The 142,140-nt window shown below is 36.0% G+C and overlaps 11 protein-coding genes, 2 long non-coding RNA genes and 1 other non-coding gene across 22 annotated transcripts; 11 read left to right on the top strand and 3 right to left on the bottom strand.

Moving 5' to 3' along the window:
• The first annotated feature begins 24,289 nt into the window (after positions 1-24,289).
• On the top strand, positions 24,290-25,264 carry LOC130747614 (glycine-rich protein 2-like). Its single transcript, XM_057600591.1, has one exon. The coding sequence runs from the start codon at positions 24,360-24,362 to the stop codon at positions 24,981-24,983; it is 624 nt and encodes a 207-aa protein (XP_057456574.1). The 5' UTR covers positions 24,290-24,359; the 3' UTR covers positions 24,984-25,264.
• A 2,552-nt stretch (positions 25,265-27,816) lies between these two features.
• Positions 27,817-29,340, top strand: LOC130747615 (uncharacterized). Its single transcript, XM_057600592.1, has 2 exons — positions 27,817-28,858; positions 28,965-29,340. Exons 1-2 carry the CDS (start codon positions 28,703-28,705, stop codon positions 29,217-29,219), a joined length of 411 nt encoding a protein of 136 aa, XP_057456575.1. The 5' UTR covers positions 27,817-28,702; the 3' UTR covers positions 29,220-29,340.
• Positions 29,341-38,251: 8,911 nt separating this feature from the next.
• On the bottom strand, positions 38,252-42,887 carry LOC130747612 (auxin transporter-like protein 5). The gene is made up of 8 exons (XM_057600590.1): positions 42,467-42,887; positions 42,146-42,331; positions 41,725-41,837; positions 41,206-41,389; positions 40,934-41,031; positions 39,843-40,050; positions 39,441-39,698; positions 38,252-38,682 (listed from the first exon to the last, which is right to left on the bottom strand). Exons 1-8 carry the CDS (start codon positions 42,620-42,622, stop codon positions 38,437-38,439), a joined length of 1,449 nt encoding a protein of 482 aa, XP_057456573.1. The 5' UTR covers positions 42,623-42,887; the 3' UTR covers positions 38,252-38,436.
• An 8,912-nt stretch (positions 42,888-51,799) lies between these two features.
• On the top strand, positions 51,800-53,744 carry LOC130747611 (L10-interacting MYB domain-containing protein-like). The gene is made up of 4 exons (XM_057600589.1): positions 51,800-51,912; positions 52,093-52,430; positions 52,660-52,732; positions 52,980-53,744. Exons 2-4 carry the CDS (start codon positions 52,098-52,100, stop codon positions 53,453-53,455), a joined length of 882 nt encoding a protein of 293 aa, XP_057456572.1. The 5' UTR covers positions 51,800-51,912; positions 52,093-52,097; the 3' UTR covers positions 53,456-53,744.
• Positions 53,745-54,540: 796 nt separating this feature from the next.
• Positions 54,541-61,787, top strand: LOC130747610 (thaumatin-like protein 1b). 7 transcript variants are annotated; one of them, XR_009022440.1, is made up of 6 exons: positions 54,541-54,825; positions 54,906-55,599; positions 60,636-60,739; positions 60,838-60,870; positions 60,955-60,985; positions 61,271-61,787. XR_009022440.1 is itself a non-coding variant. In XM_057600588.1 (5 exons), the coding sequence occupies exons 1-4, from the start codon at positions 54,765-54,767 to the stop codon at positions 60,843-60,845; spliced, it is 867 nt and encodes a 288-aa protein (XP_057456571.1). In that variant the 5' UTR covers positions 54,541-54,764; the 3' UTR covers positions 60,846-60,870; positions 60,955-61,186. The 7 variants fall into 7 exon arrangements, 3 of the variants coding, with proteins under 3 accessions (XP_057456571.1, XP_057456569.1, XP_057456570.1); XR_009022439.1 differs by having other exon boundaries at positions 60,636-60,870; XM_057600588.1 differs by lacking the exon at positions 61,271-61,787 and having other exon boundaries at positions 60,955-61,186.
• Positions 61,788-66,736: 4,949 nt separating this feature from the next.
• On the top strand, positions 66,737-70,609 carry LOC130747609 (uncharacterized). 3 transcript variants are annotated; one of them, XR_009022436.1, is made up of 6 exons: positions 66,737-67,070; positions 67,155-67,189; positions 67,329-68,533; positions 68,625-68,773; positions 69,814-70,067; positions 70,203-70,609. It is a non-coding gene; the product is annotated as an uncharacterized LOC130747609 (long non-coding RNA). The 3 variants fall into 3 exon arrangements; XR_009022435.1 differs by having other exon boundaries at positions 66,740-67,070; positions 67,329-67,513; positions 68,388-68,533; positions 68,625-70,067; XR_009022434.1 differs by having other exon boundaries at positions 68,625-70,067.
• A 4,022-nt stretch (positions 70,610-74,631) lies between these two features.
• LOC130747608 (thaumatin-like protein 1) lies at positions 74,632-77,234 on the top strand. The gene is made up of 3 exons (XM_057600585.1): positions 74,632-74,981; positions 75,063-75,732; positions 76,653-77,234. The coding sequence occupies exons 1-3, from the start codon at positions 74,921-74,923 to the stop codon at positions 76,975-76,977; spliced, it is 1,056 nt and encodes a 351-aa protein (XP_057456568.1). The 5' UTR covers positions 74,632-74,920; the 3' UTR covers positions 76,978-77,234.
• Positions 77,235-79,268: 2,034 nt separating this feature from the next.
• Positions 79,269-79,341, top strand: TRNAE-CUC (transfer RNA glutamic acid (anticodon CUC)). The gene has a single exon. It is a non-coding gene; the product is annotated as a tRNA-Glu (tRNA).
• Positions 79,342-81,315: 1,974 nt separating this feature from the next.
• Positions 81,316-86,390, top strand: LOC130745051 (metacaspase-6-like). Its single transcript, XM_057597196.1, has 3 exons — positions 81,316-81,658; positions 81,927-82,489; positions 86,385-86,390. Exons 1-3 carry the CDS (start codon positions 81,316-81,318, stop codon positions 86,388-86,390), a joined length of 912 nt encoding a protein of 303 aa, XP_057453179.1.
• A 13,376-nt stretch (positions 86,391-99,766) lies between these two features.
• LOC130745050 (metacaspase-4-like) lies at positions 99,767-101,045 on the top strand. Its single transcript, XM_057597195.1, has 2 exons — positions 99,767-100,097; positions 100,528-101,045. Exons 1-2 carry the CDS (start codon positions 99,767-99,769, stop codon positions 101,043-101,045), a joined length of 849 nt encoding a protein of 282 aa, XP_057453178.1.
• A 6,813-nt stretch (positions 101,046-107,858) lies between these two features.
• Positions 107,859-111,453, bottom strand: LOC130747607 (protein NUCLEAR FUSION DEFECTIVE 4-like). The gene is made up of 3 exons (XM_057600584.1): positions 111,056-111,453; positions 109,904-110,739; positions 107,859-108,698 (listed from the first exon to the last, which is right to left on the bottom strand). The coding sequence occupies exons 1-3, from the start codon at positions 111,383-111,385 to the stop codon at positions 108,221-108,223; spliced, it is 1,644 nt and encodes a 547-aa protein (XP_057456567.1). The 5' UTR covers positions 111,386-111,453; the 3' UTR covers positions 107,859-108,220.
• Positions 111,454-117,095: 5,642 nt separating this feature from the next.
• On the bottom strand, positions 117,096-119,390 carry LOC130743054 (uncharacterized). The gene is made up of 4 exons (XR_009021335.1): positions 118,569-119,390; positions 118,127-118,336; positions 117,651-117,725; positions 117,096-117,367 (listed from the first exon to the last, which is right to left on the bottom strand). It is a non-coding gene; the product is annotated as an uncharacterized LOC130743054 (long non-coding RNA).
• Positions 119,391-124,833: 5,443 nt separating this feature from the next.
• On the top strand, positions 124,834-128,655 carry LOC130747606 (peptidyl-prolyl cis-trans isomerase CYP21-1). Its single transcript, XM_057600583.1, has 7 exons — positions 124,834-125,126; positions 126,155-126,233; positions 126,443-126,490; positions 126,992-127,015; positions 127,102-127,284; positions 127,431-127,506; positions 128,297-128,655. The coding sequence occupies exons 1-7, from the start codon at positions 125,028-125,030 to the stop codon at positions 128,457-128,459; spliced, it is 672 nt and encodes a 223-aa protein (XP_057456566.1). The 5' UTR covers positions 124,834-125,027; the 3' UTR covers positions 128,460-128,655.
• A 1,765-nt stretch (positions 128,656-130,420) lies between these two features.
• Positions 130,421-135,532, top strand: LOC130747605 (uncharacterized). The gene is made up of 3 exons (XM_057600582.1): positions 130,421-131,781; positions 132,472-132,817; positions 135,107-135,532. Exons 1-3 carry the CDS (start codon positions 130,712-130,714, stop codon positions 135,368-135,370), a joined length of 1,680 nt encoding a protein of 559 aa, XP_057456565.1. The 5' UTR covers positions 130,421-130,711; the 3' UTR covers positions 135,371-135,532.
• The last annotated feature ends 6,608 nt before the right edge of the window (positions 135,533-142,140 follow it).

The raw sequence follows: 142,140 nt of genomic DNA, 5'->3' as shown, positions 1-142,140 counted from the left end.
TCAAATCCTAAATATTCAAACTAGATAGATAAAAAAGGTAGAAGAACTAAATGATAAAGGTCGAGGTTCACATGTGATAACAAAAGGTAATTAAAGATTAGGCTAATTTCAATCGTTAGATACGCTCAAAAAAAAATCGTTAGATATTTCCTGTAGGATTATGATTGGATTATCTTGAAAAAATGTATATAAACTACTGCTACCATAGTGGTAAGTTCTTATATATGCTCTATATATAGTTAGCATTATATGCACTTTATATTCCAAACCCAGTACGCAATATATACATTAATTCTCCAATGTGGAAGTGTCTCTATTTCTCTTTGGTCCTGCTCCTGCTGTTGCCGGCTGTTGGCTGGTTTTGTATTTCTAAAGTACCTCCGTTATGGATTCTCATTGCTTTCGTTTTAGGAATCGTCCTATTTCTCTTAATCATCGCGGTAGAAGGAATTCGAGCACTATGTTTTCGAAACAAGAAGCAAGAAAACATGATAGAACCAGAAATTGTGGCTGCAAGTGTAGAAGCTGAGAGAGAACATCACCAGCAGATACAGGGTGCCCTGCTTCTGGATATTGAACAAAAAGCACACATTGCTAGGGAGGTGTTTACGGTGATTTTTGGTAAACAAACAAAATCCAAAAGCAATTTAAGGACCGGATTCGGAGTCCTTTCTGGGTTCTTTAGTGAAGACGTTTTAAATGTCAAAGTTGGGTTTTTGTGAAGAACGGTATGAACAAAAAGGAAAAAAGAGTAGAGGATCGAAAGAAAAAAGAGGAACAAAAAGTAAAAGGAAATTAAAATGGCAAAGGAAATAAAATTGCATTGAAAATTAAAGGTGAGAATCACAGCACACTCTTAGTCTCTTTGTAGCCATATGTCACATGAGACTTGGAGGCATCCATGGAGAGTTTTGAGTAGTTGTGTGAGTCTGCTTAATTTTACAATCAGATTTGCTACTTATAGAACTTGAAATGAAACTGCCACTAGATCCTACGGTAGAGATTACATCTTAGAAAATAACTCCCTATACTAGAGCCATACACTTGGCATAAGTACAAATATAATAGCTTGCAGCCACATTTTCCACTACTCCACTTCAATAGCCAACTTGTAACTTCCACTTAATATCACTAATATCTTCCACTAACTGTTGCTTGAGGCTTTACGGTTGAGATAAGAAACTCTGAAGCTCTCTTGCATTGCTCCATGCTAAATGGTAACCGCTCCATACATGATTCCATCTTGTTGAGAAACTGCCACTAAGATTTGCCACTACTATCTGCCACGTGCCTTTGAATTGATCTCGTGCACATCCATTAACATGTTTAAAATTAAACTGGTCAAATACTAGCAAAAGTTTCCACTTAATACTTTTGCATTTTCTCCTTGTCGAAGTCCTATGGTCGAGAAATATATATACATGGCATTACTTTGGCATTAGAATGGTGCCATCAACATATAATTTGGAACTCAAAACCAAAGCCATATTTCGACTTGGAAATCAAGTTGGTATATGATTTTGACCAAGGAAATGTTGCAATAATCTCGACTCAGTAAGCTAAAATTCGACCAATATATGCAATGGATAATAATCTGGCATTAAAGTAGAAAATACACTGAAATATACCATGCATCCATGTACACCATATCTTAATATTTAATTTCCAAACCTGTAAATTTTGGTGCTAACAGGAGGCCATAAAAGCCTTACCTCCGAAAAAGAACTTCCAACAAGAGGATACAAATACTACTGAATGTGTTATTTGTTTGGAAGAGTTCGAGAATGGGGAGGAGATTCAACCTTTTGGAGCCTGTGATCACGGTGGAGAAACTACTTGTCCTCTTTGCCGAAAGAATTTGTCAATTGATCATATTTGCTAGAGGCTCCATAGAAAGATTGCTTGTAGAATATTTATTTTCAATTGTGTTTGTTCTGAATTTTTTAGGGAACAAAAGCATAGATTTATTTTAAGCTGTATATAATATAAATAGACTTTCTTGAAAGATGAAACTATGTGTATATGGAAAAGAGGTTAGAGATCTCTTACACTGTTTTAGCAATTCATTATTTGATTCATGTATCCTAAAATGCAACAACAAGTTTTTTGACTGAAAAATCAATGAGACCATTGAAGCAAGGCATCTATAACGATCAATAACCCACAAGATGCATTCAGCTAAGCATCACTGACCGTGCGAAGATGAACCAAGCACTTGTAACTGGTAGAGAGAAACTCTACCAAGTAAAATCAAAGGAAGAAAATCAAAAGAAAACTAAGAAAAGAAGATAAAATAAAACTTTGTCAATTTTCTTGTTAACTTTTCATAATGGAAGCAATACAATTTATAGTAACTATCTTACTTAAGAAATGAAAAGTGACCTTACATGTGGCACCATCCTAAGTAATAGAATACTCTAGAACATGAAATATAATAAAAGGCTGGAATCATAAAACAATAATAATAAAAGAGATATGGTATGAAACTATATTTTAGCCCAATATCTATAAGCTCATGAGCCTTCTACCATTACCATCCCCTTAAAGAGCATCCTTGTCCTCAAGGATGGGTTGGAAAAAAAAAAAAAATGAATCCAAACGAGCTGACCCAATATCCAACACAAGTGTAACCAAGCAATGTGTAGAATCCATGTCAGAAGAGAACCATCAACTTGGCTAAATATAAAAGAAATGGCCAGCAAGCTGAATGGGGAACTTAAGGGAGCATGGTATAGCAATAGAGCAACACAAGTAATATGGTGAACCATGTCCCAGGGGAAAACAATGCCATGGTTCAATTGAGAAGTAACAGATAGTTCAGGTGATGCAGCCCAACGGTAAACGAGGAACCCAAGGAGATAGGTCCAGTGCTCCATAAGTGAGCCACGTGAATAGCAATTGTCTCCCCAATATGTTCTGTATGTTAGTGAGGAAGGTTCTGCGGTCTCCTGTTTGTAGCAATAAAAACACCTAATGAAGGTCAACTGGCGGAACTTGCATAAGTACTGTGTTGAAGCAAGTTTATAGTGCAGGCCATTTGTAAGGAGCTGATGCAAAAAGGAAAGCCCAAGTGCGGTCTGTCGCTCAATCAATGCTTCATGTGAAGAGAAGTTGTGACCCAACTGTGAGTGGCAAGGGAGAAGATCAGGTGGGTCATGTTTGTGGGGGAAATCTCGGATAATCAAAGGTAATTCACAAGTCTTGTAGAAGTGTGCTCGATCAGTAGCAAAAGAGTTGAGATGACATTGCTGAGAGTAGCACTTTGTGTGAAACAAAGAGCAGAAAAAAATACTGACAGTTCTATCTAATGTAGCTAATATCCCTGGATCAAATGGCAGCAGAATTGGACCATACAAATCAATGAAGGATGCCAATTGTTGTATCTTTCTAGTCTCCACTGCTATCACACTTAACTCTTTTAATATTGTGCTATGCTAGAGCACTATGTCCTCTATAGGGTGCATTCCACCAGCAACAAAAACATATAACATAGGGTCAGAATATGCTTGCCTCATATACCAGTGAAGGTATTGGGTAATACAAGGTGCATGCTGAATTTCATAAACCAATTGATCTTGTCTCAGGTAACTTGATAAATCTCCCATATCATGTTTAAAGAAGTCACCATAGGCCAATAACAATTGTATAGCTTCATCCAGATGCAGATGCGTGAATAGTGAGTTAAAATGAAAATCAATTTTAGGATACTTCTCAAACATGGAGACATCAGGATCAAACACTTCCAGAATCAATTCCAATGTTGGGGTGAATTCTGTGAACTTAGGAGCTATCAGCAATGATGCAAACAACCCATGAACAAGAATACCAGTATTGTATAATTCCTCAATTGAGCTTTGTGCACAAGGTAAGAGAGAAACCTTTGTTGAAAGTGTCTCATAGCTAGTAGGAAGTTCTTCTACCAGCATAGGTTCCACAACAAAATCAGCCTTCTGAGTTGTTTCCTGCTCAGCTTTGGCTTCAGAGTTCAATTTAGGGACTATACCATTAGATTCACTCTTGGCTAGTAGAGAAAGCCTTTGAATTGGGGTTGGCAAATAATGAAGCATTGCATATTGGCCACAGGCTTGAAAATAAGGAGCATTCAATATACCAGGATCAAATGTAGAGTTAGACAGTCCATGCTGGACAGAAGAATCAGCATCAGACAGACCAAACTTAAGCTCCATGAACTCAAGTGTGTGTGAACGGGAGCATGCAAAGTCTCCCATGTGCAGGGTCAAGTACAACATAGGATAATCAAGCCAATTAGAGACAGAACCACATGTTATCAAAGTAATCCCCGGATCAAACAATTTCTGAATTAAACCAAGTATTTGAGGCATAGGCAGTGAGAAAATAAACCTTGCAACGAGAATTCCAGGATCAAACTGTAGTATGGATAGCTCAAGTAATCCAGATATTATAGCTTCACAGTGAGGGTCTAATTGCATAAAGTGAGGAAATTGCCACCAAAGAAAACTAGTAAAGGGTAATTCCATAAGCAGGTCTGCTATGTTGTGATCAATGTGTGTCTGTGCATTCCCTCTTTTTGGCATTTTCTCAAACAGGTTGTGTGTATTAGGAATTGAATTAGATATCACCTGGTCAGAAACCTTGTAGGACTGACCCTTAGTCTTATCCATTGGTATATCCTCATACCCAAAATGAACCAACTGCGCAGATGAATCCAGGTGAGAATCCACTAAGGATGCAATTTCAAGGCCCTTATCAATCATCTGATTAGAAGACTCCATAGATTTTTCTTGATGTTTAGTCACTGCCGGAGCCACAGAGTAGGAATTTTTGTCCTGAACGAGAAAGTGTTTAGATTGAACTCGAGAGTCAGGGAACGAACTTATCAACATTGAAATCTGGCTAGAGTCATCATTGTTTTCGTCCTCTGATCTAGCTATAAAGAGTGCTTCCACCTCCTTTTGGAGCAAGAGATCCTTGCCGCGTCGAGATTTAACCACTTGTGGATTCGCAAGTTCAACAACAACTAATGTCATAGTGGTGGAAATAGATTCGACGGTGCTAGAGATAGAAGATGGATCTAGTGTCGATGAACCTTGAGGCTTAGCCACTGGTTGTTCCACAGAATCCATATCAACTGTAGAAACTAGCTCAAACGTAATCCTAAATTCTGCTTGGCATGAAGCCTCGGAGCTGCAACTAGGTTCAGCCTTATCTGACAAAGCAATGGTGTCACCTACGATTTGTTCACTTCTGTCAGGAATCTCAACCAGTTTTGTAAGCTCACTGTACAGACCAATTTCTTGTATAGCATTAGCATACTTAGCTGTAGTGGGCAACATAATAGGACCTAGGTAACCCAACTTTGAATTTCCAAGAACGCACTGAGAGAGGTCATCATCGGGTAGAGTGAAAGTAGCATTGAAAATACCAGGATCAAATAGTTTGTTATCCATTTCACGTAACTCAGTCATCACATGATTTTCGGAATTAGCAACAACATTTTTCTTTTCAGATTCTTTCTCATGCATTTGATCAAGCAGTTGGGGTGCAGTTTGTGAAACAGTGTCCAATATAGGGAAAATAGTATCAGACCTAAGCTGGGACGAGAGGGAAAGAACCTGGGTAAAGGTTGGAGTAGAGATAACCTTAGACTTCTCCATAACCAAATCTGGGGATGTAACGAGTGCAGATTTAATTTGAGGATCATCTTGGGAAATGTCCACAGGTTCGGAGAGAGAATCAGGTGTCTGTAGAGTCCCACTGCACAAAGCAACACGCTGAGGAATAGCTTGGTCAGATGTGGTGGAAAATGCAACCTCTGATGTGGTTTGAAACCCAGAGTTGTGAGATTTTTCAGCTTTGCTTGAAGTTGGAACCGAGTTTGCATATTGGAACAAATTCGTAAATGGCTTTGCAGCAGATTTCTTTGATCGGTTGTTTCCACTGTTGAAGACAACACTGTTTGTTATAAATTGCCACTGGAAATCATCCCTAAATTTCTCCCATGAGTCAATCTGATCATGCACTATCTCAAACCATGTTAAAGCTTGTCCTCTCATGCACTGAGCAAGCAGCTGGAAACGGGTTTCCCATGGGTAGGGATTCTGAAGGAAGTATAATCCGACCTCCAATAGCCAAGAACTTGGGTTTGCTCCATCGAATGAGGGAAGTTCTGAGCTATCCTTGGTCTTGTGCGTCTGAACATGTGACATATGTGGGTTATGGTTTGGGTAATAATATGGGGTTGGTGGGGGTTGTGGCGGTGAGTGATAAGCTGGGTGTTTTGAATGGTAGAAAGACAGATCTGGGTGTGGGTGATGTGTATGAGTAATTTGTTGGTATTGGTTTGTGTATTGGTGGGATGCATGTTGTGCGTATGCCAAAGAGGGTTGATGTGGTGGGTAGTAGGTGGAAGATGGTGATGGGTGTGTGGGTGGTGGGGGTTGAGGCGGAATATGTGGGTAATTTGTAACTGTAGCATTGAACCCAGAATCAGTAGTAGTGTGCCCAGAAAACTTGTTGTTCATGTTAGAAAGCCACGGTGAAATCATGGTTGGATCATGTATCAAATCCGAGTGAAGCAGAGCTTGCTGATACAGATTTGTTGGCAGAGGCATGAGTACAGAATGATGAAAGCACCAAATTGGTAAATCAAAGGAAGAAAATCAAAAGAAAACTAAGAAAAGAAGATAAAATAAAACTTTGTCAATTTTCTTGCTAACTTTTCATAATGGAAGCAATACAATTTATAGTAACTATCTTACTTAAGGAATGAAAAGTAACCTTACATGTGGCACCATCCTAAGTAATAGAATACTCTAGAATATGAAATATAATAAAAGGCTGGAATCATAAAACAATAATAATAAAAGAGATATGGTATGAAACTATATTTTAGCCCAATATCTATAAGCTCATGAGCCTTCTACCAGTAACTCATCGAAAGAATGATCATAACGGAATCTGAAAATTTGCTGTCCAATTTTTTTTTCACTAATTCTAAATTCTCAAATCTAAAGATATAATAATTGTGGATGTTCCCCTCAAAACTCATAAAACAAAATATTAATTTTTAAAAAAAAAAAAAATCCCAACTTTTATCTCAAACGTTTTTTTAAGTTAAAACCTCATTATCCTAACTTACAAAATTTATCAACGAAATTGCTGGCTTTTAAAGTTTTAAAATCGTTTTTGCACTTCACTGTCTAAAAGTTTATCCATATCACATTTCAATACGTACATTTCTCACCCTTATTCACTACTTATTAACTGGGATTTTTGTTACCAACTTTTTCACAAATATTTTCTGCGAATTTTGTAGTAATAAATTTAACAGGATCTATACTAGGAATTAGAACACCATGAGATATAATAAAACTATAAATCACATACCTCTTGAAAATTCTTTTAACTTGCGAAAGCCCGCACACAACTTTATGCGACCGAACGGGATCTTCCCCACTTTATCTCTCATCTCCTGCAAACTAACTATTCGATGGAGCACGAGCCGTTAAAAAACGTCAGGGACAAGTAGGGATCTGCTCTCTATTAATAAAACATGGAAAACCTAATGCTCATGTTATTTGGCCCATTGGGCCCTACACAAAAACTCACACAAACTTGTCAATTCGGGCTCAACCTAATAAACTTATATGCACATGGTGATTCCTAAAATAGCTCAAAATGATCACATTAACAAATGAGCTCATAGGGGAAAATATACCAAACAACATTCAACTCATTTTATTAAAACAAAAGCCCACCAATCAAAATAAGCTCAAATTAGAATAAAATTCTAACAAATGTTGTTTCAACTTTGAATAAAATTTTTACAAATCTATATGTGCAGGTTATTTTTTTCCCATTTTGCATTTTATCATTTTTTTCAGTCTTTTCTTTTCAACATGATCCTTTTAAGTTTCTTAAGCATAGTATTTAAAAATTTGAATTTTAGATTAGTTATTAGTTATGTGAAGACTCAAACTTCTGATCGATTGTAACAATTTTAAATCTCTAATTGATTTTATTAATTTAATCTTCAACCTTTCAATTGTGTTTGGAAAGAATTTGAATGACTAATATGTAGATTTTTTTGGTACATCGGAAAATGACTAATATGTAGTTAAGTTCAAAAAATAATATTTGTTGTATCTTGTTTGGTTAAAATTGTTCTCAAAACATTTTTAATATGTTAATATTTAATAACTTCATATTTAAATTTAATACCTGTTAAAAATAAAAATAAAAAACAATTAAAGAAATTATCACTTGTGTTTTTTTTAATGATCATCCTAAAAATGTTTTCCAAACTGGCGTTCTATGTAAATATGCAATTACTCAATATCATCAAAATCCAAGAAATTTCGTAAAAATGTTTAGGGTATTTCTTGTTTTTCATATATAGGATGATGATCAAAATAAAAAACAATTAAAGAAATTTTGAGCTTAACATATATTGAAATTTGATAGAACCATGAGAATAATATGTTTGTTTGGTTGTTTGGTCGTTCGTTTATAACATTGTGTGAAAAAAAAAGAGGGTGGTTGTTACTGGTGCAAGCGGCTCTCCTGATTATATAGGAGGGGTGACTAATTCTAAAACAACAGTATATATAATCATTAAAAAAAATAAAAAAATGTTAAATTAATTACTCTGAGTTTATAAGTAAATTTGATTTTAGACCTTTTGTGAAAAAATGATGTTTAGTGACGATATTTTACCGCCAATAACTATAAAAATTACGGCCATTAAACCTCATTTTTTCTCATAATGACTAAAATCAAACTCGCTTACAAACAAAGAGACTAATTTGACAATTAACCAAAAAATAATTTATAAAATTATAAAATAACTTTTTCAAAAAAATTTGATGCATATGCAACGTCAGTGTTAATTTTATTTACAAAATCACCCAACTGAATTCCGTCACTTCAGCAAATATATTCTTATTTTAATTAAATTTAAGGTGAAAGTTATTATTCCACCTACGTGACATGTTGTGATTGGTTGTCAGTTTTACACTGACAATGCACATCAATTTTAAACTTTTTTCAAAATAATTTAATATGTGTGCACTGTCAGTGTAAACTTTGTTTACACTTTACACAATCACCCAATTGAATTTCGCTACTTCAGAAAATATATTTTTATTTTAATTGAAATTTAAGGTGAAAGATATTATTACACCTACGTGGCATGCTGTTATTGGTTGTCAGTGTAAAACTGTTTTACACTATCAATGCACATCCATTAAACTCTTTTCAAAAGAATTTAATGAGTGTGCACTGTCAGTGTAGTTTACACAATGACCCAATTGAATTCCGCCTCTTCAGGAAAATATTTTTAATTAAAACTTAAGGTGAAAGTTATTATTGCACATACGTGACATGCTGTAATTAGTTGTCAGTGTAAAATCAAAGATTTTAATGCGTGTCCACTGTCACTATAAATTTTGTTTTCAAATTTAGGCTGATTATATGGGAACTATCTGGAGTTTGAATTGTCTTCTTGAGTGGGTTGCACTCCAGGTTTCTTTTTTCAGTGAAGTAAATAATTTTTTTTCAATTAAACTGAAAATTACATGTAACAAAAAAAAACAGAAAATTACATGACTTCGTTTAAATCTTTTTTTTGTTAAAAAAAATCAAAAATTTGCAAGTGACAATTGATAATTAATTTTGTTCACTTGATTTTGAATTCAGTTTGTTTTACCTCTTAATTATAAAATATCCTATCATCACTTAGAACATGTAACAGAAAAAATCTTATCCTCGATATATTTTTTACAACTGGAGAAATACATTAAAAATTTAATATATTTTAAATTATTTTCTAAAGTAACACAAAACAAGATGTTAATATTAGACAACATACATAATCATTTAAAATTTATAAAATGATTTCTAAAATATATATTTACAAAAGGCATTTAATGACTAATAATTTCAATATTTAATATATTTATTTTATATAAAGATATTACTTTGTGTAATATTATTTTTTTTCTCAAGTTGAGGTCGATAATTAATATTTTAACTAATTCTTATATTTTACTTTTTAGCTATTTTAAGAGTTTAATGGATGTGCACTATCAGTGTAAAAAAGTTTTACGCCATCATTGAATTATTGTATGTCACGTGGGATAAATATTTATATTTGTCATTTATTTTAATTTAATTACAATTATAGTTTATGATGTGACGTAAAACAATTGGACGTATGTGTAAAGAAAGTTTACACGGACAGTGTATCATCCATTTTCTCTTATTTTAAATAATTCTTATATTAATTCTAAAATAATTTTATTAATTGTATAGTTTTTTCAAAAGTAATTGTATATTTATTTTGATTGTTTAATTGTATAGTTATTTTACAACTAATATATAAATAATGATGAAAATGAAAATAAATAATTGGTTATTAATTGTCATTAGTGCAAGACTCAAATTTATTGCTTAATAAATGTATTTAATACAAAAATTAAGTGAGTATTACTATTATTATTATTATTATTATTATTATTATATATATGATTTATATATATATAATTTTTATATATGTAATTAATATATATATATATGATTTTTATTATCCTTGAATGAAAAAGTTAAACTAAAGCTGGCATATGAATGGAGTGATAACTGATAAGTTAAGTTTTTACTAAATTATTTCGAGTACTGATTCATTTACACCTAATCACTTTTTCTTTCATTTCATTACCACAATTTGCTTCTTATTTTTTTATGTATTTTGTATTACATCACATATCATATCACTCACTCATCTCATTTTTCTCCTATTTATATAAAGTGGAGGTGATAAGAAGTGCCAACAAAACATATCCATTTTCCCTAATGCCGATGACTATGAGTCGTTGTTGCCCTTTGGCCATATTGTTGCCCATAATCGCAACTGCTGTGCTTATTTTAGCTTTAATACGCCCATCAGCATTTGGGTGGCTTGAATGTTATATTATTTCAGGTTTTATGTTAGGAATCATCTTTTATGAAATGATGGCGGCTAAGGCAGAAGCAGAAAGAGCAATACATTTTCAACACGAACAAGAGACAATTGAAGGGGCTGAGAGGGAAGAACTGCCGCTGCAAGAGAGGGAAGAGTACAGACTCAGTGCAACTGTGTTGAATTTTAGCCAAAGAGCACGGATTGCAAGGATGGCTATGAGAGCCTTACCCCCAGTTAAGAGCTTCCAACAAGAGGATATAGCAACCGGATCACAATGTGAATGTGTTATCTGCATGGAAGAGTTCAAGAATGGGGAGCTGATTCAACCTTTTGGAGTCTGTGTCCATGTCTTCCATTCCTCTTGTCTCAACTCTTGGTTGCATGGTGGGAAAATTACCTGTCCGGTTTGCCGTGAGTATTTGTCAATTGATATTTGCTAGAGGTCATGTATTGATTTTTTGACTGTGCCTTGTTTCTAGTTTCTTGAGAGAACTAAAACATAGATTTAGTACTGATTTTTATATGTTTTAAATTTTATATGTAGACGACTCCTTGGTTCAGAAAAATTGATAGGAAATCAATTGAGTAAGATAGGCTATATAAGGACAAACTTATAGTTGATTTCTTCATATCATTGATTGTTGTAGTTTAGCGTTATAAAGCTTCTTTATGCTTGAGGCTTAAGAGGGATTGATTAATCCATGTTGTGGTTATAATGTAGGTGGTTTAATTTTATCTTACATTTATATAAGAGGGTGATTTCGCAGTTCAAATTTGTGACTGTAAAATTACATGACTATAACCTTACCAGCATTGGGCTCACCTCTAAGCACCTACAATTAAAATGAATTAACAAAACTAAATGCTGAAATATAAATAACGGAAATATAAATGAAGTTTGAGGTAGAGGAAGTTCAAAAAAAAAGTTAATTGTATTGAATAGTTTATACTTTATATGTGCGTTCTTTACATTATTTGCAAACAAGTATGAATCCCTATGTATATGGTTTAACGTACCCCACATGAATACAATTCTAATGCTTTAGGTAAAACCATGCATTTTTTTTACACCGGAAACAAACAAAATTAAAGATAAAAGCAAAACATGAAGACTAGCGCAAGGTCAGCTTATCCTTCAAAAGGAAAAACTCCAACTCCGGAGGTGGGGTGATATGCTCTCTAACTTCGTATGAGCGATGACGTTCCGTGAAGAGTGAGTTAATCTGTCAGGTTATTACTGTCCTTGTTGATCCGATGCAGGTTGCACCTCCGGTGTTTGTTATGGAGCTCAGGAAAACCGTGCATATTCTAATATGCGCCATTATTCCAAAGGTTAAATCATATTTTTCTTTTCGTGAGGTATCTTATAGATGACAATTATGAGATTATTTTCTCGCGATTTTGAAATTACATTAAGTGGGTAGATCATTCCACTAAATACTTACAGAATTAAACTATCTACCAATTGTACTACACTTTATTAGTGGTAAAACCATATTCTAATGTACACTTGCATCGCACAAATTCATACAATAATAAATAGATATAACACAGGCTCAGGTTATGATCCTCTTATGTCATATAGGAGTATTAAGTAAAACATTATGTCTTTTCCGATTTATAAAAAAAAAAGTAAAACAGTATGTTTATCATTTTGTACGATGAGTGCTAACTCTTTCAATTACTCTCTCCAACACTGTCAATAATTTTTTAGAAATTCATGTAAGTTTCATATTTTTAGTCGACTCACTTAAAAAAAGTTGCTAGCATTTTTTCACTTTCACCTATGCCTATTTAATACATGTATATATAGGTAAACACAAACTTGAAAATTTAATTAACACCAAGAAACATGAAAGAATTTTGAGATGAAACTATATGAAAGGATCCAGATGGTAAGTGTTAAGGACATAAGGATTGTGTGACATGAGGGGTAAAGGGTCCCGAGTTCGAACCCGGATGAGAAATTAATTTACTAATATTTCTAACAACTAACATTTGCCAATAAAAAAATGAAAGAATTCATATCCGTCAAAGTTCAGTCATAATGGAAAATCCTTATAGTAGTTAGGAAGACAAAATACAAGGAAGACAAGTGGCAGGTTGTCATGATTTTTGTGATCAGTTTATTTTATTTTTTCATTTTTCCTACTTGATTTCCGTCAATGACCGATATAATTGGCTGAAAGCAGTATTCTTCAGCTTAATGGGTGGATCCTTGGGGCTAAATAGCATAATAGAGAGCTGAATATTAGGCGAAATAGATAAGGGAAAGAAAGAGTCCTTTGTTCTGTTTTGATTGTTGAAGTAAAAAAATTAAATTAGAGTTGATGAGATATAATAGTACTCTCTGCCCAGAACTTAATTAATCTTCATTCCTCAATCCCTATTATGGGTTGCTGTCCTTACCCTTTCCCATTGTGGGATAAAATCACATGTAGTTTTTTGACAACACTAATATTAACTGTACTTTTGGTTTGGTTCCATCACACTACAAGTGGTCCGTACGGTATTAAATCGTTTGGGCTTGCATTTTTTCTTGTTATTCCTCCAATAATGTTCTTATTGTTAATGTCAATGTTTTGTCTCAAAGAAGAGGGTGAGATCACCAGAGTGTCTGAGTCAGTAGTTGAAATTCCGAGAGAAGAACACAGACAAAGTGCAGTACTGCCGCTGAATGAAAGGGAAGGATACAGTTACGGTGCTCTGCCTCCGCAATTTGGCGAAATAGCACAGATTGTTAGGATGGCTATGAGAGTCTTACCTCCGGTTAAGAGCTTCCAACCAGGGGACATCACTATCAAATCACAATGTGAATGTGCTATCTGTGTAGAAGAGTTCAAGAATGGGGAGCTGATTCAACCTTTTGGAGTGTGTGTTCATGTCTTCCATTGCTACTGCATCAACTCTTGGTTGCACCGTGGAGAAACCACTTGTCCGGTTTGCCGTCACAATTTGTCAATTGATTATATTTGCTAGAAGAAGGGTCTAGAGAAAGATTAACTGATTTGATCTATTTTGCTTGTTCTATGATAAACTATTTCTTTATTTTGTGTTATTAATTATTTACTTGGTGCATGTTCGGAAATCTTTCAATGTAATTTTGAGTTTATGTTCTGTATGTAGTGTATGTAGACTCTGGAAAGATTGACTCATGATCTCAATTCATCATATTCTTGGCAATTTTGGTGCATGAAATAGTTTGAATTCGAATCCCCTGCAGCACGAGAAGCCCTCAATCTCCCAGCATTACAGATCATAGCCATTGGATGCATCCTAGGGTTCATAAATAAAAGACACATTTAGATTATAAAAAATTAAGATTAAATATGTTTTTATATCTGACTTATATTTCAACACTGCACACTAATCTTTCGCAATACTAAACACCAAATCTACATCTGCACACGGGAAAATAGTGATTTTGATGCTATAAATCTTGTGAGTAGTTCTCTCAAAAAAAAATCTTGTGAGTAGAGGGAGAAATTGTATTGCCTAACCACTTGAGTCCACTTAACCATTTGAGTCCACTCACTGTACACCATATGCTCATTGTTTTGATGTCACAAGTCCATATTTGAAATTGTAAACTTCGAATTTCTCATGTTCATATATTGATGTTTTTCATGAGTTTTCATCCAAGTGTGTTAAAACAACGAAAATGCTTGTGCCTAGGAACAGAAAATGACCAACTCAGATCTCGTTTGTAGAATTTAATTGAGAAGTGAACATCCAATTAGATTAGATTCCTCAAATTAACAAAGTCCATATATGCCTGTAAAAAAAAGTCCATATATCATTCATATAGTAGCCTATAGGGCCCATTGCTGAACTTGAGAAAGCCCAGACCATAGTTTGCAAACCTAATCTTGACAACCGTAGTTTTTAGGGCATAGTTGTGCCTAATTTTATAAGTTCAATCATTATATTTTGAGAGAAGATAATGTTTGTGCAGATATTTGGGTAAATGGTCACATTGGTCCCTGCATGTTCGCACCGACTTCAGAATCGTTCCTGGATGAATTTTATTAGGCTCGCGGTCCCCAGATGTGGCAAAAAATAGTCATATTAGTCCCTGACGTTAAAATCCCCTAACGTCCGTTAACCCAATTAATAAAAGTCAACATTATCTTTCTAATTTTCTTTCACTTTGGTCCCTTTCTTCTTTCTTCCACCCTCTTCACCCCCTCCTTCCATCATTTTCACCAAAACCCACCCCCCATCAAGATTGAACAGCGTCGACCTAGCTCAACCTTCGAAATTCGAACTCGCTGCAATGGAAGCTAGATCTGTTGAACATGATTGAGGAAACAACAACATCCACGAACACCGATTCAATTGAGAGAGAAAACAAAAAAACCCCTAAATCGATGAAATAAGAGAAAATCGTGTGAGGAGAAGAACGAGTCAGAGAGCGATTCAGCAACGCGTCCGAGTCGATTCGGATGGGTTGCAACTCGTTTTATCTTGCTCTGGTTTTTTTTCTTGAGTTTCTGGATTGTGTTGTGTTCTGACTTCTGAGAACATTCTTGTTCTTGCTTTAACCAGATGGGTGGGGTTGGGTTAAGGAAACTAACCATGGTTTTCAGTGTTTGGTGAGAAAAGCTTCAGATTGGTGGTGAAGGGGGTTGATTTGGTGTTAAATCTGAGTTGGGTTTGTGTTAAATCTGGGAGAGAAGGTTTGGGCATGGTTGGTTGAAGAAGGAGAAGAAGAGTGTTGATGATGATGATATGAAAAAAAAGAAAAAAAAAAGGGGAATGGGTTGATGAAGAAGGAGAGGAGTTTTTGGTGAAGATAATGGAAGAAGGGGATGAAGATGAATAAAGTGAAGATGAACAAGATGAAGATGAATGAGGTGAAGATTGTGGGTTTACGTTCTGGGTTTCTGTGGGTTTCTGAAGCATGATGGGGGGTGGGTTTTGGTGAAAATGATGGAAGGAGGGGGTGAAGAGGGTGGAAGAAAGAAGAAAGGGACCAAAGTGAAAGAAAATTAGAAAGATAATGTTGACTTTTATTAATTGGGTTAACGGACGTTAGGGGATTTTAACGTCAGGGACTAATATGACTATTTTTTGCCACATCTGGGGACCGCGAGCCTAATAAAATTCATCCAGGGACGATTCTGAAGTCGGTGCGAACATCCAGGGACCAATGTGACCATTTACCCGCAGATATTTTGTTTGATTATGTAGAGAGTTAGGATGAATTTCTCATCATCATTTCGAACTCTTCGCAGGTTATGAACCTCTTGTTATTAGTTGATGCTATAAGTACCTTATTAGCGAAACTTTAATTTAGCTCTGGATCTCCCTGTTTTTTTTTTTGTCTTTCTTTTTCACATAATAGCAAGCATTTCAGCGTTTCAAGATACATATAGGTGTTTCAAAAAAAAAAAAGATACATATAGGAAAATATACTTGTATCACTCTTTCATATAAATTAAATGGAAATCAAGATAAAAATATCTTTTATTTCTAAGTGTATTTTCTTTTTTTCTTTTTTGAAATGTCTAAGTGCATTTTCAATTGAACAACTTTTTATGTTCTTGAAATGTTATTTTTCGTTTAGATTTTAAAATTTAAAATGAAAATAAATTTCATTGACCTTTTTTATTTGTTTCAAATTTTGATACTGATTTATTTTTTTACTTTCTAATTTGATTTATATATAAACTCAAATTTTGATATGAGGATAGATTTTTATCTCTTATTAATTAATATTATCACCGATTAGTATTTCATTGAGTTTAATTATGATTTTTAACTTTAAATCCTATGATTTTTTGTCACTATATTTTTTATTCAATTTTGTTTACCTAATCTCAATTCTAAAGTATTCTAATATGGTTGCGGATTTCCTTGCGCATTTGGGATCGAATAGTCAGTGTGTGTTCACTCAGCTGGAGGACCCTCCTCCCCAGCTTAATCCCATCTTGGCTAGGGATTTGTTAGCTAGCCTTGCAACTTTTTTTTGTTTTGTTTTAATTTTCCGATGTACCAAAAAAAATTATATCCTCTCCATGCAAAAAAGAATATTATATCCTCCACCAAAATCAAGATTTTAAATAAGATATGGATATAATGGTAGCGAGATAGATTAGATAAAAAGGTAGTAGGAAATGAGAAGATAAACTGAGAGATAAAGGTAGAAGTTAATAAAGGAAGGGAAGAGTGCTTCTTTTTTTTCCATTGGATTGTGATTATCCTTGACCTTGAACGAAAAAGTTAAACTAGAGCGGGCATATAAACAGGGTGGTAATTAGATTTAGGCCCCGTTTGGAAAAACAGCTTAATTAAGCACTTATGGTCATAAGCGCTTATGACATAAGCGCTTATTCATAAGCTATTTTTGAAAATTTATTGAAATAAATTAAAAATAAGTTGTATATAAGCATAAGCTGTTTTTCATAAGCTATCCTGAGTAGCTTATGAAAATAAGCTGAAAATAGCTTATGGCAGGTCATAAGCTGTTTGCATAAGCCCTCCCAAACACTGGCATAAGAGCTTATGCTGTCAGATAAGCTCAAATAAGCTCTTCCAAACTGGACCTTAGTTCCTTCTAAAACAGATTCTCTCTGACCCTTTGGCTATGGCTTTTTTAGGGTTAATCTCAGCTATGTGTACTACTATTGTATTGTGTATTACGTACGTGCTGTATACTGGGAGCAGAAGCTGAATTTCTGGCTGCAATTGAAGAAGCTGAGAGGGAAGAACACAGAGGAGGTGCTCTGCCACTGCATGAGAGGGAAGGGCCGATACAGAGTGCCCGGCTTCTGGATGTTGACCTAAAAGCACACATTGCTTTGATGACCATAAAAGCCTTACCTCCGAAAAAGAGCTTCCAACAAGAGGACACAACTACTACTGAATGTGTTATTTGTTTGGAAGAGTTCGAGAAAGGGGAGCTGATTCAACCTTTTGGAGTGTGTGATCATATCTACCATTCCTCCTGCGTCAACTATTGGTTGCAATGCGGAGAAACTACTTACCCGGTTTGTCGTCGCAATTTGCCAATTGATCATATTTGCTAGAGCCTAGAGGGTATGTGAAAAGATTGTCTTTTTAATTGTGCTTGTTCTGATTTTTTTAGGGAACATAAACATAGGGTTAGCGAATTTTTTCTGCTTTAAATTGTATATCTATATGTGGACTCATTGATGAACTTGTATGTACAAATCTATTGATAAAAAAGTATAAGACTTTTTCGATGATTGAACTTTTTTTCTCATAGTTATCATCATCTAAACTATGACAACTCTTGACTAAACCAACATTGATCTTGTCCGTATCTACATGCCTCTTTAATTGTACCAACTCTACTCCTTCTATCCTTGACCACATCTATTCTTCTACCAACTCTCTCCAAACACTCTCACACTAGTATATAATATTCGTGTGTTGCACGGTTACAATTTTTTTAACACTATATAAAAATAAAAATTATTATTATCTAGTTTTAACTGTGAAAGATTATTAATAACTAATTAAAGAAAAAGTTTATTATAATTATTTAAAATATTTCCTCAAGTTGGGATTAATGTGAGAAATTGAAAAAAAAATTACCATTAATAATTAATATAATGAATAATATAAAATGTCATTAATAACCAACTAGTATTTTTTTGTTTACATAATAACCAACTAATATTATTGTTAATGTAAAGGTAAAGTCAATTTTACTTTTACTTACTAGAGTAAAGAAGAAGATGATGCAACTTGTGGAGGCATTGGTGAATCCCAACAGTATTTCTCGTCATTCATTGATGGGATTGCAGATCAGGTGGACAATCAACAGACTTCGAGTCAATATTTTAACACAATTTTGCTATTTTTTACTACTGTTGAATAGTTAACATTACTTAATGCCATTTTATTTTATTTTTTCAAGATGTGAGTGATAATTAATAATTTTACTAATTTTAATAATTAAAATGCATTAAAAATTTTACTATTAAAAATTAATATATTTATACTAAAAAGTTTAATCGTTAGCTAAATGATATTTTTAATCATAAGTTTTACGGTTAATATTTAATTTAAGTAATAATATAACATAACTTCAATAGCTAATTAGTATTCTTATTTTTTTAAAACACATATTAATTATATATATAGCTAATGTATAATATTTGAGTTAATCTGACTTCAAAATGACGGTGCACACAGTTTAGAGTCAACCTAATCATCTTGAATGACTTGACCCAACCTGACAGCTAAAGCTCAATTTGGATTTTTTCAGGCCGGTCTGGTGCCATTGGTTCGGATCTCGGTTCAAACCCTAAGAAATTGAATCGGCCCAAGACCCAAATATTACTTATACTAACGCGAATTATTTTGGGCTTAGCCCTTATGAGATATGAGCAAAGTAAGTCTCATTTTCCAACCCTAAGTCACACTTCATCCTTTCTCCTCTCTCCACTCACTCAAACCCTAAGCCACCTTATCCAGCCGCCGCTCATCTCCCTCGTTGTCGTTGGAGCGTGCCACCCAACCACCATCTCTGGACGAAGATGTGAGGGGTTGTACGTAATTGTGACATTGTAGTCACTTATTTCACATCCTTCTCATTCATTCACACTCGTCTCACTTTGACATCGTGGATTTCACTTTCTCATTTGATGTTGTAGATCACCTTCACGTTGATGATTGTGCAAAAAAAAAAAAGGTGCGGGAGTTGAGAGGTTTTCACCTTCGTCTAATCGTTTGACCTCTGTCATAGGTATGAAAGGTTTTCAAAAAAATTGTGTTTTTTTTCATTTTTCCTCTAGATTTCCCAATTGGTGACATTTTAGAGTCACCATGGATCTGTATTTTTGGCTAGTGAGGGTTACAAAATTTTATGAAAATCTTGAAGCGTATAGATTTATGAAATTATGCAATATTTATTGCAACTGTGATTGACATGTTTGATTGAGGTGATTCTCATTTTGGGTTTTCTCTTAAATGTTTTAGTTTATCCAAGGAGACTCATCATACCGATGAGGAGCAAAAGTATCTTAGTAAGAAGCTTGACTAGAAGAAAAAGAATGTCAAGTTTTGGTTTCAAAATTGAAGAATCCAACTAAAGGTGAATTGAAATATATTAGTATTCAAACACTTATTTTTTGATTTATTTGAATTGATTCCCATGAACCATTATGTAGGAAAATGAGAAGCTTTAGACAAGAACAATGTGATGAAGGAAGTTATACGAGATGCAACATGTAAGAACTATAGTGGATCTACCATGGCAGGTAAACTTTCACTTAAGATGAAGTAGTTATGAGTTGAGAATGATGCCTTCACATTGCCTAGTCCCATGAAGGCTCTTGTCAATGGGACTAGATGTGTTAGATTGAGTTTTGGGAAATCAATCATCTGCACTTCCAGGGACTAGATCATCAATGGCGTTGATGATGGGCAGTGAAGTCCGTTTAGAGATATATGTGCTTATGGATCTTGCATTAGCTTATATGAATGAATTAATTAAGATGGCTCAGCTAGATATCCTTCTAAGGATTAAGGGTTCAAGTGAGGAGAAATGAGTACTGAATGCACAAGAATATTTTTCTCCTTATATCGATCCAAATCCTATTAGTTATGTAACTGAAACTTCAAGAAAATTCGGGGTAGTAATAATCAATAGTTTGCCCCCCCCCCCCCCCCCCCCCTTGGAGACATTGGTGGGCACCGTATGGTATCCAACTTCTTATACTCTCTTGCTTATCATGATTTTTTTCTCTTGGATAACAATGAAAGTTATTTGAAGAACCAATTATTCTATATATAGGGTTAATGGTTTGAAATGTTTTCGTCACTAATTGCTAGAGAAATCATCGTGTTTGTGATATATACTGGCATGAATGAATCTAAAAGTGGATCTTTGTTAATGATATGTTTCTATTCGTGTTCTAGGTTTGGTAAACTTTCTACATTTGGTTGGAGATTATTATTATTAATTAACATTTTTCAATTACCTTCCCTACTTGTCCTAGTTCTAGAAGTGAATATGCTAAAGTTTCCCAAGTTGCATGTAAAAGGTTATGAGTTGTTTTCATGTTGATGTATTAGTTAACATTGAAAATTCATTCATGAGTTATATGAGACTTCATTTTGGATGTGGTGTGCATGTCATGCATATCCAATGGTTTGTCTAAAAGACAAGAGTTTCATACTTTGAACTAATTGTTCTAATTAAACACTTTGTATTTTAGTTCAAGAGTTTAATAGATACGCACTGTCAATGTAAAACAGTTTTACACTGACAATCAATCACAACATGCCATGTAGGCGGAATAATAACTTTCACCTTAAATTTTACTTAAGACAAGAATATATTTGCTGATGTGGTGAAATTCAATTGGATGACTGTGTAAACAAAGTTTACACTGACAGGACACACACATTAAATTCTTAATTTTATTAGTTTGTTTTGCATGCAGATTACATGGGTTAATCGTCCGGAGTATGATGAGAGTTTTGACCACCAACTTTATTACTTTTTAGTTGATACATGCACTACTTTTGGTGCTCATAGATGGGTTGCTACTCTCCAAAGACCATTGCATTTTTTGTAATGCTCATCTCCTCTTACACCATCCTAGCACACCTCAGGTATATATACATAGTTGCAAATTTTCATAAATGTCACATTCATATTGATCATGAACATGTTGATCCCGCGTGCAAGCATAAGTCCTTGTGTTATGGTAAACATGTAGGAACTTTAATAGCACAATACTATTTGTTAATAATCTACATGTGAAAGTTTATTTTTGGTTAATAATTAATAAATTATTTATTTGTATAAGAAACTTGAAATTTGAAAATTCCTCCACTTGTGATTAGTAATAACAATTAAAATAATATTAATCTTAATTTTAATATATGAGAAATTGAAAAGTCTTAAAAGGAGTCATAATAATATTTTTTTTTTAATAGGCAAATGTTATGTTAGTTGTAAGAAATGTTAGTAAATTAATCCATATTCCGGATTCGAACACGGGACCCTTCACCCTTCATCTCACCCCAACCCTTATGTCCCAAGCTCTTACCACTTGAGCTATCATTCAGGGAAATAAAAGAATATTATTAACATATTTATATTGTTATTAATATAAAAGTCAAGTCAATTTTTAATTTTATTTTGTTATTATATTTTAAAAATCCTCAAAGTAGTGTTTGATGAGTTTAATAATTAAAATATAAATAATTTATTTTCAATATGAGAATTTGAATTTGTTTATTATTAGTTTAATATAATAAAAGTTTATTATTAGTATCTAATATATTTATTAATATGAAAGTCAAGTCAATAGTAATTATTATTATTTTGAAATATGATAAATTGAGAAGTTTTACAAATAGTAATCAATATAATGATAAATAGTAATTAATAACTAGTTAATAATGTTATTAATATTTAGGTCAAGTCAATTTTACTATATGTGGAAATATTATTAGCACTATACTACTTTTTGGTACATCTTTTTTAATTTTTTTGGGTACATTAGCACTATACTACTTTCTAATAACTATATGTGCGTAAAATATATATATATATGTGAAAATTTATTTTCAATTATATACATAATAATTATTTTATCTGTAAAAAAAACTTAAAAGTTGAAAATTCCTCAACTTGTGGGCAGTAATAAAATTTAAAATCATAGTAATCTTAATTTTGATAAATGAGAAATTGAAAAGTTTTACAATCAGTTATACATATAAAATATTATTATTAACTAATGAATATTTTTATTAATGTAAAGGTCAAATCAATTTTACTTTATTATTATTATTATTATTTAAGAAATTTCATCAAGTTGTGTCTGATAAATAAAATAAAAATAATATGGATATTTAGTTTTAAATATGAAAATTTAAAAATTTAAAAATTATTAATTAATATAATGAATAATATAAAATGTTATTAAAAACTATCCAATATTGTTGTCAATGTGAAGGTCAAGTCAATTTTACTTTTACTTGTTATTATCATTATTATTTTTTAATATTTTTTCAAATTGTAAATAATAATTAGAATTTAAATATAGAATAATTTTTTTTTTTGAAATATGAGAAATTGAATATTTTATAATTGGTAGTAAATTTAATATAATGAGTAATAAAAGAAGTTATTAATAAATAATTAATATTGTTATTAATGTAGATGACAAGTCAAATTTTTATATATATATTATTATTTTATTTATTATTATTTTTTTCTGAAGTTTCTCATCAAAAAATGAGAAATGGAAAAGTTGTAAAATTGCTAATTAATGTAATATTTATTAATAATTAATTACTCATATTTTTAATAATGTGTACGTCAAGTCAATTATAAATGTACTTATTATTTTTATTTTTTCTCAAGGTGTCATTAATAATGAGAAATGGAAAACTTGTACAATTAGTAATTAGTAATTAATGAGGGTCAGGCAGTTTCAAAAAAAAAGTAACTAGTAATTAATATGAATGTCAAGTCAATTTTACAATTACTTATTATAATCATTATTATTTTTAATTTATTTTTGCAAGCTGTCATGAATAATAAGAAACTCATAAAAAAATTATAATTAAATTTAATATAATAACTAATATTAAAATTTTATAATATCAAACTTACTAATTGTGAGTTTCAAAAAAAAATTACTTATTATTGTGAAGGACAAGTCATTTTTATGAAGTCCTATGTGTTCAAAAAGAAAACAAATAACCAATTCCCAATGCTTCACGATAGAGATCGGTTTGGCAATGCGGTTTGGGCTGGTTACTCATGTGGGCTGTTGTGGGTATAGGCTTAACATAGCATGGAGTAAAAAAAAGTATGAAAACTATATAAATGGATGTGCCACGTGTCCTTAAAATTGAAAATTGTTCAGTACTGATAAACAATATTTTTTTGGCATTTAAAAATTTAAATCGAAGCTATTTAAATTTTGTATTGAATTAATTTTACATTAAAATTAAAAATTTAAAAAAAAGAGGCTAGTCCAGTCCATAGTCCAATCCAAACAGAACGAATAACATTTATGATTTTGGGGAATAGTGTGAAACAGCTGAGCGAAGCGAACCGATTCTAATTCTAATCAATAAAATTAAATTCAAAAAAGGAAATCGCTGACCATTCCACCATGCACTCTCGATCAAACGATCAATAACCACAAGATCCATTCAGCAAACCATCCCTGACCGTTTGATCAACTCGGGAATCTAATTCGTCCCTTTAAATCAAGATCAGAATAACAAATGAAGGGTCAGGAAACTCGGACCCCACAAAATAAAAATTAAATTAAAATAATAATTCAGCACCTGGTGACGTGGCAGTTCCGAACCCTAATCGCGAGTGGTGGATCCTTTAAAAACGCACCACACCTCAGAACAAACGCTGCAACGAGGGTTTTGGTTTCTGTGTTGAGAGAACAAATCGAGAGTGAAAATGAGCGGTTCAAGGGTGAATGGGAAGGTGAAGTGGTTCAATGACCAGAAGGGTTTCGGATTCATCACCCCTGACGATGGCGGTGACGATCTCTTCGTTCACCAATCGGAGATCAAATCCGAGGGTTTCCGATGCCTCGGTGAAGGAGAGGACGTCGAGTTCATCGTTGCTTCCGATCCCGATGGCCGCGCCAAGGCTATTGAGGTGACTGGCCCTAACGGCCAAGCTGTGCAAGGAACTCGCCGCGGAGGCGGTGCTGGTGGCGGTGGACGCGGAGGAGGCGGTTATGGTGGAGGCGGATATGGCGGAGGCGGTTACGGTGGGGGAGGACGCGGAGGTGGCGGATATGGAGGAGGAGGCGGATACGGTGGAAGCGGTGGTTATGGTGGTGGCGGTGGATACGGTGGCGGTGGACGAGGAGGTGGTCGCGGAGGCGGCGGTGGTGGTGCTTGCTACAACTGTGGCGAGGAGGGACATCTGGCTAGGGACTGCGGCAGCGGAGGAGGCGGCGGTGGAGGCAGGTACGGAGGCGGTGGCGGCGGAGGCGGTGGTGGCGGTGGAAGCTGCTACAGCTGCGGTGAATCTGGACATTTCGCAAGGGACTGTCCTTCCAGCACCCGTTGAAGCCTCTTCTGATTTGTGGGTCGTTTTAATTATATTTTGAATCTTATTTTGAAGTTGTTATGTTATTGAACTTTTCGGTGGGTTTTCACGCTGGATCTATTCAGTTGTGAAAACTTTTAGGGTTTTTTATGTTATGGATAAGCGAATAGGAGTGTTGGGGGTGGGGGATTTTCTCTTTTTGGGTCGTTGAATGGTGTTGAAATCCTTTAAACATTGCTCTCTGTAAGCAGGATCTGCGTGAACCTATTTTTGCTATGATGGAACTTGTGATTTCGGTGTCATTTTGATGTTTTGGGTATTTTCTGATTCTGCTATTGTGGCGATTTCGTTTATGGTGTTTGATTACTGTTAAATCGATTTAGAGTTTTATCAAATTGGCCATTGGTTGAGATCCTGCTCTGAATTAGGGTTAACTAATTGCCCATTGTTTGAGATGATCATTTGCTAGATAAACCTTGATCTGTCTTGTTAGCAGTTATTTTGTTATCCTAAAAGATCTCTGTCTGGTATCTTTTCTGTTTTCAATTCTGCATTCAGGCCCTTTTGAAAGCAAATGAATTTTGTTAGGCATCCAGTTCTTTTATCAATGATCAACTATTACCATTACTGCTTCTGGAATGCTCTTCCTGTTGTTTACTTTTGGAACTTTGCACCATTCAATTCCATTTGCCTTGATGATGGCATTGTTTATTCAGCTTGTTTTGAACCACTTTCTGAAATCTGGGAAGCCACTCGTGGTAGCTTTTGGTGGAATGTGTATTCTGTTTTGTGTGAATTTTCCCAAAACATTTGTCATGTTTGGTTCCTTTTGAAAATCTTTGGTTCACAGATGGATTATGAATATTTCAGGGAAAGGATAAATTATATCTGTTTGATGAATCATCTGTTTGTTTTCAAATTGTTCCATTTTTTGAATTCCTATTTCATTCTATGTGCCTTAACATCATTTTTGGTTGACCAACCAGCAAACTTAAGATTTTGAAATGTCAAATGGTTTAGACACATTTCTAACTTCATGGATGACCTTTGATAAATTCGCACACTTTCTCTTACATCTAGTTTCATTGATTCTTAACTGTGTAATCTCTCTTCTTTGGCTTTAATATTTCGTCCAATTACTATCGTTTCTGAATTTTGTTGTTTATGAACTATTTTCTGTTTTTAAGATGTTCTTTGACTCTGATGGTCAATTCAATGGTATAAGTAGGTCTTTGGAGTCCCTATTCCTCTACACTGTCAACTTCTGCTTGTACTCTGTTTTCTTATCCAGAAAATTCCCGTTTCAATGATGCTTGAGTTGTGTGCCGCCTTGAATCTTCATCAGCATATTCCATTTTCAAAAGCACTATTTCATTTAACCATTATTTAATATCGGAGAATACATGAAAATTTGTTTCCTATAGTTAATGTTGAAAACAAGTTGTTACCAAATATTTGTGAATCTGTAAAATGTTTTTCATATAACATTGCTTTGAAACTGGGCATACTGTGTGCTGTGAGCTGATTTGTGTACTTCCATTTTACAATTGAGCTGTTTTTTGTAGTCAACAGATTTAGGAATGCTTCCATCCTCAAATGAGGACACAAACTACCACCCTATTTTGAAACTCTTCCATTTTTTTTCCTTCTTTACACTTGCAACTTTGCAAGGATTCTACTATTCAACATAGTAAGGACGTGGTTTATTTTTTGCTGGTTGCAAAAAAAAGTCTGGATATACACAACTTGGTGAGCACATGTTTGGATTTTTCCTATCTTCGTTATATTAAACTCAAATGAGCAATGGACCCATTTTTGTTTTACGGTTGTCTAGGCACCTTTTCAGGTAATTGGAGTTTGGTAGGAGCATTTAACTTAAATTTATAATTTGAAATCGTTTGTACTATTGTCTATACTTTTGGCATTACCCCTTCTCAACCAACGCCTTTGCACATATGTTTGTTCCTCACGTCTGTACTCCATACCTGAAATCCAATCGAGTGAAGGAGGTTATTGTCTTTGATCTGGTGTTTCCCCACTATCGATCATTTATATAAGTGTGGCAAAAAATTGGGATATGTTTGCTTCTTTGCCACGATACAAAAAATTCATGAGACTAATATTGGAGTACTTAGTCTTTAACCTCTTCCCATTGTTGTCAGCTCCTATTAGGCAAACTTCTTATGAAATACAAATTTCAGACTTAAAAATCGAATTGAAGTTGTTCTTTTCCATATTACATAATCCATGCGTTGGAATAAAAGTTGCCTCAATAGTTCCATCCTCTTGCCATGACCAAGTCACAGGAAGAGGAAGACTCTAGCGCATAGCAGAATGTAGATCATGCATCGGATTTGGCACTTCAACCCTTTTCAACACTCAAGGTATCGACTATCGACCACCTGACCGCCTAGAACAAAGCATAGTTGCTACGAGGTGCAATGCATAACGATGACAAATACTAGTCTCCCTTTATATCCAATGCGGAAATCAAATCCAAAACAATAAAAATAACACACTTGCTTCCACAGGGCTCAAAACGCAAGCCTCAGAGATACAAACCACAGCTGCTGCATAGGAACACAATCAAAGATAATATGCTCCAAAGACATATGCTCAATAGGAGATAAAGGACGAGCATCGTTAACCTTTACGCCACACATCCGAATTGACACAATTTACATGCACACCCGCCACATAAGCTCTTTGTAGCAAGGAAGAGCTCAACAATGCCGAACCTTTTGCCTGTTGGCGAATGAAGGAGTAAGCTATCTTTGGCAAAAACCTTGGTTGGAAATAGCACTCCTCTTTTTATTTTGACTCCCTTAGTCTCAAATTCCGGCTTCCATCCGGTGCTTGTCCTCTCATATATATATATATATATATATATATATATATTTTGTAGTGTTCTCACACACTACTATCAAGGGTCTTATTGGGCTTGCAAGTGTGGTTTGATCATGTGATTTTTCGATCAAATTTTAGACATTAGATTCTTACAAGAGGGATGCTCCTACTTGCACCCTAGATGTTAGTTCTTTTATTCTCCACTTGCTTTTTGTTCAATTCCCTGTATGCTTGATGTGGCCTCACTGTTTATCACATATATGTGTAGCTTTCCTGCATATGGGTGATTTGACGTAACCAATTTTGTGATAAAGCAACAATCTCAAGCTTCTAAAGCTGACATACTGAATTGTGAATTTGGACAATTGGATTATAAAACATTATCCTACATAAATTACTTTTAAGTTAACTCATACTTATCACAATTAAGTTACTAAAACTAATTCTACCCACACCACAACTGGTAAATTTTGAAGAACACTTACATATTATGAAGGCTTAACTGCACTTTTGGTCCCCCACATTTACCATTTGTGCGAAAATCGTCCCCCACAAAAATCATTAGCAAAAGACATCCTCCACGTTTACTGCCGTTTGCAGTTTTCGTTTTCCGTCTATTTTCTGTGAAGAAACTAACGGAAGGAGGCTTATGTGTCAGTTTTTAATGACATGGCAGAGAGAGATGGGAGAGGGATGCCATGGAGACAAACACGTGATTGTCACGTGCTGTGAACCACACCCAACGGTCAGATCGTCTTCCTCAACGAGAAAATGGAGGTTGGAACCCTACAAAAGAGGGGTTTTGTTGTTCAGATGAAATTGACTTGAGTTGAAGCAAAATCTGAACTACACAAGGGTGCTAATCTGAAACGCGAAGTCGAGGTTTGATTCGAATGGGTGGGGTGAGTAAAAATTCATGCTCTTCATCTGGTTCCCAGGTGTCAAAAAGAAGGTTCATATACTGTGATTGTGGAGTTCGATCTCCACTCCTCACGTCATGGACAGATGAGAACTATGGAAGGAAGTTCTTTGGTTGTGGACTCTATGAGGTAGGCATTTTACAATATCTTGTAGCTTTCCTCTGTCAAACTTGATACAGGTCTGTGGGAAGAAATTTATATGCACTCTGTTTTTGTTGAAAACTTGTTTATACAGGTCTATGGGAAGAAATGTTGTGATTTTTTCCAATGGTTTGATGATGATGATAGCATTGGAAAGGATCATGTGATTGCTCGACTAGTTAAGAGGATTGAAGAAATGAAGAATAAGAATGAAGAGTTTATCCATAAGAATGAAGAATTGAAGCACAAGCTTGAAGAAATGAAGAAGAAACAGAGTGTGATGTTGTTTTTCTTGGTTGTTAGTTTGCTTCTTCTCATTTTGTTGGTGACTGCCTATGTAACTAAATAGGATATTAGGAATGGTACAAGTTGTTTGTATGGATTATGTTGCTTCTTCTATGTTGTTTTATTGGAAATTAAATTCAACAGATCAAGCGTCTCCCTGTTTGAACTTTGAACATCTTAATATATCAGAGAAGTAGTTCACCAACATAAGCTGTCTTCAATATTGCTTTCTATATCTTAATGTCTTTTTTTTTCCCCATAAAACCCCCTGCTAGTACTCCATCCCTTCAACCATCCAAGTAAATCAAACACAATGTTACAGTCTTAAAAAACACAATATTCACTTCTCAGTTCAAAGGATATATACCACTAGATTTTACATCATTAACTTCCAATTCAATATGGCACAAACAAAAAGGGTGATGGGTCTAGTTCTGGTGGTAATTGCAATGCTATGTGCAGGAGCTGTAACACAATGAAGTTGCACAAGTGTGTTACTGAACCTGTCACAATAGGAATTGAACATGAATGACAATAGGAATTGAACATGAATCACAATAGGATTAAAGGTCATAACATCAGCCTTACATAACCAAACAACAAAGGTGATAACATCATCCAAAATAACCTCACAGAGGTGATAATAGCAACCTTACAGAGTACTTTAAAAAGAAATCAAAGGAGGGTCATAAGCCCTGACAGAAGAGTCACAAAACATCACCAACCACAGACTCAAAGTCATCATAGAACACAGAAAACAAATTGTCTCATTAAGGGACATAACCCCTGACAAAAAAAGTCACAAAACATCACCAACCACAAATTATCTAATCTATTACAACACATCTACTTGGTGCCACTTGTTTCTCCAATCTTCCTCTTGCCCCTTGCCCTACTGGTTGCAGGCTGAGTTCTTCCTTCAGTAGGTTGTGGTCGAGGCTGGCTTTGACTCAATGGAGGCTGGCCCTGGGTAGTTGGCTGACTCTGAGGCTGTTGAGATGAACTAGGGCCTGATTTAGTGTTACCCCTCTGTTCAGGATGCAGCAACTGAGTGTTATCCTGAAAAACGAATAACACATCATTAGATATCATGAACTTGTTAAAATTTAGGTATATGGAACATTAAGGTGATGCTAAATTTACCTTATTTCCTCCCACGGGAATCTCTCTGTCAGCAGCTGTTTTTCCAATACAAGTTCTCTTATTATGTCCATACTCACCACACCTCCTACACCTCACAGTGGAATTGTGCTTCCTCAGCCTCTTTTTGTCCTTTGGCTCATCATTGTTCTTCCTTCTTGCCTTCTTTGGTCTACCCGGAGCTCTCCTCATGTAAGGTGGGTTCAGTGGAGGAGCTGGAACTTCAACCCATAGCTTAGGTCCATTATTAGGTAGGATGAGGTGGGAGTATGTATCAATAAATGTTTGTTTCCTAGTCAATGTGAAACCATAAGTAAAACAGATTGATAACTAACAATGATGTATATAAATCTGTAAGTAATTCAGATCCAATATCTGTAAGATGAATGGACATAGTCCTCAGGCACACGACGTCCAAACCACATGCTGGCCACTGCATGAGCACAAGGGATACCAGATAAATCCCACCTCCTACAAGCACAAGATCTGGACTCCAAATTAACTGAGTATTTCTCATTATCTCTACTAACTTCAAACAAACTCATGTATTCATCTCCCATCCAATTAGCAAACCACTTATCAGAATTCCTCTTTGAATCTTCTAGCTTTTGTTGTATCATAGGGCATAAAGCTGTCCTCCACCTAAGCATTAGTTGTTTTTGCTTCACAATCCGATTGTTCAGGTAGAACTTCAGCCTCTCCAACAATGTGATGATCGGCTTGTCTCTGTACTCTAATATGGCTCGGTTGAAAGCTTCACACATGTTGTTGACTTGTAAGTCACATTGTGTGTCCCTGGAATATGCAGACCTTGTCCACATTTTTGGTGGCAGATTCATCATATCCTGAAATGCTGCCTCATTAAGCTCTTTCATCACTTCCATTGCAGCATACCATTCTGGCAGTGTGCTAGCTCTAGCTGCCCTCCACAATGCTTGTTTCATCTCAGCTCCAGGGTATTTTTTTCTAAAATTCCCATATAGATGTTTGATGCACAACCTGTGCTCAACATCACCAACCAATTCTGCTAGCGTAGGCACCAATCCCTGCATAACACATGAATATAAATAGGATAAGTATTATATTTAATAGTATAAATGAATAATTGATCAATGGATACAAGATTAATTTAACATCACCTTCTGTTGATCAGAGATGAATGCCCATCTCTTCCTCTCCACCATGTCTAGATCATTCACCAGCAAATCAACAAACCAACTCCAAGAGGCTTTGGTTTCTGCCTCCACAACAGCAAAGGCAATTGGGAACATTTGATTGTTCCCATCTTTGCCTACAGCAGCTAGCAATTGACCCCCATACATACCTTTGAGGAAACAACCGTCTAACCCTATTAAGGGTCTACATGTTGTTGCAAAAGCAGTTTTTGTTGCTGCAAAGCAAACATAAATCCTTTCAAAAACTGGTCCTTTAGCACCTTTTGTGCTCTTAATTATGACAGTACTCCCAGGGTTACTCCTCAATAACTCTGCAGCATACTTCCTAAGATTAGCATACTGGTCCAAAGTTGCCCCCTGAATCATTTCAACAGCCTTCACCTTTGCCCTATATGCTTTCCACTTACCAAGCAAAATACCCCACCTAAGTCTAGCCTCTTCAATCAAAGCATTCACTGTAATGTTAGGTGTATGCCTTATGATGGGCATAAACTTCCTAGCAAGATACTTAGTCTTTGCTTGCCTGTTACTTGCACTCCTACAACATGTGTGATCTGCCTCAAGACTGACCAGTAGCCAATAGGATCTACTATCTGTTTTACTAAGTCTGAGGTAGAATGGACAACCTGCCACACAAATAACTACACACCTTTTCTTATCATCTTTCTTGAATGTGAGGTCTTTCTTTTGTTGTAATGCATAATCCTTCACAGCTTGCTTAAACAAATCCTTACTACTAAAGGTATGCCCCACCTGGAATTTCACTTCTTCACCATCCTGTACTGCCTTGAACCTTGGTAATCTTTTGGACCTACCTTCTTCCTCATCATCAGAAGGACTGTCTAGATCTGAAGAGTCACCATCTTCATCTTCAAAATCTGAGAAAGTGGCAGGTTCTTCAATCCTTGCACCATTGCCCACATCAACTGACCCTTGAACAAAAGGAGGATCTCGATCTGCAGTAGCAATATTAATCAAGGATTCAGCAGGTAAAACTTCAGCCCAATCCCAATTCTCTTCATAATCACTATCATCTACAGAAACATCCTCAGACTCTCCTTCATACTCATCACTGCCAGGAATGTATGATTCATCTTCAGACTCATTCAGAGGTTCATTCACAGGGGCAGAATTTGGGACTTCATGAACTAGGGCAGAAGATGAATTTAGTGCATCATTCACAGGGGCAGAATTTGGTACTTCATGAACTAGGGCAGAAGATGAATTTAGTGCATCATTCACAGGGGCAGAATTTGGTACTTCATGTACTACTTCAGGTGAATTTGGTGCATCATTCACAGGGGCAGAATTTGGTGCATCATTTACAGACCTCTCCACTATTTCCACATCCCCATCAGATTCTCTGGCTTTCTCAGGTTCAGAGTCATGCTCAACATAAACACAAACTCCAGTATGGCCCTTCACATCTTGCAATAAATTTCTGACATCTTCATCACAGTTAAGAGGCTTCAGGGTGTTGTCAATGTCAGGGGGCCTGTACCACAAAGACTTAAAGCTCCCATTCCAAAAGAATTTGACTGTCTTACCCACTTCTAAAGATGAAATTTCATCTGTATCCCACCCTTTCAGAGTCTCAATTGAGCCACCCACATAAGACAAAGTTGGTTCATATGTAATTTTGCCCCCAAAATAAATATTCATGTCTATCCTTAGAGGAACAGTGGGTCTGGACAGAAACAAAAAATTACACAACAAATTATACAAATTACACAATAAATTAAGGCTACCACACCCACCCACCCACACTTTAAACGACATTGACAGAGAGAAAGGAATAAAAAACGGACCTTGACACATGGTTCGAAGGGAGAGCATCTCCAAAGAAAAAGTATGGCATGACAGTGCTTCTCTCTGGGACCACTCCATCTTTAGGCTCCATACGCGTCGAACAACCGTCCATACTTCCGTGGTCCATCGCCATGTTCTGCGTCTGGGCTTGAGTGTTGCCTTCCTCGGGGTCCATATTCTTCTTCGGGTTAGTCTTCTTCGGTGTGAGCTTCTTCCTTCCCATGTCAGAAACTTTCTTCCCCACCGCTTTATCGTCGTCGATGGTCTCTGTCTCCGCCGGTTCTTCTTCACCACCAAACCCTAACAGAGGCGGAGGCTACTATGTTTCAATTTTGCGAATTTGGTCCCTATCCTTTCCATTCAGAGTTTTACTATTCTCTCATCCATGGTCATGTGCCTGGCACATGTGGTTCACAGCACGTGACAATCACGTGTTTGTCTCCATGGCATCCCTCTCCCATCTCTCTCTGCCATGTCATTAAAAACTGACACATAAGCCTCCTTCCGTTAGTTTCTTCACGGAAAATAGACGGAAAACGAAAACTGCAAACGGCAATAAACGTGGAGGATGTCTTTTGCTAATGATTTTTGTGGGGGACGATTTTCGCACAAATGGTAAATGTGGGGGACCAAAAATGCAGTTAAGCCTATTATGAACTGCATCTGAGACAAACTTGTTTCAGTTCTGTTAGTCGTAGCAGAGTGTTATTCAGGATTTGGATTTTATTTCTTCTAGCTCAATTAGAAGAACATTCAATCATCTTGCTTAATGAATATTTCCTTTTTCCTTGTTTATATTTTGGCTTATATCTTTCAAAATGTAAAACGAATCTTTCTGTGATAGTCAGATTAACCCGGAGGAGGTGGGTAGGAAATAATCAATGAAAGGCAGGACAAAGGCTGATCAAGTCAAAAATAGGATTGATTTATGAAATTTGCAAGCGTGAAGATAGTCCAATTTTGAAGCTTTCCGAGTCCCAAGAACAATAGCTCTTTTGTCTTATATGTTCAATGAAAAGTACCTGAAGTTTTCATTTTTCTTTCAATGTGAAAGAAAGTTTTAAGAAAATGTGCTAAATAGCTTGTGTTTGCATTAAAATAACTTGGGATCTAAAAGCATTTTTAGAATAACTTTCATCATAATCAATTCTGGTCCTTTAAATTCTGACGTATTGTGTGTTGATATTAAAATTGTGTTAAAAGTGATAGTTCTTATAAATTTGATGCTTTAGAAAAAATGTGTGTGAGAAGCAGGTTAACCAATTAGGAGAAATTATTTTTATCCACATATTAACCTATTTAAGTCTTTTACCGAGTATCTGAACTTACATTCCCTTTAAAATCAATTATTGAAGGATTTTTGCACATTTAGCTGATCAAAACTAAAGAGAGGAACATGTCTCCAAAGTTGGGAGCATTAGCATGGTATTCTCTTCTTCTCTTTAACAGGAAAAAGTACTGCCAGATAAACCAATTAAAGAGAAAAGATAACCTTTAAGTACTGAAAAGTTTCAAGGCTTTGTTACTGTGATTTGTTCTTTTTTCCTTTTTCTTCTTTGTTTCTGCCATCCTTCCTTCCCGGGTTTTGCATGCCTGTTATGTGAAAATAATAATGTTACTCACACACTTCTCTTTTGAGGTGTGTGAGGTGGAATGATGAGAGAGATAGGAAAAAAAGAAAAAGTAAGGGAGAGAAAGTATGAGATGTGATAGATGGTAAGAGGAGAGAGATAGAAACAAAAAGAGGTGGAAATGAAGTGTTTTAAAAATGAGGTGTATATATATCATTACTCGTGTGAAAAAGCTGAACAATGGTCTCAGAACTCGCATGAAAGGTCTGTTTTTCATCTTTAGATAGATCATGGTTCGCATTGTCACTGTTAATTCCTCTACCCTTTTGAGGGAGATAGATAATTATTAGATTCCCCACCAAACTCTCTGCATTTTTTACATTACATATTATGTTGTGTAGTGTCAATTACTACAGTTTCTGGCAGCCTTATTTCTTGAAAATGTTACTCCTTCTATACGTCTAACATCAGATACTCCAACCCCATGGTTTCCCTTTACTCTTTATTATCATTTTCAAATCAATTTCTTATTCTCACAATCTATTGTAGAACATGGAATCTACTTACATTTTTTTCCTTAGAATTGATTTTGACATATGAAAAACCTTGAGCGCCTATGAATCTATGATATTTAATTTGTGTGGTGATTGTAGGCTGAATGCTCTAAATGCGGTGAAAACAAGAGTTATACTTGTAAAAGACACTTAAGTAAACTTCTTGATCAAGAAGAATCTTAAAAGTTTAAAAAGAATTAAAAATTTACATAAGAAGTTATACTTAACTAAATGAACAACTAAACATGTATTTTATAGGGACAATGACCATAATTTTTGTGATTTGAGGTCTTTAAGAAGCTTTGTTGAAAGTTTTTGGGGATGATGGTTATCTTTATATAACCTTGCATTTTCATTAAATGTGTCGGTAACATCTGCCCGACTAGAGCTAGGTCAGAAAATTCATTTATATTGATTGATATGCTATTGAACCTTGTGACTATTTGAGCCGGTTGGACCATATACAATTATAGAAATATTTTCTAACATACACATTGATTGTTTTTGGTTTTGATTCATCAACTCACTTTGAATCTTTGAGAAAGTCTGGGAAACATGCTGGAAAGGAAAGGATGCCCTGGAACTATAATTCTCCTATATAACTAAGCTGGACGCTGTACTTTTTTTTTATCTCTAATCATTTTCAAGCCCTGCACCCACATTGTTGCAGAAGAAAAAAGAAGATGAGTTTCTTTATTTTGCGGTTTGCTTTACCGAGGACATGAAACAAGGGAATTTCTTTTGCTTTTGACACTTCAATTTTGTGAACTTTTTATTCTGGCCAAATTTGAAAGAAAGAGCTTTAATTATACATTATGGTTGACAGAGCCTCCGTTCATTTCCCTGAGTTTGTTTGGGAAACAATGTGCTATAATTGAAAGAAAGAAACACATTTAATTTGAATCTGCATACGTTTCTTTATAGTATGAAGAACTTGTATATACTAAATACGGCTGTGCCTACCTTGTGTCAGTTTGAAACTGAAACTGACACACGGTGCTTCAGTTTTACTATATGAGTGATAAGACAAAAATATCCTCATTTTCTCAAATTTTTCCATCTTTCTCCTTCCACCATCACCATCCTATCACAACCATCTGAGTTTCTCAATCACCAGGTGACAACACATTCCAGATGAATTCAGTTTCCTTCCAGATGTCAATCAAAGAAGCATTAATAGTCATGACACTTGTCCTAAACATAAGCATCCTAACAACCAGAAAGAATGAAATCAAACTGAGCAAATGAATCGTTCAAATGATACAATAGAAACTACTTAAATATTTGGCAATCGTACTAAGCAGCCACTCGTTGAAGACCAAACAAGCAACCCAGGAGCATACCATCATCGACAATACAGTCCTTCTACCGCCATGATCGTCAATTATCTCTTTGGCCTTCTTATAAGACGCAATTGAATCTCGTTGCAATGCCATCTTCAATCATGTTGAAGGACCAGTGATGACTTCTGCGATTGCGCCAAATGTTGTGTGTTTCCCCACCCATCTCAGTTCCTCAGGTGACTCTCTGTCTTCGTCATCCTTGCTGCGTCGCGGCCACCGTCCCATATCAGTTTCCGGCGGCGCGTGCGACTTCTAGGACGACCCCTTTGTGTGCTGGAGATCTAGATCCTGCGCGTGGTTCTGATGCGAATTGCGAAGGCTCCACGACACCGATGTGGCTCTCTATGGCCATCGTCGTCTGCGGGGCGCATGTGATGAGCACAGATATAAGGAAGGGAACTCAGAGGAGAAAGAACCAGATCTGATGAGAGAAACCCAGATCTGATAAGAGAAAACTCAGATCTGGGTTTAATTCTTCTCTTTTTAAATTTATCTGATGATGATAATTGCAGATTTGATTTGGTATTTTGGACTTACTTGATTGGAATTGAGAAATTCAAAGTGGTGAGGAGTGCGGCTGGGCTGAATGGTGGTCAGGGAGAAAGGATCTGGTGGTGGTTAGGGAGGTACAATGTTTTTGGTGAATCCTTGGTGATGATGCTGGTAGGCCGAGGGAGATTGACGGTGGCAAGCGGCGGCGAAGGGTTCTACAAGGAGAGTGCGGCGGTTTTGCAAGTGGAGAAAGGGAGAGAGTAGAGCAGGGGTATACTTGTCATTGTCTTTTTTTTAAACATTGAATCTGGAACACTCAATATTTTAGTATTATATCCAAGGGTGGAAGTTGAACTGGAGCACCGTGGATCAGTTTTGAACTGACCCACGGTAGATGAAACCACTAAATACTTATAGCATTTGTGTTTGAAACTGTATAGGCAATATAATCCAATGAGCTTTGGCTATGGAAATGTGTTTCTAGCTGAGTAATTGGCAGTAGAAATTGGTTTAAAACATGGTTGGGGGGCTTTGGTTTTAAGGAAATTTTTTGTGCTTCGGATTGTACTAATGTGTTTGAGGTACTCAAGAACCATGAAGATGTGAGCACGTTCTAGTCAAGGGACACACCGTAAGAAGGATTAAAGCCATGATTTTTGGGGATGGGAGTGTCTATGTTATTCACATTTCCAGGGACAAAAATAATGCAATAGATATGTTAGCCCGTCAAGCTTCTAGGAGTGTTCACTTCATCGTATTTGAAAGTTTCCAACTTCTAGTGTTATCCACATTGTGCCAAAGATGCAGTAGGGTAGTTTGATCTTTTTGTTAACCTTCCTTTTGTAAAAAAAAAGGTAATATTGTGACAAGTGGTTCAAATTTGATCTTTTATATCTTGATCATCAGGTTTGATTTCTATATGGTGTGGCATGTCGTTTTCCCAATTGATGTGGGGAGAAGTTTCAAAGTAGAATCACTTCTGAGGTGAAAAAAATGTAAATCCAAACACAACTACGTCAAAGCCTTTAAACTTTAAATTAGAAACAAATTGAAGAACACTACATTATAAAGTTTATGACAGGGCCAATGCCATATTAATAAATGCAGGACATGACTGAACATTCTGATTCATCATTCTCCATGACAAAAACATGCAGCATCATTAACTAATCAATTCAGCTAAGCCTTCTGGTGTTGTCAGTGGTGGTGAAGCGGCGAAGGTGCGGTGGTGTTCAGCTGCTTGAGAGGCGGAAATGACGGTGGAGGGCATTGGTAACATTTTGTGAAGAGGCCAAAAGTGTCAATCTGGTGTATAAAGTTGACCATGCTGGCCCACCCACCAAATCCAAAGCCTACAATGAGGACCCACACCACTATAAACACGTTGATGACAAAGCTTCCCACCCATCTTCCAACGAACTTGGGAGGTTGTTCCACCGCATTCTGCATCACATCACAGCCGTTGAAATTAATTAGAATCACTGTACAATGTTACTGTTCTCTATCTATGTTCTGCAGTTTTTATGCATTTGTCTGTTTTCTGTTTTTGGTTAATCACTTTCAATCTAAGCAATGCAGGTAGAAAAATAGTAAATGAAAGAAGGGAAGAGAAGGTATGAATCAGAAAAAATATCAAAAAATTGATTGGTTTAGGAGAAAGTCCCGGGCCTGGTCTGCTAGACTGTGACAATACGCTAACACTTCACAGTCATAACTTTGCTTTTCCTTATCCCCTGTTCTTTCTATTGGTTTTATGTAAATTAAAAATAACAGTAGCAAATTACTTTAAATAATCAAATATTTTATGGGGGAAAAGTTGGTATTTTAGTTTTCCGTACAATATGAGCAGTATGTTTGGTTTTAAGGTGAATGTTGCAGAACTTAGAAGTTACAAATTTTTACTTATGAATAAACATGTTTTAAATTATAGACAAATTTGAAAACAAACATGTATTATATATGTGAGAATAAATTTGTATACATAACTATTCATGTTTATTATGTGCATGGAAATGATCTAGTCTAATAGACAGTTTGGATCTGTTTTGTTTATTTCAATATTTAGCACCTAGAAATTACTCATATATATTTTTTCCCATAATTGAATTTAGCTTCAAATGTCCAATGTGATTTTGCTTAACTGTTATTTTCTATATTTTCCATCATGTATTTAAATATGGAGCATGAAAAGTAGAGTGTACCTGTCTAGCAGAGGATGATTTAAAGGTGAAGATGTGAGCCAGAGCAGGGATGATGTAAACTGTGAAGCTGACAAGGAGAGATCCAACGGTGGAGTTGATGGGTCCGAAAAAGGGGAAAATGATGGCCAAGAACCATATCGGAATCACCACCGGCAATCTCACTATAGCACGCTTGCACAGACTCTTGCACTCATGCATCCCCACCATTTTCTCCCACACAAAGTACAATGGGGTGCATGCAAACCCAAATGTTATAAACTGCAATTAATTTCCACCAATTCAATTCAATCAGAATTCACATTACTAATAATAGCACATTCATTATACTACTTATTTATATATTGGCGACACAACATAAAATTTATGGATCCGTTAGTGAATGAATTTAAGTTATGTGCTTGCCTGGTGAATGAGCATTAAGATGACAGCCATGTCTCTGAAGGGTGATTGAGGGAGGAGAGCAAAAGCATTGGAGTGATTTAGAAGCATGTCTCCGAATGCCCAGTACACTGCTGCAGCCGATGGAAGAGTCAGTGTCAGCACATACAGGGTCGCCAGTAAATATATGGCTTTGAACTTTTGTGGCTTATACATGGCGTGCATTATCTCCCTGCATTATAGTACCAGTTCCAGTGTCATTAATAATATTTATTTTCATTTTCAGAATTAGTAATTGCCAAAAAAAAACATAAAAGACAAACCCTTCTTGCATTCAAAGACAGGTTGTTTTTGTGTGATTAAAATTGTCGTTGATGTTGTTATATTTAATTGAAAAAGTGCTTATAAAGATTCCACTTTTCTTTGAACAAGAGAAGGAGAATATTTTGGCCCAATGTTTGGTTTTGCTGAGGGAAAAAGTTGGATCTCTCTCATGTCCTTCTCTTCTCATGATAAAAAGCACTAAAGCATAGAACTATTTTAGAGAAAGAACCTTGGCTTTCTAAAACCTATAAAAGAACTCAAGGATTCCACATAAAGGGACACTTTCTTTGCCTCCCACGCCTATCAAGGGTATTTTGCGGTAAAAAAAAGTGGGGTAAACAATGTGAGATTTTTTGTGACAAAAGACAAGTTAAAATTTTGAATACACCATGTAAAACTATGATGAAATTAAAATCATGATAAACAATCACAAAAGTTAAAAAAAATTGCTTTTGTGCACTGTAGTTTTACATAGTGTATTCAAACCTATGTAAGTGTAGCTCATTAGATACATAATCTTTCAAATATGAAGTTTTGGATAAGTTAAAGTAGAGAAAAATGAAAAGGCCTTGAGATTGGTCATTAGATTCATGTTCAGATTATGTCTACTGAGTTCAAGGTAGAGTCACTATCGAAAAGCCCCAGTTGTTACATGGTTATTTCGCTTTCACATTTGGTATTATCTTAATCATGCTCTACTACAAACTAGTGATACGTCCAAAGGCAAAGAGAAACTAAAGAAACATGGTCATGTGTGTGAAAACGTAAAAGACACTCTGAGATTGTCTTACACAGTAACAGCATGTCCTCCGAATGTGTAGAGAATGTTTGTGGCCCCTGTAAAATACAAAACCAATTTGGTCGGACCCGAATGCTTCACTCCTTCCACCTACACAATCATAATAAAATTTCATTAAGCACCGGTAAATGATTGACCATGAAATGTGCTATATTTTGTGATGGTTGAATCCTCGACCTCATGGTTAAAGGACCACGAGATGAACATTATTAAATGTTAGTAATTAAGTATGTATAAGTAAATGTGTGATTATTAATTTATTACCTGTCCATGAAGGATAGATGCAACAGCTAGATACCAAGCAGTGTAGGTGGTCATGATAAGGCCTAAAAAGGACCAGATTCTGTAGTTGTGAAAGGAAGGAATAAAGACAGTGGTGGCACAACAAGCTCCGAAGATGTAAGTCCAAGTCCTCTTGTCCAGATTGTCATTTATGTAATATATGTTGCTGCACAACAACAACATCAAAATTCAAAACAATGTCCACACCCCAATGAAGTTGCAGTAGTAGTAGGTAAATTATTCTCAAAGATGCATGTGAACTCAGGGTTCCTTATAATAATCCATCTGTTAGTAAAATGATTTGCAGACATTCACACAGCGCAGACACTTAACAGACACTCAAAGTTAGAGAATGTGATAAAAAAAAAAATGTAGTATCTATGTGGTATCTTCATTATTTATATGTCTAAGTATCATCCATGATCTAGCTGTAACACATATATAAAGAGTAAAGAGTTAAAAGAAGGGTCAGAGGACTCAGATTGGTCTAGGAGTAGGTACCTTGCACAAGCTATCAGTTGTATAACAGATCCAAACAGAAGAAATGTGCAGTTAAAGCCCAAACCCACGTTTCTCCAGTGCTTGCCAAGGAGCCCATCAAGAACTTCAAACCACTGCAAAGATTTAATCTTTTTTAAAACCCCATTGAAACTTTCAATCACAAGAAGAAATGATACAGCATTACTTCTAGCTAAAAACTACTCGCAAGTTTAAATCAGTTTTTCTTTCGCAAGAATCAATTCTGAAACTACTATGTAAGTAGCTTCTCCACAAGTTAATTCTTACATTAAAATCAATTGTAGAAGAGTTTTCAAACACATATAATATCAGTCTTAACGTTTGAGTAAACAATCTTAGATTCTGTTCAAATCATGAACAGAACATGCATTTAAGTTAAGAATTAATTTAGGGGGAGATGAACCTGGATGACATGGTTCCTGAAATTAGCCTTTTCTCTCTCTTTCCTGGTTCTGTATTCAACATAGAGAACACTAATGAGGTAAGCTGTCCAACTACCCAACAAGCCATAGAAGAGTTGAAAAAGTATCCCAGAGAGCATTCCCAGTTGGGAAAATGAGTATGGCAACGTAAGCAGCACTTGAGCCACCTGAAATGTGTGGAAAGGACATCATGAACAATATCAGAAAAAACCAGTAGAAGCACATGTTGCTGGACATGACATGGAAAGGAACAAAAACAGAACATGGAAAGGAATATATTGATAAAAAAAAACAGTACCAACCTGGTTGGAAGCACAGCTAAACCAAGCATCATAAACAGAACCACCATGCCACAAGAAGTTTGATAGCTTGGATTTTATGTCCTTTGGTTTTCCTTCCATATCCATTTCTACATAGTTCCCAACTATCACTGGTTCCACCTCTTTTTCTGAAGCCATTTTCTTTCTCTTCAAGATATATCACTCACACTTTCTTTTCACTCTCTCAGTCTCACTCAAGTCCTATTGTATTTTGGTCTAATCTAGCTAGCTACCTTAATGGGGTTGCTTCTTCTTATTCTCTGAGGGTTTCTTTCAGAGTTTCAATCTTGCTAGTTCTTGTGTTGAGATGGGAAATGAGGATGGAGAAGAGTTTTGGAGTGGTGGTATATATACACAGGACAAGACACAAAAGGGTGATCTCGAAGACTGAGAGAGAGAGAGAGACTGTCTTGTATGAAAGGTATTGTTGAGAGCAGTTTTGGGAAGCGAGTTAAATGAAAATCACTTTTTGAATAACTATAACTTAATACAAATTCTATGTGTACATTAGTTTTTGGGCAACACTGATAGCATATGTCCGTCACAAACTGCAGAGTACAAAAGCTATGTAGGTTGTGGCGGTCTTACGAATGTTGTTGGTGTTGTCTTAAAACTAATGTACACAAATCAACTTAAAACTAAGAGTTACAAAGCTGTTTGTTTGACGAACCCTTGGTTCTAGAGTCCCTTTTTGTAATTACAAATTTTGTTTTGTTATTTACCTTAATGCTCACGTCTTGGTTTGGTAATGGTTAGTGTCATGAGTCATGAACATAGATATGTTGATTAAATTATGAGTAAATGGCATATTTTACTAGCTAGCTACTTAGAAAGCGTGGTGCATTGAGCGCACGAGGGGGCCTCTCGCTTCTCGAGCTAATGATAATTGTGAAATTCCCTCCACGCAAATTCACCTTCACTGTTTTCTGTATTTTGATCAATTTGCCATGTTATGAACATTATAGTTGTGTTTGATTTGCAGTTTCAGTGTCATGAGACAACTTCAATAAATAAATAAATAAACACGAGTTTCAAGTGAGCCTACGTGAAAGGAGCTCCTTGAATGTGAAATGTGAATGTGGTTTCCAGTTGATGTGAACTTGACACCAATGTTCAATGTTCAACTTAGACTCAAAACGGTTTGACCCTTTGATTTGAATGATTTTGCATTTGCCAAAGTTGAATCTTAGCTTTACTTAATTAGTTGATAGTTTTATGGAAAATGATGAATGGATATATGGATTATTGGATAGTTTTCTGGACATTCAATTCATACACATAGATCGTTACATTTTCCGGAAGTCTGACCGAATGTCACAAGTTCAAAAACGAAGAAAAATATGATTCTAATAATTTAAAAGTTGCCACAAATTACAAGTATGATATCCACTAACACAAATTGGGCATATGATATCTACCTAATCTTGCGTTATATTTAGATATTCACTAATACAAGAGATTAGAGAAGCACGTACTTTAAGATAAAAGTGAATGAAACTCTTCTTTTAAATTGAGATAAAAATTCGTTCACATTATACCTAATTGATATATGGACTCATTGACTTAAACTTTGAATCTTCATTTGCATCTACCCCCATTGGTTATGGTATTGGAACGTGCAAACAGAAGGGCAAAACACGGCACACAGAAGTGAGTTTTTTTTTTTTTTTATCAAGAGGAAGGCACACAGAGTTTGCAACATAGGAAAGGATAAAAATGATGAAATTAAAAAGAAATGAGCAAGCAAGGGAATGGAAGGAGTGTGTGTAGGAAATAATAACATAGTAGACCACATAATTGCAGCCAAACGGGCGTGGTCGCTTTGCAAGTCGAAGAAAGCTACTTTTATCACATGGCCAACTCTCGCGAGGATCTCCCTTCTACCAAATTCCATGCTCAAACTCCAGTCAAATATCAAAACTCCTTATACCACATGTAATTTGTTTACTTGCTTTGGCATGTATGTACATAATAATATAATGGACATAGGGGATTGAGCTAGCTATGCTAGGACAAATACATAGCAAAACATTGGTAGAATTGTTAGATCATGTGCCCTTGCTCACCTGCATCTCTAAATTGTTAATATTTATCATGATTTTCCTTGGTACCCTAATATACTCTAATGTCTGCTTCAAACAAAAAATCATATTCTATAGCTATGTAAATGTTTGTATATATTGAAGAGCGCGAGCTTACTATAACGCTAAGTCTAACACATTCATCTCAATTCATAAGAAGAGTTTTGTTCACTTTTTATCTTGAAGTGAGTGCTAACATGTTAGTTAGCACTTGCGCCAACATATATCCACACGTACCTTTTTCGTTCACCAGTTCGAGTGTGGAAACTGCCTTTTGCAAATATACAAGATAAAATCGCCTACATTAAATTCACAAAGTGAGTTCGGGTCATCCGTATACTTCACATATAATAAAGAGCTTTATAACATAATATTTTCTATGTTTTGTATTGTTATGTTTGTATATTCGTCGGTACTAGTAAATGGTGACCCCTAATGTGGACCACTTTTAAAGTGGTCTAATTTTAGACCACTTTTTTTAACCTGTTATAACAGGTCAACACATTTTTTTATAAAGATATTTAATATATGACAAATTTTTAATGATTTTTTTTCTTAAAAAAAATAATGTGTTGACCTGCTATACCCAATCAAAGTAGGTGGTGTAAAATTACACCACCTAAAAATGATGCATATTAGGTTCTCCCCTAGTAAATAGATGCTAGACTCAACTCGAGGAACAAAGTGAACAAATTACTTTTTATGAGTTGGTCACCTTGAAATTAATTTGTCTCAAATAGACAATATGTATGTAGTATCAATTATCATAGTCCTGCATATTCCCCTCCTTATTTTTTTCTCCACCAATAGATAACTGCTATAACAAAGATTTTCTTATTTGTTTTCTTGTTAAGGTACCTTTATTTCATTTTCTCTAATGCAACAAATATATAGTGCCAAAACATTCCTCAGCTTTGTCATATTTTTATTCAGCAATTTTGAACCATTAAAAAGTTACATATAAAGTTAGAAACACATTGTATTTCATCAGTAGGTAAAATGGTTCAATTCTTTCAAGCTTCACCCCTCATTTTCATTGTCATGAAATTATTTTCTGACAGTGGTCCAAATACTGCAGGTAAAGTTACCATCCTTTGATGTTTGTCTTCTTTGAAATTTAAATGAGTTGGGTAAAGAGTTAAACTGATTATTCTCCTTCACCTCATGATGATGAACCATCATAATGAGTTTGTCTTTTTTATGCGTTGGGATAGAAAATCATTTACCTGTGCTCTTGATCATGCTATGGTGAGGAATTAAAATAAAAAAGGGAACCATGAGTTGAGGGTCCAAAAAGCATTGTTTGGGGCAGCAAAACATAGTCATGAAGAATGTTGGAAGCCCACTTACCACTTCTTGTTTAGTCACACTTTGGAGTTACTGGGACCAGAAACATTCTCTGTGACTTGTGTCTCCTTGACCACCTCCATTTTATTGCCTACCTTAGAGTTTGTTCAAATGTATTCTTTGCTCAATCAGCACCCTTACTCATATAACGCATGTTTTGGATCAGCATTGTGATAATTTTGGATAAAATTGATTTTAGTAAAATTGATTATGAGAAAAGTGAGTTGAAATTGAAGTTAATTATGTTTGGATATGTTTATGCGAAAAGTGATTTCTACAAGGAAATGTTATGAAATTTAGTTATGAAATTTTATAGTTGATTATGTCCGCCGCAGAAGCTGTGGCATAATTGATTTTGAGACTATAATCTGTTCTCAATATGTTGATTGTCAAACATCTATGTAACCATCTAAAAGTGATTGTGTTTGATGAGAATTGATTCCAAGGCTCTCAAACGTGAAACTAAACATTAACAGAGTGATTCAGGGTAATGCCCTTATGTTTCCAACGTTGGATAAACTCAGATTTGTACTGACCACCAATGTCAGGTGAATTGTTGGTTAACGTGGGTGTCTGCATAATTAGCACATTCAGTCTGTTCTGCACGTTTTGAAGCAATTTCAAAGCAAAATGATGTTTAGGGGAAATTCCATTTTTTGATTCAATGATGAGGCTTTTCTAGTCGATTTCCAAGAATAGTGTTATATTTTGTAATGAGAATTTTGCGTAATGTTCACGCTACAGCAGCAACTTGAGCTTTATGCATCAGTATGTGTCATATATATATATGTAAGACGAAATAGGGTTTTCACACTTGTGTCTAGGTAGATCTTGTGAGTTGTGACATTTTAGTTTGAAGTTGATTATCAGTTCCAAACATGCATGCATTTAAGCAATTTATCAGGCTAAAAGAATTAAGACAGGGCATGTTATAGTCACAAAGTTGATTTTTTTTTTTCTAATAGTTGTATTAGTTGCATTCCTTAATTAATGTAGAGGGGACCATGGACGAAAAGTTGGAGTGTTCAATTTGAATGATAATCTTGAAACAGAAACAGGATTTCAAGTTTTAACGGCATGCTTGTGTTTGTCCAGAATCACCAACTAACAATATCTAGTATGCCTCCTAAAGTTGGTGTAGCAAGCATGCCCATACCATTTGATGGTGAAAGTGAAGCTGCTAAAGATTTTTGGAAGTCAAATATATAAAAAGAACAATGATTCTCCAAAGTCCTAGCTCAATTTGGTTAAAGGGTGGTGGAAGAAGTATGTTGATATTAACCACAATTAGATTGCTTATATTAGTGTAGAACATGATCATAACATAATCATTTACTGAATCCACTCTCATTTTAAAGCATGCAACTCAAACTAAGTGCTATGAAATTCCTACGTGGAGATTGACCGAAATTGTGGCATTAATGCCTAATGATGGCTGACCAAGGATTCGAGGATTTGAATATCGTCACAACTAGTAACATGTTTCCCTTTATCATTAAGGAGCGTTTGTTTCACATATCACGCATAAACTCAAGAAATTTTAATGCCGCCTGAAACAAAAGATGAAGATTTGATATGCATTAAAAAGGATAATTAAGACACTATAAGGGAAGCATCGAGGTTAAAAGAAAGACATGTTCATCTTAGCACTAAAAAGGGGCAGAGTTAGAATTGTTTGACAAAGCCTAGTCCTAAGGCTGAATGTTCATGTTAGACGGGAAGCATGCAAAACCAAAATAGTGCTTAAGGTCTAGGAGAGTGTTTGGACTTTAGTCGAGGGTATGGACAAGTCCAAAAACCATAAGATAATTGGATGTTCAACATTTTCACTTATAATCTATTGTTTTATTCTTCATCCTACTCATGTAAGACTTCTTTATTCCATCGGACTTGTTATACCTAAGCTCGTACGCAAAAGGAACATCAGAGGCTCTTGGTGGATTTCTGCTCCTTGATTTTGATCTTAAGGGGTCGGGACTTTTTAACTTTAGTTTATAGTTTTTTTATTCTGAGGCAAAAAAAAATTCCAATTAGTTTTTTTTATATCATATGTTGATGTTGGGCTAAATTGACTTTGATACCATTTATTGCACCAGAAGCATAGAACAAAATATTGCAATTTTTTTTAAAAGGCCAAAATACTAAAAACATGAATCTCTGTATTTATCTCATGCTTAAGCATGAGAAAAGCGCACTGTTTCCTTTACATTTTCTTCTAAAGATGACTATGCTCACAGCAATGATATGATTAAAACTCCCTTATGTGGGTCAATACTTGATCCTTTATGGCATCCATATCTTCTTTCCTGCTATGCTATTTTGGTGGGTGTCCCTCTCCCTCTGTGGATCATCAAAGATTGACGTTAGCACTTTTGGCTTTTGGTAAGCATGGGATAGAAAACCTCCATTGACTTGTGATTGGGTTTCATTAGGTGGGTCCTTAAGTATTGCACCATTAGTGTTTGACCATTTGTTGATACAATGGTGGTCAACCTTATTTGCAAAGATGCATGTCTATGTTTGTTTCCAAATGCAATATAATTGGTATGAGGTATTTTGGCCACAAACACCATCATGGTAGCTCCATCTTTATTGCCTGCTGGGACCAAAAGAATCCTATCTAGAAACATAACTATTGCTTCACTTTTGTGCCTTCTTTTGCACTTTGAAGATGGAATAAGGATTATCTTCATTTAATAGCTACTTTGTCTCTTTGCATTTGATAGATTTTGCAATTTAGTAAGAAATATAGCCTCAGGCCAAATCCCTTGACATTATTTCGTCATTAAATTTGTGTTTTTATGTGCTTGAATAAAAATAGTGTTCATATTTGTATTTTATATTTAAAGACAAATTGTATGACAGACACGAAAACAAAATCTTAGATATTAGAAGGCTAGCTCACGCTTTCATGACAGTTTTGAGTTCACAATAGAAGTGGTCCATTACCAACAAGGGTGGAGGAACTGGCTTGTTATGGCTTAGAAAGGGGAGTTTCTCAGGGTGATATTTATCATACTCGGCTGAACGGATTTAGGTTCTTCGATCAAGGTAAAAATTAGAGACATAAGGGTTAGGGATGAAGGGTGCAAATGAACTAATTAATTCACTAATATTATTAACGATTAACATTGGCCTAAAAAAATTCTCCAGTCAAGTTACACCATCTTACCATTGATTGTAACCAAATCTTACCATTGATTATTATGTGTGTAATAATTTTAAAAAATGAGAGTAAAATCAATGGTGAGATGATAAAATTAAACTTGACATGATTAATTTTTTTTTACAATTGAGAGGATCCTGATATTTTCGTTCAAAGTGAAATTATTTTTAAACTTTTGCTGAAACGCATAAGGAAATGCTGAGATTAGTCGTCACCAATGACGTCATTGCCTTGTGGCCAGTAAGAGCTGATGTGCATGTCATATGTGATTTTTAATTAATATTTTATTTTACATGTCACGAACCAACACAATAGAAGGCAGATCATCACGTTTAACACTAGTGACATTTTAGTTTGAAGTTGATTTTGGTCCTTTGGATGTATCAGTCAAGAGACTCTAGTAAAAACGAAAAATTGATTAGCAAAATCTGTTACCAACACTCATTTTGAACTATTTTTTCAACATTTTCCGGTTTATTGGTTAAAATTCATTTAGATACCACTAAATTAGGAGTTTTTCCCATGTAATGTAGTGAACCTTACATGAAAATCAACCAATAGAAAATAGTGTTGGAAAAAGAGTGTTAAAATAAATGTTGATAACATTGTTCCTTGATAAAAATACCAAATCAAAAGAAGTAATGAAGAAATATAGTTTTTTCAAGCAGTTTATCAGATTAAAAGAATTAAGACAGGGCATGTTATGGTCACAATTTTTTTTCAAGTAATATTAATTGCATTTATTTCAAGTTTTAACGACATATATGCTTATATTTGTGGGACTCAACAAACAACTAACACTATCTAGTATGCCTCCTAAAGTTGGTGTAGCATGCCATGCCATTTGATGGTGAAACAACTGCTAGAGATTTTGAGAAAAAAAAGCAATGATTCTCCAAAGTTATAACTCAATTTGGTCAAAAGGTGTGGAAAGATGTTAACCACTGTTTTTACACGGCCAAGAGCCCCCGAATCGGAGGGTTTATGATTTAGAGTTCCGAGCCGTAAACACAGTACTTGTAAGTAGAAATAAGAACCTGTATATTCAATGAAGTCTTTTGCCTTTTATAGTGGGGCTATTACATTAACCCTAACCTATTACATATATGTCTCATCTATGCTTTATGGGCTTGACTACTAGCCCACTATCTATCTGGTCCATTTTCCATGCTCGCACACATATAAGTTCACTCGCCATCATATGACCCCTTAACCATAAGGACCCGCCAAAGGCTTATTTGGCGAGTCCTGTCCAACCACAATTAGTTTGCTTATATTAGTGTACGTAGAACATGATCATAACATAATCATCTACCAAATCCACACTCTCAATTTCAAGCATGCAGCTCAAGCAAGCACCATGAAATGTGTTCCTATGCATGGAGATCGACTGATATCATCACAGCATAACGCGCTTTCCCCTTTCTGATTATGGAGCAACCACGGTTATAATCAAGAAAATCAGATTAATGCTACCAGAGTTGCTGCTACAATGGTGGTCATTAACCTTATTGGAAAAGAGGCATGTCTATGTTTGCATATGCAATATAATTGGCATGAGGTAAATATTTTGCCCCAAACACCATCATGGTAGCACCAGTTTTATTGCCTGCATGCTGGGACCAAAACAATCATATCATGAAACACAACTTTTGCTTCACTTCAGTGCCTTCTTTTGCACTGTGAAGATTGATTAAGGATTATGCTACATTTGCCAGCTGCTTTGTCCTTGCATTTGACAGATTAAAGTTGAAAGCATAGCCTCAGGCCAAATCAATCGATATTATTTCATAATTAAAGTTGTGATTTCTATGGTTGTATAAAATAGTGTTCCTATTTGTACTATATTAAAAATCAAATTGAATGACAGACATGAAAAGCAAAGATCAGGAAGGCTAGCGCTGTCATAACAGTTTGGAGTTCACAATGGAAGTGGCCTATAACCACCAACCAAGCACAGCATGTAGATAACTATCGTGATGTTATTTTAGTTTGAGAAGAGGTCTCAGGTCGAAGTTACAAACTTAGCCATGACTCATTGCTCAAGTTGAGTCCATAACTACAAATAATTTTGCTTCACGTTGTCTATTGGTTTTTAATTGAGGAGGTGAGAAACATTCTCCAATCAACAAATCACTCTGCATGAGTTGAATATCTAAAATGATGATTTAAGCATTTGAATTTTTGAAAAAAATTTGCTTAAAAATTGAGAATTTGATCAATGTAAGTGGAATAGAAATATTGGAATTACTTAATTCTAACCATCATAATAATTGAAGGACTAAATGTACTAAAAGAAAAATATTGGGAGGCCAAAATCACACATATGTTATAGTAGATAGATTAAAAGTGCAATTAAGTTAATAATTTTTATAAATACTGATAAAGATACTAAAATAAAAAGTAAAACAAGTTGATACCAACATATTTATTCATTTCCATTTACTTTCACCCTCGAATTGAAAGTTTAATTCTGGTAAACTTCACTCTTGAGATTACATTGATTTTCATCGCACCAGTCGGATTAACAGTAGCAATTTACAACACCAAAAAACATCGAACTTTTTTTTTAGTGCTCCTGTCTTGTTTTTTTACTATTCGCAGTACAAAGAATTTTTAAATATGAGTCAGGCCCAATATTGTAAGATGCAACTCGTGGCCCAAATGAGGGATGGGTCAATAAAGAGAAAATTCACTATGAAAAGGGTCAAACCATAAGCAGAGAGATGTTCATATATAAGAAGCTTAAGCTTCAAAGCATTGCACTCATTGTTCCTTTTTTTGTACAAGTTGTTTCATGCTCTTCATTGTGATGAGCTTTCCGACAGTATAAGGTAAGTCAGGCAGATTAGGAGCCACTTGATTTTTCAGTTTTTTTTTTAATGTAGTATGTTTCCACCAATTGGAGATTAACACACGTTTGGTTTTACGAATTGCCTAGAATTCATGACACATTTATTCATAAGCTAAGACTTGTAGCTTCTAACCAGAAGTGATTTTTTACCCTCTTCTAGCAAAAATGTCAGCTGGGCAAGATGGGGGTCTAAGCCGACCAAAGGCAGAATGGACACCCACTCGGGATGCATACATGGTTGAACTTCTCATCGAGCAACACAAGAGTGGAAGAACAGCTTACAATGAGTTCAAAAATGAAGTGATCAAGTCTGTCACATGGGATTTCAACAAAAAGTTTGGCTTGAACTTGGAAGAGAATCAGATAAAGAACCGCTATAACGTTATGAAGAAAGATTATGGTGTTGTCAAAACACTGCTTAGTCACAAGGAATTTGCCTGGGATGAAACCCGGCGCATGGTTGTGGCTGATGATAAAGTATGGGAGAATTACATCATGGTAAGTAACTGTCTACTAAGTGCCTATTAGGAAATTGTTTTACTTCCAAAATCAATTCTAGTGAGAAATAACTTTTGGTTTTTAGAATTGATTCTAGTGAAAGAGAAGTTGATCTGCTATAAGCATATGTCTCATGTATCGAACTTTATAACTACTTTATCTCTTATCTACAAAATTACAAAGGGGCTTATGTTTTGCTCATTGGAAAAATTTGTCTAACTGCATTCAGGTAAGATGTGAAGCAAGACCTTTCAGACGCAAGAGCTTCCCCCTATATAATCAAATGTCCATCATTTTTGAAGGTAAGCCTTAACAGAACTTCATAGTGTTTCTAAAGTTGCATAACTCCATCCATGTTGTATCATAGCCAGTCTTAAGCATGGTTGAAAGAGGAAGACTGTGCTAGGTTTGCAGCAGACAACATAAAACTGGCCTTATCTCAATATGGATCAAGTTATCCACATAACTGACCTCATTTAGTAGGATAAGGTTTTTGTTATTGTTATTTGTTTCGGGTGTTGCATACCAATTTATGGCTTGTTAGTACAGGTGAAAGAGGTATTCCAAAAAGCCAATTCCCCAATGGAGCAATGGTGATAGCAGAGGAAGTAAATAGTTACACCGAAACAGTTAGATCTTCGAAGCCATGTAACATTCCAACACAAGTAATGGATGGTACCCTTGACTCTGATTCAATAATCCGCATCAATAAGAAGCACAAATATATGAATCCAGCAGAGTCAATTCATAAGAAAAGAGCACATCTCAAAATTGGAGAAACAATAGAGAATGCATTGTATGAGGTTTTCACCGCAGCCAAGTCCAATGCCAAGCAAAGAAATGCATCTAAATCAACCTCAATGTATAAGAACTGCTTGGATGAGTTGCAGAAATTGGAGGAGTTGGATGATGACAATGAGTTTGCTAAGGCTGTTAATGCACTCAAGGATGACAAAAATGCTATTGCTTTCATGACAATTAAAGGGCCTAGACGCTTGACCTGGTTAAGATCTCTATGGCACTGAGTAACATATGTACGCTGTTTTAACTTCTCATATTTATGCAACCGGATATCAGAGAAACCTACGAAGTGCATGTTTGTAAGTTTTTCTACAATTGATTCTAAAGTCAGAATCAATTCTGGGGAGAAGCTCATATTAACTTCAGAATTATAGAATTGATTCTATTAGAAGAGGTCCAAACACTATGACATGTTTGCCTATCCATCCTATGTAGACCTCTTTGGTGATTTAAACACACAGAGTCCACCATGCTTCTTCAAACCATATGTTGTTGAGATTATATTTGCCTACACATTTGTATTCTATAGTTCTGTAGTTCTTCTGTTTGTATCATAATGCTATGCCTTTTAGGGTAATGATATATACACACCTCTTTTTTTATACACTTCATTTCCACCTAGGGACATAAGGGTTGGGTGGGGTGAGGGTGAAGGGTCCCGGGTTCGAACCCGGAGGAGGGACTAATTTACTAACATTTCTAACAACTAACATTTGTCTATCAAAAAAAAAAATCTATCACATCTTATACTTTCTCACTCTTACTTTTTCTTTTTTTCCTATCTCTGTTTTCCTCCACCTCATTTCACCTCATGTTGATGTGTGAATAAATAATTATTGATCCCGTTTATGGTATAGGTGGCCTCATATTCCACTTTTCTGCAAAGCAAATTCTGTATCATTTTGTACTTCAACCACACCTAGCAAGTTAAAATGCCTTGGGACCAGGAACAGCTCAACAATATGGGGTCCCATATTAATGGGATTGTGCTGTCATGTACTTTTTTTTTGACACAGTTAATGAACTCAGACCTTTTCAAGACAAATCAAATCATTGATCTAATGGCTAAATACTTCTAGTGTTTTCTAGCAAATTCCTAAATTATTTATCAAGATACACTTTTGCCTAATCCAATGTAAAGGGTGTTGTTAGCTTCTAATCTAATCTTGTTTAGGTAGAAAATACAGTATCAACCCTACAAAGTGGGATCATGCTTCAAGTTCAACTAGGTTCTTTTCTCTAAGCAGTACATGACTACATGTTATAAGCCAAAGGTCAGAAAATTAATATATATTAAAAAAAACTATATTTTGTGGAGGTAAGGGAAATTATTGGAGCAAGTAATTGAAACAGTGAACTGAGTGAAGAAATGAGTCAGCTGCCAAACACAGAAACTAACAAGCAAGCAAAAGAAAGCAAAAAAGAAGAACCAAACACCACTCACAAGAAAGTGAAGTGAATTGGAGTTTTCTGAATCAATCTTTCTTTCTTCAAAGTTTTTGTTCCTTCCTTAATCCACTCTTCCTCCTCCACATGGGTCGTCTTCTTCTCTTTCTCATTCTTCTCAGCCTCTTCACATTATCTTTCCTCTCAGGTAAGCTTCACAAACCACTCAAACTTCTCTGTCAAAACTTTCATGTGGGCTCTTTACAAATTTGGTCCTTCAACTTGCAGAGGTACAATCAGCATCGTTCGAGATCGTCAACAAGTGCCGCCACACGATATGGCCGGGACTACTCTCCGGCGCGAACTCGCCGCCGCTACCCACCACCGGTTTCGCCCTCGAGAGCGGCAAGTCGAGGACCCTTCACTTCCCGAAAGCTTGGTCGGGACGGATATGGGCGCGGACCCTCTGCGGCCACGACCGGGACGGGAAATTCTCCTGCGTCACCGCAGACTGCGGCTCCGACAAAGTGGAGTGCATCGGCGGGGCAAAACCTCCGGCGACTCTGGCGGAGTTCACCCTGAACGGCGCCGACGGGTTGGACTTCTACGACGTGAGCTTGGTGGACGGTTACAACCTCCCGATGCTGATCGTGGCGAGGCGAGGCACCAGGGGTGGTTGCAGCCCCACCGGGTGTCTTGTGGACCTTAACGGTGGCTGCCCGAGGGATCTCAAGGTGGCGCGTGTGAATGGGACTGGTGGCAGCGTCGCGTGTATGAGCGCGTGTGAGGCTTTTGGGGACCCGCGGTATTGCTGTAGTGAGGCGTACTCTACGCCTGACACGTGTGCTCCTTCGGTTTACTCGCTGTTTTTTAAACATGCTTGCCCACGCGCATATAGCTACGCGTATGATGACAAGACCAGCACATACACATGTGCCTCAGCTAACTATTTGATCATTTTCTGCCCCTTACCCTATACAAGGTACAATTACTCTATCATCATCCTGTATGATTTTGTTGGGTTTGACTTGCTTATAAATATTAAGGGCAATTGTGACATTTCATTGTCATGTGTGATTGTTATGGAAAGTTAATTCAGCTAGATGGGCCTTTCTTTGTAGAATGGGGGGTTAAGTTATTAATGTTTAGTAGATAAAAACTATGTTGTGTACTAGAGTTTAGGCCTGTCCACCGGTCGGGTTCGGTCGGATTCGGGCCCAAAAAGCTCCACCGACCGAACCCGCATGAGACAAAACTGGGCCCATAACCGACCGTGGGTTGTGTCGGTTTCGGGTTGGTCAGGTAACGGGCGGGTCGGGCGGGTTCCACCGGGTTTGCAGAGAACATCAGAACAGAAAGATGAAGAGCATGGAACCCTAATTTGAGTAATTCCATTCAATTTCATCAAACAAATTAACCAAGAACAACATACTATGTCAGATCAGATCTGGAGATACCATTACCAACTTACCATGAAGTCAAGAACAAGTTTTTTCCATTGCTTTTCTCATGCGAAAGAGAATGTTCACTTCATCCTTGCGATTTCACATCAGAATCGATGGCAATGAAGATGAGCAAACTCTTTCGAATCAGAGAAGCATGGAGGTTTGAGATGTGTGAAGGAAAAAGCCATGCACTATGGTGGTGGAGTGGAGTGGCTAGGGTTTGACTTTTGAGATGTGTGAGGACTGAGGAGATTCTGAGATGGGTGATGGAGATGTCGAAGTCGCGGCGAAAAGGAGGAGGAGAAGGGTGGTGGCGGGAGGATGAGGAGAAGCGTGGTGGCGGCGCAGTGGATGGCGACGTAGAGGATGAGGAGAAGGAAAAAGGGTGGTGGCGGTGCAGACTACAGAGGATGAGGTCATGAGGATTGAGGAGAAGTTTGAGAGCGGAGCAAAGGATGAGGGGAACTGGACTACTGGAGAAGGGTGGTGGCAGCGAGAAGCTAGGGTTTGGAGAGAAGAAGAAGATGAGAAGGGTGGTGGCGGCGGCGAGAACTAGGGATTAGGGAAGAAGAAGAAGAAGTGAGGAGTGAAAGAGAGAGGAGCCGAGCCAGGTTAATAGGGTTTGGGTTTGGGCTTGGGCCGGCTGAAATTTTTTTTTTATATTGGGTTCGGTCGGACTGGGCTCCAAACCGTAACCGACCGAACCAAACCAACCGGAGCCGGTTTTTTTCCATCCTCAACCCGCCACCCGACCCGCCCGAACCGAGGAGGCCTTTTTTTGTAGCGGGCCGGTCGGGTTCAGTCGGTTCAAAAACTTCTGGACAGGCCTACTAGAGTTTCGAGAAAATAGATTGGGCTTAGGTAGACTTTTGTGCAAATAAACTCACCTATTTAAAGGTTTTAAGGTCTAAGTCTATCGTAGGCTTTTTTTGTTTGTTAAAGTTTGGTATGACTTTATAGTCTATATAAAAGATTGTGTCATAATAAGAGTTTCACGCGCTAACAAATTTATTTGTAAGAGTAAAATAGAGTTATGATATATACACACCTCTTCACTTCTTTTCCACATTCATTTCAATCTATTTCTCTTTTCTCTATCAATCAAATCACCTATCACATCTTTACTTTCTCTCTCCTTTCTTCCTATCTCTCTCTTACTCCACCTCTCCACACCTCAAATGAGGTGTGAAGATAACATTATTCAGTAAAATACACTTACCCCCCTTCAGGTTTACCATAAAAACACTTAACCCAATTCTTTTCTAAAATATACACTCCACCCCACTTGTTAACCAGACTTTAACCCTGATTAAAATTTCTCCAATGAATTATTCTTGGGTGAGCACAAATCCAAACCTCACCTTTGAACACAACCAATCAAAAATTCACACATAATTAATATAAAAAATAAAAAACCAAGTGTAAATTTTGGATAAAAATATGTCCCAATGTTTTTTCAATTTCTCAGAGCTTTTCCTTTTCTTCCCCAACTTTTGCTTCACTTTCAATCTTTTATTTCCCTGTTTTTCTCCGTCTTTCTTCTTGTGTAAACCAAAAATATACCTCCTGCATACTCATCAAGAGGTATACGCATAATTTGTTTGCTGGAGAATTATTTTTGGTTGAATTCTTGAATTCCTGGGTGTCTTTTCTCTGTCCACTAATTCTTGTGGGATCAACATATCCTCACGGAAATCAACTTTGTTCTTCCTTATGAGTTTCATAGTTTTCTGATTTTCTACTTCTTTTTTTAATGTTTATTTGTCCATTGCAAAATTTTGGTCCTCTTGGTCAGGGATAAGATGAATATAAAATGTAATCAAACATGCTAATATAACAGATCTATCCAAGTAGAAAATGAAAACGCAGTCGCTGCACATCTAATTCTAGGAGTTGGAACTGTTTCGTCGAATGGGGAAAAATAGGGGAGAAAGAGGAGCGTGGGGAAGAGGAGGTTCACTTTGGGGGCAAACTCTTTTTTTTTTTTTGGCTTAATTGCAACTTTGGTCCCCGACGTTTACCAATACCACGATTTTGGTCCCCGACGTTTACCAATACCACGATTTTGGTCCCCCACCTAATTTAATTACATGGATGGTCCCCGACGTTGTAGGCCGTGTGCAACGTTAGTCCTACCGTTTATTTCTTAATGGAGGAGGCTTACGTGGACGTCCAATTGGAGAGAGAAAGGAGGTATGAGGAGAGAGGGAAGCACGTGAGTATCACGTGACCCTTATCTGAACTCATTATACCCAAACATCTGACCTCCCTAGAACGAAGAAGGTAACACGATTTAGATCCCTATGGTTTCATATTTGGGTATAATGGGTTCATATAAGGTTCACGTGATACTCACGTGCTTCCCTCTCTCCTCATACCTCCTTTTTTTCTCCAACTAGACGTCCACGTAAGCTTCCTCCATTAAGAAATAAACGGTAGGACTAACGTTGCACACGACCTACAACATCGGGGACCATCCATGTAATTAAATTAGGTGGGGGACCAAAATCGTGGCATTGGTAAACGTCGGGGACCAAAGTTGCAATTAAGCCTTTTTTTTTTTGAAAATGGGGCAAATTTAATCAGGGTTAAAGTGTGGTTAACAAGTGGGGTGGAGTGTATATTTTAAAAATGAATGGGGTTAAGTGTTTTTATGGCAAACTTGAAGGGGGTAAGTGTATTTTACTCTATTTGTAAATAAAGTTATCAAACTTAGAGGCTAACATGTTAAAATTAAAATGTACTATAAGCAATATTTCTGTAAACAAACAAACAATGTTACAAGCTACTAAGTAAGGATGAAAGGAAGCTATATTATGTTGGCTTTGTTAGGGTCAAATAGTCTATTTAAAATCATACTTCATATTAAGGTATTTAAATAGATTATAAATTCATTTTTAAATATATTTGAATTATTATATAAGTCAACTTGCTTAAAAATATAAAAATGTGAATAAGTATATAATATCAAGATATTATAATAAATATCTATCGTAACATTAATAGTAATGATAAAATATATTTATAAGTCACATTTATTTTACTAGCTTGTTAGACTTATAAGTATTTTGAATGGTCTGAGCATAGTAGGTTTTTAAAAAAGCCTAAGCTCATCTATTTATTGTGTTGGCCTGGTTTGCCCTAGACTTGATGTAGGCTAGGTTATAAGCGCTTATGAAGGGTCTGAATTATTCTCATCCCTAGTTACCATTGATTGATTTGGACCGTAGGATTGGACTCCTTATGTGTAGTATCTTCTAGCAATGAATTTGAATTGATTAGCTTAGGTGGATGAGGTTCCATCTTTCTTGCCTTTGATTCATTCTGCAGATTCTGATGTACGGGCTTCCAAGCCTCCTATGATTTAATATATTGCAACTATTCCCTTAAAAAAGAATTGATTAGCTTGTGCTAATGATAATATGAGTTTATTTTTTAAATGAGTAGTAGCACTATAGGAGAGTGATGTTAAAATTAGTCTAATGTGCCACATGGCTTGTACTTTGACCAGGCAGAAAAAAAAAAACAACTCCCATTTTTAGTCCCTTGAATTAGGCACAATAGCTGGTTGCTTACTTGCTTCAATTCCACTCAATATAGACCTCCCAGATATGGGCCTATATTATTACATTGTGTAAACTAATATTATTACATTGTGTAAACTAATCTCTCACAAGAAATAATTTGAAAACGCTCGAATTATATTTCCATGTTTTTACTTAGTTTGTTTGGATAATAGTTAATTGCAACATGAACAAACTTCATCACAATCTATAAGAAAATGTTCATTCACTTTTGTTCATGCAGTGAACCGTATATAACTAGCAATTCGCACTGAAGTTTTAGAATACAAAAATGAACATCTTGTCTTCATCCATCCCCCTCTCATAGAGTTATAGTGATATATTTTTATTACATCAATAATAATAATGATTGCTCCCCTTTACTACCCCAAATTACATCTTATTAAACATCTGTGACCAGGCTGAAGAGATCCCTGATATCTCGATCGTCCTATATCTTGCCCAGTCGAACACTACATGTCCATGAGCCCCCAAGACACCAAGTTCAATTGACCGATGCATCATGCTTTTCATAAGAGATATTCATTTGGTATTACTGGTGCATAGGATATACAAACGTTGCCTTAACACTTGTTTATCTGCTAAAAAGTGGTCATTGCTTGTATGTAGCTTTCCACTAAGTTTCCAAACTTGCTTTTCCTAGTGATGTTTGTATTTTTTCCTAGGCTTGTTTGCTTTTTATGGCCAATATTCCGCTCCTGAATCACATAATAGGACAGGTGTGCATGCACGATAGAGATTTCTGATTTTTAATTAGACTTGAAAGTTTTGCAACATTGACATCTTTAAGACTTGCCAAAACAAAGACATCTTTAAGACTTTTGTCATCTTCTAGGTATAGTGTGTAGCTGCAATGGCATCAAAATAAAAAAACTTTTGAGTGCGTGTATCTGTCATGAACCAGTTATCCTAAAAGCGCTTAAGTTATTAGGTATAGGACACATGAATGATTTTATATACCTAACAATATCTTTTGTGGCCTTGAGCAGCCAAAAACTGTTGGGAGCACATAAAGATGGCGCAGAGCTTCCTCTGGTAAACAAAACTATGATGTATTTATCAAGACTACACTCAAGCGGTTCTTCGTCAACAGGTCTGGTCCAATTGCAGAGTATAGCTTATGTTGCCTTTATGGCAATGGCATTTTTCTTATCCTATCCTCCTTAACACTCTTTATGGCTCACACTTCAGGTAGATAGTGACACAAAAAACTAGCTCCTTCTTGTAAGCTCTTCATGATGCCTCCCTTCTTACTACTTTACATTAAACTATCAAGTGGCTGCTGTGCTGATTCTACTCATGTTGCAGGACTTGAAGGATATATCATATAGGAAGCACTGTAAATTTTTTCTCTTAATATTCTTATCCCCTCCTCCTTTGATATACGTAGACCTTTGACTAGTTGATCTATAGCAATCCTTCAAGTCTGATTTTACTTACTGATAGCATGTTTGGATCAGTTTTTCTTTCATCAAAATCAATTCTAAAATATGAAGCTACTCACAGAAGCTTCTATTCAAAATTGATTATGGCTTCATAATTGGAAGAGTTTCTTTACAAATTGTATAGTATGGCCTCACAATTAGCACTCTTTACATGTTGATATGAGTCCAATGGTGTTCAGGTTACAAACTTGGAGCTTACTCAAAAGACTATGGAAAAACTTAAGATACAAGGTTTTAGTCAAAAACCTGGACTCTCTTGTAGTGACCACCAACATGCTTATGAATCTTTCGTGTGCTGATGTGAAGGGAACAAAAGATGAAATGGTGTAATTTATGTCTATATATCATCTTTATATTTATGAGCACTAGTTCTCTTTCACCTGCTATACGAAATGAGGAAAGCACCCCTAGTCACCTTCATAGTTGACATCCTTAGGAGAAAGCAAACGAGCTACTGAAGTCCACATGAAGAACAAGTGAAAGCAACATGGCCTCGATCTGCTATCAATATTGGGGTTCAAGGATTAGTAGAAATTTGGTCAAAATAATCCAAGAGGGTCTCAGAGTTTTAATTTTTTGTTTTATTAGGTGAGTGGTTTTTGAAACTTTAAAATCTCAGTTTTCTATCCTCTTCCAAATTTTCATCTTCTCAAACAAGCTGCAAGCACACCGAACATAGTAATTTTCAATTAGCAATTCAACTTCTCAGGTATATGAAGGCAATCATACATCTAAAGTGAACTTCACTCATCACTAAAAATACAAATATAAATATAAATCTCATAAACAAGTTCAAATCAAACACCAAAGCACTGGGAATTAAATGAATTGAATGTATATACAATGATGTGAGGGAGAATTGATTAAGGAGAATCAAAATACACTATGAAATATTGAACTTTGATTTTGTAAACAAACTCAAAAACAGTGTATGAAAGAAAAGGTTTTTCTGCGTGTGAAAAGTTTTCCTTGTTTATTTCTCAACAGTAATCCCTATTTATACAAACTTCTGTCAACTAACTCACTTTGTCTAATTACAATATTGACTTTTAGTCAACACAATTCACATTTTAACACCCTCCCTTAAACTGAACTTGCAATAAGCAATTCAGTTTACTCTTCTAATTTCACACACCCCCAGCTTTGTTCTCAACTTCTCAAATGACTCAATCTTCAGAGGTTTTGTCATGATATCTGAGAGTTGCTATTCAGTACTGCAGTGAACCAACTCAATTCTTCCATCACGAACCAAATCCCTTAGAAAATGATAGCGTACATTGATATGCTTGCTTCTACCATGCATGACAGGATTCTTTGAAAGTTTAATAGTTGAGCTATTGTCACAGTAAATGGTTGAGCATTTGCCCTGAACCTGACCAAGCGAGAAAAGAATTCTTCTAAGCCAGATACATTGACAAGCACACGAGACTGCAGCAATAAACTCAGCTTCAGTTGTTGAGAGACTAACAACTGCTTGTTTCTTTGAAGACCAAGCAATAGATCCTGAACCAAGCATGAAAACATATCCTGAAGAACTCTTTCTATCATCAACATCACCAGCATAGTCACTATCAGTATAAGAGATCAATTTCATGCTACCACTTCTTCTATACTGTATTCCCATATCAACAGTTCCATTCAAATACCTCATCACCCTTTTAACAATTTGCACATGAAGCTCTGTAGGTTTTTCCATATATCTGCTCACAAGACTAACAGAATACATCAGATCAGGTCTACTTACAGTCAAGTACATCAAGCTTCCAATCATTTGTTTGTACTGAGTAGCATCAACTTCAGAACCACAACCTCTCTTATTCAACTTGGTTCCAGGAACCACAGGATTTCTGACAGGATTACTATTCTTCATGCCAAATCTCTCCAGAACCTCCTTAGCATATTTACTTTGACACATGAAGATCCCTTCTGAGTTCTGCAGAATCTCAACACCTAGGAAGTAACTCATCTTGCCCAAGTCACTCATATCAAATTCTCTTTCCATAGATGCCTTAAATTCACTGATCAACAACTCACAATTTCCAATATAGATCAGATCATCAACATACAAACTTACAATGATTGCCAGACCGTTTTCTCCTTGCTTCACATAGAGTGTATGATCTGAATCTGACCTCACAAAGCCTTGCTTCTGAAAATAGGAATCAATCCTACTATACCAGGCTCTAGGAGCTTGTCTCAGGCCATATAGAGCCTTGTGCAGTTTATAAACCTTGCGTTCAGCACCTCTAACCTGGTACCCCTGAGGTTGGTCCACAAATACTGTCTCATCAATCTTCCCATGCAGAAATGCACTCTTAACATCAAGTTGAAACACATTCCAACCTCTGACAGCAGCTATAGCAAGGATAGTTCTTATGGTGTCCCACCTAGCAACTGGAGCAAACACTTCAGTGAAATCAATTCCTTGTTGTTGTGCATAACCCTTTGCTACCAATCTGGCCTTATGCTTCTCAATTTCGCCTTTTTCATTCAGTTTGGTCTTGTAAACCCATTTGACACCAATGCTCTTGTCTCCCTTAGGAAGTTCAGCTAACTGCCAAGTATTGTTCCTTTCAATGGCCTGAATCTCTAAATCCATAGCCTTCCTCCAATGATCACTCTTGGCAGCTTCATCATAAGTCATTGGATCAGAATGAATTGACACGAAACTGTACTCTGCATCAGCACACACAAAATTACTGACCCCTTCATCACTCAAGTCTTCTCCAGAAACAAACTCCTTCATCCACACAGGTTGTTGAACATTTCTTCTTCCTCTTCTTTCCCTCTCCTCTTCAGCTACTCCAGGAGATGCACTCACTGAGGCTTCACCATTATCCTCTAACTCAGGGCTGGTGTCATTTGTTTCTGAATGAACCTGATGCTCCACCTCATCTAGGATAGGAACAGTAGAAACTTCATTTGTATCTACCATTTCATCAAAAAACTCCATTTGTTCAGCTCCTGAACTCCAATCCCATCCACTAGATTCATCAAAGACGACATCTCTATTGATGATGATCTTCTTTGAAACTGGATCATAAAGCCTGTAGGCCTTAGACTCCTCACTACTTCCCAGATAAATGCACTTGATACTTCTATTATCAAGTTTCCTCCTCTGACTATCAGGCACATGAGCATATGCCACACACCCAAAAATTCTAAAGAAGTTCACTGAAGGCTTCTTTCCACTCCAACACTCCTCTGGTGTGATATTCTTTACTGCTATAATGGGGCTTCTATTCTGAATATAAACTGACCAATTTACAGCTTCTGGCCAGAATTCCCTGGGAACTTTCTTCTCAGTAAGCATGCACCTCACCATGTTCATGATAGTTCTATTCTTCCTCTCGGACACTCCATTTTGTTGTGGAGTATAGGAAGCTGTGAGTTGCCTTTTGATACCATTCAATTCACAGAATTCAGTAAACTCTCTAGAGTTGAATTCTCCACCTCTGTCAGTCCTTAGACAACTCAATTTTTCCCCACTTTCCTTCTCAGCCAGAAGCTTAAACTTTTTGAAACTTTCTAAAGCACCAGACTTCTCACTAAGAAGGTACACCCATGTTTTTCTACAGAAATCATCTATAAAAGTGATGAAGTACCTTTTCTGACTATTGGATTTTGGCTTGATGGGTCCACATATATCTGAATGAATCAGTTGGAGTTTCCTTTCAGCTCTCCAGGTACTCTTCTGAGGGAATGGATCTATGTGTTGTTTTCCCTTCAAGCATTCTTCACATGGCTTATCTAATTCTCCCAGCATGGGTAGTCCTTTAACCATAGCTTTCTGTGCCAAAATCTTCAATCCAGAGTACCCCAAATGTCCATATCTTTTGTGCCATAATTCTGACTCATCCTTGATGGTTGTGCTGAAACATGTTGGTGCTATCATAGTTGCAATCACAGCAAACATCCTATTAGATGACATTCTGGATTGTATGATAAGACCTTTATCCTTGTGATAGATTCTGCACCATTTCTTCTTAAAGGTGATGCTCAAATCCCTTTCCAGCAATTGCCCTATGCTCAAAAGATTGTTCTTCAGTTCAGGGATGAAGTACACCTCTGTGAACACTTGAATTAACCCACCAATTTGAAGCTTTACATCTCCCTTTCCTTTTACAGTCATTATGGAATCATCACCCAGCTTTACAGTGGTTGTGAAGCTCTCATCTAAGTTGTGAAACCATTCTCTCGACCCACACATATGATTGCTACAGCCAGAGTCAAGGAACCAAACCTTTCCTGATGTTGGGCATGAACATCCTTCCTGTGCTGTCTTTGCCATTAGCAGTGATTTCTTGTCAACTCCCTGAATCTTGAGTGTAGTATGCGATGTTTTCCCAGTTTCTGTTCTCGCCATAAGCAACAATTCCTCATGATCTTCATGTAATTCCGCATAGTTGGCACTCTCTTCCCATGTTGGACACTCGTATTGAAAATGCCCCAATTTGTGACACTTATAGCATTCTACGGATTCTTTGTTGAAGGATCCTCTGCCTCTTCCACGACCTCGATTTCCAGTTCTTCCTCTACCCCTTTCAGATTTTCCTGAACTTGTTGCTCTCAGAGCCTGTTCTTCTTCTCTATAACCCTTCATTCGTTGTTCTTGGACCAAAAGACTGCTTTGAAGTTGATCTATGGTGATGGTGTCCACATCATTGGATTCCTCGATGGAGCACACTACATAATTGAACTTTTCAGTCAGTGATCTAAGAATCTTTTCGACAATTAGGGTTTCCTTGATCGATTCTCCTTGAATCTTCATCTTGTTCACAATGCTCAAAGTCCTTGCAAAGTAATTCACAACCGTTTCTCCTTCCTTCATCCCCAAAACTTCAAATTCACGTCTTAGGGCTTGCAATTGCACTCGCTTAACCTTGGTGGAACCTTGATTCTTCACCCGCATAGAATCCCAAATTTCCTTGGATGTCTCCATGTTCAGAATTGTCTCCAAGATGCTTCTCTCAATCGATTGGAAGAGATAGTTCTTGGCTTTGAGATCCTTCAGCTTTGCTTCCTCGTGAATCTTGATCTGTTCCGCGTTAGCATTCGGTGCCAGTGCAGGAACTCCATCTGCAACGATTGGCCAATACTCCTTTGACCTGAGCAGGTTCTCCATCAAAAGCGCCCAGTGATCATAGTGACCATCGAACTTCGGCACTGCGGGCTGTGAGAAATTCGAGCTCTCTGCCATGGCTTATCTTCTTCGTTTCAAGAACTGCAGTTCTTTGGTTCAGGCCCCGTGTGGAGCTCTGATACCAATTGTAAACAAACTCAAAAACAGTGTATGAAAGAAAAGGTTTTTCTGCGTGTGAAAAGTTTTCCTTGTTTATTTCTCAACAGTAATCCCTATTTATACAAACTTCTGTCAACTAACTCACTTTGTCTAATTACAATATTGACTTTTAGTCAACACAATTCACTTTTTAACAGATTTGTTCAAATGATTCAAGTAATCTATCTATCTATCTATACTATCTATAAAGGAAGAGTTTTTGCAGCTTGGAGGGTAAAATCGTAATTCAATTACTCAATACACATAAAATGAAGTTTTTCTATGGTCAGTTCAGTAATTTTGAAAAAATTTAAGAAATAATGAAATCTTAACCGTCTATTTCAGCTAATCTTGATCAAATCTTAAGATACGGGTTTCTCTCTCTCTTGAACGTTTGAGTTTCTGCTGTTATCCGTTTCAGTTTCACTCCCTTTTCCTTTCCCATCTTCCCATTCGAGGGTTCCAAAACGCTATAATATAACGTCAAAGCGAGAAATCGAGAGAGAGGATGAGATTGGAGGCGACAGACGTTGAACGGCCACCGTCGACGGCGGAAGAGAGCTTCACTGAGCCCCGGCGAGGCCAAGCTTCTTGGCGGAGGTGAAGTAGGCGACGTGGAAGACGCGGAGGAGGTTCGTAGGTTGCGTGGTTTCTGGAGCGACCTTGGTCTCTTTCCTGATCTTCATCTCCCAACCTAGGTTCTTCTGAAATTTCGGTTCTTTTGTTTTTTTTTTCTTTCGTCTTCTCGGCTTTGTGAGTCTCTTATTGCTTTTCTTTGGCAGGTCGAGATTGGAAAGTATGATTCATTCCACAGCAGGTAAAGTGTGATTTTCACTTAGAAATTTTGAAACCATTCACTGATTGAGTTTGATAGCATCCCCATCTCTCTCTCTCTCTCAATTAGTTAATTTGAAGTGCTTTAAGTCTAAAATTCATGTTTGATATTAACAAAGCAGAATGATGGAGGAGCTTCACTCGCAAGGATCAATCAGTGAATTGAATTGGTCCCAGTGGCTCCACACCAGCTCTATTCCTGCTGCATAGTTTTCAGATTCATAGCGGGTGCCACAGCCAGCCCTTTTGGCCATTTTGTATCCTCCCCACTACGTTTCTTCACTATATCAGTCCTTGAGTCAAATTGGTAAGATAAGTCACTACATGGGTATTCTTCTTTTCTTTAGTTTCTCCAAAAACCTGTGCTTTATCTATGCTCTACAAGTGTTGGCTATTACACTATAATATTTTTTGTACACTTTTGAAGTATTTGGCAATAGAGCTTACAACAACTATGTTTGAGATTATTCTGTCATTGTTATTGTTTTGCTCTGCTAAGATATTCTTTCTTTTGGCCAACATAATCTTAGATATTTTCCCAAGCATCCTCACATTGTACTGCAAGGGTCTGTTGTCTACTGAATGAGTTGTTGCATGCTTTGTGGTTTTCAAAAATATATATCAGTATAGAAAGCCAAAATATATAAGGTAGCATGTTATCCATAAGTGATAATTAAGTGAAGTTGATGCTCAAGTATGACCGTTCTAAAAATAACTTCACTTTTCAACAAAACATAACCATCAGTGACTTACTCTGAATGTATAGAGTTGATTTTATATTGAGTTGTTGCTACTATTGGTGTTCTGACTTTTGGCGAAATGGTTTTGGTTTCTTCTAGCATGTACCTTCTGTTTCTTACTTCCTTTCTCCTTTTTTACACAATCGATTTCAGGCAGCGTCTTCAACAATTGAAGCTTCCCCTTCAACACATCTCATGATTTCATTTCTCTATTTTGATTTTTACTTTTGTGCATCCTACCACATAGAACTGATGTGATTTCATTCAATAAAATCCTATGAATTTATATGTGGTGTTTGGTTCATGTCTGAACTTGCTATTACTTCAGCAGTATACTTAAAATTAAGGGAATGATGTGTTTTTTAAATATGGATTTAGACTATTTTTCACCTATTTGGGTCAATAGTTAGTGTTTGGTATTTAATGTGTTCTCTTCCCCAGTTTTTTATCAGTCACCTATTCCACTATGGAAAGTCACTGTATTGCAAGTGAATATCAAGTTGGAAATACTCCCAGAAGAAGATTTTGGCCTTGAAATAGATATCAGAGGGTTCTCAATACTTGATAATCCCTCTATGCCGTCAGAGGTAAATAAATGTCAACTTCATTCAACTTTAAACCATAAGTGTCTTTTTTTTTTGTTACTTTGTTTACAAGTGTCTTATTTCTTGAGTTCAGGTGAAAAGGTAATGTCTTGATGTTCAGCTCTGCATAGAAGGAACTCAAGATTGTGATGAATCAAATGATACCACTTTGGGGGGATTACTTAAATTTCCAAATGCTTATAAAAAAGACTTAGCTTTCCAAAGCATAGCAATGAAGAAACGGTATTTGATTATTTTTTTCAAGCTTATATCTGTCACTTTTTCCCCTGTGAATTCAAGCTTTTATATATTTGTAACATGTCCAATTGTTATTTCTGTTCAAAGTTTCCTAAATCAGCCCTATAAACTACATTTATATGGTCATCTTTGTTGGTTTAGTTGAATGGACGGGATAGGGATAAGGCAGAGGAAAGGGAGCGGGAGAAGCATATAGATAGAGAAAAGGAGAGGGAAAGCTATAGATATGGGGAGAAGGACAAGGGGGAGGGAAAAAAATTGAGTAATGTTGATGATAAAGTAGACTGCCATGAAAACAGAGATGAGGAGGTTTGGTATGATGGAGCTGTTGCTTTAGCTAGGCTCATTAATTTTTAATTTTTTTTTGCAGTGTGAGATATGTTTGTTTCTACAGTTAATTAGTAGTATTTGCTATAATTCAGGTGTTGGTTTATTTGAATGAAAGGGATAGGGATAAGGCAAAGGAAAGAGAGCGAGAGAAGCATACAAATAGTTAAGAGAAGAGGGTAAGCTATAAAGATGGGGAGAAGGACAAGGGGAAAGATAAAACTAGAGGGAAGGAAAGGGAGATAAATCGAATAAAAGAAAGGTCTAGAGATAGAGTAAGTAGATAGACCAATGAGGAAAATCATAAATTGAGTAATGTTGATAAGTAGACTACCACTTTAGCGTACCATTTTATGTCATAATTCTTTGCTCTTTTTGTATGGTTCCTTTTCTCTTAGGCTCATACCACATAGTACTATTAAATTTCTCCTAGACATAACTGCTATCATTGTTAAATGTGTTGTTTGCTACCATTTTTGCCATTAGTTAATTTTAACAAGAAAATGTATCCATCCGCTTACAGTCTTTTACTGTAATTTGATATTCATACGCTTTTTGTTTCTCGATATTGATCTTCCTTTGTTTGTTGACTTAAATTATAGAAGTTAGGTTGCTAAATGGAGCTTTCGTGCAGTGGAAGGACAAATAAGAATGCTTTTACTTTGCTCACTACTTTCTATTTTGATATAATGTTTCAGCTTATCCCCTCTTGAGACTTTCTCTAAGGCATATAAGCTGTGAAAGAATCTCTCCCCTGGAAATTGAGCATGTCCTTGGATACATCTCTCATTGAGCATATCCCCTCTTGATTCTCTAAGATATATCAGTTGTGAAAGAATCCTCTCCCCTGGAATTTGAGCATGTCTCTGGAAACATCTCTCATTTTACTTTTGTGTGCATGCAGGAGTTGTTAGTGATTGAATTGTTAAACTGTATTACTCCATGTGACCAAGTAAGCTGCTTTATTTCTAATGCATCCATCTTTTTTATGGTGGAAGCCTCTTAATTTATGCAAATAATGGATGCGGTTTTTCATTATTCTAAGTGTAGGTTTATCTAGCTTTACACATTGAAGTTTGAATTTCAGGTCACTTGAGATTTATGGAGCATTCTATCAACAACTTTGATTTGAAAAAGATGCGTATTGAATTAAAATTCACCTCATACCATGGGGAAGACAAGTTTCATCCTTGCTTTTATCTACTCAGCTTCTTTGTTCTTAAATGCTGCAATTACCTTTGTTGGATACAAGATGAGTGGTCAGGGCAGAGAAAAAGTAACGTAGTTTGCAAAGGAAGACAGTTCTTACTCCTTTGGAGAACCTAGCATGACTTTGAGCTTATTAGTAATGAGATCAGTAAATAGGACTGCAGTGTTAATGATGATAAATAATAATATTAACAACATCCTGTTTATTTGTCATCTACATATTTGTCAGTGTTGATTTTTGCATTTCATATGCTTGAATAATTTAGTTTTTGACTTTTTGTACAAGTTTTGCCTTCACTTTCCTTCCTTTTTAAAGATGTATTTTATGGGTGTGACTAAGTAGAACATACAGGAAAGCTAGCTAAATCATATGATATAATATCATGGGTGTGCTTTGTATCAGATCCTTGATTGATGAACTTTGAGGTGAGGACATAAAAATGGTTTATAGATAAAAAGAACTTCAGCTCATATTACCTTCAAATTTATAATTATGACTTATGATATCTACATGATATCTCTAAAAGTCTTTCTATTAACTTACAAGGCTTTTCTCTCAATTGGAAAACATCTAGCAAACTTAACAACAAGGAAAACGTTTTAAAGACAATGGCCATAGTGTAACTCCCCTAGATAGTGAAATTGTCATTCACTCATTCGTCATTACATTCTATATTCCCATCCCACTCACTTTTTTTTATTTTGTAACGTTAAAAGAAAACCATGGAAGCATAAAGAAAGCGTAAAAATCAAACTTTGATGAACTACCTCAATAATAATGGTTGCATTAAGTAAATACATGTTTATTTTACTTTAAAGTGTTAGCTCAAAGGTCAAAACAAATTTTGTCCATCATTCCATGACAATCCATATTCTAAATTTGTAACAAAAATAGAATTAATTAACTTAAAATTATTTTAAATGTGTTTATTAGTATTTAGTTTATGAGTTAGAGAATTTCATAGGACACAAATAATTACTTTTGATTTATAGAGTTTATTTTTATACAAATATATAGAGTTACTAATAATATTAATAATAACTTTTAGCACATACATGTTACTTCAATTCCCTGTAATAAACTATTTAATACATAAAAAAATAACCATCAATCAAGCATTTGGGAGAAAAACGACAAAAGGTAAAAAATTGTAACTCAAAAAAACAAAAATAAAAACAAACATTCAATACAAAAAAATTTTTCCGTAAAGATAAAAAAAACTTACAAATTTATGATTTCTTATTTTCTTATGTCTAAAAAAATGTGTTCTTTTAACCCCTGAAATATCTTTAAAAAAATAACACAAAAAACAAAATATAAATATCCCCGTGCATCGCACGGGTAAAAAATACTAGTACTTATATATAAATTGTGCAATGCAAAGCTCTATATTAATCTAGGAATTAAGCTATCAATTCAAGCATCTTTTTCAAAACAAAAATATTACTTAAGAAAAAGTTTAGTGTGGTTTGATGTGATAATCTCAAAATTTAAGGAATTTTAAATAAATAAATAAAAAAACTCAATGGAATCAATTGAATTTTTTTAATTTTTCAATTTTCTTATTTGAATATGGAATATTTTCAGTTGTAAATTTTTGTATATGTATGATGTAACTAAATTTTCTTCAATCATTTTTTTTATTTTAATAAAATAATGATAGTTTTATAATAGAAATAATCCTTTTTAACTTAATTAATATTATTACAATTACAATGATTATAATATAAAATTCAACTTGAACGACCTTAGCCGAACTAAACACTTAGACCAATCTTAAACCCCACGAGGGTGATCTGGACGGAATGCTTAACACAAAAGATCGAATCAGCCTAACTTGACGATGATCCACCCAACTCAACACCAACTTATCTTGGCCCTAAAATGTAAGTTTATCCCAAAGTTTGTTAAATTAACTAAGTATTTTTTTTTGAACTAAATGAATTAAGTTTATCTCAAAAGAATATTTTTGGGAAAGAAAGTTAACTTTGCATAAGTTAAAATTGAGAACAAAAGTGGGGGCTCTTTTTTATTCTTGAACATGAAAAGAGAGTAACTATCGCCTAATTAACTTTTTATAATTATTCAACTTATATTTCTTTTTGGTCAAATGGGCCAAAATTCGTGATGCGTGTCTGAGAAAGGATGCTCTGCCTTTGAAAATCGTGTCCACTAAACTATTTTTTGATGCTAGTTGTTGAAGTTTCTTTTGCTGCATATGGAGGAGGAACAATCCATGATCAGAAGAATACTGCATTTTTGTTATCTCTACTCTTTTATTTTTATTTTTGGGAGCTAAGGGGGAATAATCATAAGATATGATTATGGAGATTCATGTTTTTGGTTAACTTTTTTCTAAAAATAAATGAAAGTAGTGATTATGGTCCAGGTGGAGATTCATGTTTGGCCCAGATGGAAATTTTCTTATATAATTCTATTTTGTTTGGCCTATTCCTTTCTTCCATAATTGTTTTATGAAAGATTATAAGTGATCATGTAATTTATGTATTTTTTTTACACTTCTGGATTTTGAGCCAAGAGTCAAAAAAGCAAAGGGGGAAAATTTATTATATGATTTATTTGCATATTTTATTTATATTTTTTGGGTTTTAATAAGTTTGAAAGTCAAAATTTTCAGGAAAAGATGGTACTGTGACAGTATCACTGTGTGGCATAAAAAGAAGAGAGGTGATAATGGAATCCAATGCTTCTCATATCATTACTATACACTGCAACTGCCACTCTGGCATGTGCCAAACGGTCATATGATCTATGTGGCACCATATCTTGCTGAAAAATGATCACACCTTCCACTTGGAGCCCACCTCAGACTGAAATTACAAAAGAAGAGGAAAATATTTTTTTTAAACTCTAGAATGAGTGCGTGCATGACAATAACAAAAAATCATATAACTTCAAAAATGTAAATTCAATGACAACGGAAAAGAATACATTTTTCTTGCTCTTGACTCTTCTTACAGGTACAGGACCACCTGGAAATATTTCTCTTGAATATTTTCTTTTATGACATATAAATCACCGGCCATGTATATTTTAAACTGCATGAATTTTATTGTTATACTATAAAGTAAAAAACATGAATGGTTAAGTACAATGATTAATTAACTTTTACTATAATATTAGCATGGTGTAAATTGTTTGAGTACACATTGTCGGAGTCTATACACACATTCTTTCCATGCTCACAAATAGATTCTCATTATACATGCATCCAACCCCTTGTCAACTAGAAAACAAACCAACACTTAGGGCGTTTATCAAAAAATAAAACCAACACTTAGGGCATCTTTAGCACAAGTTATTACACCAGGTTGTCATTTCTCTTGGTGAGCCCCCATCGCTATCTATGTCATGTTATGCCTGACTTCTCGGTGGTCTTAGTTGTATCTGTCACATTCTGATGAGTGACCAAGTGGTTTAACTCTCGAAGCTTCTTTGGATGGGTGAGTTGTTTGACAAAATCAGAGGAGGTTGCATTGGAGTGCTATCAGTCGGAGGAGGGATTATGACCCTTTGGTTTTGTTCTTGACACAAACACTCCTCTAGCTAGTTTTTAATAAGATCATCACGAAGCTTGATCCTACCTGCATAGCTTCGTTGTTCATAAATTGATGTTATAGTAGAGGGACTGGCTAATTCAGCCCGACGTTCACACAATCGACATTCTAGTTTTCATTTCCTTCATGAAGAGTAAATAAGACCTCTTCTCATGAATGGGGTATAGTTCTCTTGTGCCTTCTAGTTGTCATTATGACATAGTTGAAACAAGACTATATATGATTCAATGCTCCACACACAAATGACGATGATGCTTGGGTATAGAATTTATAAATCTTATTATATTAAGATGATGCTAATCAAAGTTATGAGTATTACTTGTTGAAATGTTTCTCTCCACACAAGATCTCCTTTTCTAGTATATGAAATATGAACGATCAAGCCACGCAGGTGGATAAATGCATGTTTAATGAACCGTTTTCCACACTTATGTGTTTAAATTTCTGTTGAATTTAATGTGGATTCATGTTGAAGTCAATTTATCAAAAATTTGCGTATCCAATCTATATTAAATTTAACATATCAAATTATAATTTTTTCATTATTGTTTGAGATATGTAAAACTACATTTACATTATCAATGACACTAAAACAAACATGCTTAGTGTACTGTGTTTTTTCTCGAGCATTACCTTGATGATAACAATTTATTAATTTGTTAATTCAAGGGCATGGGTATCCCTCCTTGTCCTTAGTCCTTGGTAACAGACCTTGACCCATCTCCTTGTGGATTGTGCTGCTTTTTTACCCTGAAATCACTCTTCTTCGTCCTTTTCTATCTACCCAACTATTTTCCATTCCAAACACTTCCCTTACCCTTTCAAGAATCCCCTACTCCTCCCTCCCACTCTCTAGTAAACAGGGCCCTCTTCCCTCCAATCCACCACCATTCCACCCATATCTTCTCTCCCCCACACTCAATCATTCACATTCTCTCACTCAAAACCTCCCTCCCATTCTCATCAAAACAAGTAACCCATTATCACTACCCAAAAAAACCAAGCTAGCTTCCACTCATGGATCCCTTAGCCTCCTCTTATTTCATTCTCATTACTCTCCTACTCCTCACTCCCACAGGTAACAAAACCAAAAAATAACCAACCTCCTTTTCCTCTTTCTCTACCATTCTTCTCACTTGTTGTTGTTTTGCTATTTCAGGTGTCAGAGCTACCACCTTCACCTTCCTCAACAGATGTGACTACACAGTGTGGCCCGGCATTCTCGCAAATGCCGGCAGCTCCCCTCTTGAAAGCACCGGCTTCGAGCTCCCCACCGCCACTTCCCGCACCTTCCAAGCCCCCACCGGCTGGTCCGGCCGCTTCTGGGCCCGAACTGGCTGCACATTCGACGCATCAGGCACCGGGTCATGCCTCACCGGCGACTGCGGCTCCGGCCAGGTCGAATGCAACGGCGCCGGAGCAGCCCCACCTGCCACCCTCGCCGAGTTCACACTCGGCACCCTCGGGCAGGACTTCTACGACGTGAGCCTCGTCGACGGGTACAATCTCCCCATGATCGTGGAAGGCACCGGCGGGTCGGGTATCTGCGCGTCCACCGGGTGCAGTTCGGATCTGAACCGGCAGTGTCCCGCGGAGCTGAAGGCGTCTGATGGCAGCGCGTGTAAGAGCGCGTGTGAGGCTTTTGGCAGCCCGGAGTATTGTTGCAGCGGCGCGTATGGGTCACCGGTGACTTGTAGGCCGTCGATTTACTCGGAGATGTTCAAGTCTGCTTGCCCGAAATCGTATAGCTACGCATACGATGATGCTTCTAGTACTTTTACATGTACTGCTGCAGATTATACGGTTACCTTTTGCCCATCCTCACCTAGGTAACATTGTTTATACATTGTTTATACGTTTATGCATACCACATTCATTGATTGATGTGCCATGTTAAATTTCCTAGTAGTAGTATTATTTTAATCTAATACTGTTACACTTTAATCATTGTTTATGTTAGATTTTTCTTGTGGAGTGTATTATTTAGTAGTAGTAACATGTCTCTAGTGTTGAAAAATTCATGTAATGTCATTGTCTTGTGCTTTATTTTATTTGAGTGTCAGATTTTCTGGTGTCAGAAATACTATGCGGCCAAGGGTGAGCTTGTTAATGCTTATGTTATTCATAGTATATTGATTGTTGGGTGAGTCTTAATGTTGGTTGGTGCTTGGTGATTGTCTTTAGGTTTGGCTAATGGTACCATTAGAGTGAACACTCAATTTTGTCAGTCTTTCGGAAGATTTTTGGGCTTGAGAGTTTGTAGCATGTTTGAATCAACTTGTTTCGCCTTAGAATCAATTTTAAAACCTTCGTTGAAGCTACTCAGAGAAACTTCTCTCTAAAATTAATTTTGACCTTAGAATAAGCTTAGAAGGATTTTGATAGATGAAAATAATTTTTTGCCTCTTACAAGATTAAAAGTGCATTCAAGGTATATTTGGATCAACTTCTATTTTCATGGAATCAATTTTACCCAGTAGAAGGTACTCAAACAAGTTTCTTCCCAAAATTGTTTATGTATTAAGCCTTTTTTTTTCTGTAGAGACTATAGTTACTGATCATTTTTTATCATCTGGGAACCAGTTTGAGATTTTAATTATTCTAATGTTACATATGCACACATATTTGTGTCTTCACTCAATACTGGTATTATTGTCTATTGCATTGGATATCTTACCGCCAGAAAATCTTTAGACATTTTTCTGTTTGAGAAAATAATATTGATTATGTCAATGTTTGGATTTTGCAGTCAGAAATCTTCACGAGATGCTAACCCAGTGACCTCAACCACGCCACAACAAGGGTCAGGGACAGGGATAGGAACCGGGATTGGGACAGGAACAGGGACCAATGGGGGTGTGGTATACACTGGTCCAGACACCGGTTTAGGGAACTCAGTTCCCGGAACAGGGTCTGGGTTAGGTTCAGGATCAGGATCAGGATCCGGAGGAGAGACCATGCTGGCAGATGGGTCATATCTAGCTGGTTTAGCCATGGGAGATTCCCCAAGAACAGCTTTAATATCTGCTTTTGTCTACCTTGCTAGCTTTTTGCTTATTCTCTTGTTGCTTTAGCAGGTTATCATCTTGACTTTTTTTGATTGAGACTAGGGTATCAACCACCGAAATGTAGTGACTAAATCCTCTCGTTGCGAGTGTATCATGGTGGCTTTTAGTTTGTTAAGTGTAAATGGGTCTTTAGATTTGCGGGTTTTGATGGGTTCATGAATTTTGGCTTTTGCCACTGAAGCTGGCAGATTCTTCTTCCTGATTGTAAACCACCCACTTCAAGATTCGCTTAAAAAAATTATTCCATGTTTCATTCGTTTAAAGTGTTGTTATTTTATGTATTAATCTTGGGAGTGTTTGTGAGAATTATTTCCAAAATATGTAGTTGGAAATATGTTTGTATTAATTGTTATAGGTATTAATGTTTGAGACTATATCAATATGTTGATATTGGTTCAGTGGTTAGACAATGTGCTTTTTATCTCCATGTGCAAGGTTCGAAACCTGCTGGCTGCGTTTTTCTTATTAATTAATTTTAATTTGAATTAGCAAAAATTCAAATTTTGGCAAAAAGTCACGGCCCTTGGATTCGGACTCGCGACTTACTACTCGCGTGGGCCATCAGATGTGATTGCCAGTTGAGCCATGGAATGGTCATGTCTCTTGTGGAACATTAATAATATATAACCGATTTAGACAGTTATTTTCAAAGAGACACATCCATTCATCAAGGGATGTTACATCTCTATATAAAGAGATACTTAATTCTGATGCACGAAATTGGACTTCCTTTTGGTCAATTTCTCCTCCATTTACTATATTCTAAATCATCCTTAACTTCACTAATGCATGAGTGAAGTGTGGGAATCATACTTCTGTAAACTATTATCAAAGATACGCTTGGTGTGTTAGTGCAAACCACATCAAGGAATTCAAAGTATCCTGAAGGGAATTCGCCGGTTTTCTCACTTGCATCCAATACACAGTAATTGGTGGGGGCGAATTTAACCTAAAGGTTAGTGCTTATGCACGCTTTGAATCTTCAAGTTCTTCCGTCATCAAAATCTTCATCAATCCAAAAGTTGCAGCATCTTCCCCAACAGATTATTTCCCAACAGTGTTTATAAGTTATCTCCCCCAGGAAGCTTTTTGAGGATCTATGGTTGTTGGGGGTTGAAAAAACTAACATATTTGTGCAACTTTGGGTGGGTTTTGTTGGTTTCACATGGATGATAGTAACTAACAAAGATAGATTTGTATTTGAATTTGGTTTCTCAGCAACCAATGGTGAGAGAAAGGTTTCTCATAATGTGAATAATATAATCTATCTTTTAACTTGGGCTAATTTGGGGTTCATTTTGTGGCCAACACAAGTTGCTTGCTTTTGCTTTTGTCTTTTGCCTGCCATGAAAGAAGGAATTCTAAGATGCATTTTGTCAGAAAAAAGGTTAATTAAGGCCTGAAGGCTGTGGGTTGAGAGTATTGCAGAACACTACCATCCTGTGTTTGGATTTTTTATTATTCAACAAGACTCATGCTGAACTTGACACGACCAAATATTATTTCTTCACTCATGTTCTTGAAATATATAAAATCACGTTTGCAGTATCAAACCGACGCAAACAAGCTTAATTATTAGTAGTATAGCAAATGTGGTTCCACATTTTTTATGCTCTTATAATCAAGGCCAATAATAAAATACTATAAGAAGATCGGATCTTGTCGAAAGTGCCTGAATTCGCATGCATTAAATTGGTGTTATGTCTCAACAAAATGAACCTTTTCACAGCAATTTTCAAAAAGAAGGATCACATTGTACAAATTCAAATTTAAGATTTAGGGCCTACTGTAAGGTATGTATGAATTTTTTTTTGTTATATCTGAAAATTAGGAATGTATGAATATGACTTTAGACTAATTTAGAATGAAAAATGTTATTTTTCAATTGAAAAGGAAATAGAAAGTGATTTCATGATTTCTCCTATATATAAAGTTTCGCAATACGCCACCCACACCACTAATGGGAGATGGCACCCAGCAGCAAAATCTTCACTTTGGGAACGCACGAGGCAAGCTTATAGCTGTGAAATTAGCCAAAAATTGGTTAGTATGGAAAAAACAATTTTTCCATACTAATTTTACCCACCAACCGATCCTCAACTGATGCATGCAGGTCACAGATCATCAAATTTTTGCTGCTTGAAAATGAGATCATGTTTTACAAACATAAAAACTTTGGATTGTCTACTGGAATCTATAACGTGATGCCTAAGAAGAATTAGAAACGTTGCCACATTGAAAGTGAGTTTGTATTAGGTATCAAATATATTACTGTATATGACCACAATTATCACCAGTCCGTTGTAGTCTAGTTGGTCAGGATACTCGGCTCTCACCCGAGAGACCCGGGTTCAAGTCCCGGCAACGGAATTTTGTTTTGTTTTTCACGACAAAGCAGACCTGGCGTTCTTGCTCACCACACATAGTTTGGGCCCATTTGTTCCTGATAAAAAAAAGTGTTTTAATGTGAGATTTTTTTTTTTGAAATGAAAATTTGATTTTATTTAAGTGATATTTTAAAAAGTAGAATTAATTCATTTATGTTTGCTTACAAATTCTTTGAAATATTTTCTTAACTAAAATGGTTAATTTTCATATCTAATTTTTATTTGAAAGTAACCTTGTCCGTTATCAGTATACTTACTTAATTTCTTTCCTTTTATAGGTGACTCTGCGCTAGCGGAGGTTCGTGCCATGTAAACAATGACCATTAATTTAACATGTAGCAAGAAATCTTTTGAAATTAGAAGTTTAAAAGACAAAATAATCATTTATATTTTATCAATGGTAGAATCTCTTAAAATAAATCAGGGACATTTTTAAAGTATCAAATTATGGATGGTATGATTTTTTTTAGATTGGAAAGATAAATTGCACCCGTTAGAGATTAATCCCAGGATCTCCCCTACCCAACTCACATGTCCCCTGGCTTACGTAAGATGATAATATGCTTTGCGAATTTTTTGCCTTCGACTTGATAAAAACTATGTGCCTAATTTAAAGTAAGTTTAGTGCCTAGTGCCTTGCAACCCATCATATGGTGTTTCCACCTACTATTTCCCCTAAGATCAAACTCTAAAATTGGGTCGTCCTCGTGCTCCTTCTCCTCCTCGTCATCATCACTGTCCTCGGTCACCGAGTTTGTTCTCCTAGTAAAATCAAGCTCAAAAAGATTTGAACTTGAATAGCTCACTGCATCCTCCTCGTGCATGGACGCAGCCTGCGTTAGACTCGCGTCCTCTCCTTTATTCAAGAATAACTCCCTCGGGGCTGCAACAACCTGCTCTACTCCGGTGTTCTTCTTGGTAGAAGAGGACGCGGGCCGTTCTTCATTCAAGAAGAAGAGCTCTCTTTGGATACGATTATAGACTTTTATGAACTCAGCTATATTTCTCTTCTTTGTAGGTGACCGTCCAATTTTCCACGTAGTTGGCGTTGGTGCAGACTCAGCCATTAGAGAGTAATGAGAACAGAGTGACACACTTTCATGTTAGAATGAAAGGAGAAAGAGATCAAGGGCTGTTATATAGGTGTAATCACATGGAAGTGGTAACCAGTAACGATGGTTGGTAGTCATGCGTACGTTACTCTTGCATTGAATAATTTCAAATTTACAATTCAAATTTCCAATTTAAATGTATCAACCGTTGATTTATATGTCAAGGATATATAAACATTCTTATTGAGCTGCTTATAACTAATTCAAATGCTTGGCAGAGGGATATTATTTAATGACGGAGATATCATAGAGCATGTATGAGGGTTATGATTGTGTACACATGTTTTACATAATTATCTGAATTTGTCATAATAAAATATTTAAAATGGAAAATAGATAAATGTGATTGTATACATATTTTTATATTGACGATGCATATAAATGAAGTTCAACTCTTAAAAATTGAGAAAAAAGTATGATTCGTTCAAAAAAAAAAAGTATGATGCCCAGACATATAGTATAGATTACGGCTGTCGGCCGTGGGGATACTTTGGTCAAGAAAAAAAAACAGATTACTTAAATTCTAACTAAATATTAACTTATCAACTTAATATATTTTCCCTCCACATTACCCGTTATCACTACAATTGAATTGAATTTAGTCACAAAAAATGGAAAACAATATATTCAGATCCTGTCTTGATCTTTCCAGATTGTAACAAAAATAAAAGATCCAGTTATGATCTTCCAGTATCAACTTTCAATCCATGCCATATATACGTGCCTTGTTATACGGCAATATAGGGATTGAACCCTAGACTTAAGGAGCACGTTAGTGTTTGGAGTTATAAAACCATCAAGGCTCTGTTACCTTCAGCAGTAGTGCAGCAGGCTCTGCATCCACCATGGATCGGATGAAGTCAAAGGAAGAGATAAAGGTAAGGAACGGGAAGAAGAAGGCTGTGTTGATTGGATTGAAGCATCCACGAATTAACACGGATATCAAAGGACTCATTATGAGGATGAAAAAGAATCTCATTGAACTGCGTGGATTTCCAGAAAATAACATCACTCTCCTGATTGAAGATGAAGAATCCTCCTACGTTCAGCCCACTCAAAAAAACATAATAAGTGCGTTGTGCGACCTGGTTTATCATGCTAACCCAGATGACATCCTCTTCATCTATCTCATAGCCCATGGATGCAAACCAGGAAGGATGGTTACTTCTGATAAACTAACTCTCTCAGGTAAGCTATGACATAAAATACCTAATTAAGTGTTTTAAATTGCGATGGTCAATCACGGCTGTGGCCAGGGTTTTAAATTGTTGTTGCTGTTGTGTCGCGGAATTGTAGGGTTATATCCCACAATGCGGACTTGCATAATTGCTGTTGCGAACTGCAATTTGAAACCCTGCATTAATTTTCCGCAACTTAATCATTACAATCTATATTTATGACAAATGATATTGCATTGGTATAATTTGTAATGTTTTATGTACATGTTTGCGAACAGATTATTTTTTCGGAAAACTTCTTGGCAACCGGGAGTGTACTCTAACATTTGTATCAGATTGCCAAATTGAAATTGAACGTGCCAGGAAACCTATTTGTTGTAGTCTCTCAACAGAGAAATCAGATACAGATACCTGGATAGATCCTAAAGATTATTATAACAACGAGTTAATAAGAAAGATCATAGGGCATGATCCAAAGTTTTTCAAGACAGATTGTAAATGTTTTACTTCGCACTCGGGCAATTTGTCTCGTGTCAATATTCTTAAGGATGAGAAAAATGAAGATGTGAACAAGAAGAGGAAGAGGAAGAGAAAGTGGATTTCAACAGAAAGCAGAAAATCACCTCATATTCTTGCAGCTCTGTTCACTCCTTTCGTATACGACCAAAACTGCACGAAGAAAGATAGACACGAACGTCTTTTGAGTGATTTACCAAAATTACTCTTCCCCCCACCGGAGGTAGCTTCTTCCAGAACCACTTCACCTCCTTGCACGGAACACACATCATATGGAGGTTTTACCAATGTCATGCTCGATATAATTGAAGAGACTCATGGTCAGGTTACAAACTTGGAGCTTGCTCAAAAGACTATGCAAAAACTTAGGGCTCGTTTGGCACGCCGTATTAGGCATGATAGTATAAGCTTATACAATACATTATGAGTTTATCCATTGTTTGGTGATGACATTGTATTGTATAAGCTTATCCATCAAAGTCCCCTTATACGTTAAAATGACGTATTATTTAATCCATCATGTGAGTGATGGATAAGGCATGATAAGGTTGTGACGTATAAGTCACCATCACCACCACCCTCTATTGCTGCCAACTTACACCACCATTGGCACCACCACCACCACCACCACCATCCGATCACCGCCGCCGCCGCCACCACCGCCCTACCGTCACCACTGGTGTTGCCACCGCCGCCGCCGCCGCCCTACCGCCACCACCACCATAATCGCCGCCACCACAACCCTATCGCCACCACCACCATAATCGCCGCCACCACCGACACCACAACCACCACCCTATCGCCACCACCACCACCACCACCATTGCCTCCACCCTCCACCGTCACCACCACCCTACTAAGCCGCCACCGCCTTACTACCACCACCACACCCTATCGTCGCCAACACCACAACCACCATCGCTGCCACCACCGCTGAAGGTATGAAAAACGGTAGAAAGGGGGGGGGGGTTGAATAACGTTTTCAGAACAAAACTTCCACCTTAAAGATTTTGACAAATCTTTCGAGAACTTAAGTGCTAAAGATAAGAGATAGAAAAGCACACAAGGATTTTATCCTGGTTCACTTGATAAATCACTCAAGCTACTCCAGTCCACCCGTTAAGGTGATTTCTTCCTTCTTCGAATGAAGGCAATCCACTAATCAGGTAAGAGTTACAACTGCACTTGAAACCTACAAGTGACTAACAATTACACTGACTTAGCTCACACTAAGATTCACTCTCTTAGTCTTCTCTAGGATCCGATCAACCTTGATCTCCTAAAGGCAAACTATACAACTGTATATGAAGTTCTTGTTTACAAAGAAATTGCTTCTAAAAAGCTTATAGTAAACACAATGAATTTCAGATGAAAGAAAGCTTAGAATATTTTGAATATGTCTTGCGCGTGTGTATTGCTTCTTCTTAGTTTCTTCTCCGCTTCTTTCAATCTTCAGCCTTTATATATACTCCAAGGATTAGGGTTGAGCGTTGCATGGGAAATGCTACCGTTGGAGGGCAGTTCTGGAAAATCCAGCTTCTGCTGTGGCTGAGAACGTTAGGTAGGTCGTCAGGAAGGTACACTTGCTTTTGTACTTGGATAGCGACTTGACCTTTTAACCTAGGAGACTTCTGATCAGGGGAATACTTCATATTGGAACTTGTGAAGCCGGTTGATCAGAGTCAGAGGGAAAGCACAGATCCTCTGACCATTGTATCTTCTGATTCTGAACTCAGAGGGAAGAACATGGCCTTCAGAGTTTCTTGCTTCTGGACTTCAGAGTTTCCACTATTCAGCTTCTGGATCTTCAGAGTCTTCTACACCATCAGAACATCTGAACCTTCAGTGTTTCTTGGTTATCAGAACTTCTGGATCTTCAGAGCTTCTAGCGACTGAGTCCACATCAGAGTTTGTATAGCTTCAGAACTTCTGAAGCTTTTCCACTGTTCATACTGAACATGGTGAATGCGAAAGCGTTGCTTGGGTCACTCTTTATACACAGTGCTTCTGATTTGTGTGAGATTGAGTTGAGGTCAGAGCCTGTAAATAGCACACTCAGAAAAACACGTTAGAGTACCACAATTGTTCATATCAAAAGGTTAACTTGTAATCATCAAAACATAGAGTTGTACTACTAGATCAAAACTTGATCTTACAACCGCCACCACCGATGTTACCGCCACCACCACCGCCGCCCCCTACCGCCACCACAACCACCACCACCACCATTGCCTCCACCCTCCACTGTAGCCGCCACCGCCTTACCACCACCACCACCACCCTATCATCACCACCCCCACAACCACCATCGCTGCCACCACCACCACCAACCTATCTCCACTGTCACCACCACCGCCACCAACACCAACACCAACCTACCACCATTGCCACCACCACCACCAACCTACCACTACTTCCATCACCACCGCCACCACCGTTATAATCACCTCCATATTTGATTTTTATTTTATATCATTATTCAATACTTCATTAAACATAAAATTGCATTAATTTAAACGATATGGTAAATTATACAGTGTATGTCCAAACGCTGGATAGTATAAGAAAGTTATCAGGGCTTATACTATCAGGCCTAATACTATCAGGCCTTATACTATCAGGTCTTATACTATACGTCGCACCAAACGGGCCCTTAAGATGCAGGGTGTTCATAAAAAACCTGGACTCTCTTGCAGTGACCTCCAACATGCTTATGATTCTTTTGTGTGCTGGTCTGATATTTGAATGATGGTTGTTTTGGAACAAAAGTAGTTCTTTTATTTTTCATCACAGTTTAATTGTTTCATGTTTTCTTATGGTTATGGTTAGTTTGGCTTGCATCCCACAAATATTGAAATTTGCATATTTAGTTTTATGACACACAATTGAACCAATTTAGATGAAAACTCTTTCCTTAAGAGATGCAATATGGTCTAACTCATCCACAATGGTGCCCTCTAAGCATCAAACTGACCGAAAGAGTTGTTTAGTAGCTCCAGACCAAACAAGGATGATGAAACTACAACATGAAACCCAAGTCGTTTCATTATCTGCACTAACCTTTCATAATTTTTGTCAAATCAGTCTGTTTATTGACATAAGTGGAAAGGGTGCATCATGCATGATATGCATTTACATTATTGACATTAAACATTAAAAACTGATGAATCCATTAAGGAAATACGTGAATGGACAAAAATTCCAGGATGCTTACATATTAAGGCTACTGTCATTTTTTCTCATTAGTCATTTGACAAGAGCAAAAGCAATGACCCCTCAAACTTAAGATCAAAAGCACCAGGGTGTTGCTAACTTGATGGTGTTGGAGGGAGGAGGAGACCAACGCAAGCCAAGATACACTTGATGGTGTTGGAGGGAGGAGGAGGCTAACGCAATGGAGTTCAATTACTAAAGAACTAGATAATTTTTCATTTCAGATTTCATCAAATAACACTTGCAGTTGAATATGCGTGAATGAATTTTCTGAACTCAAGACCAATACTTCGTCATCTAGATTACCAACTTCCTTCACAAAACTCTCAGCAAACACAGAGAGATCAAACATGATCCACTGCCAAAGCTCTGCTACCTGACCTCCATCAGTTAATGACTCATGAAAAGGAGCAAACAAGTAAAAGCAAGTGGTCGATCTCATGACTTAGCTCTTCTAGCATGATGGATGTAATACATTTGAACCTCGTCACTCTTTCCCTTTTATCTCCCCTTCTAAAATGAGTAACTAACCTTCTTTGCCAAACAAAACAATTAACACAGTTTGCTGTAAAAAAAAGTGGATCAGGGTTTAAAGTCCAACTAAGAATTAAGATTACAACTATTGTCTAAAAGGACATACAAGAAATATTTCATCACAATACTTAGAAATCAAAGCATTAACAGAATCATGCATGTTTTCCCTTTCCCCCTTTACAATGTGTTACAAGCTACGTGGCATAGGAAGAAGAAAGAGTACAAGAACCCAGCTTCAAAAACTCAAATTAAATTAAAAAAAATCAAGAGAAAACAGAGCAAATAACAAGAAAAACAGAAAACCAAAATACAATTTTCCTTGGAGAGACATTACAAGAATATGCAAGCTAGCTTGTGCAAAAAAGAAGAAAGAGAGCTCATGTTAAATTAAATTAGGACAGTACTAATAAACTTATTTATGAATGAATGAAAGCATTTTTCAATCAAACCTAATTGTTTATTGGTGCTTGTAGCAATGATCCAGCATCACAAATTCACAATAAATCAATTAGCACAAACATGCAAATGCAACACAAATCTAAACAATGGACTCATTCAGAATTCAAAATGGGGAGACCCGAGACCCTTTTATACTAATTGAAAGCGGGAAAAATTAGAGGGGAGAAGAGGCATACGACTTTTTTACCAAAGTAGTTCACTTTTGATATTTATTTACCATTATAGTATAACTTTTGATTTAATTACCTATCTAGTGTAAATCACCACTCTAAGTGACAATAAATATATATTTTTAATTTATTTTAAAGAAATCGCCATAGACATTAGAGACACCTTTAAAAAAATTGCTTTCTATTTTAGTGACGGAAAATGTTCCGTCACAAAGTCCTGGTATATAATTTAAATGAACTAGTGACAGAATATGAAGAGAGAAACTATCCGTCACAAAAAGAAATATTCCTCGCTAATTCCTTTGCGAAAGAAATTCTCCTCTCAACCCACCGTCGCTAACTCAAGTAATATTATTCACTTGGAATTTGTGACGGAATACCTTCGTTGCAAATAAATTCGGTCACTAAGAACTTTGCGGCGAAACAATTATTTCTTCATATTCTGTCATTGTTTCCTTTAAATAGTAATATACTAGGACTTTGTGACGGATCTGCTTCCGTCACTAAATTAGAAAGTAAAAAAAAAATATTAATGTGTCGATACTAACGGTGGCGATTTCTTTAAAAACGAAAAAAAAATAAAAAAATTATCACTCCTCTAAGTGGCGATTTGCACTAGTTAGGTAATTAAATAAATAGTTACACTAGAATAGTAAATACATTTTAAAAGTATACTACTTTAGTAAAAAAAGTCAACTCATACACAATGGAATCTAAACAGAAAACTAGAGACAGAGATAAGTGAGAAAGTGTACCAGAACGAGGGAGTGGTGTTCCGGTGGCTCAGCCACGGCTGATGAGGGGCGTTGATGTGAGGTGAAGTCGCTTGAAGTGTTGAGAATCGCTCGATTGATATTGTTTTGTCTTAATTGATATATACTAGTGCTTTTTTACTCGCGCGTTGCACGGGGAATATGTCTATTGTATTTGATACATTGATTCATATTTTAAATTATAAATATTTAAGATGCTAAGAATGTAAGAATAATCATAACAAAGATGTAGATATTTAAAGAGCACAAATTTTGAAAAACACAGAAGTTAATAAACCAAAAGCTTTAATTTTTGCATATGTGAGGTATAACTGAATTTTGTTTGTGAAGATGTATACTCGTGTTGCATAAAGGGTAATGCTTTTGTGTTTTAGATATATAACAATACATAAATATATAATTATTTTTTAAATTATTAAAAATACACTTAAGTTATAGAAAATGAATTTTATTTTTTTTAACTCGTATAAATTTTCATTTTCATGTAAAATGTTTCTCCCCGTGAGATCTCGTAACTCTAATTTGTTAGCACTAATAAATTCAGGTCATAATTTTATAGTACATATGTATTAATATTTTTTATTCCTCTTACTTTTCTTATTATCAAATTATTATAGTTATATACTTATATAAATATACACTCTTAAAATTTTGAAAATAATACTAAAGTTAATTATATTAAATTTATTCTATTAAAATAATATCAATTAATTAGTTTAGAATATAATGATTGTATAAAAAAAGTATAATGATACTTTTTATATAAAAAAAATCTCACGTAGATAGCATTATAGTACTTTAAAATTAAAACATACAATTGAAAATTATACGCAAATACAAACAACAACCGCTTTTAGGTTTCAGAGCAGACTTAAATGCAAATAATCTTACTCAATGGATTCTCATTTATCAGAGAAACAAAATCTTATAAATTTCATAAATCAATATAGAAGGGGAAATTATAGTGTTTTTTTACCCGCGCGTTGCACGGGGAATATGTCTATCGTATTTGATACATCAATCAATTATTTGATTATTTAAAATATATTAAACAACATATGAAATAGAAGGGTCTCAAATGCTAAGCAAAGTGGACCAAAAGACTTGTCATCTAAGCCTGATTGAGATCAAGATGAAATCGTTTCACATTCTTCATGAACATGAAAACAATGACACAAATAATAGATATAAGGAATCACCAATAAAGCAAACGATAAACACATATTATGGAAAAAAAAAAGGATGTGATAGTAACACTAATCAGGATTGTAAAAGATAAATCATAAAGTATGACATCATTTTGTGTTTATACCAAGTCATCCAAGTTTGAGTCAATATTGCAAGGTACCTATAAAATTTATGAAATATATCGGAATTTTTTTTTGGTTTGTTTGCTCTGTCCTGTTTTCTTTCCGGCACTTTCTAGGTTTTCCTATCTTTCTGTCTTTGGGTTTCTTCTGTTTGGTTTTTGTCTGGCTCGATCTTTGGGTCTACTTTCGGGTTTTTTTCCGCCGGTGTTGGTTGGTTTGTATTTCCTGCTTAAGAGTTTGCTCTCAAGCCTTTTGATATTATATATATATATATATATATATATATATATATATATATATATATATCTTTCAAAAAAAAAGTTTGACTTTTTTATTAGTAGTTTGTCAACACTACTTTAGTTGCATATAATAATAAAATGTGTAAGAAATATATATTGATTCGTCTACTTGAAATTTGTCTTCTAAAGGAGAAGAGCCGAAATATATAGGGAGTTTATGATCTTTTATAGTATATCAAGTAACAATTTTGTGTCTAAGGGTGACGACTGTCCTATTACCACAACGTGATTCCACCCTTAGTACATTCATTAAAAAATTATTCTTTTTTTGAAAATGGAAGAAATAGCACGTGATTCTTTTTCAAAAAATTCAACGTGTCAATACATTAGATAACAACTGTGATTGTGTTACATATTTAATTTTAAAAAAAAAGTGATTATTAAACAATAGATGAAATAGAAGAGTCTGAAATGCTAAGGAAAGTGGACAAAAAAGAATCACCAATAAAGTAGATGATAAATACATATTAATCATGGAAAAAAAAAGAACGTGATAGTAGCATAAATCTGAATTGTGAAAGATAAATCATAAAGTATGACCTCATTTTTTTTATTTCAAGTCATCCATGTTTGAGCCAATATTGCAGGGTGCCTACAAAATTTAAGATATATATCAGACTTTGTACATAATTGTTTTAATCAATAAAGAATTATTTCATTGTAAGGGGAAATAGAACGAACCTTAAACCGACAATAATATTTTTGCATCAGATGTTCATCATGTTAACAATGAAATAAAGTTAGGTCACTTAGAAGTCAGTTTGTATTAAAAAAACTATTAAGATAAAAAATTAAACTAACCACTCATATGTTCTCAAAAACTTCTTGGTAGACAACATTGCGCTTGGAGTTTGAAACTACCCCTTGTTTATCCCCTAGTGTTTTTTACCCGTGCGTTGCACGGCAAATTGATTGTTGGAGTTGACATTAATAAAAAAATATAACAAAATGTGATGAGTATAGAGAAATACGTGTGGTATAGAGTAAATTATATAAGTTGTTTGTATGAGAGCTGTGATAGTAGAGAAAGAATGACGTAGATTCTCTCTCATCGTTGGGTTAAATAGAGAATAAGAGAGGGAATTAGTTTGCCATGAATCGACATTTAAATAAAAATAAAAATATCAAAATATAAAAACAATGATAGGCTTAATAAATTAATAAGATTACTCCCTCCCAATAACCAAAAAGATTAATAAGATTACAATTGGAAAGCTAAAAAAATTGATCAAACTTTGTTCTATGTCTACTCAAAATGAGAAGATTGAAAAAATACATTGGACCCACAAAATCTGCCCCCTTTATCTCTCATCCCTTGCCAATCAAACACACTAACTCTTATCTCTCTGTCCTCTATTTCTCTCTTCTCTTTCACTACCATATCAAACAAAGCATTAGAGAACCTAGTTGAATAGTTTAGCAAGGCTATAACAAAATGGCATAGAGTTCTTGGAAAATAATTTTAAAATTTCTTTAAATTATTTTTCAAATCTTATCCAATATAGCTTTTGTTTGAAAGTAACATATCCACTTCATTAGCATTCTTTGTGTGCAATCACCCTCCTCTCTCTCTGTCTCTCTATTCTCCTGCCTACAACTCATTTCCTTCTTCTAGCTTCTCATACCTTATTTCAAGTAGTGCCTTGATTTCTTTAAGGCATTTGATTCAAATTAGCCTAATTGAACCAACCAAAACACATAAAGAATAAAATTAAAAACAGACACATAAGTAGCTTCAAACCAATACATTAATCTTATGAATCAAATGCTAGACATAAAGAACTTTTAACTAAAAGGATTCATTCTCCTACCTCAGAAATTAAAAGCATTAAGCCACATGCTTTTCCTTCCCAAACTCTATCTCGAGCCTTTAATGTACTTCAACAATTCTTCTCTAATTTTTTTTTGAAATCTCCTGCATTCTTCATTCCTTAGCATAGTCTGAGAAAACAAATCATAATATGTCTTAGATCAAGAAAATCATTTCAACCTACAATATTATATCAAGAAACTGATTTTGGAGCAACACGCGTAGGTAGATTGGCGGAACCATCACCTATAACCCGAGTCAAAATAAGATTAGACATAAACAAAACTATGCAAAGAAGGAATTTGAAGAGGAAAAGGGAGAATGCTCACCACTTTTTCCGGCCAGCTCTCCAATTGAGTCATGGAACGTGACAAAGAGGGGAGTCGAAGCCATCATTATAAATTTAGTAAGGAGTAGTAGTAAATCTTCTTTCAAAATATAATTTATTTAAATCTTAGATAATTAGGGAAAATCTTTTAAAATTCAGGTTTCAAGATAAAATAGCACAACATAAGAGAGGCTATCTAACAAATTGACAAAAAAAACAAAACAAAATCTTTAAAAAATATTTAATAAAAATACGATAAAAATTCGGATTTTTTTTAGAGTATTAAGTAATTTAAGATAAAAATAAACAACCTAAATCCTAATTGATTTATACACTAAAAATAACTCTAAAATAGAATAAAATATCTCCTGTAGAATCACATGCAAAGGAGAATCAGAAAACATAAAAAACAAATAAAAATATTGCAAAATTCCATATAGAATATAAAATGGACTCACCATCCATGGCTTCCAAAGAATCTCTTTTGGTGGAATATCTATAAAAAAAAAACTGAAGAAAAGAATTTGAAATTAGCATGGCAAGTGATAAACGAAATTGACCTTGAAGTCAAACATGAGTGAATGAAAGTTAAAGGTAAAGTAAAATAAAATTGAAAAAAACCATAACATATTATGCAAGAAAAGGAAGAAAATAATTTGAAACCTCCATCTGCAACCTTCCCAATCAGTCCAAGGCAGCAAATCGGATGGATGCGATTGCAAGTCGATGGCAAAGTGGTTCCGTTGAGAGATGAGACGATTTTGTGGGGGTGGTTCCGTTCAGTGGAGAGATGAGATGAAAATTGCATGGAGGAGATGAATTTCATGGAGGAGATAGTGGATGTAGGCAGGGTTTTAAGAGGGTTTTTGCTGATGGGATGTATTATTGATTTAAATCACTTATCACAGATTTTATATTAAGATAAAATCATGAAATAAACAACATAAATCCTAATCAAATCTAAAATTAAAAAATGTACCAAATAAATATAGATAAAAACTATCAAAATCTAGCAAATCACAATAAAAACTCATAAAATCAGGAATTAATTAAAAATCCGAAAATTCAATAAAAATACCATAAAAAAATAAATAATAATATAAATTAAGATAAAATACAGAAATAAACAACATAAATCCTAATCAAATCTAAAATAAAAAAATGTACTAAATAAACATAGATAAAAACTATCAAAATCTAGCAAATCACAATAAAAACTCATAAAATTCGAAATTAATTAAAAATCAGAAAATTCAATAAAAATACCATAAAAATTAATTAATACTCTAAAAATAGATCAAAAATAAATTAAGATAAAATCAAGAAATAAAAAACCTAAATCCTAATCAAATCTAAAATTAAAAAATGTATTTTTTTATTAAGGAGAAATAAGGTAAGGAAAAATCAGGGCACATGTGGCAAGTGGGGCCAAGGAGAAAGAGCTTACATGTAAAATATTAGGTGAGAATTAATCTGGGAGCGACACGTCACTAACTTGGCATGTGAGAGCGACAAGAATTTGAAATTAGCATGGCAAGTGATGAACGAAATTGACCTTGAAGTCAAACATGAGTGAATGAAAGTTAAAGGTAAAGTAAAATAAAATTGAAAAAAAACCATAACATATTATGCAAGCAAAGGAAGAAAATAATTTGAAACCTCCATCTGCAACCTTCCCAATCAGTCCAAGGCAGCAAATCGGATGGATGCGATTGCAAGTCGATGGAAAAGTGGTTCCGTTGAGAGATGAGACGATTTTGTGGGGGTGATTCCGTTCAGTGGAGAGATGAGATGAAAATTGCATGGAGGAGATGAATTTCATGGAGGAGATAGTGGAGGTAGGCAGGGTTTTAAGAGGGTTTTTGCTGATGGGATGTATTATTGATTTAAATCACTTATCACAGATTTTATATTAAGATAAAATAATGAAATAAACAACATAAATCCTAATCAAATCTAAAATTAAAAAATGTACCAAATAAATATAGATAAAAACTATCAAAATCTAGCAAATCACAATAAAAACTCATAAAATCAGGAATTAATTAAAAATCCGAAAATTCAATAAAAATACCATAAAAAAATAAATAATAATATAAATTAAGATAAAATACAGAAATAAACAACATAAATCTTAATCAAATCTAAAATAAAAAAATGTACTAAATAAAAATAGATAAAAACTATCAAAATCTAGCAAATCACAATAAAAACTCATAAAATTCGGAATTAATTAAAAATCAGAAAATTCAATAAAAATACCATAAAAATTAATTAATACTCTAAAAATAAATCAAAAATAAATTAAGATAAAATCAAGAAATAAAAAACCTAAATCCTAATCAAATCTAAAATTAAAAAATGTATTTTTTTATTAAGGAGAAATAAGGTAAGGAAAAATCAGGGCACATGTGGCAAGTGGGGCCAAGGAGAAAGAGCTTACATGTAAAATATTAGGTGAGAATTAATCTGGGAGCGACACGTCACTAACTTGGCATGTGAGAGCGACAAGAATTTGAAATTATCATGGCAAGTGATGAACGAAATTGACCTTGAAGTCAAACATGAGTGAATGAAAGTTAAAGGTAAAGTAAAATAAAATTGAAAAAAAACCATAACATATTATGCAAGCAAAGGAAGAAAATAATTTGAAACCTCCATCTGCAACCTTCCCAATCAGTCCAAGGCAGCAAATCGGATGGATGCGATTGCAAGTCGATGGCAAAGTGGTTCCGTTGAGAGATGAGACGATTTTGTGGGGGTGATTCCGTTCAGTGGAGAGATGAGATGAAAATTGCATGGAGGAGATGAATTTCATGGAGGAGATAGTGGAGGTAGGCAGGGTTTTAAGAGGGTTTTTGCTGATGGGATGTATTATTGATTTAAATCACTTATCACAGATTTTATATTAAGATAAAATCATGAAATAAACAACATAAATCCTAATCAAATCTAAAATTAAAAAATGTACCAAATAAATATAGATAAAAACTATCAAAATCTAGCAAATCACAATAAAAACTCATAAAATCAAGAATTAATTAAAAATCCGAAAATTCAATAAAAATACCATAAAAAAATAAATAATAATATAAATTAAGATAAAATACAGAAATAAACAACATAAATCCTAATCAAATCTAAAATAAAAAAATGTACTAAAAAAAATAGATAAAAACTATCAAAATCTAGCAAATCACAATAAAAACTCATAAAATTCGGAATTAATTAAAAATCAGAAAATTCAATAAATTTACCATAAAAATTAATTAATACTCTAAAAATAAATCAAAAATAAATTATGATAAAATCAAGAAATAAAAAACCTAAATCCTAATCAAATCTAAAATTAAAAAATGTATTTTTTTATTAAGGAGAAATAAGGTAAGGAAAAATCAGGGCACATGTGGCAAGTGGGGCCAAGGAGAAAGAGCTTACATGTAAAGTATTAGGTGAGAATTAATCTAGGAGCGACACGTCACTAACTTGGCATGTGAGAGCGACACGTCATGCTAGAAGTTGTTCTTTTCTAATATATATAAAATTTAAAAATGGTCTAAATAAATATAGATAAAAACTATCAAAATCTAGCAAATCACAATAAAAACTCATAAAATCCGAAATTAATTAAAAATCCGAAAATTCAATAAAAATACCATAAAAAATAATTAATACTCTAAAAATAAATAATAATATAAATTAAGATAAAATACAAAAATAAACAACATAAACCCTAATCAAATCTAAAATTTAAAAATGTACTAAATAAAAATAGATAAAAACTATCAAAATCTAGCAAATCACAATAAAAACTCATAAAATCCGAAATTAATTAAAAATCCGAAAATTCAATAAAAATACCATAAAAAATAATTAATACTCTAAAAATAAATAATAATATAAATTAAGATAAAATACAAAAATAAACAACATAAACCCTAATCAAATCTAAAATTTAAAAATGTACTAAATAAAAATAGATAAAAACTATCAAAATCTAGCAAATCACAATAAAAACTCATAAAATCCGGAATTAATTAAAAATCCGAAAATTCAATAAAAATACCATAAAAATTAATTAATACTCTAAAAATAAATCAAAAATAAATTAAGATAAAATCAAGAAATAAAAAACCTAAATCCTAATCAAATCTAAAATTTAAAAATGTATTTTTTTATTAAGGAGAAATAAGGTAAGTAAAAATCAGGGCACATGTGGCAAGTGGGGCCAAGGAGAAAGAGCTTACATGTAAAATATTATGTGAGAATTAATCTGGGAGCGACACATCACTAACTTGGCCTGTGAGAGCGACACGTCATGCTAGAAGTTGTTCTTTTCTAATATACTAGTGTTTTTTACCCGCGCGTTGCACGGGGAATACATCTATTATATTTGATAGGTCAATTAATACCTTGATCATTAAAAATATAATAAACAACTGATGAAATAGAAAAGTATGAAATGATGAGCAAAGTGGACAAATGTCTTAAATTAAAACCCTTGTTGCATAGATTGATCTTCGTACAATTAAATAACTAATAAAAAAATTGGTTAACCAAATCTCAAATTATGCAAAACATATTAGGGGATGTGGTTTAATGATGGCTAATAAACAATAGCTGATTTAATCTACAATCAAAAAAAGAGAAAATATTCTTTATGTACGTGATTATGCGAGTTCATTTTTTACACAATAAAATAAACTAAGTTTGACTCATATCAACAACATTTATTTTTATGTAGAAGTATTTTCATGTAAAATATTCTTCCTATATATAAAAGCTTTTAGACTCTTTCTAATACATTTAGATCCAGCTTCTCCTTACTCTCAGGATGCCTGAAAGTCTTTTCTCAAGTCTATCTGGTGGGTAATATCGATGAAGATGATGACACCCACCATACCTTGCTTGCTTCAAGGTCGATCTCTTGTATCCTCCTCCTGCCGAAGACTTTAAGAGTAAACCTTGCCATTCCAACTTTCATCGATCGAGTTTCTGTTGCTTTTTCTGTTGATCCATGTGAGAAAGCTTACTAAGGCAACCTCTGCTTTTGTCTATCTCCCAATATAAGAAGCATGTTGCTTTGCTCTTATAGTAGTACTAATGGGCGTACTTTAGAACAAATTTCTAGCGAAGGTCTTGACAGTTTGGAACTGAAAGATTTGGTTCATTAATAATATCTAGTAGTTTCATCATGCTATTCTGCTTTTGAGCTTGTTGTAGTAGTATGCTCCCTTTACTTGCTCTAGTGCTCAAGTGATAGCTGAGTGCATACCGTTTGCATCTGAATTATATATAAAAGACTCTTAAAAACAACTACTTAATTCTCCATTACAAAGAATATACATTACATCAGATTATTATTTGTTAGTGACATAAGTGTCGAAAATAATAGTAATAGAAATTTCGAATGGTGTGGATAAGGGTTAAAAGTCCAATCTCATAAGAAAGAAGAATCTCCATTTACATCAAAATCTCTCTCAGATTTCTCTACCTCACTATCACCACCGTTTTTCTTATAAATTATCCACAAACACACTCACAAATTCCACACAGTACCTAACAACATATGCAAATTTTGTTTTCACTGCAACCAGAGTCTGTTCTCTAGCATAAAAAAGCACTTCATAAAGTAAGAAGGTATCACATTTTGAATTTAAATCATTAAAATATTTATTTCTAATTAAAAAATCAAATGAAACTTGCTTCCAAATCAGCAGCAATCCTAGGTGCTATTCCTGATTGTTGTCCAACTTTAACATGAATTAATATGAACCCATGATAATTCAAATGAAACTTGCTTCCAAATCAGCAGCTTCCGGCCGTATCTGCATTCTAAGTAACAGAAAATCAAGAACTCATGAAGTGAGATTGATAGACATGTTAGAGTAGGATAGACTAAAGACCACCAAACATAATAGTAATATGTGCAACATCAATCTAGCTATGATAGTGCAAAGATAGCAATCAAATTTGCAGACAGATATGAAAGCCAAATAATGAATTGAAGCCACTTTTTGGCTATGGCCTTCCAGTGGTTTCCATAACCAATCAGATCTATTTGTAGGGGGAAACTAATCACATGCTACTAAAGAAGATGAATGGAAGAAAACCCCTCTAGAAATTTTAGACCCATTATATTTGTTGAACGGTTAAAACAACTCTTTGATTTATGTAGCACTGTTGTTGAAAGTACAATAACCAAATCAAAAACATATGCTGATACTAAATCGTAATGTGATAATTACACACTCATGCAAGCAAGACTTCCAATCACACTAAAGTTTGATTAATTGAACCATAGTAGAACAATGATTAATTATAAAATCTAATATTGCCTTCGAAAAGTGACTTTTAATATATGTAATGATGATAGATAGATGTAGAATTGATGAACTAAGTCAGTAAAACTATATATGCATCACAGTAGTGCAACACTAAACACACATCTCTATCTCTTATATGGTGAATATATACATATAATGGACTGAGAAAAACGTCCATGAGTACTGATCTTACATGTTTCGTGGCTTACTTGAAATGAGAGCAAGATAAGATCTTGAGTCATCAATCATGTTTCATCTTGAGCTAGCTGAGAATCAGAGAGTGTAGTCAGAAAGAGGTATGCACCTCATTTTCGTTCTGTACCTACGGATAAATTCATGTCAAATGTTTCCAGGGAAGCCAAGGAAATCAATTTATTGTTAGAACATTGGTTTAGGCGTTTAGCATATTAGAAAGGATAGCACCAGTTTTAAAAGTCTAACCTCAATAGTATAGCTTGAGCAAACAAAGATAAGCAGTAAAATCTCATCCATGATATGTAGTTCTGTAGTTGTAACGGCAAGCACCAACAATAATAATTAATTTCCTCGGTGCAAGAAGCAGGCAAAAAGAAAAAATTACCAAATAAAAAAGTTGCAAGGAAAAAAATCTACAACTTCTCCTTTCTCTCCCCTCAATTCTTTCACTCCCTCAATCCACTTCACTGACAATGATTAGGTTAATCAAAACATACACAGATCAATGTTTCACCTCCTATAACATAGGACACAAATTTTAGATGCAAATTAAGAAAAACGAATAAAATAGAATCACATACAAAGGAGAATCAGAAAACATAAAAAAGAAATCAAAATATTGCAAAATTCCATCTAGAATATAAAATGGACTCACCATCCATGACTTCTAAAGAATCTCTTTTGGTGGAATATATAAAAAATAAATTAAGATAAAATCAAGAAATAAAAAACCTAAATCCTAATCAAATCTAAAATTTAAAAATGTATTTTAAACAATATAAATCCTAATCAAATCTAAAATTTAAAAATGTACTAAATAAAGATAGATAAAAGCTATCAAAATCTAGCAAATCACAATAAAAACTCATAAAATCCGGAATTAATTAAAAATCCGAAAATTCAATAAAAATACCATAAAAATTAATTAATACTCTAAAAATAAATCAAAAATAAATTAAGATAAAATCAAGAAATAAAAAACCTAAATCCTAATCAAATCTAAAATTTAAAAATGTATTTTTTTATTAAGGAGAAATAAGGTAAGGAAAAATCAGAGCACATGTGGCAAGTGGGGCCAAGGAGAAAGAGCTTACATGTAAAATATTAGGTGAGAATTAATCTGGGAGCGACACGTCACTAACTTAGCCTGTGAGAGCGACACGTCATGCTAGAAGTTGTTCTTTTCTAATATAATATAGATATAGATTTAATTTATCTTCAATTCAATAGTACAATTATATATATTCCGTTACATACAAAAACGTCTATAAAATTTTGTGGAACAATATTTGTATTTGGAAATGAATTTTGGTGATTGAGAAGCAAATCTAAATAGAATATAAAGAGTTTGATATATGTATTTAATCACATTTCTCGCTTTTTTCTTTGGATATATTTAAATTCAAATTTAATTATAACATGATAAAATTATGATTTCTAATTTTTTTAAAGCGGTTTTTAATTGAATGATTTTGCACATAGTAATTTAACTCATATACTATTCCTCTTCTAAAAAAAAATATTTGAAATTTTGGTGATTGTATTAAAAAAAAAATTTAGGCAAGCAAATATAAATTTTATCTGAGATTTAATTGGAGAGATCTCTTACCATATATGTGGTGATTGAGGGAAAGAAATTTCTGTGTGATGTTTAAAATAAAAACTAAGAGCTACAAATCCTATCTAATATTTGCAGCGAGGGACAAAGACTAGGTCTTATATTCACATGAGAATATCATGAAAAACCTAACGAAGATCCATGAATGCCATAAAATCATCAAGATTAGTACAATAATTTGTTTCTCTATACACATGCTTAAAATATCAATGTAGCATATATGAAATAGATACTAATATAATTTCACACATTTAATTAGAATGCAATCAATCAAAGATACAATTAATTAAATTGTTGATTTTATTTTTAAATTCTTTTTTTTACATCAGATATTTAAATTGCATCTGTCAAGAATTGATCCCTAGACCTTCCTCTCTCTAACCTATATGTTGTCCAACTCTTACCACTTTTAAATTCATTCATATCAATCACATTAAAATATCGATTCTGTTTCCAATTAAACTAAAATATAAGGAGAGCTTTGCGGCTCATAGTGGAGTCATCTCCGCTTAGGCTTCACCTCTCCAATAGTGGCCAGGCCAGGTCTGGTAAGTAACCTCCATTACAATGGGTCTGATAACGTCAAAGCAGAAGATAGAGCCTGTGTCAGGGGAAAAGAAGGCTGTGTTGATTGGATTTAAGCACCCAGGAATTAACAATGATCATATCAAAGGATCCATTATAAGGATGAAAAAGAACCTCATGGATCTGCGTGGATTTTCAGAAAATAACATCGTTCTTATGATTCAGGACGAACCATCCTACTCCCAGCCCGATGAGTACAACATGGAAGATACATTAGCCTCGCTGTTTGAGGATGCTAACCCATTTGACACCCTCTTCATCCACCTCATAGCCCCTTATGCCTCTCAAGGCACTAATGATGATATCCCTGCAGGTACTCTCCCACTACCTATCATTCATGCATACTCCATTTTGATTGTGGTACCTGTAGTACTCGGTAACCAACTCGTTGCATGTTCTTATTTCTCTTTATATTTCATATCAAATCATTTACTTTATTACTCATTTTTCTTTTTTTTTTCTTTCTTTTTATCTCACTTTGGTGTGAGTCAGGTTGTAGTGTCAACCTATTACTCAAACTATTATATTAGTAGATATAGAGTCGAGACCTTGGAAGAAAATAAGGGATGTGATGGATGATATTGTTGAAATATAAGGGAGATATAAATAGAAAATAAAAGAGATAATGAAGTAAAAATGTAAATGAAAGAGAGAATAAATAAAAATGTAAATGAATCATTAGCTCCTGTATAATTTTATGAAATGTGAAATTGCCTTAGTATAATTCTTTGCGATGGAAACAGAACATTTTTTCAGGGAACTTCTAAAGAACGTCCGCAATGGTTGTACTCTGACATTTGTATTTGATTGCCTATTAACTGATCCTGCTGAGAAACCTGTAATGCCATCATCGAGTGTCATGATTTCGGATCAAGTAAGAGAGGGCTCGGATTCGGATCAAGTAAGAGAGTTCGTAACATATTTGGTGAATAATCCACAGGAAGAAGATGTGAACCAAACACAACATCATCAAGTTGTAACTCAAAGTCTGAACACTGATCTCCTTCCAGATTCACGTGCAACTCTGTTGATGGCTGTGCAACAACATGATCAAAATGTAGCTCCTCCTTCCACAACCACAGTATATGGGGGTTTTAGCAATGCCGTGCTCGATGTAATTGAAGAGACTAATGGTCGTGTTACAAACTTGGAGCTCGCTCGAAAGGCTATGGAAAAACTTAGGATGCAGGGTATTCATCAAAAACTTGTGCTGGGTTGCAGTGACCATCTCCATGGCTATGATGATTCTTTTTTGAGTTGATATGGTGAAAGACCAAGAGGGTAGTATTTATTTGATGTTTCATGTTTGGTTTAGGGAATTAAACATGTAATTATCTTATTTTTCATCACAGTTTGGCACTTGTTTAATGCTATATGTTTGGAAATTAGACATGAAATTTACTTTGGAATTGTAGTTTTGTGCTTTATGTTTCAGATTTTGTTCGAGTTGCTCAACTAGGTTTACATGCATCACGTCACACATTGGAGCTCATTCTTAAATTGGTATTAGATTTTTCTCGAGTCTATTGACACCGGTTCCCACTGCTAAGTGAAGCCATTTTCTGCATGACATCCTTTTATGTATGGTTCTGTCACTGTTTGATTCAATTTGTGGACATGCGCCTTATAGCATTCAGTGATTCTATTCTCGTTTAAAAGTAACATCTAAACTTGTGAATGCTGAAATATTGGCATTAATAGGCCTTTTGCTTAATAATGGAAGTTGCTTTAAGAAAAGTAAAATATAAATTTTATTATTTTGGACATTATTTATATTGAACTATAAGATCGATTTTTCTTCCACGTTACCAGTTACTAAGCACCATTTCAACTGAAATTAGTTACAAAAATTTGAAAACAATTTTAGATTCTGTTATGACCTTTCAGTTTCAATCCATGCCACACGTGCTTGGTTATGCGTGAGTATAGTCCGATTAGTACTCATTGAAGAACACGCATAATGATTAATAGCGATATTAATTTACGTTACGCTTCAGCTCCCTACTTCAACTGATAGTGTGTATGTGTTTGATAACTTGCATCGAAATGGATCTGATACCATCAAAGGAAAAGATAGAGGTAGAAGAAAATGTATCACCAGTTGGGGAAAAGAAAGCTGTGTTGATTGGTTTGAAGCATCCACGGTTGAACATTGATATCAAAGGACCCATTATGAGGATGAAAAAGCAGCTCATGGATCTGCGTGGATTTCCAGAAGATAACATCACTCTTATGATTGAGGACGAAGAGCCATCCTACTTACAGCCCACTCAATCCAACATACTACATGCGCTTTGCGCACTGGTTTATCATGCTAACCCAGATGACATCCTCTTCATCTATCTCCTAGCTCATGGCTGCAAACCAGGAATGATTGTTACTTCTGATAAACGAACGATGGATGGTACCTTTCCTATTCTCTTAGGACTTAATACTATTTATATTTGTAACAAATGATATTGCATTTATACATATATTTCTTTGTGATGGAATGTTTTATTAACATGCAATCAAACAGAATATTTTTTCAGGAAACTTTTAAGCTCCAGCTGGCATTTAACAATTGTATCTGATTGCCAAATTGAACCTGGTGATGGGAAACCTATGTGTTGTAGCCCGAACACAGAGCAATTAGATACCTGGACCTGGAACGCCAAGTTAATAAGACAGATCCTAAAACATGATACAGATTCTGTCTCGCTGGGGACTTATGCTATAGTACGTTTAATTTTGCCTCCTGTGGATATTCTCAAGGATGAGCAAATGGAAGATGTGAAGAGCTTGGACCAAGCTAAACATGATACTGTAACTCCAATATCAAACACTGTGAATGGAGATGAAATGAAGAGCTTGGTAAGTCCAATTTCAAAAACACTGACTACTCTGCCAGAGCCATCTCAGTCATTTTTTGGGAAGATAGGGGATATGCTGCTAAGGTTGTTCAAGTCAATTTTTAGTTCATCTAAAAGTAGGATTTCAGATATTCCTACTGAAAGCAGCATTTCAGATAGTCCAACCAAAAACATTTCACGTCGTCCTATTCATGCAACTCTATTGACAGCTTTTGAATGTGACCCGAACGACATTAAGAAGGAAGAGGAAGAGAAAGAGAAAGATCTTTTCAATTATACACCGCCACAATTATTCGTCCCCCCACGGAAGGTAGCTTTTTCCACAGCCACTTCTCATCCCTGTGTGGAGCACACATTATATGGGGGTTTTACCAATGTCATGCAGGTGGTATTGTTAGACCCTGGGATTTCCAAGCAGGCCCAAATGGCACTTATGAGCCTTTGATCCATCATTCAACCAAGGAATATGGATAGTGTATTCTAGAAGGGGCAAAGTGGGGATTACTAGCAACTACCTAACAGAATAGAGAGAGGAATATGATTGTAATAGGCCATTATATAAGAAGGGAATGGAGAGGTTGAGAGGTCATCTTTGGATCATTGAGTTGTAGAGATGAGTAGGAAGCTCTAAGCTTCCTATAGGAGCTAGGCTCTGTGTCAGATTTGGGATACCATTCCCTCTCTGTATTTCCATTTGCCCATCAAATAAACAATCTGTTCATTTTATTTCTTGCATTTATTTTCAAGGTCCACTGTTAGGAATCTGGGTTCCTAACAAAATGGTCCGACCTGCCGGATACGCTTTGCCGGATGATCTTCGCCGGAACCAGCAAACCAAGACCCAGATGGAGGCGAGAGTTGGCGCGATGGCGAATGAGCTCGCGGAGATGTGCACATCGCTGGCTGCAGTGGCACTGGCTGTCAAGGATCTTCCTGCGACGATTGCTGCGATGCTGGAAGCTGCGCCGGAGAAAGATTCAGCGATGGAAGAAGTGATTCCGAACCTCACCTTTGAATCAGAGGGAAGAATTTTGCTGCAAACGAAGGGGCTGAGTACTGGTCTTCGGAAAGAATTACAGAAAATAGGGAAAGGAGCCGAAATTGGTTCCCAATTTGTCGATTTAGGGCTCGAAGGTTCGAGAAATCCAGAATCGGGGAAGAAGGGAAGCAAGATCTTGCTTTTCCCAAGCGAAGGAGCAATTGCAAATGAGGCAGTACCGGAAGCCACCATGCGACCGCCACAAAAACCGCCAGATTCAGATCTGCACACGGCGGCGTACCCAGCGCATGTGGCGGCGAGATTAGAGGCCCACGGCGCACCGGCGGCGGAGGCGCGAGAGGACGCAGCTGTTGGAGGCTCACAACATTTCAATGCTAGAGGTTTGGAACGTCAGGAGCAAATCAAAGCTGGGACTCACCTTTCTCATGGGCCAAGCCCAACTTTCAAACTGGTGGAAGTGGGCCAAGCAAAGGATTGGGCCCAAATGGCAATGAAGACACACGGGCATAACCATGAAGGGAAAACAGAGTCTTTTACTCCTGCGTTAATCTCTGGTTTCCCCATAGTTCAAGCAACAAGTGCTGAATTCAATGAAGGATTCAAAGTTCAAGCAACAAGTGCTGAATTCAATGAAGGATTCTTGACTCCTTCATCATCTTCACTGGCTTCACCATCTTCACCGACGGAATTTGAGGCTGATACATCTTTTTCTTCGCCAATTTCTGATTCGGTGGACATGGATATGGTGCAAGAATCAAGTGTTGAGATTGAAGGCGTGGTCGCTGTAGATTCATCCTCACCGCCATACCTTGATGCCGCTACTCTTGATTCGACTTCTCTTTCATCAATTTGTGATTCACACACGATGCAAGCTTCATCTCTCTCGTTCTTTGCTGACCAAGAACTCGAATTTCCGGAGTGGAAACCAAAGGTTGAGGCTTTCAATTTTGGTACCATCGACAATGGTTTCTCTGATTTCGACAAGGAGGGAACACCTATCGTGAAGGTTGTTGATTCAGACTTTGTGTTGCATTCGCATCTCCTTGTTTCCATTGCTGTAGATGAAAGGGTTTATGAGAAGACCTATGATAACCTGCATTTCTCTTTCTTCGCCGATCGACGTCTTCATGTTCCGCCAGGGAAACCAGCAACAGATCCTTTCATCTTTGGCACTTTCAACAAGGACTTCTTGGACCCTTCTCCATTCTCTGCACTTCAGCCACTTGAGTTTGTCGCGATTCATACTTGTGCTCCTATCAAAGACACACAAGTCATGGAGGCTGGTGGTGAACTATCTTTAAGGACAGAAAGATTTTTCATGAAAAATTTGGTGGTGTATAGTGTTTGTTGTGCAATCGCTAGTTTGTTTTCATCACCAGTTTTAGCAACTGAGTTCTGTCAAGAACAGCTGAGGGTGCAGCCTTGTGGTAAGGAAAGAAGAACCACAGAATATCAGATTGTGACTCTAGTCATTGATTTTTCACCAATAGATAATGGGTTGGTATTGAAGGGAGACTACTTCACAATATGTTTAGAAGATCATATAACTGAGATTGTTCTTCCGCCTTTTCCAATGGATACCTTGAAGATGGAAAAGCATGATGGTGTGTCCCTTAAGGATGTGGAATTTTTCTGGAATACTCGTGTTTCTCACCATTCAATCCCTTGTGAGGTAACTGAGATATCATCCACGGGGAGCGTAATGGAAGCAGTAGATGGTGGTTCAATGCTACTTCAACCACTTTGCATAAACTGGATTTGTCCCCATGATGAAGAAAGTTCGCCCAACACATTATGCATATGGTACTCTTTCCGGTTGCAACTATGGGATCCGGGTAGAAGCTGTATTGATCACTTGTGTTTTTGTGGCAGAATTGTTCATTGCAGTGGCTGGTATTCTGATGAGGTGACTGAAATGAGGGTTGTGTGCCAACTATCTTTCGATTCTGTTTTTGTTTTTGAGGGATTTGAATGGGTCTTCATCAAGCTCAGGGCTCTTAGAGAAAATTCAGTTGTGACCCGTGATTGTCCCCAGCTGACTGCTCCCTACTATGGCCCTTATCCTATAATTCAAAGGATTGGCGCGGTGGCTTATAGATTACAATTACCTGAAGGAGGCCGCGTGCACCCTGTTTTCCATGCCTCATTGCTTAAAGAAGCAGTTGGAAACAATTCTGTGGAACTACAACTTCTAGATCACTTGACAGGAGAAGAAGTGGCTAGTGTGCATCCTTTTTCAGTAATTACTAGTCGCTTCACTACCAGACAGGAATCTACACTTCCTCAGGTCTGGATCCAATGGCAAGGCAAACCTGCGGATGAACCAACATGGAAGGACACTCTTAACATCAGAAGCCAATTCCCTGTTTTCAACCTTGAGGACAAGGTTGATCTTTCAGCAGGTGGTATTGTTAGACCCTGGGATTTCCAAGCAGGCCCAAATGGCACTTATGAGCCTTTGATCCATCATTCAACCAAGGAATATGGATAGTGTATTCTAGAAGGGGCAAAGTGGGGATTACTAGCAACTACCTAACAGAATAGAGAGAGGAATATGATTGTAATAGGCCATTATATAAGAAGGGAATGGAGAGGTTGAGAGGTCATCTTTGGATCATTGAGTTGTAGAGATGAGTAGGAAGCTCTAAGCTTCCTATAGGAGCTAGGCTCTGTGTCAGATTTGGGATACCATTCCCTCTCTGTATTTCCATTTGCCCATCAAATAAACAATCTGTTCATTTTATTTCTTGCATTTATTTTCAAGGTCCACTGTTAGGAATCTGGGTTCCTAACAAAGAGACACATGGTCAAGTTACAAACTTAGAGCTTGCTCAAAAGGCTATGGAAAAACTTAGGATGCAGGGTGTTCATCAAAAACCCGGACTCCGTTGTGAATACCGCAGCAATGCTTATGATTCTTTTGTGTGCTCACCTGAAATTTGAATATGGTTGTTTTGCAACTTAAGTAGTTGTTTTATGTTTGACCAAAGTTTAATTGGTTCATGTTTATGTATGATTAGTTTGGTTTGCATCCCATAAACTTTCAAGTTTCCATTTGAATTGTTGCTTTCCATTATTTAAGCTTCATATTCAATTCTTTGAGTTGCTCAAATAGGTTATATACGTTGTGTGATGACACATATGGAGTTCATTCTAGCAGTAAGTCTTAGATTTTTCTCCCAAGTCAGTTGAAACCAGTTCTCACATAAAGTGAAGTCATTTGCTAAATGACATCCTTTTTGGTGTTGATAATGAGTAGGAATTGAGTCCTATTCTAGAACTGTCACTTTAGTTAATAGATCAGTTAGCTGTTAGTAAATTCAGTTATTTTGCAAGAGATAGTTTTCTTGTTAGAGAGTTAGTTATCAGTTATTTGTGAGTATGTTATTTAATTTAGACTCTCTCACTGTGTACAAATACTTTAATTGATTCATCAATAAACTTAACTTCTTTCTTCAGTTTTTCTCTGTTTAACATGGTATCAGAGCATTGTAAAATGCTGTTGAACTCTTGTCCGTGATCTGTGAGTATTGGAACCTTGAACATTAAAAATTGTTGTTGACTCAGATGGAGTTGCCATAAGAGCAATTTTGCATTGTTTTTCATCTTGAACCACTGAGAGTAAAATAATAATGTAATTGATGGCAGAGGATCCAATGTGAGTGAATTGGTCATTCAAACCCATCAGAAAATGCATCACATACTCAGAATTGAGAATTTGAGATGTTTAAGAAATTTGCATTTGAATTGTAGCTTTCTGCTTTATGTTTCAGATTTTGTTTGAGTTACTCAACTCAGATTATATGGGGTCTGTCAACCAATGGAGCTCATTCTTACATTTGTATTACGATTTAAAACATTATTATGATTCATTAAAGAAGCAAAATACTAAAGTTTCTATATATGAAAAGGCAAATGGTAGTTATCTTCACTGCCCTTCCATGATTTCTGTCATATCACTCTGTTAACTGCCACATCAGAGGCTTTGCAGCTGTATAACAATGGACAAACTCATGGAAAAACAATGGTATGAAACTGATACAAATTCAAGAGAAGGACATTGTTTGACATGTAATTCTATGACAAGTTAATAAAATTACTCTCATGTACATATTGATCCTTGCAGAAAATTATGCTATTATGAACCAATTGAAATATTGAATGGAATGTTTGCAATTTGGCAATTCAGTGGTCTGAAAGTTTGGAACTTGAGACTAGTAAGTAAAGCTTATTTCCAAATAATACTGACTTGACAATAAGAGAAAAATGATACACCCCATCAGTTCACGGAGAAACAACAAAATTGACTGTTGTCCTCTCCAAATTGAACCAAAAGAATTCTATCTGAATAATCAATGAAACATATCATGAAAAATAAGAATCTAGTGGAATGCTTACAGTTTAGAATTGAATTTAACACAGTCACAACAACCCTCCTTTACTTTTTTTTTTTTTTTTTGAAAAAAAATAGTGAACTATTTAATAGGATGTCTATCTTCTTAGTGGGAAACTGGGATATCACTAAGCAAAAAAAACTCATCAATCCCAGGATTTGTTGTACCGTTCTGTATGCCCCATCCTGGATCATTGGCTACTTGATGTCCCCAAAGATTTCTTGGATTTCTTGCTCATGGAAATCTTGTTGTAGACATTCTTGGTTCTGATTGACAATAGAATGTCCAAGAAGAACCCAACAATGCATGCTGCAGCCATTACTATAAAGACTAACCTGTAGCAATGACCTCCAACACATGTGTTGCCTCCTCCTTCTGTTGCAGTTGCCTCCCTATCATACAGTATGCCAGCAAGCAGCCCGGAAAAGAGGAAAGAACCCAATGGAAGGTTGAGGATGAGAATGTTGTAGATGAGACCATAATATTTGAGTCCAAATAACTCGGAGGCCGTTGGGACGGTAATAGCTAGCCGCACCCCGTAACATATGCCGACTACGATAGAGCCAATGTAAAGTGAACCCGGCAAAGCCATGGCTAGGAGTATGTAACCCACAGCCATCAGAATCTGTGATGCTGCATTCCAAAGAGGTCTAGGCGTTGCAGCTTTCCTGTTAATAGGAAAAATTGTTAAAAAGAAGAAACACAGACAGTTGAAACTTGATGATCAAACACTAGTAGTCAGAACTTCTATGAGAACATCATTCTTGTCTTGTTACAAAGGATCACCTAAAACACAGGACAATCCAACAGTAATTTTATATATTTCCATATCAAGAGCTTGCATTCAACCCTGTTTCCCTTGGCGAAATAGAACTGAACTGACTTTGAAGTACATAATCCAAAACATACGTGTACATGACAATTCAAATCTGAGTACAATTGAATAATCAAGCTCGAATAAAGTCAAATGGACTATATGTTCCTAACTTTTTTTTAACTTGCACCGAAAGTATTATGATGTTGACATGGCAAAAATCACAGTTAATTCCAGGAATATCCAAAGTAAGCATTAGAAGCTGTTCCATCATTGGTGTCAAAATGATTATGACTTATGAAGTATGAACAACCTATCCAAAGGAGGAAGATATCTCATTTGGTTGGTCATAAATTAAAGACATTTCATATCATGGACTTTATTGAATTGCTTTAATTTATTCAACAATATTTCAACTAATCATAACTACACTGATTTGTTTATGATCAAGTTAATTCTATTGAAATCATTAGATTCACATAAAAGTATAAATTGTTTGTTTCAAGTTTTTTGAACTTTTATTACTCTTTCTAATTAATTCAAAAATTAGTATTATATTATTATTTTTATAAAAAATCCCACAAGGAACAAAACTAAAGTATCATCATGGAAACTAGTTTCCATAGACATCCCTTCCAAAGATGAACTACATCTGGTACAACAATAAAGGACATGTATGAAGAAAAGGTTAGTAGATCTGGTAATTTAGGTAAAAGAAATGGTGACTCTAGAAATCAAGCTAACAATAACTAATTTTGATAATATTTGAGATGAAAATTTAACTGGATGAGTTTCTTATATTAAACAAAGATATCCCAGGAGAATAGCCGAAAAACTATCAGGGCACTAAGTAATATGAGACGAGACTGAACAATGAGTTTTTTCACAAAAGAGAGACTAGTTACTAGTAAGAAGTTAGAACAATATTTAATTGCTTTCAATTGCATGAAAGAGTATTTAATTATTCATATTCAATTCATTATCTTACTGTGCAAATCTTGGAAAACGTGTGAAAAGAACATGTATGTGTCATGTGTGTGTTGATAAACATGGACTTACTTGATGAAGAGCTCCGAAACCGAACCCGATATGATCCGTCCAAAAAATCCCCAAATGCTGGTCAATGAGACAAAGAGTGACACGTCGGTGTACCCGAGAGCCAACCCGATTTGACCCATATTGTTCATCACGGCCAACCCGGTTCCCACGCCGCATAGAAACGACGTGAACAAGATCCAAAAATCCACACTCCTCATCGCCTCCCATATCGTGTGCTCCTCCCCCACCGCCGGCCGCCCCTTCACCACCACCACTTCCTCTTCCGCCGCCACCGTCACCGCCCCGTTCTCCTTGTCGTCACTCTGAATCAGCAACGGTTCGGTCACCCGCTGCCCCTCAACATCCCGGTTCGATTTCGATTTCCTTCCTTTGAAGTAAGAGTAGACCGGAATCCCCACCGGCGAAGCCAACAGAACCAGCAAAACCGCCACGAACACTCGCGACACCAAGGAGCTAGGACTGGGGACAAAACCGTAGGCCAGGAGGTAAACGGCGACAACGACGGCAACAGCGTTACAAACGCCGAAGTAGCTAGCCTCCTCGCTGTCGTCCTCGGCTGTTACAGTCTTCGCCGGAGGAACCTCCCGGAGGAAAAACACGCCGGCGATGCAAACGGCGAACGGAATCAGAGCGAGCATAAGGAGAAAAGAAGCAGGATCGTCGGCGAACAGAGCGGAACAGAGGTTGGTGAATATAGCAGTGCTCAACCCTACAAACCCCTTCAGAATCCCGGAAACTGGTCCTCTGTTTCGGCGGAAGTTGCGTATGGAGGTAACCAACACCGCAGTGTTCATCCATGTTGTGCTATTGCCTCCCAAACAAAGAAACACACACATCTACACAAAACAAAGTCACCATTATCACAAGAAATGGGGTTTTCAAATGCTACACGCAACCGCAACCGCAACCACCGCCGCAATACTTGAGAAATTTAAGTATTGCGGCGGCGGAATCGGAAATGTAGTAATTAGTTTTTTTTATAAGCCAAAGAATTGCATTTAACCGGTAATTAGTTTTTTTTTATAAGCCAAAAAATTGCATTCGACCTTAGCACAACGGGTGCTAAACCCGAATCGAATCAATTTGCATTTATGGATGCACTGCACAATTAACAAAATCTCTAAATATAATTACTAAATAGGAATTACTGACCTGCCAGTAGGGGAGAGGGTTGATGAATTGGCCAACGACGAGCCACTGGACGCCGTAACCGATGAGGCCTTCGACGGAGCCGATGAGGAGGATGGCCCAAGTGGGGAGGAAGTCGGAGGAGAGGCCGGCGAGGAGACCGAAGGCTTTACCGACGTCTTTAGCGACGGAGAGGTTGTTGAGCTGGAGCTGGGTGAGGTGCATGAGGGATTTGAGGGCGTGGGAGTAGTTGGAGAAGGTGTAGTTGTTGCCGGAGATGGATTGGATCCAGATGGCGGAGACGAGGCCGAGCCATTTGCCGGCGGTGGAGACGGAGAACTCAGTGGCGCCCATTGATTAAATTGAATCAGCTAAATTAGCTACCAGAATTTATTTCAATTTTGCGGAAACATGCAATGTATTTATAGTATTTTATCTAACACGCCTTACACGCATTTTGTTTTGTTTGTCCCTTCAGGTTCAAGATGACTGCTATCACTGTAGTCGGCAAATGAACGCGAACCGTTGATTTTTTGAAAAAATAAAAAATTTATTCACACCTCAATTTATTCACCTACATTATTAAGAAAAATAAAAAAATATGATTAGTGATAAATAGTTGAATTCAAAAGAAATAAAGAGAAAGAGAGTCCGTAGTACCTGTTTGGATATTCCGAAATGTAGCAGATATTTTTGACGACTAGTTGGTGGTGTGTTTGGTAAGATGAAACAGCATCTCCTCCACTTGATGCCTGCTGGAGGCTAATGTTTGCTTAATAAAGATTAATGTTTTATTTATACTTAATAATTAATATACACTTACATTGGGAGAACAATATATAGAAAAGGAAAGAGAAAAATAAGAGATGATTGTAGTGAATGTGATGTGATAAATAATATGAAAAAAAGAAGTGAAAATGTGATCCGTGAAAAAATTAAGGGTAAATGAATCAAAACATTTTAATATATTCATATGCATGTTGCACACCCACTTATTTTAAGCCCTTTTACTTAAAATTCAACTTGGGAGCTTCCGACTTGGATTAAATTTTAATTAATATTTCATAATTTGGCAGCCAAATAATAAAATAATAAAACCGTCCTTTATCGAATTTCTTTGGAGATTGATTGTCTACCGTTGTTCATTGCTTGGAGGAAGCATGAGGATGGTCGTTCCTATCTGAGTTCTATCATTAGCGATTGTTGTACTTTAGTTTCTGCTTTTGATTTAGCTTCTGTATCTTTTGTTCGTCGCACAGATAACACTATTGCTGACTTTTTTACTAGGAACGCGAACACATGCCAACTTGGTATGGGTGGAAGAGGTTTCATTAGCCGTTGTCCATTTGGTTGATTCGGATGTACTAAACTCTTTGCCTATTGGCAATTAATGTATTTTTAGTTGAATTTCAAAAAAAAAGTGTAAAAGTGGAGTGATTAGGAGTGGAAATAGAAATCACTCCTCGATTTCCGTGTTTTCTTTCCTTCCCACCTTCCTTCCACCCAACCAAACAAAGCCTTAGTTTTGCTCGACTCTGCTTAAAAAGGTATGAATTGTTTTAGATTTGAGCCTGACCTAGACTGAAGCTACTTCCAAGTTCCATCCGTAGGAGTGACGATTATACTCATATACAAGAATTATTCTACTTGCAAAGAGCATCCTCGTTTTAATTAAAGTATTATAACTATTAGGCTGCCACTTGCACCACATGCACAAAGATAAAAACAAATGTCATTATATATATTTGTATATTCCACTTTGTATAAAGTTATATAAAGACTAAAGAGATGACAAGGAAGTGATGAAATAGAAGGGCAAGATAGCGATATGTTCGATGTGATTGAAAAAAAGAAAACATACTTTTATAAAAAAGCGTTGCGCAGAATAATTATATAAATAATAGAGTGGTGTGTAATTGATAATTATGAAATGGGAGAGTTTTTTGACGGTAAAAAGGTGAAATTAAATTACTCTATATATGTTTTTCAAAATATATAAACTATGAACCGGAGTGATAAATAATTTTGAACCATATATATCCAAACACGGTGAAAGAAGGTAGTTTAGAAGTGATGCAACTCATGCAAGAATTGGTCTTTGGAGAGAATGGAGTTTTGCTTTTTATGGAAAAGAGTATAAGAGTATAAAGGAGGAGTGGGAAAGAGGTCTTCAATTCACCATGTTTATCTTCAAATTAAAGATAGAAAGGGGACCATTACTTTACTCCACACTTGTGTTGCGTGTCCCATTCCCCGAATTCCATTCAGATTTTGGATATTGCAGCTCAAGAACAAATTTGAAGACTAAATTTAGAGTAAAGTACACTCACCCCCTTTAAGGTTTGTTAGAATTACACTTCACCCCATTCTTATCTAAAATCTACACCCCACCCCATTTTATATAGAGGCAAATTTAGTGACGAAAAATATTTTTCATTAATAATTAGTTATTATTTAAATTGTTAATCAATAATTTCAAAAAAAAAATCAATATAATCCAATAAATTTAAAAATGAAAACATCACAATCCTCCTCATTCTCTCAATCGCGTTTTTCCTCCGTAAATTCATAATGCAAATTATGCAATAGCACACCTGCCCGATTTACAAACCATATCTCGAACATAGTGAAACATGCTTGTGTTTTCATATTTGGTAATAATTCAATTTTAATCAAAATAATCTCTTTATACCTCCAATTTTCAAAATTGGGTTGTAGGCCAAAAAAGCAACACAAATGGGTGAAGAAAATAGAAAAACAAAATTATGAAAATATGAAGTGGATCTGAGGTTATTAGAGCCCAACGAGGCGGTGGAGCATCGTTTTTAACAAAATCCAACAATATCTAAGACCAACAGAGCGTTCGCTCACAACTTAAAGGGGTGAAATTCACAAGAAGTAGTTGAACAAGTGGCTTTAGGGATGTGCGATTCACGTTCTGGGGTTCAGGTCGCAACAAAACTTTGAGGCATGGAGGTGCCATGGGGTTTCACATTGTGGGACAGTGGAGCCGTGTTAAAGGGAGTAAAGGCTTGGTGGTGGCCGTTTGTGGTGAGAAATATGATTTTGAGATAGATGAGACGTGGACTTAACAGACAGAGTGGATGGTTTTTTTAAATTTAATTCAGTAAAATTATTTTCATAAATTAATGTATGATAGTGTATATGCATTAAATTTATTTAAATTTTTACTAATTAGTAATTAGTTTTTAGTAGTGAGGAATTTGTTTTCGTCACTAAAATTTGCCTTTATAAAAAATGGGGTGGAGTGTAGATTTTTAAAAAGAATGGGGTGGAGTGTCATTCTTACAAATCTTGAGAGGGGTGAGTGTATTTTACTCCTAAATTTATTAAGGAATGGTTGTGCGCAAATGCATGCAGTTGCAGATTTGTTCAATGCATATCATGAGACTGTGACGCCATAAAGACCTTTTGGTCGCAAACTAGTTATCCCCTAGAAAACCAAAACCGATAAGAGAGGATAAACCTGTCAATTGAAAGTGTGTATTTAAATTAACGTTTACAAAAGTGAGTTATGTTAATTAAGTTTTAAAAACTGAGTTTCTTTAAAATTTACTTAGTAGAAAATAGGAAGTGGTGACTTACCAACTCTACGTTCACTAATGATGATACCTTTTTTATTCCCTCCAAAGGTTACTAATCCATCATTTCTCTAAATTGGAGGTCTAACAACTCAGTTTTGTTTCTGGTCATGTGTTGTAATTAAGGTACTATTTTCGGGTTTTTCTTATTCGGTCAAGTGTAGTATCTGACTATCTACAACAGATAAATTCCCAGCTTTAGGTACACAAATGGTCTTGGGTCCAATTCATCCTCATCGTATCATCTAATTGTCCATGTGAGTCCATGAGACTGTAGTAAGCACCTCATCTTTCTGGTTGATCTTCACTGGAGTCACCATCAAGATCTTCCGAGGTTGTCATGAGTACTACTTTCTTCTTGAAGTGTTTCTTTGAGGATGAAAGTTGAGATACTCAAACTTAAAATTTTCAGACTTAAGAAAAACCAAAATTTAAGAACTGATCCTATGACAAAACCCTTGGTAAAAAATTGATTTATCATGCATTGAGAGGATGACATTTTAGCCGATTTGAAATCAATAAATTATGGTATTTGTGATTGGAAATCTCATGAAAAAGTTTAATATGGATATAGTAACAAGTTATTTGTCGATCTTATAACACTAACTATTTTATTATTCATTCTTATGGTGTGAGTGTTATGCTACCTTTTGGGTGATATGTTCACTACAACATTTTTTTGCTTTTAGTAACACTGGTTTAGGCAACTGACAAAAAAAAGTGTTGTCTAAAAATGCATCATGAATCAATTCGTGCTTATTGTCATAAAGTGTTCATTTTAGGTAACATAGTTTTCACAACACTAAATAAGCTATGTGTATCTTATAAAGAATGTTGCAGGTTCTTTAGGGATTTTAATGATTTTCATAACCCTTATCATTTGCAACATATATTTGATGGAATCACCTATGCCATTGTTAAGTGAAGTTGTTCATGTAAGATTTGGCTAAACCTCTAAAGCACTCATGAATACCCGACACAAGCACGACTTGATGGCGCACAACACAATAACAACAAGAAACAGTGGTGGTAATAATTGGTAAAACATCTAGCACACCCCAAAATATCTTGATTCATAATGTGTGTCAAGTCTTATGGAAACTACTCTTTCTAACTTCTTTTCATGATTCATTTTAGGACTAAGATCGTTTTGTTTTTTTTACATGTATAGTCAAACATCTATGCCAAATTAAAAATAATTATGATAAATAAGAATTGATTTTTAGGCTTAAATTAAATATATGGTACTGAGAAAAGAAAAAAACAACTGTTGTGTGTATGAATCCTGCTGTATAGCACAGCCCATATAAGTCCTTTTTCCTGCTTCAAGTGGCACGTGATAGAAGCTGTGAAAAGTGCCTGTACGGTGTAGGCCCGATAAGCACATTAGTCAAACTTTGGATGCATGCATGAGGCCCTCCCTTATATTTATTTGCTAGTTTCGTATTTATTTTTGTGTTTGATAAGATGCCGCGCCTATTCATTAACAAATATACAATGAAACGTACGGGCTTAATTGTCATCTAGCGACAGCAGCCTCTGATTTTCACATGTGAAACTTTTTAATTATAACTAAACTGGATTATATTTTAATAATCTCTTTTTTAGCAGAAAGTATCACTGCCGTGACCAATTCATCAACATTTCTAAAATGTCCTTATTTTTCTTTATAACTATTTATATATGTGCTCTCACTTATTATTTATTTGTGAAGAGTGACATGAATATATATAAAAGTTTATCTTCATGTGTATATACAATTCCGAAATCACCCACACTTCAACTATTCACATGTATTGGCATCAATACAAGGAATTTTAAATCCTTGAACATGTGGTTGTGTATCTGGCTTTTGTAAATAAACCAAATGACAGAAAAATATGCCGTCTTTAAACAATTGAGAGTTTTATGATTGTGAGAGGATATTCCGAGGGTGAAAAGCGCATCTTCTTGGGACATCTTATTTTATTTTTTAAAATCGTATAAAAATATCATGTCCAATTATCATGGAGATTGCATTTTGAAAATCTTGGTTTAAGAAAACTAAATTATAATTATAGGGTTGTTTGTTCGGCTTTAAATGCATGTAGGTTTCTGAATAAGAATAATGCAACAGATTCTTTGATGCGTCAAACTTTTAGAAAAGATTCTCCTCACGGGTATCACTACACCAAAAAAGGGCTTTTACAGCGCTTAATTTCACCCTTTTACAGCGGTTTTAAGCGGGTTTAAACCGCTATAGATCTTACCGCTGTAAAAGACTTTACAGCGGTTAAAACCGCTGTAAAAGAATCCTTATTTACAGCGGTTTAGTCTAATAACCGCTGTAGTGAACATTTTTAACAGCGGTTTTATAATTACAATCGCCGTAATTCGTCTCTCTATTACAGCGGTTTATTGTGGAACCGCTATAAAAAGGCTTTTTCTTTTATTCCTTTATACCATCAGCTACCATGCTAGTTCAGCCATAAAATCAACAATTTCTAAAGCATATCAACCACGTCCTTAACTTCACCTATCTCTAAATCATAAAATTACAAACTATTTTGTATTTTATTGTAAAGTACAAAATTGTAAAGTACAGAAAAAAGAAATATGGAATACAGAAAAGTAACTAACCCATAAGCAAGCAAGGTCAACTTAAATATCCATACCTTAAGCACTGCAACACCCCCAGAAATCTTGGCTAATCTTTCTTGTAATTTTTCCTTGGCATAATCTGAAGTGACCTAATCTGTTTATCAAATTCATCACAATATTGAGAAAATTAATACACCTTCCCCAACTTAAGATGAATTACCTTCATATTGAACAATTCTAGCAGGAATTCAAAAAAAAACCATCTTCACTGTTCTGTCCTTCCATCTCACAGAAATATACCCATATAATTAATGTTAAACTTGTTAAAAACGCATTTGGCAAATCAACAAGATGAATGTGACTAGTTCTAAAACACAAGCACAAACACACACACACACATGGAGGGTTATACTCAAAAGAGAGAACTTATTTCTTACCTTGCCTTATTGACAACCTTGCTTGCTGCACTTTTTTAACCGAGTTTTCACCGGAAGCTGGACTGAGTCTCTGATCTGCAAACCACAAAATTCCCTCAGCAAGAACTACAAATACACAGCTTGCCTTTCACAGTGAGTATTAAAATTGCAAGACTGCCCTTTCAAGCTTGGCCATTTCACTAACAATTTGATTCTAAATTGGTTATTGTGAATGTGACAATTACAAAAAAAACTCCTGATAAACAACTTCAATCTGATTCTAAAAAGAACAGCTTCGAGCAACCTTTGCAGATCATAAAAAAATGTAAAAATTCCATCGTAAAACATCTACAATTTGGCTCTGTAATTAGCCAGTAACCAGTATATATAAATACTCATACTTCATCTTTCAGTTAGCTTCTAAACACATTTAAGCCCATAATGAATCAAGGGAAAAGAAAGATTTGGAGACAGCTTTTTATGTCCAAATATCTCACATGTTCCTCTCTTTGACCGCTACTCATAGCACAACAATCCAATCTAAAATGAATTTCTGGTTTATGCCTGCAAATGAAGATTACATCAAGTGACCACTGCTGACTGCAGCATTAGTCTCGTTAGCTGCTTATAAGTTGTTCCTCTTCTTCATCCATACACAAGTCACCAACATCATCAAATGATTCTCGATCTTCAAGAAAGCATCCACCCTTAAGATAGGATCATTGACATGAATATGGCTAACAGAATAAGAAAAACTTGCAGTATAAACATAAGATAGGATCATTGACATGAATATGGCTAACAGAATAAGAAAAACTTGCAGTATAAACATAAAAAATAAGCAGGGAAGAATCACAGTGTAAAATTCCTCCAATTTAAGGGTTGTTTGTTATAACTTTTTGAACTAAAAAGTGATATGACAAAGTATAAACTATTTACCAGAGAGGAACGGAAAAAGTTTGGATCACTTGCCCGAATGATTAGTCAGAACCAATGAGCTATGGATGGAGTTTTTAGCAAAACTGCAAAAACACCAACGCGTCACACCTAATTATAGAAATCTTGAGATTGTGTCTTCAATGTGAAAGGAACTACAGAAACCCTATCACAACAATTGAAAAGATGAACAAACCTATCACTCTAAAGGGTGACCCTTACACGAGAGCTTCTGAAACATTAATGGAGAAACATTCAGTAATTAGCATTCAGATAAGAGAACACCAGGTTAACTAGTTAGGGGGTTGAGGGTTAGTCTATGAATAAGAGTGAGTTAGAGAGCATTAATCATCTTCAGGGATCATTTGGGTTGGGACTTAGGGAGAGTGGCCGAGACTCTCGAATATCACAACAATCTTGTACATTTCTATTGTGAATAATATCAGGGTTCTTGTTCTTCTACTTCCCTGCTTCTAACTAACCTAACCGAGGGGATTCAGTTACCTATCACTCTTTCACAAAATTAAAGGAATAAAATAACTCTAGAATTGACAATAGAACAACATTGTGATTTCCATTAAAAGACAATAAGGAAGAACAAGTACAGCCCCCCACTAGAGCATAACCCGGCTACCACAAGTAAACACCATACTATACTTTCAAACAAGATTATATAACAACCAATGCAGCTAATATATTGATAATCAAATAGGAGACAAGATGATTGATTTCCATTCAAAAACCAAGACCAAAGAGCAAACACATACCTATCTGTTCACCATTTAACATATTGGCAACCCTCTTAGCAACTCTTTTATCGGTAAATTCGACCCATCTACTCAATCACACAGAAAAACACAATGATCAAACTCAAAACTACTTTAGCCAACAATTTCAATCAGATATCAATCCAATTCCAATAACAACCTTCCAAATAAATTCTAACAGGCTTAAATCAGAAACAAAGTAAACAAACAAACCTAACCTTCCACCACCGTGAGGGGCCAATGTGCAGGGGAGGAGGATGAAGAGGCGAGGCCTTCTCGCAAGGATGCGTTTGGAAGGCGTGGAGGAGAAATTGGAGTTGCTGGCCTTCCTCAGCGTTAACAGATCGAGGATGGAGAACCACTGACCTCAGTTTTGCGGCCAATAACCTTGAGCCAAAGTGTTGGACGATGAAAAACAAGAGCGGCAGCGGCGCGCCAGGGACGGTGGCGGCACGATGGGGTGTAGGGGTTGAGAGAAGGAGCACAGCGGTTGAGAGAGACTGAGGTAACACCATCGAGATAGAACGAAACTGATAAGGGTTTACGAGATTTGGGTAAAGTTATTGGGTTCTGCAATTTTACGAAATCAATTGATAAATATTAACAAATCGAAACAATAACATAAATCTTATCTGAGTCCAGTGGAAAGTGGTTTTGAAATAGCCTAAGGTATCCGGGTTTGAATCTCATATGAAACAAATTTAAAATCCAAGATTTATTTTTTACTTATCTTTTAAAGCGCTTACTTAAACGAACCGCTGTAAAAGCCTATCAACCACTCTGTGTTTTTGTTTTTACAGCGGTTGAGACCTGAACCGCTCTTAATAGGGAACAATTTTACAGCGGTTTATTTAAGAAACCGCTGTAATAGCCCATCATCCGCTCCGTGTTTGTGTTTTTACAGCGGCTGCCACCTGAACCGCTGTAAAAGGGGCGCTGTAAAAACTCTTTTCTGGTGTAGTGTATGGCGACACCCACTGTCTTCCGTCATTACCTCTTTGTGTTTGGATGATGTAGTTTTAGTTTCTGTTGCCTTTATTAGCTTTCCGCTTGTAAACAAATATGATTTTCAAAAAAATTATTTATTAGGAAAAACTATAATAGTTTTCAAGCAAGATATGTTAATTGTTAAAGACATTTTGCCCCTGTTTTTATCTGGATTTGGGTTGTCAGTTTTCTTATTTATGAGAGGGTTGTTCTCATGTGATATTATATATCTTTCAATAGTATTTTCAGCTTTAAAGAAAACAAATTAACTAACTACCAAAAACTAGAAATATTAAAATCCTTAATTTTGATGATGGTCCCTTAAGGGGGTGTATATCACCCACGGCCCCACCTAGTTTAACCGGCTTCTGGCAGATTGAAACGGCACGTCAGTAGGACAAAATAAGAAAGTGTGAAGCTTATGGTGTGTTAAGGATTGATGGTCACAGCTCATCTACCCACATCATTAGATGCATGCTTAACGCCGTGTTCAGATTTTGTAATTTGTGATAATGCACAAAAATGGGGAAATGGTTGTGTCAGATTTATACAAATATAATTACAATGTACAATTTTCAAGGAAAACAAATTATTTATATGATTTAATTTGATTATTTTTCCAGCTCAAAAGAGTTTTTAAAGGATTTAAGCATATTGTTTTTAACTATATAGTATATATATATATATATATATAGAATGAAAAGTGCTAATCTTCACCATTGGAATTCTGGCTGTTGCTTTCCTTTTTTTTCCCTTTCTTCTTCGCTATCTTTGCATGTAGCTTTTACGCATTTCCCTGCTGAATGGGGACAAAATTGCTTGCTATTTGCTAGCAAACTTGCTTGTCTTTCAGATTGGCTTCTCAATTATGGGTTTAACTTCTCATTTCGTACTTTTTTCATCAAAATCAACACGACACTTATCATGCATGTTACTTCTGAATTTCATCTAATTAAGAAACATCATATAGTGCATTATTACATCAGCAACGTGCATGTGTGCATTGATTTCAACGACACAAAAGCAAAAAAGAAAGTACAGAAGCAATAATAGGCCTCTGACCGGGCACGTGCTGCAATTACAAATCTGCAAACTAATCTGCCTTTGCTTACATGCGAGCTCCTTTGTTCGACTTACGTCAAAGGCAAGCCATTGGAAAAGCTTGTCAATGCAAGCAATGTTGAAACATTGAAGTTTATGCTCCGATATATATTCAGTTTTAGTCAATATATTTCCACACAGTTTATCGGAAATTTATTAATATTTACCGGAGGTTTTCGTTGGGGGTATATATTAAAATGCAATTGATTTTTTGTGAGGACTGAAATCCTGAAAAATGTATAAATGAGATATCAAATTAAGTTAATTTTCAAAATAAAAACGTTAAGAATAAATACTATTTTCAACCCACTTAATGTGATGATTTATATTTTGAAATGCATAGAAGTCTGGTGAGTTAAAAAAACAATTGCATTGTTCTTTTTACGAGGCACATAGACTACAAGTCTACAACAACATCCCAATTTCATTTAAGCATTATTTGTATGCGAGAAATTATTTCTTTCACATAGAAGGTGGACACATCTGAACAGAAGAGCTTCAACTTCATGATTATATTTATACACTCATAATTTATTGGGCCTAAATATACAATTGGGTCGAGTAGGACGTGAGTCAGCCCGCATTAATAAACAACTAAATCCGGGGCACACCACAAGTTGATCACATTATAATTCTATAGCCAGCCAATAAGAAAGACCGAATCAAACACAGAATGGATGCAAATGCAAGTTGCCAAGTTGCTCCTGCTTTTATATATTTCAAGTTGTTGTTGATCCATTATAATTTTTTTTTTGGTTATAATTTAACTACTTGTGCCAAACGTGTTGATATTTTTATTCATTTTCCGCTTTCTTTCTTTTTAGGCTTAATTTCAGTTTGGGTCCCTAATGTTTTAGAAATGTGCGGTTTACACCCCCCATGTTTAAAACGTGCGGTCAAGGTCCCTCATCTATCTAAAACGTGCTAACGAAGCTCTTCTGTTAACTTCCGTCAGTTGACCAAACGGAAATGGCTTTCATTAACTGACGTGGATTTTTTATTTAATTAAGAATTTTTTTTCCTTTCCCCCAAATCAACAAACCCGATTCCCCCCAAATCTAACCCTAATTTCACCCAATTTAGACCCCAGCAAACCCAATTACCCCCCAATTTTTTTCCATTCATCTCCTTCAACCTCCATCCATCTCCTTCTTCAACCTTCATCTCTCCCCAGTTGAACATCAACCCAGAAATCCAAATTGAAGACCTCACAATCATCAATGTCTCATCCTCTCTGTTCCATCTCCGTGCGCCTCTACTTCTCCACTCTCTGCACTGCCCGCCCTCTTTGTTCAGAGTTGCAGATCCGAGCACCACACCCCGACCCGCGCCCAGATCCGCGATTTCTTCCCTAAATCGCGTACAAATCCACGCGTCACCACGCACTAGCATCGTGTCCAAACCGCGTGCGACCTCTGGCGGAGGGAGGTGACGGCGGTGGCAGGATAGGCCATTCCAGTTGCAGGGGGTGGGGTGGTTGGGTTCCAATTGGAGAGAAATTGGAAGGGTCTGAGAGATGAGACTTGGCCAGGAGAAGGAAGAGACCCTCTTGGTTGAGACTTGAGAGAGAGTGAGAATGAGAGTGAGATGAGCACACTCAAAAATAGAAGCTCAAAGCCTTCCATGAGTTCCATCCATTATGATGTCAGCTTGTTTAGGTTTAACTGTTGGGGATAAATTTTTTTGGGTAAAAAATATTTTATAATAACACAAATTACACGTGGGCGCCACGTCAGTTAATGAAAGTCATTTCCGTTTGGTCAACTGACGGAAGTTAACGGAAGGGCTTCGTTAGCACGTTTTAGATAGATGAGGGACCTTGACCGCACGTTTTAAATACGGGGGGTGCAGACAGTACATTGTTGAAACATCAGGGACCTAAACTGGAATTAAGCTTTTTTTTTTTATCATTTGGTGCAAGTAGTACTACGATGTTTTGCGCATGAAAAGAATGTCTTCTAGAAAGTTCACTACTTTTTCTATTCTTTTTCATGGATCACTATTTTGATTTTTTATTTCTATTTATTTATGATTTTTAAAACTTTAAAAGATCAATAATTATGTTCTATCAATTTTACCTTAACTTTAGAATAATTTCTAATAATGATAGAAAGATTTATGAGTAAAAATTAAAAGAGATAAATAATATGTTTTTTAAGGATAATAAATAATATGTTAAAAATTAAGTATTTCATTTTTTATATATTTGTAAAAACTTATAAGGATACATATAAATATGGTCCATGTTGTCGAATAGAATTGTTTCCCCAAGCATACATGCCATATGTAATTTTAAAAAATAAATTAAACATCAAACCAGACTAGACTGTTGATTATGAGAGCTTTGACTTTAAACAAGATTGTGTGACGAAAAAACAAAGTCTATAAAAATTAGAAAGTAAAATGTTTTGTTCACACCAATTTTACATTTAGAGAAATAGAAATAGAAATAGAAAAAATATATGGGAAAGACATGATGAGCGAGTTTGCGCACGAATTAGAGTTGTGTATTCATTTAAATGACCCCCTCGACTTTGATCCGAAAATGATTGTATGGAAGTCTCCTTCCTAAGAGTTATGTTAGTTCAGTTTGTTTTTCAGGCCCTCCTCCTTCTATAAAAAAATAGGCATTTCATTTTTTTTATGCCTTTTTTTTATAAGTATGTGCACTGGGCAGATGGATGCGGGTACTAGTAATAACAGAGGTGATTCTTATGGAGAATTGGACCCAACGTCAAGAACAAAATCCATGGCCCAACACAAGTAGAGAAAAATAATATGGACTTGTAGTCTAGCTTGTATGAGATCGAGTCCAACCCAGTATCCAATACGATTTATGCAATAGACGGTTGAAAGTTTTTTTTTTTTTTTTTTTAATTTATGTTATTATTCATTTAATAATTAAAGATAATATTAATTTATATTTACTTAATTACCCACATATTCGTCCTCAATGATAGCTCAAATGGAAGAGTTGTGAGACATATGAGTTGAGATGGAGATGTCCAGTCCAGGGATCAACCCCTAACAGGTACAATTTACATTTCCAATATATAAAAAAAGATTATTCACATTTTCACATAGTAATTATCGCTTTCAATAAAGCTTACATTATTAAATAATTCAAAGGTTTAATTGGTTTTTGTCAAATTTCGGTATCCACCGTTGACAGCAGGTGATCGAACATCACCCTTATCATTAAGGAACAAAGTGAGGTAACCACTTTTGCTACTTATTTTTTTTTTTCTTTGAACATATAAATAAATGAGAGCTTCACCTCAAAATGATGTTAAACTGTAAACTAAAAAAAATTAGTTAATTAGTATATACTACAAATTTTTTCCAACTGAAACAAAAAAATGACTGCAACAAATGTCTAATTAATCTAGTGAAGTATAATTTTTTGATACTATAGTTTGTTTTTACTTGTTGTGTTCCTCTGCTTCCACACCATTACGAAGGGAACCTCTATCTTCATCTTCAGCAACTTCGCCACAGACAAAGCGCTCCACGTTACGTTTTATCTTGATTCTTCCATGGAGGAGGATCATAGAGTTTCGATCTTTGCTTGATTGGGCATAACGGAGCAAAGTGGGCAGTGAAAGCAATGCGTAGAGTGATCGGGTTTCTCGCTCAACCGCGATTCCTCCTTCTCTTCATTGTTCTCTCTATTTTCCTCATTTTCGCTTTCTCTGGTTCTAAAACGGTATGTATGCCCTTTAACCCTGAATCTTCTTTGCTGCTACAATCATGGATCTCATCTGGGTATCTGGATCGGGTTTCGTGAAATTGCTTTGTCTCATTGTTTACATTACTGTTAGATTGATGTTGTTTGGTTTCAATTTGTTTGCACTGATCTGAATTTGTAGGCTGAAATCGAAATGTTAGTTTTTGCTGTCTTCAAACTTCCAGATATGGAATAGGAGAAAAATTTGAACTGATAGAAAGTGGAGGATAGGGTAGGCTATGCCCTCTAGGCCAATTCTGTGTACTTATGCCTTGCATCTCAGCTTTTGAAGGAACAGGGTAGTTCCCTTTATTCTGTGTCAGTTTTAGTAAGGGGATATTCTATTCTATATTATAGGGTCCATGGTAAGGGATGCATTTAATGCTTATACTAGACTATGATTCAATAGAAACCTTACATAAACTGGTAGAAGATTTAGATAAGGATACTAAGTGTATGGCTGGAAAGATTTGACAATAATAGAAGAGGATGGTATTTTATCAAGAAAGATTGTAGGAAAAGAATTGTAGTCTCAGTGTAAGCAATAATGCAAATGTTGTCTTTATCCTTTTGTTTAAGTTGAGCTTGTGTTCATACTTTCTTTTTCCCAGTTTATTATGGACTTCCCTTCTTCGAATGTTTGTGAGAAATGTTAGGATTTAAGCCCTTACCTATACTTGGAACAATTTACGGATATTTTTTGTATCATTACGGCTGAACTTGCTTGTTTTATTGTTGTAGTAGCTCTGTATCTAGTACAGGCTCATAGATATAAGTTGTAGATCACATTCCGAGTATAAATGAAGTTCTTCTTGCCTGCTATATTATGTGTGACATGTAGTGCTAACACTATTTATAACACTAGAATGTTGTAGACAACCATTCTTGTTTATAGTCTGATTGAAATTTGATGGTTAGGTCATTTGTAATTATTTTTTTCCCACTTATGATTTCCCTAATTGTATCTTGGGTTCAGCAATAAAACACTTTTGCCTTTTCTAATGTAGGCCGAGGAGATAATAGAAGAGGAGCCCGAAATTACACACAGAGTATTCTTGGATATTGATGTTGATAAACAGCGTTTAGGTTGTTAACCAAATTTTATTTTATTTTATTTCATTATTATTTTTTAAAATTTTACCACTTGCTGCTATTATTTGATGTACTAAGTACCCTTTTTAGAAAGGTGTTCTAGAAAGATATAAGCAACAATTTATGCTCAGTTAGCATAAAAAGTGCTATTTTTTCTTTCCTGTTTGCTTTTAATAAGCTGCAATATGCAACAATTTCTGCAGGTAGGCTCGTGATTGGATTATATGGCCAAGTTGTGCCAAAAACTGTAGGTATGTGTATGTCATTGATCTTCTAATTTGGCTTCGTCTCATCTAAAGCGAGCCTTACTTTTTAATTAGATCAAGGAGTCTCAACTAAGGATAAGAGCATGCATAAGAAATTATGAATTTGTTTAAATCTACTCTTGATTTTCTCATTAATGGTTGAGATGTTTTACTATTCTAAGGGGATTTGCTCACTTCAGAAAAGCCAAACCTTCTTTTCCAAGTTCTTTAGTCTGTAACTTATTTGCTTTACTGTCTAACTTTTCATTTTGCATGAACCAAAGGTCAGCTTCTTTAGTAGAAACTATAATGTGAATAGATATTCCTTTTCTTTTGCCCTTTGGACATGGTGTCTAGACCTCAGTTGTTTCAATAAATACAAACTTATTACTGCTTGATTAATCTACCTCTTGGATATATATGTGATTTACATACAGTGGTTCTTATACAGCTAAACTCTTATTATATAATTGCAACTTTTAATGACTGAATTATTTTTGTCTGCAGAAAATTTTAGAGCTTTGTGCACAGGTAATTGTAGTTTCGTCTTTGTGATATTTATTAATTTATCCCCCTTTAGGTCCATACCCTGATTCAGAGATATCCATATTGCGCAGGGGAGAAAGGTGCGGGTGCAAATGGCATAAAACTTCATTACAAAGGAACGCCATTTCATCGGATAATATCTGGTTTCGTAATTCAGGGTGGGGATATTGTTCATCATGATGGCAAAGCATCTGAATCTATTTATGGTGGAACCTTTCCTGATGAGAATTTCAGGATTAAACATTCTCATGCTGGTGTGTAACAATTTACAATTTTACATGGATTTGAGCATTTCATTTTGTCAGTATTATTTTTGTTCTTTAAACTTGATGTTTTTGCTTCATTTTGATGTATGTGGTTTGAGTTTTTTTCTTTTGGAATTTTTAATCCATGTTTGCAGGTGTTGTCTCTATGGCAAATTCAGGACCTGATTCCAATGGCTCACAGTTTTTCATTACCACAGTGAAGGCCAGTTGGTAAGCTACTTTGTCCTGATAGTGCATGGTTAGGGAATTTCTAGACTGGGTCTAGCTGCTTTTACATTGAGTTCTCATAGGTTGTAAAGAGTGTGTATATCACTATATTGTATTGTGAGTTACTACTATTGAATATGCTCATGTTGCCACCATCACTATTTAAGATAGGAAAATGTTGAATAGACATCCAATGAGTGTAGACATCTAGAGTAAGAAGATAGAGAAGTAATGAATGTGATATATGATTTGATGTGATCAAATTAGAGATAGAGAAAAAAAATGAGGTGTATATGGAGTGTCCGTCAATGTTGTCGGGATTGGGATCCTGCTCAGGTCAGAAGGGGGTGCTGAATGATCGTAGATAGTAGGATTGGGATCGGATCGTAAGAACCTACTATAAATGCATAACTATACTTAAAAATACATATATAGAAAATTACTTAGATGATGAAAATAACCAGATTTACATGACCTTAAACTAGAAACTAGAAAGAGGTTTGACAACTCAGGCGGGTCTCTATTTTGGGGCTGAAACCCATAAGCTCATTTCCAAAACCTTGGTCCTAGGATTGGATTGGGATCTTGAGATCCCGTCCCAAAGATCGGGATCCTGGACAGATCCTGCTCCCATGAGACCCTATGTGGGATCTAGATCGTAAAGCACCAGAAAGATCGCTAGATCATGGGATCCTAAGTTCCGGATCTTGACAACACTGATGTCTATATGTACTGTTTGGGTGTTTAAATATCACAGCTGTTTAAAATATCATTTTACATGCTAACTTTCCAGGTTGGATGGAGAACATGTTGTCTTTGGCAAGGTTGTTCAAGGCATGGATATTGTGTTTGCAATTGAAGGGGGAGCCGGAACCTACAGTGGAAAACCCAGAAAGAAAGTAGTGATTGCAGACTCCGGAGAAATACCCAAGAGCCGGTGGGATGAGGAAAGTTGAACTTCCTTGTTTTAGTGACTGACATTAGCATGCCTGGGTTATATAGTTTGTCACACTAAACCCCAGTTTGAGTAGCTGGATTTCATTTACACAACATGTTTGGCAAAACCATGATTTGGTTTTGTTGTGTCTGAACATGATTTCAGGTCTCAGACCATGATTTAATTAGAAAAAGTTTCTTTTCCTTTGAGTCAAATCATGGTTTAAAAAATACAATCCAAACATGTTAAAGTAAGGGATGCAATTTACTTGATAAGTGAAGAGTTATAACTATTGATTTAAAAATTGGTGGAGTAGATTTTAATAACTTATAGTATGTCAAAAAGCTTTGTTGGCATTGGAAAACCCCACTTCAGTGATGTCTATACCTTGCTTAAGGTCAGGACTGTGCACTATGTCTTCTGAAGTGCATTTCTTTTTTAGAGAAAAATCAAATCCTTTTACATATGAATATGATAGTCTTAGCAACTTTTTGGATATCTCATGTTCATCTTTTTGTGTCCACTGTCCTTTTTCTTCAAAAAGTTAATTTTTGTATATTTGTATTTCAGACTTTATGCTAACTATAAGTTAGCACTTAGCAACAAAGAAAAGGAAGGGTATTATGAGTGATTTAACTTTATTCTGTTTAAACAATATTAATTTTTTCTAAACTTAGTGTTACTCATCATACCCAAACACATCTTTTAAGCTTGTTTTCATCATGATGAAAAATTAATAATTTAATTGTAGAACATATTGGCGCTTAGAGTGTGTTTGGAAATTAGTGGTGCACATACTTGAACAATTTGGGTAGAAGCTATAACATCAAGTTTAACTGATCCACAGTCTTTCATATGTGGTTCCAAATAAGCACTACTCAGAAGGCTGGACAAAGAACTAAAAAACAGTAGAGAACATGCTATTTGTGAAGATTAAGATTTAAGCACTTGAACTAACGTAGAACTATCTTTCAAATGCCATTTTGTTTCCCAGATAAGTGCAAAGCCAGATCTATCTAGGCTTTCAAAGCATGTGAATTGCAGCTCATAGGATTTTAACAGATTCTTCTGATCTTAACTATGACCAAACATGCAAGCACGTGGATTTGTGGTTTCTGCCTTGCTTTGTCTTCATGTTTTATTGGTCTTGGCCGGTTTGGATCGTTTCTTTTTTTTTTTGATATTAAGTTTGGATCGTTCTTTTAGTACCAAAGAACTATCGACCCAAAAATAAATCAATTAGTTTCTGACTTTCTGTCACCATAACTAAAATAATATAATTACATTGTTAAGGATCATAAGAAACGTATAAGAGAATATCCTCCTCACAAAGAAATGAACTTAGTGCATTAGTTAAAAAACAAAGTGCTCTTTATGCAATCCTAATATTTCATAAACAGTAGTAATATGCTCCTCATGTGGTATGTGACACCCATGTTTGTGGCGATTTTAAATCCTTTTTATAAGGTAAAACATTATTCAAAAAACTGTAAAATCATTTGGTGTCCCAAGTGTCTGGTATTAATTAGTTGTTCACATATCATTAATGTTTCATAAATGAAGTCCAAAAGAAACATACTCCCTCTGTTCCTATTTATAAGTCATAAAAAACTAATTCTCTTAGATTAAGAAAAGTAGTTAGTAATAATAAATTTGTAAAGGAAATGATTAGCTTTTCTAGACTACCCTTATTTACTTTCCTATGATTTTCTCTCTCCAAGTTAATATTCAAAAAGTTTATCATCTATTTCATATTAAATATGAGGGTGAATTTGGAAAAAATTATTTAATGCTTCCTAGATATTAGGAAATGACTTATATTTAGGAATAAATATTTTTCAAAAAATGTGACTTATAATAAGGAACGGAGGGAGGGAGTATACAAGTAAAAACATCTTTGCTGACATGAGAATTGCTTTGAGTCTGGGTGAACAATATGACAGAATATTGAAATGTTAATCCTGATTCAAGGCTTGTTAGATCAGTGATTCAATTGTTTCTAACTAGTGCTCACTTTCAGAAGAAAACCACAAACACAAAAGTTTCAGAGTCAGTCACAATTTTTTGATTTCTGATTAGGATTTAACGAACAAACCTTAAAGAAAGGGTAAACGTCGTTGTCATTTGCCCAATACAGCGCCACCAAACAGCCACACTCAGCTGAAAATTTGAGTCCAATCTCATCACAACTCAGCCACCATTCAAACAAACACCTTGTCTGCACAAACAAAATCAACCTCTTCTTCTTCTCTTTCTCTTGAGGTATCAATCATGGTGAGTAGTGATGATCCCAATCACAAACCCGATTCTTCTCTATACGAATCTTCAGCTGCACAACCCTTTCTACCAAAACCCCATTACCCTTCTTCTTCTTCTTCTCCAATCGAAGAACACGATTCTCATGAATCAGAGTCAAACCAGCAATACCTTCACATCTCTTACAATCACGGTCCTCGTTCCTTCAAGGACCTTCCATTCCTCATCCTCTTCCTCCTCCTCGTCCTGTCCACCTTCGCATTCGGAATCTTCTCCATCTTCCACCGCAACACCACCTACTCCTCCCTCTCCTCTTACTCCTACGACTCCACCACCACCTCCTGCACCAAAAACACCACGTTTTCTTCATCTTCTGCGTCTTCCCCCAACTGGGTCTCGCTCAATTTCTATTCATCGTCTTCCTCGCCTCTCGTCAAGGATTTGATATGGACACTGGTGATTACCTTCGCTTTCAGCGTGCCCATGTGCTGGGGTTTGCTTCTCTTACTCAAGCATTACACCAAACAGCTTGTCTACGTTGCGATTCCGTTCTTCATCGCCATACCCATCTTCCTCAACGTGTACTGGTTCGTTGCCTGCACTGTCAGCACCTCTTGCAGTGACGCTTTTCCTCTGGCGTACAGGATTCTAGTGCTGGTGTTCATCTTTTTGGTGATTGGGGTCATCGTGTGGATCTTGGTGGTGAATTGGCATCGGGTGGAGCTCACGGTTAGGATAATCGGTGTGGCTTCCGACGCGCTTTCCAGGAATCTGGGATTGTTTGGGGTGCTGCCCTGTTTGACGATCGGGCTTGTGGTGTATTACGTGCCAATCGTGGTTTTCATGGTGTTTGCTAAGTTTAACGGCAAGGTTGTGCCTAAGGAGTATTCGGATGGCGAATATGGCTGTGTTTGGAAGGAGGATTCTTGGGTGTCTGCTTATTTTGCACTGGCAATTCTCACTATGTTGTGGTCTGCTGCAGCTATGGTGGAAGCACAGGTTTATGTTATCAGTGGGACTATTGCTCGCTGGTACTTCTCCAAGGACTATGAAACTTCCACAAGGAGTATTAGAACTTCTCTCAGGTTAGCATCATTTGACTCTTTTGTCTAAATGCATGTTTGGAAATCATTCTATAATTGAAAAGTTAATTATGGGAAGAAGCTTGTGTTAGTGATTTCTGGTGTCAGAATTGATTTTGAGAAAAGTAAAACTGATCCAAACATGCTATAATTATTCTTTATGCCTTGTATTTGTTTTGCTTGCTTACATGAATGATAAAATCCGTATCAGAGGGTTCACATTATTTTTAGGTGTCCTCCTACAAACATAGACAAAGTAGAAGCTAGTGATCATTGTCTTCTTTCATAGTACAAGCATCATGATATCTGCATAGTAACTCCAAATCCCCTTGTCCTTGGCAACGTTGCTGGCGTAATATCTACAACCTAATGTGAGATTGATTAGTTTAACTACATTTATGCGTTTTGATTTTATTCCAATGCATCACTGTTACTGATTAATGAGTATTTCAAAAATTTCTACTCCCATGTTAAAATGCTTAGCTTTAGAAACTTTTGCTTGATTCCAGTTTCAGTTATTATTAGTTGCTCATGAAATTTCCATAGTTCAAGATTGCTATTACCTTTGCTGTGGCTTGTTGCTTGCAATTTAGTGATTCCTCGTCGTAGCATAGAGATAGGAAAAGTATTCAGCTGGATTGAATGATTGTTTTGCATTTAGAAAGATATTAACTATGAAAACTTGGCTGGCAGAAATGCTTTTGGTCCTTCTTCTGGCACTATATGTTTGTCGGGATTGCTCATATGTGTTGTTCGAGTAGTTCGTTCTGCGGTTGATAATGTGAGACAAGAAGCTGCTCCTGGCATTGTGAACATTATGTTACGGTGCTGTGTGAATGCCTTACTGACAGCGTTCGATTTTCTGAATAAGTTTACCTTAAACTTTGCTGCAATAACTGGTGAAGCTTATTGCTCATCTGCAAGGATGACATATGAACTTCTAAGACGTAACCTTCTCTCAGCTGCTTTTGTGGAGACCATCTCATCTCGCCTCCTGGCTGGAATTGTCTTTGTCCTCTCAGCAATCTACACAATTGTGGTATGCTACTTTAATATTCCTCTTTTTAATGCTTGTGTTTAGTGTTAGAGATTTGCTACTGTGTGTAAGCTCTTGGTGTATGCAATAAATGACTAAGTTAACTTTTGATGGACAACTTGCTAATATCCTTCTGTTAACTTCTCTACATTTTCAATTAGCAGCCATACATAAATCCATAGTAGTCAATAGCGGCAAATAGCGGCTCTATAGCGGCGTAGCGGAGCGGAGCGGCTCCCTGCCGCTATTGAGATGAAATAGCGGCCAACTTCACAATAGCGGTCGTAGCGGCGCGAATAGCGGCCAAAATAGCGGCAGATCGCGGCCAATAGCGGGAAATAGCGGCGCTATATGAACGAAGGAGAAAATGACTCAAGCCCCTTCGTTTTAAATTGTTGGGGAACCTTTTTATGGGCATGTTAGGACTTCTCAGGGCCATTATAGGTCAAAATTGATAGAATTAAGCTTCATTCTTCATTCAGATTTGCAAATTCGACTTCTTTACCTTGCTTTTGAGAAGTTATTAGTTGTGTGTTATGGTTCAAGACTCATGATTTTTATTTCTATTATGAATGTTATGAATTTTAGGCAATATTTGACATTGTTTGCTATTTATATGTATATAGTATTAAACTATTAATGATATAAAATTACATAAAAAAATTCAGAATAGCGGCCATCCCGCTATGCGCTATCACGCTATCCCACTTTTGGGGCCGGCCGCTACGCGCCGCTATCCGGGATTGACTACTATGCATAAATCATGGCCAGTTTATGCTTATTTTCTCTCTTTCTTTGTGTATATATAGTGATAGGACACCTGGGCCAAATACTAATACCAATGATGACCCAATTTTAGAAGCATCGGGTGGAAGGCCCAGGACATGGAAAGTTTATACTAGGCGAAGGAGAGTGGGGTAAGGTGAGGGAAATGTGAGCTAGTTAGTGACTTGTGCCATGGTTCCCTTGATTCCAGGGATTCGAGTATTTGGGGGAGAGAGAGACTAGAGGGTAAGAATCATTCATGCTTTTGGTGAGTATTTTGCTTGGAGAGAATATCTCTCTGGTAGGAGTCTCAGACTCTGGGAAAAACTTCCGAATTGTAGAGCTCTTAAGCTCATTGATTACTCATTCTACATAATATACACTTTTGAGTTACCAGGTTCTATCATATAGATGTGAGGAGTTTCCATGATCCTCTTAGGTGAAAACTTCCTCAGGTTCTCCAAAGTTGAAAATTTATCTCTGCATATATATTAAGCAGGTGGGACCCTTAGAGTATTTATGAAGAGAGAGATAGACAAAATATTTCACTTGACATTGTCATATGGCATGAGAGGATCATAATACAACGAACGGGTCTTCTGAAACTTCATTTTCTTAGAGCATCTCCAATGGAGTTCTTATTTTGGGACCTTAAAATAAAATCTGGATCTTATTAGATCTCACCATTGGAGCTATCCTACATGGCATGAGATCTTAGCAAAAGCTAAGATCCGTGCCTTAGCTCAGGTACTCTCAAATGTGGGATCTTAAATAAAATAATATTTTTTTCTCTCTCCTTCAATACCATAACTAAAGTGAAAATTAGGGAGAGAAATAAATAATATAAATATATTGGGTACTGTGGGTCCAGTCAAAAGTAAAATAAGATCCCAACCACTAGAGTGAAATATGCATGAAGACCTTATGGGTGTCTTAAATCCTATGTGGCAATTTGGGCCCACAAAAATTGAGTTAAGTCCCAAAATAAGTTCCTACCATTGGAGATGCTCTTACAACACTCCTGGCTATAATGTCGTAAAAATGATATGAACTTTCTTGAAGTGGGAGGCCTCTCTTGGCTTTTGGGAAGAGGAGTACTACTACTAACAACACACTCTCTAACTCACTTTTCCTAGCACCATCTCTCTTACTAGTTGAAATTCATGTGTCCCATCAAATTAGGAATGAGACCCATATAATTTAGTAGACCCACATTAATCTCAACGAATACGAGACACTGTTGAAAAGAGAGCGTGAAAAGAGTATGTTGTTAACATTTCTAAAAAGAAGTATGTCGGTTTGTTGAGTCTCACATTGTCTAGTGATATGCCTTATGAAGCATTTCTAAATGGCAGAGCGGTCCTCATCTTTGTGCTAGTATTTCGGGTAGAGTTAGGCTCAACCTGAATTAATATAGTTATTTGGAGGATTTGTTATTCACTCTTATGTAATGAACTGTTACTACTTCGTTTTTTTTTTTCATTATTTTCTGTCTGTTCTATTTACGTTTTGTTTATGTATATGCAGGTGTGTGTTATCTTAAAATACGGGACCAATCTTGGGTCTGATTCATATTTTGTGGCTGCTATGGCATGGGTGCTACTCATAATAGTTCTGGGTTTCCTGGTGCATGTGCTAGATGATGTAATTGACACGGTTTATGTCTGCTATGCGATAGACAGGGACAGAGGAGAGGTTTGTAAACAAGACGTTCATGAGGTTTATGTTCACCTACCCATAAGTAGAAGTCTCAGACAATCCAATATTATTACAAGTACTCTAGGTGTGTAATGTACATAATTCTTAGGATTCAAAGGTTTTTGAATCATTGGATTGTTATTGTGTGGACAGTGTGGAGTTAGAATTGTCTGTTAGCATGTTGTGCATACTTCTGAATGTTTCTTCTATGAATTTTTGTTTCATAATTTTTACAAAGGGTAAATTTTTTTCCTAGACTAAGTTATGTTAACTTAATTTTCGGTGTAACATGTATCATGTGTATTTTGTTTAGGGGGGAAGAGGCAAAAGTTTAATTGCTAATAAAATTTTGTTGGAGGACCAAGCATAATTTGTATTACTTTTACAGTACTTTCTTAGCTTTCTCATTTTTGTATTATTATTATGGGTTAAATATGTAGTAATGTGAGTTTAGTCTCTCACTAAAGCAAAGTTGCATTTGACTAATACAGTTAGGAAAAAGTTTAATTTTGATAATTGCCTGAATGTGAGCTCATCTAATTTCTTCTTACATCACCACCAAGAATTCATCTCCATCCTTGCACCATTCCTGAAACACCCAAAATTGAAGCAAAATCAGGACCATTCCAACCATAAAAGAAACACACCAACTAGTATCTAATTCCTCATCTTAAATCCTTCATGTTCTTCGTGCACAACCCAGCCCCACAAACCCCTTAGAACCACCACTAACCCATAATCACACAAAATCCCCTTATAGAGCACTAGATCCCCTCCAACTAGAGCACCCCTACAATCACAACAAGACTGTCAAGACCTCACAACCAAAGCACCTCTTCCACCGCACCAGATCCCCTTAGGCTGAGCTTTACCTACGTCGCACAACCATGAACCCCATACCTCCACCATCGGGTACACCTCCAACCAACACAAACCCACCACCAATCAATCACTGACCCCTCAACAAAGATTCCCATGCAGTTTTACTCTGACGACACTCTAAACTCAAACATTACCGTATTTATAGAGACCATGCCCTATTATTATTTTGAGGCCATAATTTGCTCTTCATTCCATTTCTTTTTTTTTTTTGCTCTTCATTCCATTTAAGAGGGTAGTATTTAAAGAACTTTTTTTTGTTGGGGAGCAACTAGAACTTGTTTGATTCAGCCATGTAAAAAAGGGGGGGGGGGGGGGAGGGGGTTGGGCCAACCACCTTAGGCCTTGGTGCAATTGTCATGCCAAATATTTGGTCCATTTCCTTCTGGCGAGCTGGCAGGAGAAAAGGAAAATGTATTGGGACTTTATCTGTTTTTGGACGAAGATCAACATATCTTAGGCACCCACTGTTTTGCCTTGCTACCCCATCCACCCTCACCTATATAGGAGCAGCAGCAGCAATGTTATGAAGGGCAAATGCAAAAAATGCTTAGGTTAGGAGCACTGGTGAGTGGCAGTTAGTTAAGTGTGTCCTTGCTATTTGACAAAAAAAAAGGTCTCTTGATATTCCCTCCTTGTTCAATAAAACTGGTCACCAGGAAAGAAGCCACATACGTGCCTCAAATATATTAATACTGTTTTTTTAGCAACGATGGCTTCTCTTTGCATAAACAGTGATAGGTTACATACAGAGGGGCCGTGGTAGCTTCAAAACTTTTTTAGAATTTCATAAGAAGCTATCTTATTCCACAAAAGCTTCTTTTTGCTTGGCAGTTTGGTAAAGGAGTATCATCATCTGATCGTACAATCATGTTTTCTTTGTGCAGTGAGGAGTTGTCAATTGAGAAAGCTAGTTGTTCCTTTCCAATAGCATTTCTTTTCGAAGGTACAATCATCTTTGTACTGTATTAAATCTACTCTCCTTAATTATGAATGTGTATTAAACATGGTACGTGACGCTTCATAATTTGAAAATGAATCCTCTCATAATTGAAGTCACATAAAATTTTAAAAAGAGATTTATTCTATTAAGTGGCACTAATTTGTTAACTTAAAGGGAGATCCTGAGGTTTGGATTATTGCGACCATGACCATTACACACGTTGCATGTTCGAATCTGGCACCACCTGATAGGGATAGAATTAGAGATAGGGAAAGAAGAAGATAGAATCAGAGAAAGAATAGAGAAATAGGGGAAAGAGGGGTTCCATTACAGGATATCAATCACAACATAACAAATACAAGGACTAACTCTGGTATATATACCCTCTCCCTAAATGATGTGTAACACCACCTCAACAAAAAAAAAACGAAGCCAAGTAGTTTTAATCAAGTAACAAGAGCCGCAAGATACCGATGATGGAATGATATTCTTTTTATTCGAGGTGGAATTTCCCATTTGTAGGGTTTTTAGAAATGTCTACATGTTCTTTAACCATGTGAGTTATCTAACAGACACTACTAATTGATATATGAACCATAGTACGTAGTTGATTGCACGCGATCACGACGTTCCATTGTGTCGCGGCTACCTCCAGGGACGGACCCACTCACACAATGGTGGGGGCAAATGACCCCACGTGGTTTACAGATTTTCTTTTAATACTACTATGCATTTCTAAATTCTCTACAAAGTTGCCCCCATAACTTTTTTTTTTGGTCAATGAGTGCTGTATTATATTGATAAAAGGATAGGCGTGGGATAAAGAGCCCAATACAATCACAGAACGCAACAGCTCAAAAATTGAGCCCAAAAAAGGAGCGTAGAAGCCCAAGAAAGTCCTCAAACCGCAAGGCCCAAACAGAACAAACAAGTAAACTGGGCCTGCATGCGGTCACAAACCTAACTAATCTGTTAGGAACAAACTGATTCTAGCTATACAAAAAATGGTCAAGGCAATTCTGAGGAAAGAGCTCAAGAATGCTGTTCCGGTATTAACTCCAAAAAGGTGATGAGGCAACAAAGACCCACCAACCAGAGAGATATGAAATCCTTAACCGATCAGCCAAAGCAAGTTGTTGTGCACTCTTCAGCTGGCCCTTCTCAGGTCATTCTGCAGAGCGTTGAAGATTGCTGAGGGAGGTCGCCAGGACCAGTCGTTGGGGAGAGTTCCTTGCAGGTAGCTCTCAGCGATACGGTGAGCAACTTCATTACCTTCTCTCGGGGTCCAAGTGAAAGCACAATACTGGAATTGCTTTCTCAACTCTAAGATGTCTTCCACGATGCCTTTAATTTCTCCAATCCGGGATTCACCTTTACAGGCTCTAACAAGCGGTTGGCAATCTGACTCCATCACAGCTTTGGGATACCCTGTATTTGCCAGGAAAGAGATACCTTCACGGAAGGCAATGGCCTCTGCAATGATGGGGGAGGTAGCAAATATTTTGGAAGCTATCCCCGTGATCATGTTCCCCCTACTATCTCTGACGATAATACCCGTGGATCCAAGAGAGTTGGTGCTTTGTAGGGCAGCGTCCACGTTGCATTTGACAAACTGGGCAGGAGGCTTAGCCCAAGCTTTGCTGGGTTGTCTTCTCTGCGCCGATCGAGCATCTGTGTCCCTTGGCTGGTTGGTTTGTGTAGGGGTACCCACACTAGTCATCTCTGTCATCATCCTGCACGCCTCACCAATCACCCATCTTGGGACCGGTCTCTTGTTTTGGAAGCAAGCGTTGTTTCTGGCTTTCCAAATATTCCATAAGAGTAGAGCCAGTAAGGAGATTTTTTCCATGGCCTCTGTTTCCGTGAAGTTCTGGAGTATGGCAAGGATTAAATCTTGGAACCAAGGTCCAAACGCACAATCCTGGTTAATATGCGGTGTCAATTGGAGCGGGCAGCCCATCCAGGTAGCACGAACCCAGCTACAGCCCAGGAAAGCATGGTTTATCGTTTCCTCTTCCTGACAACAAACAGGGCAGAGAGGATCATGGCCCAAGTTTCTTCTGCACAGGTTTCCTTTGACCGCCACAGCGTTTTGGAGCAATTTCCAGACAAACACACGCACTTTGTTTGGGACGTTAGCGGTCCAGATACAGTGCCACACTTTGCTTTGAATTAGGTTGGAGGAAGAGGGGAGCGGGTGCGCAGTAGAAGTAGTTAAGTGTGCTTGCTTGTAGCCTGATTTAACAGAGTACCTGCCATCTTTTGCAAGTGGTCATACCAAGGAATCTTCTTCAGACATCCATCTCAGTGGCGTTTGCAGCACCTTCACCACTTTATTGGAGGTATAATGTTGTGTATTTGTGTCATATTCCACGATCTAGAGGATGAGTCAATAAGAGTATTCAGTTTCAACCCCCCCCCCCATATTCGTGTCATCCTCCAAGATTTCCCCAGAGCTGAGCCACCTATCACCTCAGATGTTGATCTCATTTCCTGCCCCCACTATCCATTGGCTGTGCTCAGTGATGTGCTTACGCCCATGCAATAGACTTAACCATGCCCATGAACCATTCCTGCCTTTATTAGCTTTGAGAAACTAGGTATTAGGGAAGTAAACCCCTTTCATAACCCGTGCCCAGAGCGTTTCCGGTTCATTGATCAGCCTCCATGCTTGCTTAGCGAGTAATGCACTGTTTAGGAGCTCGAAATCCTTGAAGCCTAAACCCCCATCAAATTTGCTCTGAGTAAGGATCTCCCATTTACGCCAGTGAATATCCCTCTCCTTCTGGCTTGGCCTCCACCAAAATTGAGCAATCTTTGCACCCATAACTTTTTCATTATATTGAAAATGCCCCCAAGTTACAGATCAAGCCACTCTAACGGCCGAGTGCTTTAACAAGAAATTGTCCAGCTAAGCCCAATCCATTTTCTTCTCTATCGAATGCACATGCTTTATTTTTCAGATGGATAAAGTCTTTGTTTATCCTGCAGCATTGAATGTCCTCACATTAATATCATATTCTTCTTCTTAAACATCTTTCTTTTTTTACAATAAAGTGATCAACATATCTATTACAGTATATACAAATTCCTTTTTTTTAAAATAAATATAGATTTTTAAGACTTTCTTGTTGTGCTATGAATTTTATCACTTTTTTTTCTCGGTACCAAGTATGTGTTCCGTGACCTTTTCTTTTCCTATTACTTTTATTTACTTCCATTTCACTTTTTTAAAATATAGTCACATTTTTTTAATATAATCACATTACAATTACTTTATTTTTTATTTTTATTCACTTATGTATATACATTTATATTTATATTAGAATAAATTTATTTAGTATTTTATTATAACGTAAATCTTTTAAATATTTTTCCATGGGTAACCACGGATCCATGTAGGGCTTATAGCGGAAATTGCCCCACAAATTTTTTTATTTTTTTTAATTAATGTTATATATATATATATATATTGTTTACACTAAACATTTTATATTTTATTACTTCTTATTTATATGTATATGTGTTTTGCTCCCACAAAATTAAGTGGGTTGGCGTAGTAATTCAATACCACATCATAAATAAGTGGTTGAGTTTTGATTCATAAATATATTGTGAAACTGGCCCCACGACTCAAAAGTTCTGGATCCGTCACTGCCTCTAATGATGGCATATAAGTTGCATCTTGTCCTGGTTAGCGATCGATAACGCATCTCCTTTCGTGCATGTTCGCATGCGATCTCGACACGACATTGAAAGGTTTTCATGAAGATGCCCTTGACTTTAAAAGTTTAAGCATGTACTATAATTTCATAATCAAATAATCTGAATGGAAAACAGAGTCGCGCGCTTATGCCTTCACAATGAAACATCGTCTTTATTCTCTCTCAAGCGCGAATTAGACTTTGAATGGTGATACACATACCTTGGGTTCGCACGACATATTAATGAAATACACATTTAGCGGCGATTTTTGACCGCTGCTAACGCAAAGAGTAAAAAAAAACTTTTAGCGGGAGTTTTCCCTGCAAAATAAATTCACAATTTTGCAGCGGTTCGTGCGACAACTCTAAGTCGTTAGAATTTTGTTTCTCCATTTTTAAGATACTCTTCAGATTGTTGTGGTCAGAAACTGCCACAATCCACGTATGTTAATCGGTGGTTAACTCATCTTGTATATCTGCTGAACATCATTGCTTGAGTCTTCTTTCTCTTATGCGAACCTCTGATGTTTACTGTTTTGCGGCTATCTCAGTATGCGTGTTACCGCTATCCCAATTTCTTTTTAGCTGCGACGCTTTGAGATCAGCAATATATCTGAACTTACATGCTGAGACCATGTGGATCACAATCAAAATGAGAAGAATGAAGATATATGTGTGGTGGTTGATAGCTGCAATATTGGGCCATTATGTCCTGTGACAATGGCCTCAGGGTTAATTAATTATGACTTGCCATTGGCTTGGTTAGAGAATGTCAATAAACGGACTATAGAGATAGAATCTAATCAATGCCTAAAATTTACAAAGGCAAAATAAAACAATCAATCAAAATAAGGATTAAGAAGATAAAGTTGCATATATTATATGCCTTTTTGTCAAATCCGATCCCAAGGATTAATACATGCAAAAGCGAGTACTTCCACACAGAAGAAGCTCTTGTGATTTATGGAGTACATGATTCTAGACTTCAAGTAGTAATCGATCTCAAAGTAGTTAGACAAGATGCACGACCATCATCTCTCAACAAATGGGCTGTATAGCAAGGAACAAATGAATCATACATGCCACCTCAACTTGTGGGCCTATTCAGGACTTTGTAGAATCAAGGAGCGGGCCATCCGTTCGATGGACATGCCTCCTCATTTACCTACATACCTTATCTTGCTAACTATTTGACTGGATTTTAGTGTATGTAATTCTTTGATTTTGCATCCAGAGTTCTGACCCAAAATTAGTTTAGAGGTGATAATTAGTCAATGTGAAGGGAATTGAACATTAGAGACGTGAAGTTTGCACTACTAAACATTAAGCAAATAATC

Source organism: Lotus japonicus, chromosome 3 (genome assembly GCF_012489685.1).
Source record: "Lotus japonicus ecotype B-129 chromosome 3, LjGifu_v1.2".
NCBI classification, from domain to species: domain Eukaryota; kingdom Viridiplantae; phylum Streptophyta; class Magnoliopsida; order Fabales; family Fabaceae; genus Lotus; species Lotus japonicus.
Note: the sequence above shows the minus strand (reverse complement) of the source record. Positions and strands in the feature narration are given on the sequence as shown.

Bases quoted from the DNA above. Each gene is read 5' to 3' on its own strand.
- LOC130747611 (XM_057600589.1), top strand. From the start codon at position 52,098: ATGTCAGCTGGGCAAGATGGGGGTCTAAGCCGACCAAAGGCAGAATGG. The intron at 52,431-52,659 runs GTAAGTAACTGT...AACTGCATTCAG, and splicing joins TATGGGAGAATTACATCATG to GTAAGATGTGAAGCAAGACC. The intron at 52,733-52,979 runs GTAAGCCTTAAC...TTGTTAGTACAG, and splicing joins AATGTCCATCATTTTTGAAG to GTGAAAGAGGTATTCCAAAA.
- LOC130747612 (XM_057600590.1), bottom strand. From the start codon at position 42,622: ATGGCTTCAGAAAAAGAGGTGGAACCAGTGATAGTTGGGAACTATGTA. The intron at 42,332-42,466 runs GTTGGTACTGTT...CACACATTTCAG, and splicing joins TTAGCTGTGCTTCCAACCAG to GTGGCTCAAGTGCTGCTTAC. The intron at 40,051-40,933 runs GTAAGACAATCT...ACTATAATGCAG, and splicing joins GGAGGACATGCTGTTACTGT to GGAGATAATGCACGCCATGT.
- LOC130747614 (XM_057600591.1), top strand. From the start codon at position 24,360: ATGAGCGGTTCAAGGGTGAATGGGAAGGTGAAGTGGTTCAATGACCAG.
- LOC130745050 (XM_057597195.1), top strand. From the start codon at position 99,767: ATGGGTCTGATAACGTCAAAGCAGAAGATAGAGCCTGTGTCAGGGGAA. The intron at 100,098-100,527 runs GTACTCTCCCAC...CGATGGAAACAG, and splicing joins TAATGATGATATCCCTGCAG to AACATTTTTTCAGGGAACTT.
- LOC130747608 (XM_057600585.1), top strand. From the start codon at position 74,921: ATGGATCCCTTAGCCTCCTCTTATTTCATTCTCATTACTCTCCTACTC. The intron at 74,982-75,062 runs GTAACAAAACCA...TTGCTATTTCAG, and splicing joins CCTACTCCTCACTCCCACAG to GTGTCAGAGCTACCACCTTC. The intron at 75,733-76,652 runs GTAACATTGTTT...TGGATTTTGCAG, and splicing joins TTTTGCCCATCCTCACCTAG to TCAGAAATCTTCACGAGATG.
- LOC130747606 (XM_057600583.1), top strand. From the start codon at position 125,028: ATGCGTAGAGTGATCGGGTTTCTCGCTCAACCGCGATTCCTCCTTCTC. The intron at 126,234-126,442 runs GTTGTTAACCAA...CAATTTCTGCAG, and splicing joins TGTTGATAAACAGCGTTTAG to GTAGGCTCGTGATTGGATTA. The intron at 126,491-126,991 runs GTATGTGTATGT...TTTTGTCTGCAG, and splicing joins AGTTGTGCCAAAAACTGTAG to AAAATTTTAGAGCTTTGTGC.
- LOC130747607 (XM_057600584.1), bottom strand. From the start codon at position 111,385: ATGGGCGCCACTGAGTTCTCCGTCTCCACCGCCGGCAAATGGCTCGGC. The intron at 110,740-111,055 runs GTCAGTAATTCC...TGTTTTGTGTAG, and splicing joins ACCCTCTCCCCTACTGGCAG to ATGTGTGTGTTTCTTTGTTT. The intron at 108,699-109,903 runs GTAAGTCCATGT...TCCTATTAACAG, and splicing joins GTTTCGGAGCTCTTCATCAA to GAAAGCTGCAACGCCTAGAC.
- LOC130747615 (XM_057600592.1), top strand. From the start codon at position 28,703: ATGGGTGGGGTGAGTAAAAATTCATGCTCTTCATCTGGTTCCCAGGTG. The intron at 28,859-28,964 runs GTAGGCATTTTA...TTGTTTATACAG, and splicing joins TTGGTTGTGGACTCTATGAG to GTCTATGGGAAGAAATGTTG.
- LOC130747605 (XM_057600582.1), top strand. From the start codon at position 130,712: ATGGTGAGTAGTGATGATCCCAATCACAAACCCGATTCTTCTCTATAC. The intron at 131,782-132,471 runs GTTAGCATCATT...CTTGGCTGGCAG, and splicing joins AGTATTAGAACTTCTCTCAG to AAATGCTTTTGGTCCTTCTT. The intron at 132,818-135,106 runs GTATGCTACTTT...ATGTATATGCAG, and splicing joins CAGCAATCTACACAATTGTG to GTGTGTGTTATCTTAAAATA.
- LOC130745051 (XM_057597196.1), top strand. From the start codon at position 81,316: ATGGATCGGATGAAGTCAAAGGAAGAGATAAAGGTAAGGAACGGGAAG. The intron at 81,659-81,926 runs GTAAGCTATGAC...GTTTGCGAACAG, and splicing joins TGATAAACTAACTCTCTCAG to ATTATTTTTTCGGAAAACTT.
- LOC130747610 (XM_057600586.1), top strand. From the start codon at position 54,765: ATGGGTCGTCTTCTTCTCTTTCTCATTCTTCTCAGCCTCTTCACATTA. The intron at 54,826-54,905 runs GTAAGCTTCACA...TTCAACTTGCAG, and splicing joins CACATTATCTTTCCTCTCAG to AGGTACAATCAGCATCGTTC. The intron at 55,600-60,635 runs GTACAATTACTC...GGCCTTGAGCAG, and splicing joins TGCCCCTTACCCTATACAAG to CCAAAAACTGTTGGGAGCAC.